This window comes from Nycticebus coucang, chromosome 14 (genome assembly GCF_027406575.1).
Source record: "Nycticebus coucang isolate mNycCou1 chromosome 14, mNycCou1.pri, whole genome shotgun sequence".
Classification (NCBI taxonomy): domain Eukaryota; kingdom Metazoa; phylum Chordata; class Mammalia; order Primates; family Lorisidae; genus Nycticebus; species Nycticebus coucang.
The window spans coordinates 67,577,752-67,721,930 of NC_069793.1; the positions used below are offsets into that span (position 1 = coordinate 67,577,752).

The window sequence follows — 144,179 nt, forward strand, 5'->3', positions numbered from 1 at the left end:
GGCAACCAACAAGAGTGCCACTCAGCTTGTACCATCAGAAGAAATCAAAGGTGGATAATTAGAAGTTGAGGGCAGTAATCTCAATTAAAATTTAAAGATCCTGGGTCACTTTTCAAACCAGGACCCAATAACTGAAGAATGGCTAGGTTCTCAGGAGGATAAACCCAATATTTTGGCAAGTATATGTGATAATTATCCCCCTCCCCCATCTTTCCCCTACTGTGGAAAGAGAATACTCAAGTATTCTATGTCTATTCTACTCAACTATTCTAGTCTATGTCTGTTGGGTACAGGGTCCAAGTTGGCATTTATGCCCAGAGACTCAAAGCATCATCATGGCTTTTCTCTTAGAATGGGGACCCATGGGAGTCAGATAACTAATGATCCAACTTGTAGTGGGTCCACTAGGTTTGCTGTAATCATTTTCCCAGTCTTCAAATGTTTGAGATCAATATACTCAGTAATTGATGCAACTCTACGTTGTGTCCTTGGCCTGTGAAGTAAGAGCAAGTATAATGGAAGAGGCCAAATGGAAATCTCTGACACTACCCCTCCTACCTAGACCAGATGGAAAATTAGAAACAATGTTATCTAGGGTGGTGATGGAAATTATGCCATCTTCAAGGATTTAAAGGCTGCATAAGAGATGGTCCCCATCATATTTCCATTTAATTCACCAAAAACAACATAGATCTTGGAGGAAGACAACAGTCTTCACAAATTCAACCAGATTAATAGCTTCAGTTGTAGCCAGCATGCTAGGTGGATCTGGAAGGATTATATCACACTATAGCAAATTCAACCAATAGTAGTAGCTCCAATTATAACCTCCCAGCCAGTATCATTTTCTTTGCTAGGATAAATTAACAGGGTCTCAGGCACATGATGTGTAGGCATTGATTTGGTGTGTGTATTCTTTTCTGATCAGGGAAGAATATCAGAAATAGTTCTTACATGTCCAGGCCAAAAATGTGTATTTACAGTTTCACTCCAGGGGTGTTTTAATCCTCCCCTCTTTCCACAAGTGTTCACCCTAATAAATATTCAGCACACCAAACTTTATTTTATTTTAAACTTTATTTTAGTATCTGCCTCTAAAGAATTCAAACAGCAACAGCAAGAAGTATTAGTTCTCTTCTTTCCAATGATGATGATTTATTTCATGTATAAGTTGAACCAGCTGTGAATGTCATAGTTCAACAGAGAGGGTTGAGTACCCTACTAGTTGATATGGTTAAATCTCAATGGGGATATATTAGTTTTCTATTACTGCTGTACCAAATTACCACACACTTTGTGGCTTAAAACAACGGAAATGTATTCTCTCACAGTTCGTAGGCTAGAAATCCAAAATTAGTTTCACATGGCCAAATTAAGGGTCAGACCTCCCTCCATAGGATTTAGAGACAAACCTATTCCTTGTCTCTTCCAGCTTCTGGTGACTGTCAGCAGTCCTTGGCTGTGGCCACACCACTCCAATCTCTGTCTCCATGGTCACATTGCTGACTCCTCTTCTGTGTGTCATCAAAACTCCCTGTTTCCCTCTTAAAAGGATACTCGTGATTACATTTAGAGCCCACCCAGGATAGTCCCCACATTAAGATCCTTTAACTTAATTACACCTGCAAAGACCCTGCTTCATTTAAGATAACATTTATAGGTTTCAAGTATTAGGATCTAATACCTACAGGGGCACCATTCAGCCTACTATGGAGGCAAATCTGGGTTTTCCTTCTCTTTTGTCCCAACAGGGAAAAGTGGTCTTTGGAAAACAGTAAGAAGACAAGAGATTTTGTCTGCATGGTAACACAATGAAGCTGTTTTGGGTGGTAGCTAATATTTAAAAAGAAGACTTAGTTTGTCTTGTGATGTCTCATTCTGCAGGATATGAAGGACATGAGATTCTCCTAATGCCATGTAGCTTCGCAAGATCTGTTGCTACCTCTTCCATGATGAGTGTAGCATACAAGGGGACAGAAGGTTAAAGAGACCAAGAAAATGGTCAGGGAGGAGAGACAGAGAGAGAGAGTGAGTGAATACCAATGGTAAAATGTTTCCTGGTACTGACCTGTATTCACATACCCTTCCAGATGCTCTAGGCATTACATTTATTCTTCTTAGGTGATGGTGATTTGTTCCTGTGGGAGATTGTAAATATAGACTATAGGAGGTGAGATACAGAGTCAGATATTGTTAATTTCAGCTCTGTCCAGTCAGTAAAGGGGATAGATCACTGCATGCTAATGTTTTCTATACACGTACCAGGGAGACCAAATAGGAGCTAGGGCTTGAGGCAGGCTGTGTAGGATGAATGTATTCAAATGAGTCATGAGAAGAATGTTCAGACAAGGGCAGTGGCATGAAAAGAAAGTCAGAGGCACTTTTTCCTGGGAGTCCTGGTGACTTATAAAATATATTCCTAGCACATAGGATATAGATAGTACTAGTAGTATGGGGGGTGGGGTGTTAATCTGCTCGTTCAGCTTTATTTCCCAACTCTAAAAACTACTGGATACATTACATAAGGAATTGATAAAACTCCATTCGGCATTCTAATTTCATAGGTCAGCCCCAAGTGTGAGTTTTGTTTTGCCTCCACTGTCACTACCATGTTTAATGTCTTTTTAGCCCAAGTTTCATTACCCTATTAATAACCAAGCATTTTTTCTTTTGTAAATTAATAAAGCATATATGAAATTCTAAAAAATTCAGCAAATTTATTTCCTTTGAGAAACCTCTTTACCTTGTACCAACAAATACCATTACATTGCACCCAGCCAATTTCATTTCAGAACTGCAAGTTGGTACATTACTCAAGTATTGATCACTTGCTTTGTCATCTTATTAGTTAATTATTCTTCTGGTTAGAGGCTTGGTAGTATTTTATCTTTTTTCTGGATCTTCAGTATAGAACATAGTCTAGAATGGGCCATTAATAAATATTAATTGACATCTGATACTTGGGTTGGGCCAAAGAATGCTCTTTAATGTCAAGGTATGGTTCTAAATGTAATAATAATATACCTTAACCTTAGCCTCAAAGTCATTAGAGATTACTTTCTTTTTGTTTGTTTGTTTTTTGAGACACAGTTTTGTTCTTTTGCCCAGGCTGGAGAGCAGTGACATGATGATAGCTCGCCGAGGCCTCAAACTCCTAGCTCAAGGAATCCTCCTGCATTGGCCTCCCAAAGTTCTGGTATTACAAGCTTGAGCCACCACCCCCAGCTCAAAAAAAATCTAACTTTTTAAAGCCCAGCATGGTAGAACATGATTACAATTAGGGCCTACCCAGGATAGTCTCCCCACATTAAGATCCTTTAACTTAATTACACCTACAAAGACCCTGCTTCGTTTAAGATAACATTTACAGATTTCAAGTATTAGGATCTAATATATACAGGGGCACCATTCAACCTACTTCAGGGGCAAATCTGCTACTCTGGAGGTTGAATGAGAGGACCCCTTTAACCCAGATGTTAAAGTCCAGTATGGGCAATATAGCAAGAGACTGTCTCAAAAAAACCTAACATTTTAGAACACCCTTCTTTCGTTTATTAATCTTTTTTTTTTTTAGCCATGATTCATTTTGTTCATAACATAGGCAAAAAAAAAAAAAAATAGAACGCTGGAATTGTGAGGAATTTTAGGGATAATGTAGCCTAAAGTTCTCATTTTATACCCAGGGAAACTGAGGACCAAAGACAAAGTGACCTGCCCACAGTGACCCAGAGGAGATCTGAGCTGGAGTAAGGGGCATGTCAGCTGAGCAGCTGCCCAAGACTTCCATTTGTAACAGGTGCCCACACATTTCTGGGTACCAAAATATTGCCAGAGATTTTACAAGATGAACAAAATTGTGTATATCAGAATTCCTCTGGGGCAAAGTCCTCCAGTAGTTGTGAGGGATACTTTGGTTAGTAATATAAGGTGAACAATAATGAATGTTTAGTCACCAGTTTCCTAAGGAGGCTGGGCTGAATAAATAAAGGGCTTTTGTTTTGTGGAAGGGACTTTACGAGTTTAAGTGAGGGCCAAATTGCTCTGAAAAATAACGGTGAGGATTGGTCTTTCTATTTCAGTCCTTCTTCCTGCCCTTCCCTTTCACATACTCAACAGGCCTCTGACACATAGTTGAACAATAGTTAAAGAAAGCTGATTTGATGAAATTAAATTTGATGCTGTGTCTCTTAACTACACATTTTATACCTCATAGCCCAAACCCTGAGAAGCTGGGGTTGGGGTTTGCAAACTACACTTCACCTTTACCAGCCTGGCCCCTTGGAAAGCTCCCCCATAAGGGACACTGGAGAAAGACTGGGACACTGGAGGAGAGAAGAGATGGGACCTGTTCCTTCCAGTTCCTGTCAGTGCCCACCTCTCCCCATCCCAGCAAAGGCCATTGACAGCAGCAGTTGATGCCGGTTTGCAGATTTGAGGGGGGCTCTCTGAGAACAAGCTCATGTGCTAGGCTTGTAGGTTTTAATAGCCTATCCTCTTCCCTTTATTCTCCTACCCATGGGGGATTTCGCTGTTTAATATAATTATTTTCTCTACTATCCTCTCATTCCCCCTTTTTAGTCCTCTAATACTTATTTAACTAAATCCTTGTATTAAATTTTCTCAGTTAACGTATCTAGTGTGAATTCTGTTTCCTGAAGGGACCCAACTGCTGCAAGGTGTCAAATCATTCATGTGCGTAGGGTTCCTTCAAGTCGATCCAACCCCAAGTGGGGCTCAGGTAAGTACCATTTGAGTAAGTACTATATGCTCAACGCTTAAATGCATTGTCCCATTTAATTAACAACTCTGGGAGCTGGGTATTACCCCATCTAAATAGATGAGAAACTAAGATTCAGAGTGGTTTAAATAACTCATTTGTGGTTACTTAGCTTGAAAGTGATAGAGCATGGATTCAAACTTAGGTTTTTCTGACTGCTAAACCTATGCTTTTCCTCAATCCTTTTAATTTTTTTTTTGTTAAGAAGGCCTTGGCCAGGTTTGAACCCACCAGCCCCCATGCATGGGGCAGGGCAGTGCTCTAACCACTGAGCAACGGTCATCCAGCCACTTTTAATTATTTTTTTGAGACAGAGTCTTAAGCTGTCACCCTGGGTAGAGTGCCGTGGCATCATAGCTCACAGCTACCTCAAACTCTTGGGCTTAAGCGATTCTCTTGCCTCAGTCTCCCAAGTAGCTGGGACTACAGGTGCCTGCCAGTATGCCTGGCTATTTTTTGTTGCAATTGTCAATATTGTTCAGCTGGCCCTGGCCGGGTTTGAACCTGCCAGCCTCAATGTATGGGGCTGGCGCCGTAACCACTGTGCAAAGGGTGCTGAGCCACACTTAATTTTTTAAACATAGTTTTCTTTTAAAATTACAAGAGTAAAAAAAAAAAAGTACAAGAATAATACATAGTCTATGGAGTAAGTCAAACAATGGAATCATTAATTTATAAAACTCATGTCAATAATTTCCCCCTTCTTCCCTCTAATACTTTCACCACTCCTTCACCATCATTCCCCACCTGACCTCCAATTATCAATATTAACAGTACATTGTGTAACTTGCCACAGTTTTCTTTTTGCTAATACAAAAATGTAAGCACACAAAGGATGCTTTTTGTTTTCAAAACAAGAACAGGGACATGCAATATGTATTATTATTTAACTTGCTTTTTCACTGAACAGTATTTCATAGTCATTCTTTATGGCTGGTACAAATCTACATATAGATTTAACTTGTTTTTTTAAATAGATAGATCATATTTTACAATATGTTATAAATGCACAAAAATATATTTAATCACTTCTCTGCTGCTGGATGCAGGTTATTTTCAACTTTTTAAAAACTAATCCCATGACAAATTATATTTCTAATTTGTTGCCAATATAAGCAATGTTTCTGTAACTCTCCTTGTACATATATTTTTAGATAGTGGTACTTTTTTTTATTCGAGACAAGGTCTTGCTTTGTTTCCTGAACTAGAGTGCAGTGGTGTTATATCATAGTTCACTGTAACCTCAATTCCTGGACTAAGTAATCCTCCTGCCTCAGTGTCCCAAGTAGTAGGGACTACGGGTGTGCCACCAGGACCATGCCTCTATGGGTGCGCCACTATGCCTGGCTAATTTTTCTATTTTTAGTAGAAACACTGTCTCTACTTTTTCTCCACAATAATCCACTTCTTTGTCAAAACTGGCATTAAAAATAGTTTATACAATTTTGGGGGGTCTTCATTTCCTGTGACAAATTAAACTTATATCAACTGTAGGCCAGATGCAGTGGCTCATGCCTGTAATCCCAGCATTTGGGAGGCTGAGGCCAGAGGATTGCTTGAGGCCAGGAGTTCAAGATCAGCCTGGACAATATAGCAAGATACTTACTGTCTTAAAAAAAAAAAGGAAAGAAAAATTATCCAGGCATGATGGCAAGTACCTGTAGTCCCCTATACTTGGGTAGCTGAGGCAGGAGGATCACTTGAGCCCAGGACTTTGAGGTTCCAGTGAGCTATAATAATTCCACTGCACTGTAGCCCAATAGAGCAAGACACTGTTTCAAAAAGAAATAAATAAGTTAAATAAATTTGAATGTTTTTCTCTTGTTAATCTAAGGGACCTCAGCCATGAACCTAAGATGGAAAGGAAAGCTACTTATTCTTTCATTTTTTTTTTTTTTAGTCTAGCTCTGTTGCCCAAGCTAGAGTACCATGGTATCAGTCTTCCTCACAGCAACCTCAAACTCCTGGGTGCAAGTAATCCTCCTGCCTCAGCCTTCAGAGTAGCTGGGACTACAGGTGGCCACCATGACACCTGGCTAATTTTTAATATTTTTAGTAAAGATGAGGTCTCACTCTTGCTCAGGCTGGTCTCCAACTCCGGAGCTCCAGGGATCCTCCTACCTTGGCTTTCCAGAGTGCTAGGATTATAGACGTGAGCCACCATACCCAACAGAAAGCTAATTTTTTTCCTTTATAGTAATAAAAGTTGAATGTTCTCAATGTTTTAATTTTTGTCAGCCATATTGTTGAAAAACTGTATCACTTTTTTTAAATTTTGCACTTCCCTGACAACTAGTGAGTTTGAGCAGCTTTTCATATGTTTATTGCCATTTGCATTTCCCCTTCTGTGAATTACCTGTTCCTGTCATTTTCCCATTTTCTCTGTAGATGGTTTGTTAAAATAATTCCACATTGCAATTTAAGAGTCAGTGAAAGAATCAGAACTGTCTCCCAATTCCCAGTCCAAGAATTTCTCTATTCTGACTACTTCCTGAACAATTACATGTTTTGGTTGTTTTACCATATGTTTATGCCTCACATGCTATAATATAAATATAACTAGTTTGTTAAACATGCTGACTCATACTGTCAGACAGAAAACCTTATTTTTTTCCTCCATTTTCTCTAAAATTCAATTTACTAAATAGGTCTTTTCTTGCCACTAGATGAAATCTTGGGCAGATTTCATAAGGATAATTTTTTTGGTGCTCAGGTAATTAAAGTTCTCCAATCCCTTTTAAGTATTAAAAAATTGGATTCCAGTCTATGTAATCACCTAGCTCTAATCTAGTCCAGTGTGATATCAACTCTCCAAGCTCATGAAAGTTAATTTGTTCTCTCCCCAAACTCAAAGGAAGCCTGCAATGATAGACCAGGTATATAAGGTTTCTTTCTTTCTTCCCCTCCTTCTCCCCTACTCCATAGCAGTTATTTCTGACACCCTCCAGGCAGGGAATCCAGGTTTTGTGGGATCTGAAGCTTATGTAGAATTCTAAAATGACCCTCTGCAATGACCTTTTTGCTTTTATGTATTTGCCCCTTTGAGTGTAGGTGGAAACTATGAATACAGTGAGACATCACTCTCATGATTCTGTTAAATGACAAAAGAGAGATTATCTTAGGTGTGCTTGGCCTAATCAGATGAGCCATTTGAAAGCAGAGTTTTCTCCAGTTGGTTGCAGAAGAGGAAGTCAGAGACATGCACTCTAGCTGGACTGGAAGAAAGCAAACGTCCATGTTGTGAACTGCAGGAAGGGGTGTGTTAGTCTGCTTGGGCTCCATAACAAGTAACTTAAACCACAGAAATTTATTTTCTCACAGATTTGTAGGCTGATATCCAAGATCAGGGTGCCTATGTGGCCAGCTTCTGGTAAGGGCTGCCTTCCTGCTGTGTCCTCACATGGACTTTCCTCAGTAGGTGTCTGTAGAGAAGAAAAGAGAGAAAGAAAGTGAGCTCTGGTGTCTTTTCTTATAAGGAAAGGGTCCTATGGTCTCTCCTTTGTGGCCTCATTTAACCTTACTTACTTCACAAATGCCCCATCTCCAAAAACAGCTTGAGGGTTAAGACTTCAACATGTGGGGAGGACACAAACATTCAGTCCATGACAAAGGGCAATGGCAAAGTCCTGAGAATGGCCCATAGAAACTGATAGTGGATCCTAGCTGATAACAGCAGGAAAACAAGGACCCCAGTTGTACAACTGTAAGGAGCTGGATCCTGCCAATAACCAGTGAGCTTAAAAGAGAATCTGAACCGGGCGGCGCCTGTGGCTCAAGGAGAAGGGCGCCGGTCCCATATGCCAGAGGTGGCGGGTTCAAACCCAGCCCCGGCCAAAAACCAAAAAAAAAAAAAAGAGAATCTGAACCTATACGTGATCAACAAATTGAATTCAGCCTGCTGAGACCCTGAGCAGAGAACTGAGTCACGTCCTGCCCACACTTCTGGTGTATGGAAACTGGAATAATAAAATTGTGGTAAGTCACTAAGTTTGTGATAATTAGTTCTACATCAAGAGAAAACTAACACTACCTTTTAAAAAAGAATACAAAATCATAAGTAAAAAAATTGTGGGCCTAAACAGGGGCCTCTGGAAATGAGGGGCCCTAAAAGGTAAGCTTCACTAGTTTCAAGATAAGTCTATCTCTGCCTCTAAAAAGGAGACCAGGAACAAAGAGTATTGATTGTAATATGGTATTCTGTTTTGGGGAGGTCAGATGTCCAAAACCAATTCTACTCATTGGAAAGCTTTAGGGGGTCCTTTGGGGATCCTTCAATTCCAATACAGCCTCCAATTCCACTTCCCTTGGCAAAGCTTCTCCTCCAGGTTAGCTCCTGGACTTCTTTTTTAGGGGCCTAGTGCCCTCCAGGTGACTTTTGAGGACAGTTCACCTTTAAGAAGATCCAAGCCAGCTCCCTTCTTCCAGGTTCATATCTGTCCCTAAGAAATGTCCATCTTTGCCCCATGGTCAGTGAGAGAACAGTTTTCTTTCAGCACAACCATCTCTCTTCTTATCCTACAAATTCCATTCAGTCTCTCACCTTTAAATTCTTCAAGCATATGTCAAATTCCGTATCTTATCCCCAGACTTCAGGTTCACATGTCATGCTCTCTGAGTGGTTCTGTAAAGTCCTCTGTTTCCCTTGGCTTAAGGAAGGAGAATGCTGCTCCCCTTCCCTAAGCACTGCTTGTCACCCAGTAGAAAGAACACTGTTGTGAGATTCAGGAACCCTGAGCTCTCGTTCGGTTTCTGATGTTAATTCACTGTGTGTCCTTGAGAAACTTTCTTTTCCATTCTGGGTCTTGCTTCCCTGACTCAGTTAAAGTAAAGATACTAGACTAAATTTACTCATTTAGTCAGTAAATATTTATTGAGCACTTGTTATGTGCCAGAAACTGTCACTGGGTACTGGGAATCTTCAGAGAACAAACTAGATGACTCTTGAGGCCATTCTAACCCTCACATTCTCCGCTGCTTCTCCGTCCACCAACCTCCCACTCACCCCTCAACAATGGGTGGTCCAGTTCTGGCCTTAACATGACCACTTTCTCACCTCAGCAGTGCCTAGCCTTCCTTCATATGAACCTAAGCTTCCTTTGAAGGCAGCATTACTGCCCATCAACCTGGTCTGTCTGGCCTGGAAGTACTGTTCAGCCAACGACAACGGAAAGGTTTATTTGTAGAAGCCAGGAAGTCCCCATGACCCCTCTCCATCCACCTCTGGGACAGGAAGCCCCAGGAGGAAAAAACAAAAGATGAAACACTGGCTGACTTCCCAGCTTCGAAGTGTTCAGCGGTACTCTGATCTGGAGGATCCCTTCTGCCCAGTGGACAGTGACCTCTTCAGCAGCTCCTTCCTTGTCTTTGGGCCCCCAGGCCCTCAGTTCCTTTCCTGGAGATCCAGAAGGACTTAGGTGACGTAAAAGAGGTAACAGAAAAGAATGTTGAGTCTCTGGGAAAGGATGCATGTTGTCTTATCCTAAGCTAAGCCCCCATGTCTGGGAGGGAGGGAGGCTGAATTCACAAAGTGAGAAAAATATTCTCAGTGGTTAAGGAAACAAGTGACTCATCTGCTCTGACTTTCATATATCCAATCCTGAGGCCAGACTGATTTCAGAGAGAGGATGGAGTGGAAGAGATTTCAAAGCCTCAGTTTTTGTTCTTGAGTTATTTGGAGAGCGCTTACTTATGATATCCCCTCCCATCCATCCGTCTTCTCCCAATTACTTGATTTGTTTAACCTGTGTGAAGGAAACAAACAGTCATCAAAACACATGTAGCATGCTGAGTAGAAAATAAAAGGACAAGGAGGTGCCTCAGCTATTCTAAAAGCTTCCCACTGGCTCTCTGCCTGAGGATTGACTCTCTCCAATCCATGGAGATTAACTCTCTCCAGTGCATACAATATAGCTGGAATGAATTTTCAACATTAAACCTTCTAAATTGAACTACAACATTCATAGAAAAATATACAAATCATAAGTGCATAGCTGAATGAATTTTGAGAAAGTGAACATCCATGAAACCAACAACCAGGTAAAGAAACAGAACATGACCAGCACCTCAGAAGCTCCCTTATATACCTCCTTCTAGCCACTTCACCCTCAGATTAACTGCTGTCTTGACTTGTAACATCATAAAATAGGTTTGCCAGGCAGTGCCTGTGGGGCTCACTCAAAGGAGTAGAGCATGGGCCCCATATGCCGGAGGTGGCAGGTTCAAACCCAGCCCTGGCCAAAAACTGCAAAAAAATAGGTTTGCTTGGTTTTAAACTTGATGTAAGTGGGATCCATACAACATGTGTTCTTTAGTGTGTGACTTCTTTCACTCACATTAAGTTTGTGAGATTCACCCTAGTTGTTGGAAGTAGCATTCTCATTGCTGTATAATATTGCAATGATTAGACATGTTGCAATGTTTTCATCCTATAAACTATTGAAGGACATTTTGGGTTGTTTCTAGTTTGAGGCTACTACAAATGGTGTTGCTCTAGACATTCTTGTACATGGTTTTTGGTGAAAATAGGAGAGAAATTGCTGAATTATCAGGCATGTGTGTGTGTTTAGCTTTAGTAAATGTTGCCAAACTAAAGTAATATTCATGTACACTCCCACCAGCAATGTATCATAGTTCCAGTTGCTCCAAATCCTTGTTAACACTTGAAATTGTTCGTGTTTTTCATTTTGAACAGTTCTAGTGGATAAGTAGTGATGTCTTAGTACCAGATCACTTCTCTGGATCCCCAAAATCCACAGAGTTAAGTTCAACGTCCTTATCCTGGTGTTCTAGCAATTATCGTTTGTGCTGCTCCTCCTTCTTGAGTCAGACTTACATCTCTTCTTTGCCTTGAACATGATTATTTTCCTTTTGTGTTACCCCCTTCCCTTGGCTACCCACAGATCTTGTGCTCTTCAATCATAGTCCAGCCCCCACGTATGGTGATACTTTGTCTCCATGTTTATCTTCCCCACCAGAGGTGAGCCCTTGAGGTCAGAGACCGGATCTGGTACATTTGGGGGCTTGTAATACCCAATGCAGGACCTGGCACACAGCTGACATCAGTGAATGTTTTCTGATTGACCATTTGAGTAACCCAGATCCTGCCCCAAAGGAAAGGCTGCAGAGCAAACAGAAACCACAAAAGGTGCCCTGAATCTCCATATCCTTGAATATTCAAGGATCCTGTTGTGAAAAGATCTTAGAAATCACCCTCTCACCCAGGAGAATTCAGTGACAGGTGGCCACAGGACAGTCCTTCTGAGACAGGGAGGCAGAAGTATGCCCTTCTCTAAGCCAAATGACCCCACCATTCCCACCTCCTCTGCTAGCCCAGGAAAAGTATCATATTTTCCATCTATAATGGGCTACTGTGTATAATGTGCACCTGTGTCTTTTAGCCAAACTTTCAGGTAAAAAAATCTTTTATTTTAACTTTTTAATTTAAATTTTTATTTGTTTATATTTAGGTATTTTTCTTTGTATTATAAAATAATTTTGTAAAAATACCAGCTAGATTGCTAGCTCCTGCCTAAAGTGAATGAAAAGAAATATGTCGCTCTTCATTGTCCAAAAATGCCTTCATTGCAAGTTCATCAGAAGTTCAACAGAACTCATTACCAAATTACAAGGTATTATTTTGCTACAGATATTGTTATTGCTTTCTAGAGTTACACTTTTAACACATAAACATGAATAAAGGAATTAAACACATTTATACAGATATGGAATTAGTACTACCCATGTATAATATGCATCCTTATATTTCCCTCAAAATTTTTTGTTAGGGTGCAGCTCAGGCGTGGCGGTTGTTGGCATTAGTCTGTGAACTCCGGCCAGCGAGCATTGGACATGGCGAGCACAGCCGTCCCCAGCCTGGCTCTGCCTGTGGGGCAGCTTCGGCACTTGGCAGTGGAGCTGCGGCTGCTCCTGCCTCGAGTGCGGGTCAGGGAAGACTGGGAGACCACCGAGGAGTTTAATCAGCAGGTGTTTTAGAGAAGACTCAAAGAGACAGCGTGAGAGTGTCAGGGAAGGCCACAGCTCTGACCTGCAGCCTTCTCTCAACTTCCACTGCCATCTCCGCAGGAAACCCAGAGGTTCTGTACAAGTCCATGCTGCTATCAAGGCAATAATTGCAGTATACTATTCACTTCCAAAGGATCAGGGGATCACCCTGAGAAAGCTGGTACCAGGCACCACTTTGGACATTGTGGATGGCATGGCTCAGCTTGTGGAAGCACTTTCCATCACTCCAGCTCAGAGCCCTGAGAACAAAGACTTAATTTCCTGCAACAGTGTCTGGGTTGCGTGCCAGGAGGTGCCCCGGATACCAAGAGATAACAAAGCTGCAGCCCTTTTAATGCTGAGAAAGAGTGCGGATTTTGTGAAAGCTGCACATGAAGAAATGGCGAAGGCTGTGGAAGAATGTGACCCTTACTGCAGCCTCTTGAATGACAATGAGGAGGACACCTCTGACCACCATAATGATGAAGATGATGTGTTGGGGTCTCCAACCAATCAGGACTTATCCTGGTCAGAGGAAGACCAAGAGCTCATCATCCCATGCCTTGCAATGGTGAGGGCATCCAAAGCCTGCCTGAAGAAAATCCGGATCTTAGTGGCAGAGAATGGGAAGAAAGATCAGGTGGCCCAGCTGGATGACATTGTGGATATTTCTGATGAAACCAGCTCCAGTGTGGATGATTTGGCTCTAAGCATATATCCACCTATGTGCCACCTGACTGTGCGAATTAACTCTGCCAAACTTGTATCTGTTGTTTTAAAGAAGGCACTTGAAATTACAAAGGCAAGCCATGTGACCCCCTCAGCCAGAAGATAGTTGGATCCCTTGTTGATCGTTGCATGAACAGAATCAAGGAACTCACTCAGGGAGAACTTGAATTATGAGTTCAAAGGCTCATTTGTACTCTGCTCTTTCCCTCTCTTACCATCACAGACAGGCTCTGATGTCTGCTTTTGAAATGGAGCTAGAATGCTTGCTGGATTGGAAGGGAGTTTCTGTCTATATTTAGCAGCAGACACTATTGCCGAAGATTGTTGGTTAGGCCAGACTGGAAATTATTTATAAATGGTACGAGTGTAATATATTCTTCTCTGCTAGACACAAGGAATAATCGCATGGGTTTATGTTCCTCAGTTGCTTCTCAGAGATTCCTAGGAACCTTCCTTATTCCTTATTTACAATAAAGTGTGTTGTTTTCATTGTTAAAAAAAGTTTTCTTTTGTCAGAAAAGTGTGCATTATACATAGAAAAATATGGTAGGTGGATTCTAGGCCTCCTGAGAACTTGATTTGGGAGCACCTCTGATAGGCTCCTCTCTGGTCCTCTCTAGCACAACGTCTCATCATTTCTTTGGACCTTGAAGCCTCTCTATTCTCTAAGAATTCCCTGTTAAAATGGAAACAAACCAATAAACCAGTCTTTGGAAGGGAAGAAAATTAACATTTGGAGTATGTGTAGATGCCCAGGGCTCTGTGCTTAGAAGAACCTCCTATTTAGTTTAATGTTTTACACTTGACATCTTAAAATACTTGGTAAGTTCTGAACAAGACACCCCACTTTTTATTCTGCCCCAGGCCCACAAATTATGTAATTGGCCCCATGTGTTAGGTTCTGTGACAGGTACTTTACATATTCATCTCATCCTAGCCTAACGGCTATGCTGAGTTAGGAGATACTAGCTCCAAGAGGAAATTTAGGCTTAAGTAAATAACTTGCTGAAGGTCAAGTACCAAGTAAGGGACAGAGCCAGGATTCAAACCCAAGTCTAACTTCAAAGTTAGTGCTCCTTCCTGTCCTCAGTATGTCTCACCCAGAAAAATGTCTTAATTCCTACTTTCTGGGGTAGCAATTCAGGGGAATCAGGCAAAGACGGGTGAATAAGCTTCCTCTAGAGCTAGATACTTCAAGGAATACCTGGGATATCTTTTTTTGAGGATGACCTATATACATACTCATACACAATCACACACACACACTACACTGTCTCACACTCAAATGCTCATGCACACATACTCACACAGACCACCTGGTCAGAGCCTGCCTTCGGAAGCACTTCAATTACATGAACCATTATAGCACCCCGCAAAGATGGATCTGATCATCTGATTCCTTCCTTTGACAGATAAGAAAACTGAAGCTCAGAGAGGGAGGAGATTTGTCTAGGTCACACATTTTATGAGTGGGCAGAGTAGGGGCCACAGGATGGCCTCCAGACTCCCAGTTCAGCAGTGTGGTATTAGGGTGAACTGATGGCAAGTAAGGTGGGGAAAATATGGGCATATCTGAGCAAAAAGGAAGCTCACTCCTGAGGTTTACCAGGCTTTCTTTCTCTCCTAGTCACCCTTCCTCTGCACCCCAAGCAAAATTTACTATCAGTATCTGAGAAATGCTTTGCTTCTGACATTGGCAGGCCACAGAATCCCCCCTCCTTCATCCAAGTAGTTACAGTAATGCTATTGCCCAAAACTCAAAAACACCTGCTTTAAGGGTCCAGTAGTTTGGATAGGAAGCCTGAATTGTTCTTTCATTCATAAAGAAAACAAAACACAAAGACAAAATATAAACAGGATGAGATATGAGAGGCTTAATTACCCCATAGAAACAGAAGAGCTTCCATAAATTGAAACAACAAAACAAAACACCCTGGTCTATCAGGGACTTCCCTGAAGGAATGGTTGTCCCAGGACTGGCCCCAGCTTTTAGTCTTCTCTTGGCACTCTCCCAACACTAACTCCTGAGACTGAGTTGGACTCAAGATGGAGTCACGTGGCTAGGGAGCAGGGTTGGATGCTCTCCGTCCTTCATTCTAGACAGCTTCTCCCCCAGTATTTCTTCCTTGACCCATCTGGGTTCACATTTAGACTCTGTCACTTACTAAATGCAATTTGTGGCATGTTGTATAATCTTTCTGTGCCTTGGTTTCCTTATTTGTAAAAGGGGCATGATACTCAAACGTATACCCATATCCAGAGGATCCCAAGATCTGAGACTTTTAGTGCTATGCCCAAGAGAGTCCCAGACAAACCAAGGGTATTGGTCACCTTAGGCTATAAAGATGATAATGTTGATAAAGCATTTATCACTGGATGGTGCCTGTGGCTCAAAGGAGTAGGGCACCGGCCCCATATACCAGAGGTGGCGGGTTCAAACCCAGCCCCAGACAAAAACTGAAAAAAAAACAAACAAAAAAAAAGCATTTATCACTGTACCTGGCACATAGTAATTGCTTCATAAATAATTGTTATTATCCTTCTTCTCCCAAATGTTTAAAGATCACCTTCTGGGCAGCGCCTATGGCTCAGTGGGTAGGGTGCTGGCCCCATATACAGGTAGCAGGTTCAAACCCGGCCCTGGCCAAACTGCAATAAAAAAATAGCCAGGCATTGTGGTGGGTGCGTGTAGTCCCAGCTACTCGGGAAGCTGAGGCAAGAGAATCGCCTAAGCCCAGGAGTTGGAGGTTGCTGTGAGCTGTGTGATGCCACAGCACTCTACCGAGGGCAATAAAGTGAGACTCTGTCTCTACAAAAAAAAAAAAAGATCACTTTCTGTTTGCCATATTTTGTGTTAGGAACAGTTATATAAATTATAAACATTTGTAGAGTTTGCTTTATAGTTCAGAGAGCATTTTCATGTACATTATCTCATTTGATCTTTACAATAGCCCTATGAGAGAGGTAGAACTTTTAATGTCCCCACTTTTTAGGGGAGATAACTAGAGCTCAGAAAGATGAATGACCTGTTCAAAGTTGCTCAGCTAACAGGTTGTTATGAACTGAAAATTTGTGTCTCCCTGCACCCACCCCATTCACAGGCTGAGGCCCTAAGCCCAATGTGATGGTGTTTGGAGAAGGGAGATAATGAGGTTTAAATGATATGGGAGTAGAGCCCCCAAGATGAAATCAGTGCCCATATAAGAAAAGAAATGGACCAGAGTTCTTACTGTTTCTCTTTGCCAGGTGAGGATACTATCAGAAAGTGCATACCTTCAAGCCAGGAAGAGGGCCCTTACCAGACACTGAATCTGTCAGCACCCTGATCTTGGACCGCTCCCCCTCCAGAATTGTAAAAAATAGGTATTTGTTGTTGTTTAAACCACTCAGTCTATGGTGTTTTGTTACAGCAGTCCAAGATAAGACATAGGTGAAGCGTAAAAATGTGAATGTAAGTCTATTCCATCCCAGTCCACCTGGGCTGCTGATAGCTCCTGGTCCTTCTCATCTTCAGGCAGGAGTCTTCACTACAAGTAGCTGAAACAGATTCTAGCTGATATAAGCAGAAAAGGAGTTGTTAAAAGGATAACAGATAGCTCACAGAATCTCCTGGAGGGCCAAAGGACCAGACTTGGTCCTCTTACCTTAAGATTACCTCCTAAGTTTACCATATGGAACTGGCTTAATGAACACATTACAGCCACTGCTCTGGGGAAGGGTTACCATCCTAGGTCCCATCCAGATGACAAATGCCAAGTCTGAGACTCTACTACACCCACAGCTCACAATAATTTTGCACACTCTGCTTCTTTGCCTCATTAGCTTCCAATTCAAAGTCTACCTTGGCTTGGTGTGGTGGCTCACATCTATAATCCTAGCACTTTGGGAGGCCAAGGCAGGAGTATTGCTTGAGACCAGGAGTTTGAGATTAAAGTCTATCTCGGGCAGGTATGTCTGATTTCTAGCATGTACAGCATAAACCATGTCTTAGTTTCAAGGGATGATGGAAAAGTGAGCTGACATTTTCAGTTCCGGGAAGCTGGCTCCATCTGCTTCATAAGGTAGGGGACTCTTGGAATGTAAAAAAGAGGCCCCAAAGTTCATCAGACCCAACAATATGCTATCTTATCCCCTTTCCACTTTTTCTGCACTTCCAGGCCATCTCCTGAAATTTACATTTTATTTTATCTCAATATACCTTATTAAAATTAATCCAAGTCCTATGAGTTAGCTCAAGGTGGAGTCTAAAGCCTTTCAACAGTTTACATGTTTACAGAGGCATCTTTGGCCAGGTATTCCAAGAAACAAAGCCAGGGTGGGATTAAATGTTCAAGGATTTGGGCTTGGCATGGTGGCTCATGCCTGTGATCCTAGCACTCTGGGAGATGGAGAAGGGAGGACCATTTGAGGCCTGAAGTTCCTGACAAGCCTGAGCAAGCAAGACTCCATCTCTACAAAAAAAGAGAAAAATTTAGCTGGGCATGATTGTGCATGCCTGTAGTCTCAGCCGCTTCAGAGAGTGAGGCAGGGGTGTCGCTTGAGCCCAGGAGTGTGAGTTTGCAGTGAGCAGTGATGATGCCTTTGCACTCTAGCTGGAGTTATAATGTGAGACCGTGTCTCCAAAAATTAAAAAAAAAAGTGCAAGAATTTTACTGGAATTACATGTGAAAAAAAGCATGAGGGGAGAGTTTAGTTGAACCATGCAAGTCTGCCATGAAAGTCTGACCCTAAGTAAAGGAGAAAGGGAAGGTAGGTTTATGGAAGTGTAGTCTAGGGAAGGCTGGACTGTCCTGAAGCCAAAGTTGGCTGTCCGAAGACTCCATGTCTCAGAAATGCACCTGCTTTCATATCCTTGCTGCTCTCAGTCCTCCACTGGGAACAACACATGGGAGGTGTGGTCTCAGCACAAAGTAGGCAATGGACTCTGCTGGGAAAAAATCTGGGGCCCTTGGTCTACCACACTCTTCCATTTGGAGATCCACAAGGCACATTTTCAGGGTCCCTACAATATGCTCTTGTCTCTGCCTGTAGTGCCCTCCTTCCCAGCATTTTCATTTGGTCAACTCCTCTTGGCCTCAGCCCTCAGGCCTCAGATCTCATCTCTGTGAGATCTTCCTGGAGCTTCCTAGTCACAGAGCCCTACGGTGTCTTCCCTCTCGTAGTCTCTTCACAGCCGTCACTCTCTATAACTGCCTGTTTGGATGCCTGACTCCTCCTCTTGTCAGAGCCATACAACAAAGGGAACCATTTCTGTAACCTCAGCACTTGGCATATCAGTAAATGGCAGGGATGTGCGTGAGCGATTAGATAGAATTTTAGACAGATGTTGTCATATTCCTGCTCTCACTTAAGCAATTCCAACTAGGTAACATACACTAACTTGTCCTTCTTACAATCTTTCCAGAGTCATCTGAGAACTGAACTGCTGTTACTGTGCTAGTTCAAACCCTCTTCTACCATCTAACATCTGGGCTGCTGCAGCAACATGTGAAATGACTTATACCCCATCTCTCCTCCAGTTCATCCCCTGTGCGGAATCAAAGTGATGTTTTGGAAACAAAATAGCCTTTAATAACTCTCTACTGAAATGAAGAAAATCAAGACTGTTTGGTCGGAGCTCTAAGGCCCCTCATGATATGGTGACCTCTCAAGTCCCCCCTACCTGTCTGAGCTGCAAACTTCCATGACAGTGTTGTCTATCATTTTCCCAATACACTTAACTGGTCCATGCCCCATCTCCTCCTAGCAAGGCACCAACCCCCTTTTAAGTGTCTGCCTAGCAAGGCACCAACCCTCTTTTAAGTCACTCCTCAAAGTCATTTCCTATGTAAAGACTTTCAAACTCCCTTCCACAAGGAGAATCAGTCAGTCACACCTTTGTGTCCTGTTGTACGCTGTGAGCTCCTTGAAGGCAGAGTAAGTGTTTTACTTGTTTCTGACCCCACAGGGCTTAGCAGAGGGTCTGGGAAAGCATTTTTTTGGTACAGTGATTGTAGGCATACATGAGTGGATGAGTGTTTGAAGGACAGGTTAATCTGAAATATGTGTATTTTAGTTGGGTTATATATATGTATGAATGCCAGGTTTAACATTTTTTTATTTTTTGCCTGGTTGATTGGTTGGCTTACCTAGCATTTGACCTCCTTTCTTATATTTGGAGAATTCTCTACCATATGAGTATTGGAGAAAGATGACAGATCTTGTCTCCATTATAGGAATGAAAAGGGCCAGATATTTGTTTTCCCAACACCCTCTTACAACTACATTATGCATATATGATCCTGGCTCAATCAATCAGGGACATGCTCCCAGAACTTTGATTAAGAAACTTGCGCTAGGCTGAACGAGGTGGCTCATGCTTATAAGCCTAGCACCCTGGGAGGCAGAGGCAGAAGGATCACTTGAACTGGGGAGTTCCTGACAAACCTGAGCAAAGCGAAATCTTGTCTCTACTAAGAAAAAAAAAAAAAATTAGCAGGGTGTTGTGGTGGGCACCTATAGTCCTAGCTACTCAGGAGGCTGAGGCAGGAGGATCACTTGAACTCAGGAGTTTGAGGTTGCTGTGAATTAAGGTGACATCATAGCACTCTAGCCTGGGCAACAGAGTGAGATTCTGTCTCAAATGAACAAACAAACAAACTCATGCTACAAAGTAGAAAGAGTGGGGAGTTCATTTTGGCAGTGGTAGAGGCAGTGGCCGGTACCATCTAGGTTTGGGAGCAGCAATGTCAGGAGAGTGATTGGTGGCCTCTGGGTCCTAGGTTCAGGGTAGTGATAGAGGTGGCAATGGTATGCTTACTGAATTAGTTTTATAGCATGGTTTTGGCTAAGATAGTACTTATCTTGGCTCCTTTTGTTTCTGCCACTTTTAAAGCAGCTTTGTTAAAATATAATTCACATACTATACATTTTTCCCATTTAAAATGTACATTTTGATTTAAGGCGATCCCTATTAAAGCACCTCTGTCATACTTTAAAAACCTGGAAAAAGTAGTACTTCATTTTATATGGAAACAGAAAAAACCTTGAATAGCTAAGACATTACCCAGAAATAATAACAAATCGGAGGAATCACACTTCCAGACTTTAGACTATACTATAAATCAATAGTGATCAAAACAGCATGGTACTGGCACAAAAATAGGTAGATGTATGGAAAAGAATTGAAGACCAAGAGGTGAACCCAGATACTTATCGTCATTTGATCTTTCATAAGCCTATCAAAAATATAAATTGGGGGAAAGATTCCCTATTTAACAAATGGTGCTGGGTGAATTGACCTGTAGAAGACTGAAACTGGACCCACACCTTTCTCCTCTAACAAAAATTGACTCTCACTGGTTAAAGGACTTAAACTTAAGACATGAAACTATAAAAATTCTTGGAGAGAGTGCAGGGAAACACTTGAAAAAATTGGCCTGGGAGAATACTTTATGAGGAGGATACCCCGGGAAATTGAAGCAACATCAAAAACACATGACTGGGATATGATCAAATTAAAAAGCTTCTTCACTGCCAAGAACACACTAAGTAAAGCAAACAGACAGCCCTCAGAATGAGAGAGGATTTTTGCAAGTTATACTTCTGACAAAGGTCTAATAACCAGAATCCACAGAACTCAAACTTATTAATAAGAAAAAAACAAGTGATCCCATTTCATTGTGGGCAAGAGACATGAACAGAAGCTTCGCTGATGAAGACAGGCGCATGGTCTACAGACACATGACAAAATGCTCATCATCTTTAATCAGAGAAATGCAAACCAAAACCACTCTGAGATACCATCTAACTCCAGTAAGAGTAGTGCACATCACAAAATCCCCAAACTACAGATGTTGGCGTGGATGTGTAGAAGAGGGAATACTTCTGCACTGCTAGTGGGAATGCAAGCTAGTACGTTTCTTTTGGAAGGAAATTTGGAGAACATTCAGGGATCTAAAGGTAGACCTGCCGTTTTATCCTGCAATTCCTCTTCTAGGTGTATATCCAAAAGACCAAAAATCATTTGGCAACAAAGATATTTGCACCAGATTGTTCATTGCAGCTCAATTCATAATTGCCAAGTCATGGAAGAAGCCCAAGTGCCCATCAACCCATGAATGGATTAATAAATTATGGTATATGTATACCATGGAATACTATACAGCATTAAAAAAATGGAGACTTGACCTCTTTTATGTTCACATGGATGGAGCTGGAAAATATTCTTCTTAGTAAAGTATCTCAAGAATGGAAAAAAAAATATCCAATGTACTCAGTACTGCTATGAAACCAATTTATAATCACTCACACTTTCATATGAAAGATGAATCACAACTATAGCCTAGGATGGAAGGAGGGAGGGGAGGGAGAGGGAAAGCGAGGGGGGTGGGTTGATAAGGGGAGGGTTAATAGGGGGACCACATCTATGGAGCATATTGCAAGTACAAGTTGGATCTGTCAGGTATAGAACACAAATGTCTTAACACTGTAATTGGGTAAATGAGGTGAAGGCTATGTTAATTAGTAGGATGTAAGCACTCCAATTTGTACAAATAATCAACACATGGAATCCCATAATGGCATAAATGTATTCATGATCTACGTACAAATGACTTAATAAAATAAATAAATAAATAATAAAAATAAAAATAAAATAAAATGTACAATTCAATGACTTTTAATATACTTATAGATATGTGAAACTATCACCATGATGAATTTTAGAACACTTTCATCACTTCAAAAATAAACCTCTACCCTTTAACTTTATCATCAGTACTTTACTCCTTTTTATGGCTGAATAATCTTCAATTGTGTACCATACTTTGCTTATCCTTCATTTGTTGGTCAATACTTGGATTGTGTCCATGTTTTACTTTTTGTAAATAATGCTGCTATGAACATTCATGTACAAGTTTCTGTGTAGATATGTTTTAATTTTCTGTCCATTTCTAATTCTCCAGCTTTCTGATGACTCCATGAGCTATAGAAAATCATTTAAACAAATTTATTTCTTATTCAAGTAAGATATTGATTTCTGTTCTTCATAACCGTGAGGTCTTTACCCCTCTCCCTTGGGGCCAAGTTCTTAGCCCTAAAACAAAAGGGCTATATTTAGCCAGTGTGACACACTTTCCAACTAATCTTCAGTGTTAAAGTAAGCTTTCCCCATACTTAGATGTAGACAATGAGATCCAGACAGAGAAAGGGACTTGCTTAAGGTCGCACAACCAGTCAGTGGTACAACTAGATTAGAATGCAAAAATCCCCATGCCAACTTAATGTTCTTTCCTCTGCACCATGCCTCCTTTCATCAAGTCAGCAAATATTTGTCACGTTCTATGGCCATAGGATATATAGAAGAAGCATAGGATATAGGGTCCAAAGACATGATTTCATCTTCTGGCTTTGCCACTTCCAAGATTTATGATCTTGGACAAGTTATTCCATGTCTCCAGGTCTCAGTTATCTCATTCCAAAAATTGGGAGTTGGAGGTTGGAGGTTGGTGGGGGAAAGGGGTTCAATCGGGTACAGTCTCAAATATCTACAGCCTCCACAGGGTGTTACAGTTTTACTTATTCAGTTATGTTTCATTAATTTATAAATAATTATAATTTGTAATTTATAGCAATTTGTAATTTATAGCAGAAACATTTTCATTCCAAAGAACAAATTCTGTTGAACTTGTAAGTCCTTTTTTCACTTCACATGTTTTCCATATTCTTCTTATAGTTTTTATTGTGCTTCATTTTAATAATGGCATCTTAGGTTGTGTTTTTGCAACACAAACACACTGAGCTTGCTTTATTTTCACAAAGAAATGTGTTCTTTGCTATCCTTTATTTTTTTGAAACTTACAGTTCTTTCAATCTAGGTTTTACTTTATTACTTTTATTAAAGACACCGTCAAGAACTATTTTACTTATAAAGTTTAGGAAAAATGATAGTACCTTGATCAATGGCAAAAGAATTTGGACTACATGTTGAGGAGAATACAGGGTGGTAAGGATCAAAGGTCATGATTGGACAAACAATGGCAGCCAGATAGCTGGGGAGGGGGGTTGTTGTAAAAGCCTGAAATATTATTTTACTATAAAATCTCTTATTCTTTAAATTCAGGCAATTAATACAATGCAAGTTTGTCCCACAGGGTATTTTCTAATTGATTGTTGAGGTCCTACCTTCACTGTTAATCTCCATGTGAGGAAGGAGCACTGTGCTCCTAATGGGAGATGACAAAAGGAGAGAAAACTCTGTCATCTGCTGCTCATTGTCAGAATGTGCCTGCCAGTCCTTTGGGGCTCAGTCCCATCCTCATGAAGGGTCAGCTCTAGAAGGCCTTGTTGGGGACATATATGCCAATATCCTCATTTTACGGTTGGGGTGTCTGAGGCACATGGAGGTTCTTACATCTCAACACGTGGAAACCATGCAGCCAGTTCCTAGGTAAATCCCACCAGCAGAATCTGCCTCAGGTAAGCATCAGGCATGTGCTGTTACAGAGCCCAAATTGTGGCGGGTAAAGGAGAAGAAGAGAGGAGAAAGGACTGCAGTGGGAGTCACCAAAGAAAGCTGGAGGCCACTGCAGAGCTCCAAGAAATGGAGCAAGGGCTAAGGTAAGAAAATGGAGAGAAAAGAAGGGATTTGAGAAACAGTATAGAAAGAAAATGTGATGTGGTAAGACACTGGAACCAGAGAAGGAAGGGGTGGGACTGCCTGTGCTTGCCAATGAGTTGTACTTTGTGCTACCAGTTAATCTTCATAAAGCCAGTTTAGTCATTAACTCCAGCCTCTTTTGGCTTCATTCTGAAATCAAGACACAGGCAATTTATTACCAGGTAGACATTAAATATCCCTCCCACCCCTGCCAGTCACCCCCAGTAGCCTGTCAAGAATTTCACATTGGATAGGAGTCAAGAAGTCTGAATGTGAGTTCCAAGTTCAGTTGTATTCTGGCTATGTGACCTTGGGGGAAAGTCACTAAACACCTGGGAATTTAGTTTTCTCATCTGAACAGTGGGGCAGTAACAATGGCTCCCTTTATGTTGAGTGATGCTGCTTATGAGTTACTGTCAGACATCCATCATTTTATTAAATCCTTGCAACCCCAGGTAATGGGCACCACTACTAGCCTCATTGTTTAGATGAGGACACTAAAGCTCAGAGAGACTTGCCCAAGGCCAGATAACTGGAAAGTGGCAGAGCTATGATTGAAACTCAGACTACTTAGCTCCAAAGATTTATTGCCCTGAATCTCTGGCTCAGTTAGCTTTTGCTATAAAATGACTTATCCTAAAACATAGTAGCTTAACACATCAATCATCTGTTTAGTTCACAGTTCTATAGTACAGTATATTTATATAGCTCACAATTCTGGTCTTGCCAGCTCATCTGATATATGCTGGGTTCCCACATGGGCCTGTGGTCAGCTGTAGAGTTGGGTGGTAGATGAATGATCTAGAATGGCTTCTGTCACATATTTGGTGTTTGGCAGTTGGCTAGAGCACCTTGGTTATCCTCCACATAGTCTGTCATCCTTCAGTAGGCTAGTTTAGGCTCATGGTGATCTCAGGATGTTAAATGTAACAAGGGAAGGCAAGCCTCCATGCTCAAGCATGTTTCTAGTCACAGTAAATCACAAATCCAAGCCAAAGTCAGTGTGGAAGGGCACATTTTTTTTTTTTTTTTGTAGAGACAGAATCTCACTTTATGGCCCTCTGTACAGTGCTGTGGCCTCACACAGCTCACAGCAACCTCCAACTCCTGGGCTTAAGCGATTCTCTTGCCTCAGCCTCCCGAGCAGCTGGGACTACAGGCGCCCGCCACAACGCCCGGCTATTTTTTGGTTGCAGTTTGGCCGGGGCCGGGTTTGAACCCGCCACCCTCGGTATATGGGGCCGGCGCCTTACTGACTGAGCCATAGGCGCCGCCCGGAAGGGCACATTTTAAAAGTTTAGGTAGAGGGAAAGAGATATTTTTTGGCCATTTTTATAGTTTGCCATAACTGCTATGCTATAATCTCTGGCTATCTCATAGAGTTGATGAAATGAAATAAAAGATGTGAATCATCTTTGTAAACTTCTATAAAACACCATCCAGGCCAGGCATGGTGGCTCACGTCTTTAATCCTAGCACTCTAGGAGGTTGAGGCAGGAGGATCTCTTGAGCTCAGGAGTTCCAGACCAGCCTGAGCAAGAGCAAGACTCCGTTTCTAAAAATAGCTGGATGGTGTGGCCGCTGTCTGTATCCCAACTATTTGGGAGGCTGAGGCAGGAGCATCTCTTGAGCCCAGAATTTAATGTTTCTATGCGCTAAGCTGATGCCATGGCACTCAGAGCAACAAAGTAGGACTCTGTCTCAAAAAACAAAACAAAAAAAACTCCCACCATCCAGATGACAGGTATTGTTTAATTGTTAGCACTATATGCCACTAGCACTTCATAATCAATATCTGATAATTGTCTCCATTTTCCAGATGAGGGAACTGAAATCCAGAGAGGTTAGGTGGCTTGCAGATGGTCAAATGGCCAGAATCTGAATAGAGGTTCTCTGTGTGTGCAGTGTTCTTCAGCAACTTGACTCCTTGTTTCTTGTTCTTCAATCAGTTTTCCTAAGTAGATGTTGTTTCTTCAACTTACATTCCTTAAGGACTTAGAGTAAATCTTTTATTCCTTTTGTGGCCCCTGCAGTGGCTAGCATTGTACAAAACTAAACATAGTGTAGATACATGGTAGAGAGTTTTTAAATGACTGAATCAGGGCGGCGCCTGTGGCTCAGTGGGTAGGGCACTGGCCCCATATACTGAGGGTGGCAGGTTTGAACCTGGCCCCAGTCAGCTAAAACAGTAGTGGCAACTGCAACAAAAATAGCCGGGCGCTGTGGTGGGCGCCTGTAGTCCCAGCAACTTGGGAGGCTGAGGCAAGAGAATCGCTCTAGCCCAAGAGCTGGAGGTTGCTGTGAGCTGTGACACTACAGCACTCTACACCAAGGGTGACAAAGTGAGACTCTGTCTCTAAAAAAAAAAAAAGACTGAATCACTTATTTATTTATTTATTCCCTTTTAAAACAAACACTTATTAAGCTTCAATTATTATATATATCCTAGACACTGGGAATACAGAAATAAATAACATACCATCCCTTTTCTTTCTTTCTTTTTTTTTTGTTGCAGTTTGGCGGAGGCTGGGTGTACTGCAACCCAACCAAAATTTACTCATAATGAGTGAATTTTATGTAAATTGTTCCTTAATAAAGCAGTAGGAGCCCCGGAAGGAGCTGGGTGTAAGGGATGGGTGTCTACGTCACTTTGGCATTTAGAGCCATCTTTCTGGGAAGAGTGTGGAGAACAGGCTGGAGGAGGGGGAGCTGGAGACAAGGAGACCAGTTGGGAGACTGAGTGATAACAAGACCTATGCTTGGGGAGGGGCAGTAAGGATGGAAGCAAACCTGGCACCTGCTCTTAAGAGATGTGATCTGTGGGAAGTGTGGCTCCTGGGGATGGTCACAAAGGGAGGCCAGCTTCCTGAAGGAGGAAATGTCTCCTGAAAGTGCCCAGCAGATGAATGGCCACTTTGTCCAGCTCAATGGGGTTCTGAAAGGCAGAGATGTATTGACAGAGGCAAATCATTTCTGGGTATGAATGAGCTCTGAGAACAATGGAGGGTGGGGGACAGGTGATCAGAAACCCCACCCTCCAGAATGGGCAATGAAAGCCTTTCTCACTGACCTGCTACCCCACACTTTCCCAGCCTCTTCTGGCTCAGTCTGGAGGCTTGTCTGGGGTCTGACCATGACCATGCTCAGCATGCATTACTGCTCCTTTCTCAGCAAAGCCCCAGCTGGAACCAGGGGCCAGACGTGAGTTAGACACGAGCGCCTTGAGAAGCTCCCAGCAAACTCAGGGAGAAAGATGCATAAGGTGTGGACACCTCTTTACATTCTTTTAGCAACTGGTAACAAAATATCCTGAGAAGAGATTAGGATAATCTACGATAAAGTACCTGTGGGTACATAACCATAACCAAAACCTATGGCTGCCTGGTACTTGCATAGGGAGAGAAGGTGGGACGGGGTTACATGAGACAAGGGAGGTTTTTAACACACGTATGCGTGCACACACACATATTTCTAATATATATTCTATATTCTAAAATACCCAGGGCTGGGATGCTGACTGAAGGAAGAGAATTTTGGGGAGAAAATCCTTGAATGGGAAAGTTTAGGTATGAAGTATGGCGACTGTGTAGTGTACCTCCCTGCCCACCCCACATACTCGCATCCTCTGCACACTACCCAAATTCCCAAAAGCCTGCTGTGACTAGATTTCTTGTGGAAATCAAAAGCTGAAACAGAATCTGGCCCAGCTAGACTAGGAGTGGCAGCACCATCTGGCCTGTGCGTATAATCAGCAGGAGGCTGTGACAGCTCACCGAGGAGGCTCGGGAGCTTTCAAACATAAAGGAACGGAGCAGAATAGATGGCAGCATCTCAGGCTGCAGGAAAAGCAGGAAGCAAAGGCTTATGACTGTGAGAGCTTGTGCCGTCTCATGATGCCAGCACCACTGAATTTGACAGTGCTGAAGGTGGAGGCAGGACAAGTCCCTGAAGGACCTGGAACTCTCCCTTCTCTGCTAAGAAGTTGAGACTTTGTCCTAAACCCACAAGGAATCGCCGTAAGGTTTTAAGCAGGAAGTAACATCAGACTTGTGCTTTAGAAAACATCATCCTGGAACTCGTCTTAAAGATGCACCTGGGCAGAGTAGGGCAGACTGGACGAGAAAAGAGGATATGCATGAATATCCTTTATAAGCAGAAAGACAATTTAAAAAATAAAAAAAAAAGGACTGATGACAAGAGGGTCTGAAATAGGGCAGGTGTAAGTAGATCAAAGATGTGGCAGAGGTATCACAAAGGGGAAATGGGACTGTGTTGGGGAAATCTACCTTCTGATTTTGTCTTTTACTCCAAAGTCTTAGAAGAAAACATTGAAAGGTACAACATTTCAAATTAGTCAACCCAAAAAAGTATGGAGAGTTGTCTAAAGGACTGTGGGTGAAGGTTGTGCGTAAGAATGTATAAAACTTCCTTCTCCCTCTGGGATCTCCAACAGCAATGCTCTTTGTAGCTCTCAAGCCTGTTGGGAACCTGGACTTGGTCTTAACTTTTGTTCCTAAAAGGTCACTCCTCTTCCTCCATTTCCAATCACTGGTCCTTTGAAGGAGGTTGGATTTACCTGTTAGCTTATCAACAATGCTTACTCTGATAACAGACTACATAGTAATTTCAATGGTGGAAAGAATGTAGACAACACCTTCTACAAACAGTGTTCTGTAGCTCAACAAAAGGGATTATAGAGCAGGAAAATATGTAATTCAATTTCATCCACCCGTCCATCTATTCACTCAGCCTTTCAGTTATCAGTTAACAAATGTTTGCTGAGGCTTGCCCCATGCCAGCTTTGGCCAGACAGGGTTCTGGGAACTGAGGGATGAAAAGACCTTTGAAGAATTCCCAGACCGTGGGAACACAGTCCATTGCATACCCCTCCTTTGGTTCCAGTCAGGCATCCCTGACCAAGGACACTCTAGAAAGCCTGTCATGACTTTTCTAAGACAAACACCCACCACCATCTCCAGTCCTGTTGCTGAGACAGTCATATTATGATGTTTATGGCCATCATCACCCCCACCAACTTCTTCATTTCCACATAGTGAACTGGCAAGAGTTGTCTCCACTCTTTATGTTCAGTTCTTCTTTATTCTTCCTTACTCTTCAACTTACTGAACCCCGGCTTTGGTGCCTCTCACTCCTCTGGCCCATTGAGGCCACATCCAGTGCATTCCTCTCAGACCATAAACCATGCCATTGTGGGGAGACATTTGATACGTTCATAGCCCCTCCTTCAAACTCACTTCATTTGTTTACTCACTGAGCCCCTTCAGTCCTCCTTCTCTCTCTCAGTTCCCTTTTTAGGCCTTTCTGTCCTTTAACTGCTAGTATTCCCTGGGTTCTGCCTTCAGCTCTGTCCCTCTGTGATCTAATCCACCTTGCCCAGCCCTGCCACAGCTGCAGTTACCATCTGTAAGTTTTGCATCCCCAATCTAAGCCTGCATCTAAGCACAGGCACTGCCCACAGTCCACTGGACATCTCCAGTTGGGTGCACCCTGCTCATTTCCTCTCCTATAACATGGTCTTTTAATTTTCTGTTAACTTATTTGTCTTCAACCAGGGCCATATGTCTCTTGTGTTCTATTGTATCTCCTATGTCTGGTGAACTCATAGAAAGAACTCAGCGAAGGATAGTGGAATGAATGAATGAGCATTTGTCCAAGAGGAAGCTGCCCACTGGCTGCTTAGTATCTTGAAAAAGATTCTGAGCCTGGCACAGTGGCTCATGCCTGTAATCCTAACACTTGGCAGGCAGAGGCAAGTGGATTGCCTGAGCTCATGGGTTCGAGACCCATCTGAGTCAAAGCGAGACCTTGTCTGGAAAAATAGCCGGGCATTGTGGTGGACACCTATAATCCCAGCTACTCAGGAGGCTGAGGCAAGAGAATTGCTTGAGCCCAGGCGTTTGAGGTTGTTGTGAGCTATGGCGCTACAGCATACTAGCGAGGGCGACAAAGAAAAACTCTGTCTCAAAAACAAACAAACAAAAAAAATAACACCAAGAAAAAGATTTTGATAATCTGATATTTAGAAAAGAAAAAAACCCTCTGGGGCGGTGCCTGTGAGTCAAGGGGTAGGGCACCAGCCAAAACTGCAAAAAAAAAAAAAGAAAAGAAAGAAAGAAAGGAAAAAGCCCTATGAAATCAGTTGAGCAAATCAGGTTCAGCCATTTAGGAATTACAAAGTGAGGGAACTGTTGAGAAAATCTGTAGTCAGTGATAAGGCAAAGGCTGGATGTAGTAGTAGAGATGAACCAGGGCAACTACAGCTGTGTGTACAGGAACTACAGCTATACGTTCCAAAAGACAGTCCACGAAATCATGAGGAAGTAGAAACTGTGGTCAAGCCAAAGAAGAAAACAGAACAATCATATAGAAAGAAGCAGTGGCGTCAAGAGGGTGCAGAGAGCAGCCCACTCCATCAGGACTGCATCTGAATGGCCCTTTGCCTTTCTTTCTTCAGTGCTAAAGCCAAGCCTGCATGACATTTTCACAGAAAGTCTTCTTGACCAGCAGTGTTTGGGGATCAGAAAGCAATGGTCTTTGAGAAAAAGATTGATCAAATGCTTCTTTCTATCCCTGACTACCAACCTCTCCCCTCCGCACACACATTTTAAGAATTTAGAAATTATGTGCTTAAGACAAAACTTCCCATAACCAGTTTCCAGCTATCTTCACTTTTACCATCACTATTCCAAGCACCCTCCTGGCCCCCAAGGCAAGGGAGAAAGGGAAAAAATATACAAGATGTGGGTAGGGGGTCCTCCTGCTCTTTTTCTGACCGTCTAAGGCAGCACAGGTAGAACTGTGAGCCTCTGGCAATTGAACTGAGTAACAAACTGGCTGGGGTGTGTGAGTGTGGGTGGGGACAGCCTGGGGTGGTGTAGGCCTGAGACGGGGGACCTGTGTCTGAGTGTCCTCTGGGTTCCCTCGGTTTTTGTAATTGAGGGATTTTACATCGATTTTTATAGAACTGATAAGTTGTTTTAGAATAAGCACCTAGAGCCTTCTCTCAGCGTCCTTGGGCTCCTGCCTCTCCAGCTGTCAGGAAGGTTAATGTGTCCTGGCCTTGGAAGCTGAACATTCCACAAGACAGTCCATGCAGGGTACACATGCTCTCACAAAAAAACTTTTTTCTTTTTTGAGATGGAGTCTCTGTTGCCTAGGCCAGAGTGCTGTGAGCTACATCACACTCCTGGGCTCACGCGATCCTCCTGGCCTTCAGAGTAGCTGAGACTACAGGCAAGTGCCGCAATGCCTGACTAATTTTTTTTATTTTTTATCAGAGACAGGATCTTGCTTTTCCTCATTCTGGTCTCAAACTTCTGACCTCAAGCAATCCTCCCACCTTGGCCTCTAGGATTAGAGGTGTGAACTGCTGCATCCAGTCAAAACAACTTTTTAAAAGAGAGAAGTATAGGCTGTTATGTATTGTTAAAAGATATAACAAAAATAGCACTCTGATTTCACTTTTTTTTAAGACAGACTCTTACTCTGTTGCACCGGGTAGAGTGCCATGGTGTCTTAGCTCCTAGCAACCTCAAACTCTTGGGCTCAAATCATCCGTTTGCCTCAGCCTTCCGAGTAGGTGGAACTACAGGTGCCTGCCACAATGCCCAGCTAGTTTTTTTTAGTTTTTAGTAGAGATGGGGTCTCACTTTTGCTTAGGCTGGTCTCGAACCTCTGAGCTCAGGCAATCAACTCACCTCAGCCTTCCAGAGTGCGAGGATTACAGGCATGAGCCACTGCGCCCAGCCTGATTTCACTTTTTACATATTTTGCCTAATGTGAAAGGAGGAATGCAGTCTCCCAAGTCCAAAGTTTTTCCCATATTTCCTCCTCATGGCACCTTATGAGTCTCTCGCACTGTACTACTATACTGATGAAGACTATGCTGTGTCCTCACGAGTCACACTGGGACTCTTGTATAGGAGTCCTTGACCAGTGTTTGTTGAGTAAATGGATGAATGGATGATCTAATTACTAAATACATTGTTGTCAGTAAGTCCTGGACCCCTGGGACTCTGGAACTCTGGACTTTTTAATTTTTTAATCCTTGGTTCTGACCTGTTACCCTGCCTAGAATGTCCCCTAGGAACCTGTGGTAGCCTGAAGCCCAGGCTGGTGGGGTCCCTGAGTTACCCCTACAGGTTTCCTTTCCTGGCCAAAGGCCTGACCTTCTTACCCCACCTTGGGTCTGGAGATCCTGCTTGCATAAAAGTTGATTTCTCCTCACCACACTTCAATATTGAGCCCTGTCTAGATTTACCGCTCCATGCCCTTTTGGAACTATGAGACTATCTGAGGCCAATCATTTCTGGGATGAAGTAGGATGGAGAAGGAGAGGGTCAGGCTTCTGACAACAATCTTAGCTACTTTTTCCAGATGAGGCAGCAGAAAAATCTTAATCCTATGGCTCCCACTGCTGGTATTACCTGACATCAACATTCCCAACATTTTTGTCTGGCCTCTTTTTTGGTTAGCAAAAACTTCGGCTGACTGTTCTGGTTTCTGGAGAACTGCTCTTGTTCTTAATATGACCTATGTTAAGTCTCATCCTTAAGGAATAGGGAGTGAAGTTTTATTTGTTTGTTTTTAAAGAAGTGATATTTAAGATGTAGGCAGGAATAAGGGGCCTGGGTCCCCACAACCTTTGCGAGCTCTGCACTGAGAGCAGTTGACAAGAGAAAAAACTCAGACTCAGTTATCTCAGGTGAAATAACTGATGTGAGCCTGTGAGATGCGTACGCTAAGCCAGCAGCACCTCAAGTGCAGCCAGCAAGTGCAGCCCCGGCCATTCTCCCATAGGTCTCTTTATTCAATCAAAAATCATAAATCATGTTGACAGCATAATACATAAGCTTAATTTGAGTTATTCAAAGCAAGGCACCTCAGGTAATCATTAACAATCAGAAGAAGGGAAATGAAGGGAAGATCATTCAAGCACACCACGTGATTACAACTTATACTTTACAAATTGGGGATAAACTTACCTAACTTGCTTCAGTGATTTCTATCTCTGCCTGGGCAGGACTCAGGCAATAGTAATCTTTGCTTGCTAGGCATTCTGTTCTCAGTCACCAGGTCACAATCAGGCCTCTTGCAGCACCTGAAAAGGGGTGCCAAAGATCCTGGACTGTGGTCAATAGGAACCCCAGAATCCTAGCACTGAGCCTGCTAGGTGTCAGACATCCTGTATAGACCACCAGGGTATTGCTAGCCTCCAGCGGGGTTTAAGGAACTTGGACTCTGTTCAACAAGCCCTCCAGAAATTCCTGCTCTAAACTACACTACAAACCTGACTCCCACACTATTCCTTTTTGCAGATTGCCTTTTACTTTTCAAAGAGGGAAAACATTACAGATGACTGGAATAAGAAGATGAATTAATTTTACATTGCTAGATGCCCCACGTTTTTCAAAATAAAAATATGTTCATCTTTTTAGGACTATGAAAATGAAACAAGACTACTGTAAGAATTCAAATATACATAAGGAAAAAAAGTATATAAAGAAGAAAACAAAAAGCAGCCAAATGCTATCACTTAAATACACTACAGCTTTGAGCACACTTGGGCTGGAGACACATCCCCACCACTTACTACCAATGTGGTTTGGGACAAATTATTTAACTTCTCTGGGCTCCGATTTCTTTATCTGTACTATAGGGATAATAATCTAAGCTATGTGACATCTATAAAACAGGGACCATAGAAAGTAATAATATTTACTTACTTTATAGATTATTTTGAAGATTAAATGAGAATATTCAAGTAAAAGGGCTAGCACTCACTGAATAAGTAATCACGAATACCATCTCAGCTCTCCTTGTTTCTTATTTTAGTGTTTTTCCTTTTAAATCTTACTGTCTTTAGTGTACTTGAACTTGAGCCAATAAATACTTATTGAGAACCTATTGGGTGTTCCAACTGCAAACAGTGGGCGGCATGCAGATTATCTGAGGACTGTTTTGCTTACTTACAGATATGGAGAAAAGTATGGATGGACTTTTTTTTTTTTTTTGCTCATCAGCTTTCATTAGTGTTTTCCTATTTAATGATTGGCCCAAGAAAACTCTTACTCTTCCAATGTGCAACAGAAAAGAAAAAAGGATGGATGCCCCTGCTAGATGCTAGTGTTGCTGCTATTGTTGTAATTATATTAGGAGGAGACTTGTTCTAAAATCCTACTTGGTTATTCACTTGAGGAAACCTTGTCTTAGAACCTAATGGAGTTGTTTCCTATTTACTCTTCACATTAACAACGTAACATTGATCTCAGACCTGGTCCCTTTTGGGGGGAAGTGTAACAGGATTATTTTAGTATTAAGTGAGGTATCCATGACATTGCAGGTGCTCAATAAATGATAATTATCATCTGAGAAATGTACATGAGCTAAAAGACTTTCTTCATCTGTAGTTTACGAGAGTGAAAGTACAGAGGAATCCTCTTTTGTGGTTTACTTTTGACCCTAAAACTAAGCTTTCAGGTATTACCTAGATAAAACACTAATATCCTGGACACAGTCCTAGGCTTATTTACTGGAATTTTCCTGCTGCAGTTTCCTCCTAAACTTAATCAAAGATCCACATGCACCCCCACCTTCCCTTAACCCTAATGCCTGACCTGAAAACTTCCAAGATTTACTTCCGTCTGCCTCGGTTCTGTGTTCCCACAGCATGTAATTACTCAGCATAGCCCATTTTTTACTTGGCTGCTACTAAAAGCAATTCTCATTTGACTGAAGTGCACAGGAATTTCAGTCTTCTGCAATACACTGTATTAGAATTCACTAAATTGTACTTACTGGTTTTCTATATGCAGTTGTAAACAATGAGACAGCAACACAGTGTGTTTAAAATCATGGATTTGGCTCGGCGTCTGTGGCTCAAGCAGTTAAGACACCAGCCACATACACCTGAGCTGGCAGGTTTGAATCCAGCCCGGGCCCACCAAACAACAATGATGGCTACAACCAAAAAATAGCCAGGTGTTGTGGCGGGCGCCTATAGTCCCAGCTACTTGGGAGGCTGAGGCAGGAGAATCACCTGAGCCCAGGAGTTGTAGGTTGCTGTGAGCTGTGATGCACTCTACCCAGGGCAACAGCTTGAGGCTCTGTCTCAAAATAATAATAATAATATAAATAAAATAAAATAAAATCATGGATTTTTAGATTGCCTAGTTTTTAATCTTGTTTCTGTAACTTTGTGACCTTAGGCAAATTACTTAACCTCTTTGTGTCAAAGTTTACTTATCTGAGAAAAGGGATAATAACATGCCCAGTCTTCTAAGATTGTTATGGAGCTTAGATGGGTTAACATTTGTAAAGCAGGTGGAACAGAATCTGACACATAGTGGTATATAATTGTTTGTTATATGATAATAGCTCAGATTCATCTCAGAGGACTGAAGAATATTTAAAATAAAATAAAACAAGATTCCTCAAATAATCAATTTTCTTAAACTTTCAGTTAATGTAAACATCCATATTTAAAAAACTATACATACATATCAGAAGTGTATAACTCTGATCATTTTCACAAACTCAACACATGTGACCAGCACCCAGATCAAGAAGCCTCCTCATACTCACTTTCCAGTTTCTACCCTCCCAAGGGTAACCACTAATGTGGGAGGCTGAGGCAGATCACATGAGGACAGGAGTTCCAGACCACCTGAGCAAAGCAAGACCCCGTCTCCACTAAAAATAGAAAAATTAGGGGCAGGTGGGGTGGTGGTATGGCCTGTAGTCCCAGCTACTTGGGAGGCTGAGGTAGGAGGATTGCTTAAGCCTAGGAGTTTGAGGTTGCTGTGAGCTAGGCCAAGGTCACAGCACTCTAGCCCACTGACAGAGCAAGACTCTGTCTAAAAAAACTCTTAATATTGTCATATCTAGGACTGGGTTGAACTGGGTACTCTATATAGTATTATCATCTTTTCCCTTTTGGCAGAGAGTATCGTGACTCTTCTCTGGTCAATTATCTTATTTCCTACTCCTGTGGAGCAATGACAAGAGACCTAAATTCTGATCCCAACACTTTTTTTTTTTTTTGAGACAGAGTGTCACTTTGTCACCATCAGTAGAGTGCCCTGGCATCATAGCTCACAGTAACCTCAAACTCTTGAGCTCAAGCAATTCTCTTGCCTCAGCATCCAGAGTAGCTGGGACTACAGGTACCTGCCACAACGCCTCGCTATTTTTAGAGACAGGATCTCACTCTAAAAGGCTGGTCTCGATCTGCCCACCTCAGCCTCCCAAAGTGCTGGGATTGCATGTGTGAGCCACCATGCCTGGCCACCAACACAAGTACTTAATAACCATCCTGTGACCCTGGTAAATCTACTTTTCTCTAAGCCTCAGCAATCTACTCTCTAAAACACTCATAACACAATCTGTTTGCAGTATTGCTATCAGGACTAAATGAAATACCACTCTCAAAGCAGCTGGTACAGTGTAATGTAGTAGCCAACTGTTTTCTGACTTTATAGTATGCAGGCACAGCATGGGGGCTTTATGTATCTTACCTCATTTATAACTCAGGCCACATAGAATTTTGGTTTTCTCATCTGCTCCAGGTATTTCACATCTCTAAATCTAGGTTTTTTTCCTTGATTCCTCCTTTTTCCACACTGTACTCATCTAATTCATCAGCAGGTTTTGCTGACTCTAAATGAAAACTCAAGTCATTCAGTTCTCTCAATTTCCACTATCACTACCCAATTGATGCCACTACTATCCTTCACTGTATCTCCATGAGAAGGTAAGTTATATGTGAACAGGCTCCATATATTATTTTGTTGTTGTTGTTGTTTTTGTTTTCTGTGGTTTTTTTTGGCTGGGGCTGAGTTTGAACCCGCCACCTCCGGCATATGGGACCGGCGCCCTACTCCTTGAGCCACAGGCGCCGCCCGAGGCTCCATATATTATAAATCACAGCTGTAGCCACAGATGTCACATGTGGGAACCAGAAGCTAGGTCCCCATGTTCACTGGTTCTTGGTTCCCAATTCCAAAGAATGGTTACTGGTATTGAGTTGATGGAGTAAATGAGCAGAGAAAGCTGGCGCAAAGTACCAAAGTTTATTAAAGCATGGTACATTCCAGAGAAGAAATGAGTCAATGCCTGTGAGTGGAGAAGACTCTGAGTTTAATAAGATTCCTCTCCTTTCTTTTTTCTTTATTATTAAATCATAGCTGTGTACATTAATGCGATCATGGAACACCGTACACTGGTTTTATAGATCGTTTGACACATTTTCATCACACTGGTTAACATAGCCTTCCTGGCATTTTCTTAGTTATTGTGTTAAGACATTTATATTCTACATTTACTAAGTTTCACATGTATCCTTGTAAGATGCACCAGATTCCTCTCCATTGAGTCCTTAATTCTTTTCTTTCCTTTTTTTTTTTTCTTTTTTGAGACAGCCTCATTATGTCACCCTCCAAAGAGTGCGTTGGTGTCACGACTCACAGCAACCTCAAACTCTTGGGCTTAAGTGATCCTCTTGCCTCAGCCTCTCAAGTAGCTGGGACTATAGGTGTCCACCACAACACCCAGCTATTTTTGGTTCTAGTTGTCATTGTTGTTTGGCAGGCCCAAGCTGGATTCAAACCTGCCAGCTCCAGTGTATGTGGCTGGCACCCTAGCCACTGACCTACAGGCTCTGAGCCTGATTCCTTAATTCTATACTAAGTGTGGAACAGAATATTCATCATCTTCCTTGGAAAATATGGAGAATTCCCAGAATGGTGAATCCTCCTTTTTTTAATCCTTATATGGTAATTTCTGGGAGTTTCCATGGTATTTGATTTTTACTATGTTAATAAGGGTAGGTCATTTAGGCCCCTACTACTTCAACTGTGTGCATGATCTAAAGACCCAGGATCAAGGCCTTGACCCTATCTCCACTTTGTGGTTTCTCTGACTCTTTTTGCTAGTCAGACCTTGGGGACTCCTTGACTCATCTGTTCCTTCCTGGAAAACTTCTGGTCAGTTTGTTCCTCCTACTAGACAAACCATCTCCTAATGTCATTAGTTTCTTGATGGATGCCCCCTGGTCCCCATCCTCCTCATCCCAACCTAATCCAGCACCTCAGCATTGAGAACAGTGCCTGCCCCTATGACTTGAATGAATGCATGTTGCAACAAACCTTTGAAGTCAGTACTATTATTATCTCCATTTTAGAGATGAGGAAACAGGCTCCTGGTCACACCATAATTAGCAAAACCAGGACTCAAATCCACTAACTCTAGCCTGCTCGCTTATCCTCTATGCTGTGGTACTGAACTACACCAGCTTATGCTGAAGTCAATGATGAAGGGTTTGGGGGGTGATATTAGGAGAAATTTTTGTTGAAATTTCCCAACCTGAAAACTTTTCCCCAAGTTTTCCTGAAAATAAAGTTCATACACCTCTTCACACAGCGTCTTAGGCACAGCCTGATTTCTCTCAAGTCCCATATCTCTTCACTGGCCTCCTCTCCCAACATTCTAGCTATAATGAATTCTTTTCTATCCCTAGCAAATTCTCCTGTCTCTATTGGAAACACTCCTCTCTTTCATCCCCCCTGGAGAACCTTCCCTAATTTCTCAATTCTGAGGGGTTTTAACAGGTAGTACTTTACCCCAGAAGGCACCAATACCAAAATTACTTGTTACAGCAGTCCTCCCTTAACCGCGCTTTCCCATTTCAGTCACCAGAAGACAACAGCAATACGAAAATATTACATACAATAAGAAATTTTAGGACAGACACCACGTTCATCAATTTTTATTAGAGTATATTGTTATGATTGTTCTATTTTATTATTAGTTGTTATTGTTAATCTTTTACTGTACCTAATTTATAAATACATACTATTGTATGTATGGTATGTATAGATACATGGGGGGAAAAAACATAACTCCAGCCCTCCTCGCATACTCAAGTTCCGGCAGTAAGCCCTCCCTATGCTGGGGTTTCCATTCTACAGTGTTTTCAATTGCATTTGGTTGAAAAAATATTTGCGCGCAAGGGGACCCACGAAGTTGAAACTCGTGGTGTCCAACGGTCAACCGTGTATAAGAGTCCGGTGTAATCCGCGGTTTTAGGTATCTTACGGGGGTGGGAGGCTCTTATCCCCTCAGAGGCCGGGCGCCTTGGCTCACGCCTGTAATCCCAGCACTCTGGGAGGCCCAAGTGGGCAGATCGCCTGAGCTCAAGAGTTCGAGACCAGCCTGAGCTAGAGCGAAACCCCATCTCTAAAAGTAGCCGGGTGTTGTGGCGGGCGCCTGTAGTCCCACCTACTTGGGAATCAAGCCGAGGGAATCGCTTGAGTTCAAGAGTTTCAGGTTGCTAAAAAAAAAAGTTTCAGGTTGCTGTGAACTATGCGCCAGGGCACTCTACCGGGGGTGACAGTGAGACTGTCTCAAAAAAAAAAAAAAGTATCCCCTCCCACCCAGAAAAAGAGGGATTTTATAGTCTTTCTTTTGGTCCAGTGCTGTGCGCCCAGTGCCTAAGAAAGGCCTGGAATGCAATAGCTACGTAAAGACTATTTGCTGGATAAAGATATCAAAGGGCAGGGATTAATTTTAATTTATCGACTTACATGGGGAAAGACTGTGGCTCCTGCAGGTGAGGCATTTTGTTCTGAGTCAGTCGTTAAGCGACAGAGGTGCAATTTGAACCCTTGCGGTATTCCGGGACGGTGTCCCTCCTCCCAGCCCCTCCCTTCCGCTGCTCCTGCGAGCTCCACCTACTTCAGTCTGCGCAGGCTCCGTGACCAGTTTGGCCCTCTGACGGCCGCCGTAAGGCGTCGCCTCTGTTGCCGTGGGAAACGACCCCGGACGTGGGAGGGGGCAAAGACGTTTCCCGCCGGCGGGCGTTGCGGTTGTGACTGAAAGAGGGCCTCAGAGGCGGTGGGTCTCCGCTCTGCAGCACGATGGCGGACCAGATTTATTTGGAAAATATAGACGAGTTCGTCACGGACCAAAACAAGATCGTGAGGAGATAGAACTGGGAAACGGGGGCGAGCGACTGGGGTCCTGGGCCTGGCTAGGGCGGGGAGAGCCTCGACCTTTCTGTATGTGGCCTCGTGGGAACTGGCCATAGGGAGACAGGTCCCCAAGGCTTGGGGCTGTTGAGAACCCTCCATGGGGTTCTCTGACGGGCGCGCAAGTCCGCGTCCCTTATCGGGGAGGCGTGCTGGGAGCATTCCCTGGCGCTTGGACCACGAGATTGGGCGGGGAGAGTATTTCTGAGGCTTCCCTACACCTATATTATAGGGTGGTTGGTGTTTAAAGCTTCACGTTTACAGTTGTGGAAATTATGTAGTATCGAGGTTAAATCACAAGTTGTTTAACCTCCAGACCCTGAGTTTCCTCTCCCTGGAAATGTAAAGATTAAGAGGATGGATGTGAATGCATTTTGCAAACCGTGATGATTGAATGCCTGCTGTGAGCAAAGGCATTTTGCATACATATTACATTTAATCTTTACAGTGACCCTCTTATACACCCGTCGCCCTCCATAGGTGCTAGTATTCCTAGAAGAGAAAATTGAAGTCGAGGGGCCAAATAATTTATTTGCTTGTCAGTAAGCGTTAGGTAGATTTCGAATACAGGTCTGCCCTTCCTCTAATGCTTTCTTCTACATTACACTGCCTTAGCCTAGTCTATGTAAGTCTTCTCATTTTCAGAAGCTCAGCATTTAGATCGAAGAGACTGACAGGAGAGTCACAGGCTTACTTGGTCAAGAAAGGCTGAAGACTTCTTATCTGTAGTTCCCAGTCAAATGTAATAGAATATTCATCTACTTTATTCATTCATACTTTTTTTTGAGACAGTCTCACTATGTCCCTGGATAGAGTGCTGTGGCGTCACAGCTCACAGTAACTTCAAACTCTTGGGCTCCAGTGACTCTCTTGCCTCAGCCTCCCAAGCAGCTGGGACTACAGGCGCCCGCCACAACGCCCGGCTATCTTTTTCTTGTAGTTGTCTTTGTTTTTGGCAGGCTTGGTCCAGGTTCCAACCTGCCAGCTGAGCTACAGGCGCCGAGCCTATTAATGTTTGTGTGGTTGCAGCTTTCCTAATAAGTTTCTGAATCATACATTTCAAAATTATCTACCTTTCTTTTTTTTCTTTTCCCTTTTTTTTTTTTTTTTGGAGACAGTGTCTGTTGCCCAGGCTAGAGTGCTGTGAAGTCAGCTTAGCTCACAACCTCAAAGTCGTGGGCTCATGTTATTCTCCTGCCTCAGCCTCCTGAGTAACTAGAACCACAGGTGTTGGCCACAATGCCTAATTTTTCTGTTTTTAGTGGATACTGGGTCTCACTCATGTCCAGGATAGTCTCTAACCCCTGAGCTCAGTCAATCCTTCCTGCCTCCGCCTCCCAGTGTGCTAGGATTACAGGCATGTGCCACCGTACCCAACCTAAAGTTATCTACCTTTTGGATGAGTTTTAGGCTAGTTTTGGGTGGTAGCCCCCCAAAACGAAATGCGAAGTAAAACAAGAAATTGAGGAAAATGAGAGTTTTCTCTGTTATGTATATTCAACCTGCCTTTTTAGATTCTTTTTCATTAATAAGTCTGTGAAACTTCTTAGCATTTGTAAGATAAATAACTTGGTCCTGCCTATACAGATAGTCTGGGCAAAACTGCAATGTCATCTATTATAGTTTATAACGCATAATCATCTAAGGATAGGAATCTTTAAGAGCAAGCCTTTGGGACTGATTGCACTCAGGAGGCATCTAATAAAACATTAAAAAAATTCCTTCTTTTTACAGGTGACATACAAATGGCTGAGCTATACGTTAGGGGTTCATGTTAACCAGGCCAAACAGTAAGTTCAATTTACTACCAATTTTAATCATATTGGAGTTGTTTTGTTTTTAACTCAACAGATAGCTTCTAGATTATAACTAATTTTCTATTTTGTGGATAAATGGGAAAGAATACTATTTATACTATTTTTTAGTACTTTTTACCTCTTTTAGATTGGTCAACTTGTACACTGTATGTGGTAATAGTTACCGGATTTATTTGCAGCCTCTGGTTAATATCACTTTGTTATTTCAAACTGATTAAATGGGCTAGCCAATTCTGTTTACATCTCAGATTTATGTTTTTTGTACGTATTCAGTACATTTTCACATGGTGCTCCTTAGGCCCATCTCTGGGTGTTATTGAAATACTTCCATAATGAGGTCAACAGGTGTTTGACACAAGCTGTATGACAGTATAAGACAGGGGAGAGCTACTCAAGTGAAACTAAAAAGAGTGTTTAGGATGCTGCAGATCATTGCCCTTCTTGAATTTTGCCATATCACCTTTCTTACTGAAACTTGTGGTCCAACTTGAGGCCAAAAGAGAAAAGGCAAGCTTTTGAATTAACTTTAGAATTTTTTGACCTGCAAAGGTTTAATGTCTGTTTCTCAAGGGCAGGAATTAGTGAACAGGCTGAGGACACATGGTAGGTTAAATGCTCATTTACTTTTATTCCTAAGGGTGGTCTGATTTTTCTCTATTCCTTAAGTCACAGGCACTTTCTTTGAGTCATAAGAATATTCCGCAAGTCTGAGAAAGTCCCTGATCTCTGAAATGGGTGATCTGGCTTTATCTGGGTTTTGTTACACAGATCTAGAAGTCTGATTTTTTTTTTTTTGGCTGTGGTATTTAAACTTTCAGGACTAATAGCCGGGCGTTGTGGCGGGCACCTGTAGTCCCAGCTACTCGGGAGGCTGAGGCAAGAGAATCGCTTAAGCCCAGGAGTTGGAGGTTGCTGTGAGCTGTGTGAGGCTACGGCACTCTACGGAGGGCCATAAAGTGAGACTCTGTCTCTACAAAAAAAAAAAAAACTTTCAGGACTAAAACTCTTAGCCTAAGGATGGATTTGGATTAGTTTTGAGGGTCTGAAATTGTCTTAGACAAACCCTGGCCCAAACCCAGGTAATTTTTAGAATGGACATCTATATAAGAATTATTTGTTGTGATTGTAGATATTTAAATATGAAATGAAGCAACTGTTAATATACAAGCCTGTTTTAAAAATACATATTGAGGATTGAAATTTCCTAAAGGTGAAATAAAGATGCTCACAGTTCTGCCATGGCTACCCTGATTACCTACAATTTTGTTTTCTTTGGTTTTTGGTGGGGTTTTTTGGTTGGTAGGCTTTTTGGATTTTTTGTTTTGTTTTGTTTTGTTTTGTTTGAGACAGGCTTTTATTACCCTGGTTGCCCTGGCTGGAGTGAGTGGCACAGTCATAGCTCATTGTAACCTGTAGCTCCTGGGCTCAAGTAATCTTCCTTCCTCAACCCTCTGAGTAGCCAGGACTACTGGCATATGCTTCCACAGCCAAGCAAAAAAAATTTTTTTGTTGTAAAAATGGGGGTCTTGTTGTGTTGCCCAGGCTGGTCTTAAACTCCAGGGCTCAAGTGATGCTCCCACCTTGGCCTCCCAAAGTGCTGGGATTATAGGTGTCAGGCACTGTGCCCAATCTACCTGTAACTTCTATAGATTTACACACTGTCTAGCTTCTTCCTATCTAGTCAACTTCATTCCATACCACTTTCTACCTCATGTATTGTATTCTAGCCATATTTGCCTTTCTCTTCAAATATCCTAAACTCATTCTCACTCTAGGACCTTTGTACTCTCTGCCTGGAATGCCCTTCTCCTAGTTGTCCTCATCCTTCAGGTTTTAGCTCTGATTTTACATGTTACTTCTTGTAAGGAGTCTTGCCTAATCCTCTATTTCAGCTAATCCCACCCTTTCCTAACTCTTCGTCATACCATTCTTGACACATTCTAAGAATTTTTTTCATAATTATTTTTAAAAATATATTTTAAGATATAATTTATATACCATGTCATTCACCGATTTAAAGTCTACAATTCAGTGGTTTTTAATATATTCATAGAGTTGTGCAGTCATTACCACAGTCAATTTTAGAACATTGTCATCACCTCAAAAAGAAATCACATTCCTATTATCAGTCATAATTCCTCCTCAACATCCACCTCCTCAGCCCTGACAACTACTAAGCTTTCTATCAATAGATTTGCTTATTCTGAACATTTCACGTAGATGGAATCACATATAGTTCTGCATATCTGGTTTCTTTCACTTACTGTGTTTTCAAGGTTTGTCCATGTTATAGCATACATTAGTACTTAATTTCTTTTTTTTTTTTAATTTTTAACTTTTTTTTTTTTTTTTTTTTGTATAGACAGAGTTTCACTTTATCGCCCTTGGTAGAGTGCCATGGCGTCACACAGCTCACAGCAACCTCCAACTCCTGGGCCTAGGCGATTCTCCTGCCTCAGCCTCCTGAGTAGCTGGGACTACAGGCGCCCGCCACAACGCCTGGCTATTTTTTTGTTGCAGTTTGGCCGGGTATATGGGGCTTGAACCCGTCACCCTCGGTATATGGGGCTGGTGCCCTGCTCACTGAGCCACAGGCACTGCTCAGTACTTAATTTCTTTTTATGGCTAAATGATATTCCAGTATATGGTATGTTAGTTTCCTAGGGCTGCCATATCATAGTGCTACAAATTAGGTGGCTGAAAACAACACAGATTTATTGTCTCATAGTTCTGGAGACTAAAAGTCCAAAACGGGTTTTTTTGCCAGGGTCATACTCCCTGTTAAACCTGTGGGAAAGAATCCTCCTTACCTCTTCCAGCTGTCTAGTGATTTGCTGGTGATCTTTGGCATTTCTTGCCTTAGAGCTGTGTAACTGCAGTCTCTGCCTTCATCATCACATGGCATTCTCCCTGTGTGTATCTTGTAAGGATGCCAGTCATTTTGGATTAGGAGCCCACCCTACTCCTATATGATCTTATCTTGAATAATCACATCTGTAATAACCCTCTTTCTAAATAAGGCCACATTTAAGGTGTTGAGGGGTGGGGCTGTGATGGATCTTTTCTGAGACAGTTTAGCCCTTATGTGGATATGCCAAGTTTTGTTTATTCATCAATTAATTGATCAACAATTGGGTTGTTACCACATTTTCTAAATCACCGCCTTTATTTTGTAGGCAGAAAAACTAAGGCATTTCTTTTTTTTTTTTTTTTTGGTGGTTTTTTGGCCAGGGCTGGGTTCGAACCCGCCACCTCCGGCATATGGGACCGGCGCCCTACTCCTTGAGCCACAGGCGCCGCCCAAAACTAAGGCATTTCATGAAAAATGAAATCCATTGTACAATGCAAAATATACTCAAAGATCTTGAAATAGAATTAGTATCCTAAGTCTTCATTTCCCACCTTTAGTCAATAAACATGATTCATCTTAAAGGAGATAAAAAAATTACTCATATCAAGCATACTGTAAATAAACGTTAATTAAACATTACCTCTCTCTAGCCTGTTTTCATTCATTAACACTCTGCAGTAAAAATAATTACAGTTTTTGTTATGGCTTCATTTCTTTAAAATATTAACTAAAATCAGTTTCATTTGGGAAACTTAATAATAACTAATGCCATTTGATTTGAAAAAGAATGTGTTTTAAGCATCAAGCCAGAGACGTAGCAAGAAAATTAGACATTATCACTTGAAGATTGTCTCACTGTATTGTTCACTATCTAATCAGACACCCTTAAATCAATTACAGCAGAAAGTCTAAGAAATTCAGGGACCAACCTACAAAGCACTTCTGGGAATGTGCTAATACACTGGACAGTTAGAACAACAATAGCAGTAGAACATATTATTTAAACTTTTGAGATAATAAAACAGTATAGAAATGGGGACCCTTGTGAAATTTTTTTCTTATTTTGGCAACAAGATCATTTATACTTTATAGGTTTTATACTTTTGTCATACCGTAAGGTTTAATGAAATAACCAAGAGATCTCCATAATACACCTGAAATAAAAAAACACCACATTTCAGCTTTTATAGGCATAAAGTTCTTAAGTTTCAAGAAAGTTCAGTCAACCCTCATTATTCTTGGGACTACTTCAATTAGGCCACCTTACAAAAGCAGCACCCTAAAAATGGCTCTTATTATGTAGTTCTTAGGATAAATGTATTTATGCTTTGAATAGCCACATGGATATTATAAAGATGGGAATTGTACATCACTATTCGGTGAAATTTCTTGCCTTCATCTTTTCTTCAGTCTTTTTTTTTTCAGTAGACAAAAATTTTCTAAAAAGTCTGATTCTTCTAAGTACAGTTTATCACCCGTTAAAAGGAGCATCCCATCAGCAGTCAATACTATGATTGACAAACATCTTTCCAGCCCTTCTCATGCACGATTCAAACAAAATTTGTGCAAGTCAGACAGAGAGACAAAGTGTTCAAGTCTTCTTAATTCATAATACTGAGGGGGTGCCAATTAAATTTCTTTTGATATGAAATATTCAGTTGCTTATGATGACGATAACCATTAGCAGCCCACCACCTTGTCCAAGTTAGGGTAAACAAGCAGTGGCTCACACAGGCAGCATAGGAAGAAGGCCGGGTTGAAGCAGTGAGTGGCTCCTGGGGAGAAGGGAGTCAGATAGGCATTCCATTTGTGCAGTACCCAGGTGTCAGTGTGCGGTCGAGGTGCACACAGGTGCAGGAAGTGGCACAGATCTTGACGGATGTGGCTTCTGGTGTGGTGCTCCTCCAGAACTGGGGCAGGCAGGGTGCCCAGGGATCACGGCAGCAACACCTGCCGTGTTACTACATTTTGACTGTTATGAATGGTCCTGTTGTGAACATTTGTATACAAGTGTTTGTATGAACACACATTTTCAGCTCTCCTGGGTATATACACTATTGGACTTGCTAGGTCATATGGTAATTCTATATTTAATATTTTGAAGAACTGATAAACTTTTTCAAAATGGCTATACTATAACAATCCCAGCAATGTATGAGATTCCAATTTCTGTATATTATTATCAGCACTTTTCATTATGTTTTTTATTTTAGCCATCCTAGTGGATGTGACATATCTCATATAGTTTAGATTTGCATTTCTGTAATGACTAAAGGTGTTGAACGTCTTCGTTTTTGTTTTTGTTTTGTGAGACAAGAGTCACTCTTTCACCCTGGGTAGAGTGCCATGGCATCATAGCTCACAATAAGCTCAAACTCTTGGGCTTGAGCAATCCTCTTGCCTTAGCCTCCTAAGTAGCTGAGACTAAGGTGCCCTCCAGATATTTTTTTTTTTTTTTAGTAGAGATGGGTTCTCACTCTTGTTCAGGCTGGTCTCAACTCCTGAGCTCAGGCAATTTACCTTCCTTGGCCTCCCAGGGCGCCAGGATTACAGGCATGAGCCACTGCAATGGGCCCTGAACATCTTTTTATATGCTTATTGACTATTATACAGGTGTGTCTTCTTTGGAGAAATACCTGCTTAAAACTTTTTCCCATTTTTTTTTTCCATTGGGACTTTTTACTGTTGTTCTTTATGTATTCTGCATAGAAATATTTTCTCCCATTCTGTGGGTTGGTTGTCTTTGTACTTTCTTGATGTCATCCTTTGAAGCTTGATGAAATCCAGTGTATTTTTTCTTTTTTAATTTAAATTTTTATTTTAGAAAGTATTTTTTAGTTGACAGATAAATTGTATGTATTGTATAACAATATCGTATTTTGAAGTACATACTTTGTAAAGTAGTTAAAATCTAACTAATTAATTACCTCTAGCTATTTTTGTGGTGAGAACCCCCCTTTTTTTTTTTTGAGACAGAGTCTCACTATGTTACCCTCAGTAGAGTGCTGTGACAAAATAGCTCACAGCAACCTCAAACTCTTGGGTTTAAGAGATTCTCTTGCTTCAACCTCCCAAGAAGCTGGGACTACAGGCGCCCACCACAACACCCAGCTATTTTTTGTTGCAGTTGTTCATTGTTGTTTAGCTGGCCTAGGCCGGGTTCGAACCCACCTGCCTCAGTGTAAGTGGCCAGCACCCTAACCACTGAGCTGTGGAAGCTGAGCCCATGGTGAGAACGCTTAACATCCACTATCTTAGGATTTTTCATATATATATTGTATCATTAACTATAGTCACCATGCTGTATAATAGATCTGTTGAATTTATTCCTCCTGTCTAACTATAATTATATATTCTTTGACCAACATCTCTTCACTCCAGTCCCACCTCCCTTCTATATCCTTCCTACCTGCTTATAGCCTCCACTTTGTTCTCTACTTCTATGAAATTAACTTTTTTAGACTCCACATATAATTGAGATCATGTGATATTTCTCTTTCTGTGCCTGGCTTACTTCACTTAACATAAGCTCCCCCTAGTTTATCCATGTTTTTCCAAATGTCAGGATTTCATTTTATTTTGGCTGACTAGTAGTCCATTGTACATACATACTACATTTTCATTACTTATTCATCTGTGGCGGACACTTAGGTTGATTCTACATCTTTGCTATTGTAAATAGTGCTACAGTAAATGTGGGAGTGCATATGTCTCTTTGAAATCCTGAATTTATCTCCTTCAGATATATACCCAATAGTGGGATCGCTGGGTTTTATGGTAGTTCTATTTTTAATATTTTGAGGAAGCTTCCTACTATTTACATATGGATTTATTAATTTACATTCCCATCAACAATATATAAGTAGTTCCTTTTGTCCATATCCTCTCCTTGTTTTCTTTTTGGTGTATCACTTATGCTTTTGATGTAGTATCTATAAAGGCTTTGCCTAATCCAAGCTTATGAAGGATTTATTCCTGTGTTTTTTCTTAAGAGTTTTGTAGTTTTGGCTCTTACATTTTAATTCTGTGATCCATTTGGAGGTTTTTTTTTTTTAATCATTCCTAATTATCACTATTTTTAAGTTTTCTACAAATCATGTGGTTGTTAATATTAAAAATACTTTAGTCCTCTCAATAAGAATACCCTGAAGCTTTCAGATTAAGTGTTCAAGCTGATTTTTAAATGAAGCACTTAAAATGTATAAATGTTGACTATGTCTTTTAGGAATCATTTGGAGTTAATTTTTGACTATGGTATAAGGAAAATGTCCAACTTCATTCTTTTGCATGTTGGTATACAGTTATCCCAGCATTTTATAATTCTTACTACTGTCATGACATTTTCTCTCAGTAGAATATAATCTCCATGAAAGCAGGAAACTTGTCAAGTTCATCACTGTTCTAATTACTATTGCTGTGTAACAATCATTCCATGTAATGCTAGAAACAATCGTTTTATTACACCTACAGATTCTTTTGGTCTGGAATCTGAATAGGGCCCAATGGGAATGGCTTGTGTTTGTTGCAGGATGTCTGCCATCTCACCAGGGACATCTCAGTGACTGGAACATCATTATTAGTAGGCATCTTTATACACATTTCTGGCAGTGGATGCTGGCCATCAGCTGGAACTTTAGCTGGGGCACTTGGCCAGAGTACTTAAATGTGATCTAGCTATATGGCCTCGGCTTCCTCATTCTATAGTATCTCCAGATAGTCAGCTTCTTATGCAGCAGCTCAGGCCTCTAAAAGCTTGTGCTCCAGCACAGCATAGAAGCCAATTGCCTTTTCTTACTAGCATCAAAAATCAAGAGGTGAGTCAGTAGCCCTCCCAGGTTTAAGGGATGGGGATGGACTCTCAATGGGAGGATCCATAAATAGGAAAATGTAGAACATTATAGAATAGAAGATTGTGTCCCAGCCATCTTTGAAAAATATAATATGCTACTGTATCTTCAGTACCTAGAGCATAATGAGTATTAGTAAATACTGAATGAACACTAAGCATGGTGTGGGGGGTTTCGTTGATTTTGGTTGTGTGTGTATTTTGTTTTTTGATACAGGGTCTGGCTGTATTCCTGGGCTAGAGTGCAGTAGCTTCATCATAGCTCTCTGCAACCTTAAATTCATAGGCATAAGTGATCCTCCTGCCTCAGCCTCCCAAGAGGCTGGGACTGTAGGCAGACGCCACCATGGTCAGCTAATGTTTTTGTTTTTGTTTTTATTAAATCATAGCTGTGTACATTAATGCAATCATGGGGTACAATGTGCTGTTTTTATATACAATTTGAAATATTTTCATCAAACTGGTTAATATAGCCTTCATGACATTTTCTTTTATTTTTATTTATTTATTTATTTTTTTGAGACAGCCTCAAGCTGTAGCCCTGGGTAGAGTGCCGTGGCATCACAGCTCACAGCAACCTCCAACTCCTGGGCTCAGGTGATTCTCCTGCCTCCGCCTCCCAAGTAGCTGGGACTGTAGGCACCCAGCTATTTTTTGGTTACAGCTATCATTGTTGTTTAGCAGGCCCAGGCTGGATTCGAACACGCCAGCTCAGGTGTATGTGGCTGGCGCCTTAGCAGCTTGAGCCACAGGCATCGAGCCATGACATTTTCTTAGTTATTGTGTTAAGACATTTATATTCTACACTTAGAAAATTTCACATGTACCCTTGTATGATGCACCGTAGATGTCGTCCCACCAATTACCCTCCCTCCACCCATCCTTCCCCCTCCCCTCTCCTGCCTTTCCTCTTTCCCCTTCTTCTTGGGCTATAATTGGGTTATAGCTTGAAAGCTATAAATTGGTTTCATATAGGGCTGAGTACATTGGATACTTTTTCTTCCATTCTTGAGATACTTTGCTAAGAAGAATATTTTCCAGCTCTATCCATGTAAACATGAAAGAGGTAAAGTCTCCATCTTTCTTTAAGGCTGCATAATATTCCATGGTGTACATATACCACAATTTATTAATCCATTCGTGGGTTTATGGGCACTTGGGCTTCTTCCGTGACTTAGCAATTATGAATTGGGCTGCAGTAAACATTCTGGTACAAATATCTTTGTTATAATGTGATTTTTGGTCTTTTGGATATATACCTAGTAGAGGAATTGTAAGATCGAATGGCAGGTCTATTTTTAGATCCCTAAGTGTTCTCCAGACATCTTTCCAAAAGGAACGTATTAGTTTGCACTCCCACCAGTAGTGTAGATGTGGACTCACAATCCACGCCAGCATCTCTGGTTTTGGGATTTTGTGATGTGGCCTAATCTTACTGGAGTTAGATGACATCTCAAAGTAGTTTTGATTTGCGTTTCTCTGATGAGCATTTTTTTCATATGTCTGTAGGCTGTGCACCTGTCTTCAGAGAAGTTTCTCTTCAAGTCCCTTGCCCAGCCTGAGATGGGATCACTTGTTCTTTTCTTGCTAATACGTTTGAGTTCTCTGTGGATTCTGGTTATTAAACCTTTTTTTTTTTTTTTTTGCAGTTTTTGGCCGGGGCTGGGTTTGAACCTGCCATCTCCAGCATATGTGGCCCGCGCCCTACCCCTTTGAGCCACAGGTGCCGCCCCTGGTTATTAAACCTTTATTGGAGACATAACCTGCAAAAACCTCCCATTCTGAGGGCTGTCTGCTTGCTTTACTTACTGTGTTCTTGGCTGTGCGGAAGCTTTTTAGTTTGATCAGGTCCCAGTAATGGATTTCCGGTGTTGTTTCAATTGCCGGGGGACGGGGGGGGGGGTCCTCTTCATAAAATATTTGCCCAGGCTGATTTCTTCAAGTGTTTTCCCTATACTTTCTTCTAATATTTTTATAGTTTCATATCTTAAGTTTAAATCTTTAATCCAGTGAGAGTCTGTCTTAGTCAATGGTGAAAGATGCGGGTCCAGTTTCAGTCTTCTACAGGTCGCCAGCCAGTTCAGCCAACACCATTTGTTAAATAGGAAATCTTTTCCCCACTGAATGTTTTTATTTGGCTTGTCAAAGATCAAATAACGGTTGGTTATTTGATCTTGGTTATCTATTCTGTTCCATATATCTACCTCTCTGTTTTTGTGCCAGTACCATGCTGTTTTGATCACTATCGATTTATAGTATAGTCTGAGGTCTGGTAGTGTGATTCCTCCTGCTTTGTTTTTATTTCTGAGTAATGTCTTGGCTATTCGAGGTTTTTTCTGATTCCAGATAAAATGAAGTATTATTTTTTTGAGATCTTTAAAGTACGACAGTGGAGCTTTAATAGGGATTGCATTAAAATTGTATATTGCTTTGGGGAGTATGGATATTTTAACGTGTTGATTCTTCCCAGCCATGAGCATGGTATGTTTTTCCATTTGTTAACATCTTCAGTTATTTCTTTTCTTAGAGTTTCATAATTCTCTTTATAGAGATCTTTCACGTCCCTTGTTAGGTAAACTCCCAAATATTTCATCTTCTTTGGCACTACTGTGAATGGAATAGAATCCTTGACTGTTTTTTCAGCTTGACTATTGTTGGTATATATAAAGGCTATAGATTTATGAGTGTTGATTTTGTAACCTGAGATGCTGATCCTTGATCAAGAAGTGATTCCTTGATCACTTCTAAGAGTTTTGTAGTAGAATCCTTGGTGTTTTCCAGATGTACAATCATATCATCTGCGAAGAGTGAAAGTTTGATCTCTTCTGACCCTATATGGATACCCTTAATCGTCTTTTCTTCCCTAATTGCCATGGCTAAGACTTCCATCACAATGTTAAAGAGCAGTGGAGACAAGCAACCTTGCCTGGTTCCTGATCTAAGTAGAAATGATTTCAATTTAACTCCATTCAATACGATATTGGCTGTGAGTTTGCTGTAGATGGCCTCTATCAATTTAAGAAATGTCCCTTCTAGGGCAGTGCCTGTGGCTCAGTGGGTAGGGTGCCAGCCCCATATACCGAGGGCAGCGGGTTCAAACCCGGCCCCGGCCAAACTGCAACAACAAAATAATAGCCAGGCGTTGTGGCCAGCACCTGTAGTCTCAGTTACTCAGAAGGCTGAGGGAAGAGAATCACCTAGGCCCAGGAATTGGAGGTTGCTGTGAGCTGTATGATATGATGCCATGGCACTCTACCGAGGGTGATAAAGTGAGACTCTGTCTCGACAAAAAAAAAAAAAACAAAAAAAAAAAGAAGAAAGAAATGTCCCTTCTATACCAATTTTCTTAAGTGTTCTGATCATGAAAGAATGCTGGATATTATCAAAAGCTTTTTCTGCATCAATTGAGAAAATCATATGGTCTTTGTTTTTTAATTTGTTTATGCGATGAATTATATTTATAGATTTCTGTATATTGAACCAGCCTTGAGATCCTGGGATAAAACCCACTTGGTCATGGTGTGTAATTTGTTTGATGTGTTGCTGGATTCTGTTTGCTATAGGATCTCGTTCAATATTTTTGCATCAATATTCATTAGTGATATTGGTTTATAATTTTCTTTTCTTGTTGGGTCTTTTCCTGGTTTGGGAATCAAGGTGATGTTTGCTTCATAGAATGTGTTGGGTAGTAGTCTTTTTTTTTTTTTTTTAATTTCTTTTCTTTTTTATTTATTTTCCTTTATTTTATTTATTCTTTTTTTTTGGCCGGGTAGTAGTCCTTTTTCTTATGTATTTTGGAAAAGGTTGAGTAATATAGGTGCTAGTTCCTCTTTAGAAGTTTGGTAGAATTCTGATGTGAAGCCATCTGGTCCCGGGCTTTTCTTTTTAGGGAGATTTTTTTATAGTTGATGCTATTTCAGAACTTGATATAGGCCTGTTCAACATTTCCACTTCATTCTGGCTAAGTCTAGGAATGTGGCATGCTTCCAGGTATTGGTCTATTTCCTTCAGATTTTCGTATTTCTGATAATTGTTTTTGCTTTTGAGATGGAGTCTCACTGTGTCGCCCTCGGTAGAGTGCCATGGCATTACAGCTCACAGCAACCTCAAACTCTTGGGCTTAAGCCATTCTCTTGCCTCAGCCTCCCAAGTAGCTGGGACTACCGTCACCCACCACAAGCCCAGCTATTTTTTGATTGCAGTTGTTTTGCTGGCCCAGGTTGGGTTCGAACCCGCCACCCTTGGTTTGGTGTATGTGGCTGGCGCCATAACCACTGTGCTATGGGCACTGAGCCATTTGGATAATGTTTTTAAAAATGTATTTTTTAGAGATGGGGTGTTACTATTTCCCAGACTGGTCTTGAACTCCTGGGCTCATGTGAGGAGTGAGCCTGTCAGCATGTTAGAATTACAAACATGAGCAACCACATCTGGCTAAACACTATGGTATCTCACAAATCTTTCTCTCACATAATGTATAATAAATCCATAATATTGTGATGGGTATTATGAACTGTTTTTTAACAAATGAGAAAACAGACTTAGAGATTCTCTTGCACTTTTTTTTTTTTTTTTTTTACCTATTAGTAGAATAGAAGCATTTACACCTTTGGCCCTGAGGCCATGCTTGTTACTGATTTGCTTGAGTTCATTCAAAAAGAATTTTTTCAGTTTTTTTTATATTTTTAGCTTTTTTTTTTTCCATTTCTCTCTATCCTAGTTTGTCCTATATTTTTAGCATTATTTTAGGCTTTGTCATAGAACAGTAAACCTAACAGACAAGGTCCTTCCCCTCATTGATTAAAACAAGGTAATTTCAGGCCAGGTACATTGGCTTACACCTGTAATCCCAGCACTTAGGGAGGTTAAGGTGGGAAGATCACTTGAGGCAAGGAGTTTGAGACCAGCCTCAGCAACATGGCAAGACCACGTCTCAGAAAAAAAATAGTTTGCTTTGAATTTTTTGTTAATATAAGAGAGAACGGGTTGATATAGGGAGACAAATGTATAGAGGGTAATGACTGTGATGATACAGGCAAGACCACGAGTTGTAGATAAAAGTCACTGCATTTAGCCAGCAATGTCAAGAGCATGTTGGGCATGGTACCTGCCTATTGTGTCTTCTGTGGTCCAAACTAGCATAAATAATCCAAAGTGTTAATGGATCTGTGTTACCTTATCTATCCTAACATATTGTTGCAGTGGAGGAAACACTAGAGAGTAAGTCAGAGGAAACAACAGAAATGCTGAATGGGGCACATTTTTGTCCTCAAGGAGCTTATTGTCTAATGGGGATGGAAGATAAACTAAGTAGTTAGAATACAGTGCGATAGGTGCTATAATAATAGATATGGGATAGGTTTTGTTAGAGTTTAGAAGGTAGTAGTACCCTGCTGGTCTGGTAGTGTTAGGAAGGCTTCACATAGGAGGTGATAACCGAGCAGCTGTTTTAATGAGGAATTAGGTGGGTGAAGCCTAAGGAGAGAGCATTCCAGGCAGAAGGAGGGACATATAAAAAGGAACAAGGGGGCGGTGCCTGTGGCTCAAGGAGTGGGTTGTCGGTCCCATATGCCTGAGGTGGCGGGTTCAAACCTAGCCCCGGCCAAAAACCAAAAAAAAAAAAAAAAAAAGTAACAAGGGGAATTGTAGAATGTTTCATAAAGTGAAAATGGTGAGCGTGAGAGGAATCTCAGAGGTACAGAACCCAGAACAAGAAGGGTCTTGCATGTTGTTGCTAAGGATTTGAGGTTGATCCTTAGGGGATCAAGTGCTCCTGAAAACTTTGGAACAAGGAATAATACTCCAGAAAAGAATAGCGAACTATATGTGCAATATCAACAGTGACTATAGGCACCACAAATTTAACATGCCCCAAAACCTAACTCCTGATTCCTCCCCCAAACACCTGCTTCTGCTTTCCCCTCCGGTGAACAACAGCTTCATTCTTTGTGTTGCTAAGTCCAATCATCCATAACTCTTCTTTCCCTCACACCTCAGATGGTGTATCAAGTCCTATTGATTCTCCCTTTAAAACACACTCACTTTAGCCTGAACCAGCACCATCTCTAGGCTAGATTATTGTGGTAACCTAACTGGTTTCCTTGCTTCTCTCTGTGCCCCCTACAGTATCCTTTCCACACAGCACTTACAGATCCTTCTAAAAGGTGAGATCATGTTACTTCTGCCCTTTCTGATTGCTTCCTTAAGGAAGCTACAAAGCCACTGTCTGTCTCTGTGTTCTGTCTCCTTTCTACTATTCTCCTTATTTTATTACAGCATACTGGCCTCCTTTTGATTCCTTGGACTTTCCTAACATTCTTGCCTCAGAATCACATTTGCTGTTCTCTTTGCTTAGAATTTTCTTCCCCAAGATATCCACATTTGTGGTTCCCTCACTTTATGCAGGGCCCTGCTAATGAGGCCTTCCCTAATCCCTTATATAAAATAACAAGACTTTTCGTGCTCTTTACCTTCCTTTATTTTTTCCATAGACCTTCTGCCATCTGAAATTATATATTATTTATTTGTCTCTTTTTTCTAGAATGTAAGCTCTAAAAAGATAGGAACTTCTACTGCTTTTTTCACTGCTCTATCCCCAAGGTATAGAACATAAAGTAGCCACTTTAATAAAGTTTTGTTGGCTGAATAACTTTATTTGCATTTTTTAAATTTCACTGTGGCAGCATCATGGATAAAGAAGGTAGATGAGGAATTGACACTTGGAATTGAAATAATCTAGTCAAGAGATTTGGAGGGCATGGAGTCAAGAATTCCTTGGAAGATATCAGGTGTAGTGGCTCACACCTGTAATCCTAGCACTTTGGGAAGCCAGAGTGGAAGGATTGCTGAGACCGTGAGTTGGACACCAGCCTGAGCAAGAGTGAGCAAAAGCAAGACCTCATCTCTACAAAAAATTAGAAAATTAGCCAGACACACTGGTTTGTGCCTATAGTCCTAGCTACTTGGGAGGCTGAGGCAGGAGGATCACTTGAGCCCAGGAATTCAAGGTTGCGATGAACTATGATCAAGCCACTTCACTCCAGCCTGGGCATCAGAGCAAGACCCTGAGTTAAAAGAGGGAAAAAAAAGGAAAAAAAGAATTCCTTGGAAGAGAAAGCTGACAAGACTTGGCAACTCATTGGATAGGGAGAAGTGAAGGATAAACACGCCTAGATTTCTGCCTTGGATAGTTTGAGCAGAAGATGATGATGTCAGGGATAGATGAAGCCATGAGAGTGAATGAAATAGACTGAGGAGAATAGTAGTAAGGTGACCAACCATCCTGGTTTGCCCAGGATGGTCAGTTTGGGCACTGTAAGCCTCACATCCCAGGAAACCCCTCAGACCTCGGCAGACAAGATAGTTGGACATTCTAATACACAGAGTGAAAAGATAGCTGAAGACTGAAAACCAGCAGTTGTGGAAAGGGAGGAGGCAGAGAGGTCTGTGCGAGAAATGAAGCAGAGGCTACTCTTCTGTGGAAGAGTAGCAGAACACCGAGTGGGGCATGGATTCATGGAAGCCATGAGAGGAACACTTCAAGAAAAGAATGATCAGCAGTATAGGTTGAGTTTCTCCAAGGATTTTTGAGTTCCTGGCTGTCCTTGGCAGAACTATGATATAAACTCAGTAAATGTTTCTTAAAATAAGAGACAGAAATCACACCTCTTTTTGTTGCTAAACCAAATATTTTTTATTTATTTATTTATTGAGACAAAGTTTTTTTTTTTTTTTTTTTTTTTTTTTTTATTGTTGGGGATTCATTGAGGGTACAATAAGCCAGGTTACACTCATTGCAATTGTTAGGTAAAGTCCCTCTTGCAATCATGTCTTGCCCCCATAAAGTGTGACACACACCAAGGCCCCACCCACCTCCCTCCTTCCCTCTTTCTGTTCCCCCCCCATAACCATAATTGTCATTAATTGTCCTCATATCAAAATTGAGTACATAGGATTCATGCTTCTCCATTCTTGTGATGCTTTACTAAGAATAATATTCTGCTTGCTAACCAGGCTACAGTGCCACGGTGTAAGCCTAGCTCACAGAACTTCGAACTCCTGGATTCTAGTAGTCCTCCTGCTTCATCCTCCCAAGTAGCTGGGACTACAGGCACCCACGAGGCCTGGCTTGTTTTCTTTTCTCCTTTCAATTTTTTTTAGAGATTGGGTCTTGCTATATTGCCCTGTCTGATCTTAAACTCCAGGGCTAAAGTGATTTTCCCACCTCAGCCTCCTGAGTTGCTGGAATTGTAGGTATAAGCCACCACACCCAGCTAAACTTCTTGATTCACCTTCTATCCATCATATATCATTGTTTTAATGCAGATTCAGTCTCTCTTGTCCATTTATTAGATTTATTTTTATTTCAATTACTGACTGTGCCAGCACAATACAACTTGACTCTAATGCCCATGTTCCACCCGTAGTCCACCCTTTTTTAACTCTGCGTAGACTAAGCAAATATGCTGCTGTTTAGAAAATTTGATGGACTATCAGATTTCATATGTCTTAACTTTTAAGTCATGAATTAAGAGTTGATGAGGTAAAAACTCTACTGATGATTTACTTGTTATGCCTTCTTTTCTTTGGACCAGGATGTTGTATGATTATGTTGAAAGGAAGCGAAAGGAAAATTCAGGAGCCCAACTGCACGTCACCTATTTGGTATCTGGCAGTCTCATTCAGAATGGACATTCCGTAAGTTCTCAGAATCCTATAATGTGCTTAAATGGGTTTGTGCTATCAACAGCATTATAATATAATAAAGAAGAGAGACAAAAACAAAATTCAGTATTACAGAAGTTTTAAAAGGTATTTGAAATTGATGATTATTTTGGATTTTTAGACTAAAACTGAGAAGTTTGGATAATATGTTGGCTATGATGCATAGACTGTCATTATAGCAGTTTTCCTAGGCAACAAGGTGTTAGGAGACTGCTTCCTTTATTCCCTTTACCTCTTGTTTCCTCTTGAAGGTTCCTTGGGGACAGTAGTGGTTAATCTTCAGCCTGTTCAAAAACATAATTGTTCACAAAATACAATTTTATTATTTTGAATTGAACTTTATTTTAATTTTGAGCATTCATTTTGGCAAGCTGATGCCTAAGTGGCTGAAGGGTAGGAATTGTTGGCAGGGACTAAGCTAATGTGGTACATGGGCTGGGAACATCTTTATTCTGCATCTTCGTTTTATAATCCTATCTAGTATCTGACCATCTATCAACACAGGTCACTGCTATGTTTTCATTATCTTGACCATAAGCTTTCTCTTAGCTACTTCCATGTCCCTCTGAGGAGTCCAGGGATGACTGACTGCTCCTATGTCATGGTAGGCACTGAACGTTCTGCTGAGATATCTCCCTTCTTTTTCCTGAGCTAGACTGAGCCCTGGGAACTTTAATAATTCTCCTTCTCTGGCTACCTTCCAAAAGTAAGCCATCCCTCCTCTGTTCTTACTTCCTTCAAACCTCCTTTCTGAAGGTTCTTTTGCTTTTACCACCACAAGCCCCATGGGACTTGGTCCAAAGATCAGGGCCCCTTCTCAGATCCACTAACATATGTTTTCCTTTCTTTTGACTTTCCCTCGTAATCTTAGGTTCAAAGCCCTGATTTGTCAAAATATTGACTGGATTTTTTTTTTTAAGTGATAGATCCCAAGCATGTAAAATTTTAAACTAGAATATGACCAGGTGTGGTACCTCAGGCCTGTAATCCTAGCATTCTGGGATGCTGAGGTGGGAGGATTGCTTGAACTCAGGAGTTCCAGACCAGCCTAAGCAAGAGGGAGACCCCATCTCTACTGAAAGTAGAAAAGTTTGTGAGGCATGGGTGAATGTGCCTATAGTTTCAGGTACTCAGGAGCCTAAGGCAGGAGGATTATGTTGAGCCCAGGAGTTGGAGGCTGCAGTGAGCTACGATGATGCCACTGTACTCTACCTGGAATGTCAATTTAGTAGTTTACAAGTAGACACGTAACTGCTAAGGAGATCAGATCCTTATATTCTCCAGCCCTCATACTCTTTCCTTGTTGTCAAGCTATTTGATGAGCCAAATGATAATCAAGATGTTTGAGGTGTGGAGTCAGATGTCACTATATCTCTGAAATACAGAAGTGCAGTAGACTTGATTCACTTTCTCTCAGATAAACCCACCTTCAGAATTCTCCTCCTGTATGGCTCTTGAATAGATATTACTGTTAAAGCTTATAGCTGGATGTCATTTTTTCTATTGCCAAGGTTAACGAACATCTTCCATCTCTTTCTTTAGTTATGCCAACACCTTCAATCTTGTTGTAGTAAAGTCTTTATCTGGGAATCGCTGTGTTCCTTAAAACAGATTTTTGTTTGTTTGTTTGGTCACTGATCCCTTTGAGAGTGAAAGAAAAATGCATATGTTAACTTTCATAAAATTTTGAGATCTCATAGATCTTCCAGGGTAGGATCCAAAGTGAAGAATTTATGTTTTAAAATAATATAGATTTTTCACTCCTTAACTGCTGCATTATAACAAGAGCTCATAATTTGGAGTCCTTAGATTGTTTTCATAGTCTTCAAAGTCCAGGAGATTCTTGAATGAAACTGAAAATGCATTCAGATTGTGTTCCTCGGTGCCTTTTTCTGAGACCATTTTCAAAGCAATGTGTAACTTATAATAAGTTAAAAATGTCTAAGTCATAGGTTGCATTTTTAAATTTAAGAGGACTTTTTTTTTTGAGACAGAGTCTCATTATGTCGCCCTCTATAGAGTGCTGTGGCGTCATAGCTCACAGCAACCTCAAACTCTTGGGCTTAAGGGATTCTCTTGCCTTAGCCTCCCAAGTAATTGGGACTACAGGTGCCTGCCACAATGCCTGGCTATAAGAGGGCATTTAAATTCTGCCCAGCTTTTTTAAAGCAGTAGAATGCTTTTTGGAACAATCATAATCAGAATTCCTTATATAAAATAAATTAAGAGTCAATTTGCTATGGTTGAAGTGGCTGGGAGGATTTTGGAACCCTGTACTTCCTCTCCTAATACCCTCAACTGGGAAGCTCTTTGGAACACTTTAGAATTAACTGACCAAATGTGGTTGTTTACCTCCTTAAAGGCAGTCCTCTTAGGGAAAGGCAAATTTTTAAGCATAATAGCAGGTTGGTTATTCAGTTCTTCTAATTTCTTTTTAAAGTTGTGTTTGTAGAAAGAAAAAAAATGTTATAGGCTTTGTGTGGGTTTTAATAAAAAATGTTAATTTTGGCCTGTGAGGTAGCTCATAGCTGTAACACTAGCACTCTTGGAGGCTTGAGGCCCAATGTTGAGAGCCTGAGCAAGAGTGAGACCCTGTCTCTACAAAAAAATTGAAAAATCAGCTGGATGTGGTGGCTGGCACCTGTAGTCCCAGCTACTTGGGAAGCTGAGGCATGAGAATCACTTGAGCCCAGGAATTTGAGGTTTCTGTGAGTGCTGTATGATGATGCCTGGACAACAGACTTTATTTCAAGGGAAAAAATACGTATATGTATATGTATGTATATGTATATAAATTTTATTTTTCCAATGATTGTGATTATGAAAAATGTTTAACAATAAACAGAAAGTTAAAGCATCCTTCAAATCTCATCCCAGAGATTCTTTCAGAGAATTATTTGAAATTTCAAGGTAATGTTTGGTTGATTCTCTTTGTGTGATGATTTATCTTTTGTGAGTTCCCCATTATTTCATCTAATGATTTTAGCTATATCACTGCCTAAATCATTAATTCACTAGAGATTACAAAATGATGATTAATAATCCTTCTGTATTTTTAGCTGGAAACTTCCCTATAAAGAATTTTCTCTGATCAACTAGCCATATTTTCCCTAACTACTAAAGTGGTCAGGGAACTTGGCCCCTGCTAGACTCTGGGTTTTTGGGTGCTAAACTTAGTCTTGTGTCCTTAGTCTATGTTAACAGAAATGCATTGAATCAGGGCTCCACTCTGGTCTCCATTCTTATAGCACCAGCTGGCATTGCTACTCCATTGTTTTTATGCATTTTCATAAATGCTAAGGCAGCAGTTAGCCACACTGAACTGTCGGGGCTGTCCAAATTTTCTCCTGAGGTACAAGTTGGTGTTTGGGGGCTCTTAAAAACAAACTGCATGGGTTTTGAGTGGTTACTTCCTAATGCTCTATAATTTTTATAATGAGCTCTGTAATTTTTAGTGTGCAATTTTGCAGAGCATGACATTTTTTTCTTTCCTAGAATAAACCAATGAAAATGACATTTTTAGGTATGCTTATTTTTTTAAGAGAAAACACATTATGAAAACATACTAATATTCCTGTTCAAATTTATGATTACACTTCAACTTCTTTGATTTTTTTATATTGCTCCTTTCACTTATGTTGTAAATTTTAGTGGTTCCTAACATTAATAGAAATATGTTTTGCTTTAGCCAAATATATGAGGTCTAGAAAAGCAAAACCAATATTATTACTAACAATTTGATTACTGAAAATATTTTAAGATTTCTTTGTCTGTAGGATACATCTTACTAAGGTTGCACAGTCATCCTGTGTTTCAGAATCACTTGATTCCACACTGTGGTAAAGTCACGGATTCAATATCTAGTTAAATTCCATTTTGTTTTTGCTTTCAATAAAGGTTCCATCCTTTATCTTACAGGTCTTGGTTTTGCCTTTTTCTTTCATTGTTTTTGTTACTATATATTTATATATTGTATAATATATTTATTATATAAATATTGTATATATAAAGCAAATATATATTCGTATTACCTACTTTTTTATATAAAAGTTTACATACCATACTTACTTTCATATAACTTAGTATGAAAGTTTTCACTTGTGCTTTTTTGTTTCACAGTGGGTCCTGAACATCACTCCATAGCAATTATAGAAATTGCTTATTATAAGAATAATAATAATACATTGCAGTAGTAGTAATAATACTACTTTATTATTGTAATAATAATAGTAATGATAATACTACATTGACAGATATGCCTTAGCTTATTCAGCAGTTTCTTTTTGAAAGTTATTTGGATTATTTATAATCTTTGGCTATTAAAGTAGTGCTGTCATGAATAGCTTAGTATATATGTGTTTTGAATATTTTTGCTAGTGTGTTTTAGGGTTATATTCCTGAAGCTGGATTGCTTGGTTAAAGAGTAAATGTACATGTACTTTTGTTGTGTATTGCCAAATAATTCTCCATTTCTCATTCCCACCAATAACGTATGAGGGTGCCTATTCCACACAAAACACGTTGTCTGTGTTTCAGGGCTATATGCATTTCTTTATCTGTAAACTGTCTCTTTATACAACTGCCCATTTTTCTAAAGGGTTATTAGTCTGTTTTCTTTATTTTTAGAAGCTATGTATTAACCTTTTGTGATACATGTTGTAGATATTTTTCCCACTTTATCATTTGTCTTTGTACTTTGCTTAAAGTTTTTTTGCCATTCAAACATTGATTTGTTTTGTGAGTTATGTGGATTATTTCTGGATTTTAAGTTATATTTAAGGAACTCTCCCTCATTCTTAGGTTATAAAAGGATTTACCCATGTTTTCTTCCAGTACACTTATGTTTTCAATTTTTACACTTAAATCTCTGATCCATTTAGAACTTATTCTGGCATGTGGTGTGAAGGACAAATCTAATTTTTACCTGGTTCCATATGATTATGCAATAATTCTCATTAAATCACTCACTAAAAAGTCTTTTCCTCACACTGATAGGAGATGCTATATTTTAATTATAGTATTGAAATCCATTACTTTCCTTAACCTTATTGAGAAGTTTTAGAGTAAACAAATTAAAAATTAGTCTGACTTTATTAAATTGGACTATATAGCTATTAAGAAATAGCTAGTTGTTAACCAGTGTGATGAAAATGTGTCAAACTGTTTATAAAACCAGTGTATGGTGCCCATGATTGCATTAATGTACACAGCTATGATTTAATAATAAAAAAAAAGAAAAAGAAATAAAAATAAAATAGAAAAACTAGCTGGTTGTGGTGTTACATGCCTGTAGTCACAGCCACTCAGGAGGCTGAGGCAGGAGGATTGCTTGAGCCTAAGAGTTGAGGTTGGAGTGAGCTATGATGACACCACAGCACTCTATCAAGGGCAGCTATGAATAGCTATTTTTTTCTGTTTTTAGTAGAGATGGGGTCTCGCTTTGCTCAGGCAGGTCTCCAATTCCTGAGCTCAAGGGATCCTCCCCTCTTGGCCTCCTAGAGAGCTAGGATTATAGGCAAAAGCCACTTCACCCAGCCTGAAGTTTTTCTTTTAAACAGATCTAATTCACATACTATACTGTTCATCCATTTAAACAGACAATGTAATGGCTTTTAGTTTATTCATAAAATTGTGCAACCATCACCATAATCTGTTTGAGAACATTTTCATCATCTCAAAAAGGAGCTCCATACCCATTAACAGTCACTCTCCATTTCCTTTAAATTCTTCCCTGGAGCCCAAGGCAACCACTAATCTAATTTTTGTCTCTGGGATTTTACCTTTTGTGCATTTTAGATAAATAAAATCATATAATATGTGGTAAAAAAAAAAAAGAAAGAAAGAAATAGCTATTGTTTTCCTAATTTCACATCCATACACAATGGAATGTGACTTTAGAATTCCGAGTACTATAAACACTAATGAAATGTTATTTCCTTATAGTGCCACAAGGTTGCAGTAGTGAGAGAAGATAAATTGGAAGGTAAGTGTTTTAATGATAGAGCAAGTTTTTCCTCTTATGGCATTAATGTAGGTTCAATAAAAAATCTGCCCCTAACTTCTACATATAATTTATTTAGTTATTTAACTGAAGAGCTCTATATTCCTTTTATTAGTAGTTTTTGAAACATGTTAAAATATGATACTGTATCTGCCTAACTTCCCATTTTTTAAGGCCAATAGATGCTGACATTTATAAAGCACTTTTATCACTGGCTTACAAAATTTGTGACAGACACACAAAAAACTGTTATGAAGTGTATGGAACACTTTCTTCAACTGTAAAAAGACAATAGTCTCTAAATATTATGTTGTATTCCATAATTTTTTTTTTTTTAGAAAGTAAATTAAAGAATGCTTTTCTAGAAGTCCAAAAGACTTCTAAATTAAATTTGTCCACAGTTTCAAGACTATTAATGCTACTGTTCTATTGTTTAAAAACTGAATTCAAAGGAATTTAATAAAAATCAGTCCTTGTGATATTGGACCTATATCTCAAGACAAAACCTATTCTGTTGAACTTTGTATATAAAGACTCCTCTCAGTGTTATGGGGGCATTTTCTTACCAAATTAACTCTAAAGTATTCAAGGTGGTGGAAATGTCCATCTTTTTTTTTGTCTGAATTCCTATAGTGGGAGGCAGCAAGATTTCTTCATTCTGTATATGGGTACATTATGATTATTTACTATGTGTTAGGCACTGGGGATGAAGAACAAGTTAGGAACAATTTGTTCCCTTGTGGAACCTAAAATTTGTTTTTGTGATGTTCTTTTGTGTTTTTCTTCTGCATACGTAATCTAATTAGTAATATTTTTGTTCCATATATAGAGTTGCTTTCTCTAGACTAAAATTGAAATACATAAGTGAGTCTTCTCAGATAGAGATTACTTTTTCTTTTTTAACTATGTGCTAGAGTGTAAGGTTTGTCTCTGACTTAAAAAAAAGATCATCATAGTCATCATCAATCATTAATTAATATTTACTAAGTGTCCACTGGATGAGTGATACCCTCACAGGTGCTGTACTTAGAAATGACTCACCACCACCTACCTTGTCATAATGTTCCCATTACAGACAGAAGAGTTGATGTTATACTGTAAATGTGGCTGTTTGGCCTGTTAGAGTGTTTTAGACCACCACAAATTGCAAATGGTTTTAATGCAGAAGTGTTTCTTGTTGAAGTCCCCACATGCTATGAAGTTTGTGTATTAACAGACTACTTTTCCTGTTGACTTGTAGCAGTGAAGTCCAAGCTAGCTGTGACTGCCAGCATCCATGTGTACAGCGTCCAAAAAGCCATGCTAAAGGACAGTGGGCCTCTGTTCAATACTGACTATGACATCCTTAAAAGCAACTTGCAGAACTGCAGCAAGTAAGCTCCTTCGTGTTCCTTGTGGGCTTCTTTACAGATTGATTTTGTAAGATGTTTACACAGTGGCTGCCTCTTAAGAGTGCATGCCAAGTTTAGTAAAACCCCATTTATCTTGCAGTGAGACACATGCCTGGTTTTATTAGTACATCATAAGGTGAAAAATAGCAGCCACAACCCATATTGAAAACCCCAGCAGACTACCCATAAATCTATTTCTCATATATTTATCCTGTCACTGCCACCAGAGATGTTCGTTGTGCCCCCTCTAATTCCCCTACACCAGTCTCTACTTGTCTAATTCCTACCCATCCTTCAAGAACCAGTTCAAAATATTGTCCTTTAAAAAACTATTCCTAATCTGATACCTCTCTACTTTCTATCTAAAAGCAACTTTTTCCTAGGTTTCCATAACCAGGATAAGATCTTATAAATCTTTTGTATCCTTCCCTTCACAGCATAGGGAGGTAGTAGGCTATAATATATATACATTTTGGAAATTGATGGTCATAGGCTTGAGTCAGGACTTTGCTGCTTAATAGTCCAGTGGCTTTGGACAAATTACTTAAATTCTTGGAGCTTTCGATTCTTCGTCCTTGCATTAGATGTAATATTACCTACTTTGTGGGATTTTATTGAGAGTTCATGTCAGTTTCCCAAACATATATTTAACACCTACTACTTTGACAGGTGCTAAGCAAGATGATTTGAATTCAATATCTGATGAGTACCTATAATAACATATCACATACCACATAGTGAATATGGCTCAGTACCTGCTCATGGAACTGATGATCTTATGGGAGACAGTATGAGAGTGCTATAATAGGAATAATAGTGTAATTAGACAAGTGTAGGAAGATGTTTGAAGAGGCTTTTATCTTCCATGTTTAAATGGGTGGAGTTAGGTGGCAAGATAGATAAACCTTCCTAAAGCTTATGACATTGAAGTTGAGTCCTGAAAGTACAGTAGAAATAGCCAGGCAAAGGAGAGATGGGAGATTAAAGACAGAGCTAAGAGAGAAAATATAATGCTGTGTAAAACCCTACTAGTTTTCTATGGCTGGAACTTAGGGTGAGAGGTACAAAATAATTAGATAGAAGACTGAAGAGGCCAACTAAGATAAGAAGAAGTTTAGACTTTATTCTGAGAACACTGGAGAGCCACTAAACATTTTAAAGCAGATCAAGTAAAGTGATCAAAAATGAATTTTAGAAAGATCACTAACTGTGATATCGAAGATACAACAGAGGGGGATAATCTGGAGGTGAGGCTATCAGGGAGGAGAAATATTACAATGATCCAGGGTGGAGACAGCAGTTACCTGGTAAAAAGTTAAAGAATCACAACCATCAAAAACCTTAATGTGTGGTAGTAGTTGGAAAAAAAGTGTCAGGGGGTGGCTGTTCATAGTGTTAAGGATGATACCCATGTTTCTGGCTTGCACATGCTTTAGGCGAGGGCAAAATGATGAGTTAGGTTTTGGCCCTGCTGAGTTTGAGAAGCCTGTGGGAAATTCACTTGGGGATGTTCATTGCAATAGTTATGTGAGTCCAGAGCTAAGGAGAAATCTAGAGTGAAGACAGATTTTGAAATCAGGGAGGGATAGGTAAGTCACTAGGCCATAGCAGTAGTCATGCAGATAGAACATATAGAATGAAAGAGTGGCAGAAAATAAAACTGTAGGCCACAATTACTAGCTGTGTGACCTTGGGCAAGTTATTTGATTTCTATGCTTCCATTTCCTTATCAGTAAAGCTAACAAAAATGCCAACCTCACAAGACTATAGAAGATTAAATGGCACTTAGCAAAAAGGTGGGAAAACAGGAGCTCATAGGGAGAAGGCAGAGACAAGAAGAAAATCAACAAGAATACATGGGGCTCCAGAAGTTAATGGAAGAATTTCAGAAGGAGGGACTGGTCAACAATGTCAAGCATTGTTGAGAAGCCAAGGAAGATTAGAACTGAAAAGTGTCCATTGGATTTTGTGTCCAGTGATGGCCTTGATTTTTCAGTTTTCAGTGGACTACCCATAAATCTATTCTGGTCAGCTGAGTAAATGGGGACATAAGAAAGTGAGACAGTGAATATGTGTAACTCTTTGATAGTAAAATGGAACAACAAACAGGTTTGTGTAAGTCCCATGAGAATGGGGATCATGTCTAATTTGTTAGCTGTGTACCCAAAATACTGCCTGGCTTATAATAAGTATTCAGTAAATAACTGTTGAATGAATTAATGATAAGAGTTCTTTTTTTTTCTTTAGTTCAAAACCTTGAGTAAAATAGGCATATAAATATTTATTAAATAAATAAATGTAATTATATAGCCAAAAAATAATTTACAAGTCCAGTGTCTTTTAGGGAAGGTTCTAAGAAAACGTTAACACCCTGTCTCAGTGAGTAGGGCGCCAGCCCCATATACTGAGGGTGGCAGGTTCAAACCCGGCCCCGGCCAAACTGCAACAACAACAAAAAAATAGCCAGGTGCTGTGGCGGGCACCTGTAATCCCAGCTATTCGGGAGGCTGAGGCAAGAGAATCGCCTAAGCCCAAGAGCTGGAGGTTGCTATGAGCTGTGATGCCATAGCACTCTACCAAGGGCAACAAAGTGAGACTCTGTCTCAAAAAAAAAAAAAAAAAAGCAGAAATCGTTAACACCCTGGTAAGTTTATATAAAATATATTGTTAGATTTCAAAAATAATGTGTATTAAAGTCTAGGTTTGGTATGTCAAGCTCTAAAAATCAGATCTTCCATTGTATCTAGAAAGTGAACAAATAAAAAAAGCAACTCAAAAGTTCAAAATGAAATTTGCACAGGGCCCTCTAAAATAAACATGGCAAGTAGAAATATGGTAATAGAAAACACTTCAGTGGAACTTTACCTAAATACTTAAAGTATCCTCAGTAGAAATGTGAAAAATTTATCTCCAGTAAAGAAGTATTTGGTCCCAAGAATTATGGGCCAACTGAGATCTGACTCATGATTTTGTGTGTTTTAAGAAGTGCTGTGACAGGAAGAAAGTTGAAATTTTGGTATTGCAGAGATTCTTCTCTCTTCGGACATACTCTCGGTCTTAACTTGGTCTCTTCCTTGTTGCCAATTCCTGGTCTTGACCTTAAGGTGTGAAATGCAGACCAAACAGAGAAAGAGTTGTCTCAAGCCAACTTTAGATCTCGAAAATGAAATAAAACATTGCCCTTTTCCTTGTACGTGGAAGCACTGCAAGGCCAGAAGGGAAGAGCGGTGGGTGAAAGTAAATGATTTCCGTCTGTTATTAACTCTGAGTCACAAAAGATGTGTATCACTGTAGGGTTTTCTGACTATAATAAATCAGTAGATGATTTTTGGAGCAGTTGACTCCGGCTTTGGGGCTGCTTAGTCTAAAGTTATCAATACTATTGAAATAATTTATTAGGGATTTTTTTTTCTTAGGCCAGGTATTCTAGCAGGTGTTCGTAAAGATGTGCCTGGTTGATCTTGAGGATAATTGATACCACAATGTAGTTTCTAAATCTCCCCCATCTCCCACTCCAAATTGAGGTGATACACTAAAGGGAGAGAGCCAGAAGCTTCACCTTGTCATTCTTTCACCTTTGTCTTTCCTGTTACTTGCTATTGTTAGGTTTTATGCTGGGTGCCTGAAATTTAAAAAATAAATAAGACCTTTAAGGAGCTTATACCTACCCCGAGTAAGCAAAATAAATAAAATGTTTTTCCTTGTTAGGAAAAGTTGTGCTTTAAGTATAACCTTTGAAAAGTCTGAATCAGTTATCTGTTTATAATGTAGAATGTTACTTTTTTTTTTTTTTTGAGGCAGTCTCACTATGTTGTCCCTTAGTTAGAGTGCTGTGGCGTCACAGCTCACAGCAACCTCACACTCTTGGGCTTAAGCGAGATTCTCTTGCCTCAGCCTCCCATGTAGCTGGGACTACAGGCCCCTGCTACAATGCCCGGCTATTTTTTTGTTGCAGTTGTTTAGCTGGCCCAGGCAGGGTTCGAACCCACCACCCTCAGTGTATGTGGCTGGCACCATAACCACTGTGCTATGGGTGCTGAGCCAGAAGGTTACATTATTTATTGTGTGAAAAAGGTACATCTACAAGGTCAGACAGTTAAGTTCATGAACTCATTAAAGAAAAAGTACTACATACCTCTTTGCTGAATATTACTATGGTCACCTTCAAAGTACTCCCCTTTGGAGGTTATGCACCAAAGCTGGAGCCTAGTTCACCCTTCAAAGCAATTTTGGAACTCTTTTTCTGGAATGGCCATGAGATCTGTTGTACTATTAGGTCTGATAAGTTCACAAACACATCCTAGAAAAAGTGTTTTGAAAGGTGGACTGGGCACTGGTGTCTTTGCATAGCTTCCCAAGGGGAGGACTTCAGAGGTGACCATAGTGATATTCGGCAATGAGATAAGTAGTAGCATTTTTTCTAGGATTAGTTTGTGAACTTAATTGTCCTATTCACATAATGAGAACATGGGATAACCATTTGGTTTCCCAAGGATGGTAAGATTACTAAATCTTTTATTGTTTGGTGCATTCTTATTCTTTTGAATTGGGATGCTTTTTTCAAAGACTATTCAATATGGTATGGGAGAAGACACTGATTTTTAACCCTATCTCTTACTAACTAAATGTATAACTTAAAACAAGTGGCTATCTTTCTTGGTAGAGGAGGGGGAAAAAAGAAGTGACTTATTTCTCTCTAATATTTGTTTATAAAAATAAGCATTTTGTACAAAAAAATTCTAAAAGCCATTGTAGTCCCTAATCTTATAATATTAGAGTTAGAAAGTGTTGCAGAAGCATGAATTTGAAAGTAAGATTTGATACTGACATTAGTTTAATGTAACATTTCTGTCCTCAGGTTTAGTGCCATACAATGTGCAGCTGCAGTCCCTAGAGCTCCTGCTGAATCCTCATCTTCCAAGAAGTTTGAGGAGTCACATCTTCAGGTATCAAGTGAGATACAGGCAAACAATGAACTGACTATTAACGGACACGGCCCGCCTGCCTCCAAACAAGTTTCCCAGCAGCCCAAGGGGATTATGGGAATGTTTGCCTCTAAAGCTGCTACTAAAACCCAAGAAATCAACAAGGAAACCAAAACAGAGTCTAAAGAAGTAACAAATGTAAGTCTTCCTTAAAGATATGCCTTTATTAAAGCTCAGTGTAGGTAATCAGAAAAGTATTAACAGTTCAAGTGGTAGTATAATGGTTTAATTATATAAGGTTCTGATATATAGTTCTGGTTTTTCAACCTTAGTTTGAACCCTTTAATACTTGATATTCTCATCTGAAGTAGTTCCTTTTTCTTTTGATAATGCTTTAAGCCTTGGATTCTCCTTCTGTAAAATGGTAATTCCTGCCTGTGCACATCACAAGATTGTTGTGAGACTCAGATGAAATAATGCTTGTGAAAGCACTTCAAAAATTATAAAGTACAAGGAATTGTTTATTAGCAATATGTCATTTTTGGTAACATCTTATATGCTGCCTTGCTAGCATATTTCCCACTTTTGTTCTATTTTTACGCATTTTTTTCTTATTGTGCATTCATTTCCCTTAGTTTTTTAATTGTTCATGGGAACTAACTCAAGGGCATTGACTTAAGATGAGTATCATTAAGATATTATTAAGAAAAACCATAGAAGGGCAGCACCTGTGGCTTAGTCGGTGGGGCGCCGGCCCCATATACCCAGGGTGGCGGGTTCAAACCCGGCCCCGGCCAGACTGCGGCCAAAAAATGGCTGGGCGTTGTGGCAGGCGCCTGTAGTCCCAGCTACTCGGGAGGCTGAGGCAAGAGAATCACTTAAGCCCAGGAGTTGGAGGTTGCTGTGAGCTGTGTGAGGCCATGGCACTCTACCGAGGGCCATAGAGTGAGACTCTGTCTCTACAAAAAAAAAAAAAAAAAAGAAAAGAAAAACCATAGAAGTATAATTATTATTATTACTATTACCATGACCATCATTTTCAAGCTTGTGTTCTTTGGGAAAGAAGTGTCAAGGGAAACACTTAACATTTATCAATTTATTACTGTGTGTGAAGAGTGATCATTTCCAATTTGCTTGTGGTAAAATAGCCTAGGCTTATGCAACTTTTTTGTAAGTGGTAAAGTCAGGATTCAGATTTACCTCTGCTGGTTCAAAATGTAGTGTTTTGGGTTCTCTCCCATCCCCATTGTGTACCATACTGCCTACGAAATAGTTTTTAAATGTGCTCAAGAAATGTTTAGATACATCCATGGATAATAATTTTATAAGAAACTAAGCTTTGGAGATTACAGCAAGTACTGCTGTGTGGTCTGGATTATTGTTGTAGATTTGTTCTAATATCTAATGCTCACACATTTGGCATGATTATTATAGAGACTATCATCACAACATTGTGGTGTGCTATGCTATTGAAGAGATTGTTTGAGACTGTGCTGTTTCAAGAGCTACCTAAGTGCTAGAAAAAAAATCTCACGTATTTTCATGTGTTTTTGTAGGCATCTTCGGCAGGCAGCAAGGCACCAGGGAAAGGGACTGTGATGAGCAACTTTTTTGGAAAAGCTGCTATGAGTAAGCATGTTCTTACTTTACTTGGACTAATAAGCAAAGGTTAATGTAATAGTATATCATACCTGAGATGAAAGCCACTTTGTTTAGTGTATGGCCAACCAGGAGACTACCATGTAGCTCTGCTGCATCCTAACATAAATTTTCAGTGTACCAACTAACTAATAACATTGATGAAGGCAACCCAACTGGAACAGTGGACGTTATGGGTGAGTTGGGCTCAGTTGAGATCTCTTAGAGGGTACTTTACTATTCCAACTTTCACTTCCTGCCTTGAAAAAAAGAGATATTTGCTTTGGGGGGCTTTTTTTTTTATATTTGTTTTTATTTTTTAAGAGACTAGGTCTCACCTGTCAACCTAGGCTGGAGTGCAGTGGCACAATTATAGCTCATTGTCACCTCCAGCTTTTGAGGCTCAAGTGATCCTCCTGCATCAGCCTCCTGAGTTGCTGGGACTACAAGCTTGTACCACTATGCCCAGCTGTTTTTTCTATTCTTTGTAGAAATGAGATTTCACTCTGTTGCCCAGCCTGATTTTGAACTCCTAGCCTCCAGTAATCCTTCCACCTCAGCTTCCTAAAGTTCTGGGATTAGGGGCATGAGCCAACACACCTTGCTTCATAGGGTTCTTGAAAATGAGTGATTAAAAGAGAAGCTTCCTGGTTAAGCAATACAATGTTAAAGTTAATAACATGGATACCAGAGTTGTTTACCTGGTATGACCGTTATCACTCCTATGGCTGCAAAAGCAAATCTTTTGCCTTTTTTTAGTTGTTATTTTTCAAATTACTCACAATTATGACTTAGACCTCAGTGTGAATTAGTAGTTCAGGTAGTAACAGGCATTTAAAAATATTTATTTTTTGAGAAAGCAAAAATTTCCTTTATTTAAAAAAAATATTGAAATAAGAATTCTTTCATATGGAAAGAACTAGTAGTCACATATTTTCATTCTTCTTATATCAAGTACACATTCCTTGAGGGGATGTGGCAGAACACCAAGAATTCAGGAGCCACAGGATAATTATGGCACACTTTCTTGGAGCATCAGTTTTACAAAGATTTTGCAGGGAAGCATTTTGTTACATGCCTATGCCAGCAAAATGGCTCAGAATTCTGCTTTTCCATGAGGGCTAAATTGGAGGTCAAGGGAGGGTTTGGGACGACAGCTTTTTTTATTTGCCATAAAAGCTATCAGAGAACATTTTTGTGTTCTGCAAGTGTATGGAAGATGTACTATTTTCAGGTTATTGAGAAGCACAATGATATTATTGCAGGCACAGTGCACAGGCTGTGAAAACACCATGCTGATGTCACTGACCCACACTGAACCCAATCAGATATGGTTCCTTGGGAACTCTGATAAAGAGTGCATGTTTGTTGTTAGTTTTCTTTTTTTTATTTATAACCTTAAAAAACATAGAATTTTTAAATTATTACTTTGAAAATATATAAGATATGTGACTTTGCTAAAAAAATCAAACTATACAGAAATATATATTTATTCATGCGCTTAATTTAGCAAATATTGATTGAACACCTGTATGCTTGGATTAATATGCACTGGTGATGCAATGAAGAAAAAGACAAATAAGGTCCTTGGACTTCATAGCCCTTATTCTACAGGTAGAGACAAACAAATAACTGTGGAAAAATTAAGTAGTTAACAATTGTAATTGCTAGGCAGAGAGTAATGGGGTGCTAGGATAGCATGTAATAGAGTGAGCGGGGGAACCTAGATTAAAAGAAAGAATTAAATATTCACCCAATAAAAATAATTGCTTATAAAGTTCATTTATTTAACAGACATTTTTTCAAGGCTGAATGTTTGGAGTAAAATCATGATTTTTTAAATTATATTTGATGCATAATAAGATAAATGCAATGAAAATGAATGATGAAGAAGAGTTCATTGTAGGGGTTTGACCCATTTAAAACTTAATGCTGGGCAATAACTTTGGCAAGGATGTGGAAAAATTGAACCCTCATGCCTTGCTTTGGGGAATGTAAAATGGTGTACTCTCTTTGGAAAATGGTATAGCAGTACTTCAAAAAGTTAAGCATGGCAGTTTCACTCTAGGTGTCTACTCAAGGGAATTAAAATTATGTATCCACACAAAAACTTGTATACAAGTGTTCATAGTAGTGTTTTTATTAGCCCCAGAACAACTCAAAAGTCTGTCATCTGATGAATGGATAAACAAATATGATATATACAAACAATGGAGTAGTATTCAACCACAAAAAGGAATGAAGTATGGATACATACTGCGTAGTACAGTATTAATGAACCTGGAAACATGCTAAGTGAAAGAAGCCAGACACAAAAGACCACATATTACAAAATTCCATTTATATGAAGTGTTCAGAATAGGCAAGTCTATAGAGAAAGAAAGATTAGTGATTGTCAAGTAACTGCTGATGGGTATGGGATTTCTTTGGGGAATGATGAAAATGCTCTAAAATTGGATAATGGTGTTGGCTGCACAACTAAAACCTACTGAATTGGGTGCTTTAATAGGATGAATTTTATGATACATGAATTAATCTCAGTTTTAAAGTCATGCTTTGAGGCTGGGCGTGGTAGTTCACACCTATAATCTTAACACTCTGGGAGGCTGAGGAGGGTGGATTGCTTGAGCTCAAGAGTTCGAAACCAGCCTGAGCCAAGAGCAAGATCCTGTCCCTAAAACTAGCTGGGTGTTGTGGTAGGTTCTTGTAGTCTCAGCTACTCGGAAGGCTATTGTCGGAGAATCACTTGAGCCTAAGGATTTGGGCTTGCTGTGAGCCACATCATTATACTGAGGGTGACAAAGTAAGACTGTTTCAAGAATAATGAAAAAAAAAAAAGAGGTCATGCTTTATATGTGATAAAAATTCAACATTGGTAGCAAAATTAAGAAGTCATTGTCAGGGCGGCACCTGTGGCTCAGTGAGTAGGGCTCCAGCCCCATATACCAAGGGTGGTGGGTTCTAACCCGTCCCCTGCCAAACTGCAACAACAAAAAATAGCCAGGCATTGCCTCAAGTAGGCTGAGGCAAGAGAATCGCCTAAGCCCAACAGCTGGAGGTTGTTGTGAGCTGTGATACCATGGCACTCTACTGAGGTCGACAAAGTGAGACTCTGTCTCTTAAAAAAAGAAAAGTCATCATCAGTTACCTTTCTTTCCTTGAAAAGGATTTATATTTTCTTAAAAGGAAATACTTGTTTTTTTTGAGATAGAGTTTCACTGTGTCACCCTCGTTAGAGTGCTTTGGCATCACAGCTCACTGCAACGTCAAACTCTTGGGTTTAAGTGATTCCCTAGCCTCAGCCTCCCAAGTAGCTGGGACTACAGGCGTCCACCATGATGCCTGGCTGTTTTTTCCGTTTGCAATTGTTATTGTTGTTTGGCAGGCCCAGATCAGGTTCAAACCCACCTGCCCTGGTGTATGTGGCTGGCGCCCTAGCCGCTGAGCTACAGGCACCGAACTGACTTAACGGGTCAGGTGATAAAAGTGACTTGATCGTTCAGGTAACAAAAAAAAATTATAAATTTTCCTTAATAATTGCCTTAAAATGCTGCATTGAGTTACTAATTGGCAGCTAATTGGCCAATTATGGCTGTGTATATGTACAAGTTGGAATTCCTAAAATCCTGTGAAAAACTCTGGATGCTGAATCTAATGTTTAATCAGTAGTATTTTAATTCAGATTTCTGAAACTGATAGACTCAATGCAATAGTTTCTCTTTCCTTAACCCATGAGACACACTGGAAATATATGGAGGTACTTCCTCCTAATGTAATTTTAAAGCAATTGCTGTTAAAACAATTTAGTTCATGTAATATAATGCAAAATTTGCATAAATTATAAAGATACACATGTGACTTCAGAAAATTGGCGGGGGAGCTAGTTTCTGATCTCAACCCCCCCCCCCCGAATATATGTGTTTTCTCTTCTATCCAATTTGGAATATTTTGGTTGAAAAGTTTGGGAAGCACTTTACATGAGAACAATAGTATTAAAAATGTAAGCAAGTATACCACCATTGGGCTGGTAGATTCCACCATTTACATTTCTCATTCAAGTCTTCAGGGCAAAAAAGTATAAATTGTATTTTACACTTTTATCCATCATCTACACTTTCAAATAATATATATTACTTATAAGTTATTATATTAAGCTGTGTGTAATAGCCAAAACTAAGATGCCCTTTTTTTCTTACACTCTAAGTAGCTTAAGGGATGGAACCTGCAGTCTTTTTATTTTTGAGACAGAGTCTAACTATGTCATCCTCTATAGAGTACTGTCGCATCACAGCTCACAGCAACCTCAAACTCTTGGGCTTAAGCAATTCTCTTGGCTCAGCCTCCTAAATAGCTGGGACTACAAGCACCCGCCACAATGCCCGGCTATTTTTGTTGTTGTTGTTGTAGTTGTCGTTTAGCAGACCCAGGCTGGATTCAAACCCACCAGCCTCCGTATATGTGGCTGGCACCCTAACCACTGAGCCACGGGCGCTGAGCCAGGGGAGCCTGCAGTCTTGAGGCCACATGTGGCCTTCTGGATCCTTAGATGTAGCCTTTTAACTGAATCCAAATTTTATAGAACAAATCATTCTAATAAAGGGATTTGTTCTGTGAAGTTTGGATTCAGTAGAGGGGCTGCTTTAGGGTATTTGGAGGGCCACCTGTGGCCTTGAGGCTGCAGATTCCCTACCCTGGAAGGTTTATAGCTTTCTAATGGTTTTTTTTGGGGGGGGGAGTAGATATTCAAAACCTTATTTTTTTAAATTACCTTCACTGCAAACTTAAAGGAAGTCTGGGGAATCTTCTTTTTCCCCTACCCAAAGAATTTATAAGCATGTACAGCAATGCAAACTAATCTTATAAAGAACATTGTTAAAAAGGCAAAAGATAGTATCCAAAAGCAGTAGTTCAACTAAGATGTAGTGTAATTCTCAGGTAATCAGAATATCAAGATTAATAAGATTGCTTTAACCACCAGAATTTATAGCTTAATTTCTTCACAATCTATTAAACTACAAAAATTATATAGTCCAACAAGGGGAAAACTATTTCTAAATGACACTCCTGAATAGCTCCCCAGATTTGCTTGTTGAGATGATGCTGAGTTATCCTTCCTTCTGGCCTTGGAATATTCCCCAAATGGACCACTATTCTCTATTGCTTTTTGTATAAAGGCAAATGAAAATTTTTTGTGAGGACAATAATATTACTGAGGTTATAACCTATGACATTTATCTGTGACCAGACTTGCAATTAGAGTGCCTCTCATAGACGTTCAGATATTCTGATGCCAAAAGTAGTAAAAGGATAAGTGAACTCATAACAATCAGAACTCTTGTTTATAGGACATCCGATTCTAAATAAGTTCATAAGCCCAGGGTTGCAGGTTATTCAAAATTGCCATCTGTCTCATTCTGACCTACAGCCAAAATTAAATACTGTTCACAACCCCTCCTAACATGCCAGAGATCTTCATCACTTCAGTTATGTAGGGCATCACAGGATGTCAGAAATTCTAATAGTATTTTGTGACTTTGCTTATAAGAAGCTATCACTGAGTATATGGCACAAAGTCTACTTTATGTGTTTCTCAGGTGGCTAGGCCCATCTTACTTACATTTCTTAGTCCTCCACACTGCACAGTAGTTGTTTTTCAGGTTGGTATCCAGGGAAAGGGATAAGGACTTTTGAGTAGTTAAGCTGACTTAGATTTAAATCCTGACTCTTCCCTTTTCTCTCTCTCTCTTTTTTTTTTCCTTAAGAGAGTCTCACTTTTTTGCCCTGGGTAGAGTGCTGTGACGTTACAGCTCACCTCAAATTCTTGGGCTTAAGAGCTCCTCTTGCCTCAGTCTCCTGAGTAGTTGGGACTACAGGTGCTCGCCACAGTGTCCAGCTAGTTTTAGAGACAGGGTCTCACTCTTGCTCAGACCAGTCTCCAACTCCTGCACTAAGGTGATCCACCCGCCTCAGCCTCCCAGAGTGCTAGGATTATAGGCGTGACCCACCGTGCCCAGCCTGAACCAAACTTTTCTGATTCCAAAATAGTCTTTAAATTTTATCATTACGGTAGTAGTGAGATAGTAAGAGGATCCAAACATTAAGATAGAATATAATAGGGGGAGAGGTGGAGCAAGATGGCAGTCGAGTAACAGCTTCCTTGCATCTGGGCACCGTGAGTCTGGGGAGATAGGACTCCAGGCATCTCTGGCTGGTGGGATCTGCCTACCATCACCCCTGAGAGGATACAGGGAGTCAGCGAGAGACTTCTGGACCCCAAGAGGAGGACTAAAACATTGGAAAACCGGCAAGTGGTCGCGTGTGTTCAATCCGTCTAAACCCGCCCGCAACTGTAAGTTCAGTAGCAGCGAGACTGCAAACCAGAAAGGCCTTACCTGTGAACTGTTTTGGTGTCTTTGGACTTGGCACTCAGCTGAACTGCCTTGGGGAGAGCCTGAGCGGGAGTGCGGAGAACTTTGGCCTTTGTCTAGGGCCCCAGTCTGAGCTGCTGAGCCAGACGGAGCTAATAGTGTTTGGCTCTGGGTCACAGGCAGCCATTGTGAGCGATCTGCCCCGGCAAGCTCCGCCCTCAGGGTCGCAGAGCTGGAATTGGGTGGGAGCTGGTAACCCAGCGACCAAGTAGCCTAAGGGGGGGGGTCTGAGCCGCCTTGCAGCCCTAACCCTCGGGGGCAGAGGAAGACACAGGGTAAGTGGATAGCCACTTCAGCAGTGATTCCAGCGACAAGCACTTCCCTGAGAAAGCTTCTGCTCAGTAAGTGAACAAGTTCAAAGTGCCTTTTAAGTGGGCTGAAGAGAGATTTAGGGTGTCTACCTGCTGGAGTTTGAGAAACTAGCAGCCTCCAGTCATATCAGAACTGTGATTAACATCTCATACCCCAGAAGACCACGTGTTGCCCAGACAATATTCAATAACATATACATACTGCTTTGTTTTTGGTTGTGTTTTTTTTTTTTTTTTTTTTGGTTTGGTTGTTTTTTTTGTTTATTTTGATGTTGTGGATTGTTGTTTTGTTTTTTAAGTTCAACCTTTTCCATACAGATCCTTTTTCTTTCTCAATTTTTCTAGTTTAATTATAAATTCCCTTGCTGCCTATTTCAATAATTAGAACTTCATTTTTGTTAGTGTTTCTACCGCTATTATTTGGTTTTTCCAGAAATTTTATCCCGTAAAGTTATCTGTTTGCTTGTTTTGGTTTGATTTGTAGCATTTTTGTCTTTCTTCTCTACTTGGTGGAGGTGGGGTACTATGTCTGATCAGGTTAGCAAAGAGCTGCTGACCTCAAGGGCACCACCCAACTGGGCACCCCCAGAAGGTGGTTTTTTTTTTAAGGTTGTATCACAGTACTCTACTGTACACCTATATTTCTCTGTCTCCCTCTTTCTGTGCCTCTCTTCTTTTTGTCAATATTCCCTTTACCCACCCCCTCCCCTTTCTCTATTTTTCTTTTTTTTTTCCTTATCACTCGGTCCTCCTTTCTTTCATCCCTTTTTTGCTCTTCAACCTTCTAACCCTTCTGGTCCTGTAACCCTTAGTCCACAGGCACGAGAACTTAAAGAGGAAGAGGAAGTGAAAGGAAAATTAGGGCAAGGAAACAGATAAAAGAAATCACCCATGAGGAAGAATCAGCAGAAAACTCCAGGCAACATGAAGAACCAGTCCAGAACAACCCCGCCAAGGAACCATGAGATAGCTACTGCAGAGGATTCCACCTATACAGAAATGTTAGGAATGACAGAAAGGGAATTTAGAATACACATGTTGAAAACAATGAAAGAAATGATGGAAACAATGAAGGAAACGGCTAATAAAGTGAAAAATAACCAAAAGGAAATCCAAAAACAGAATCAAATCAGAGATGAACGATATGAAGAATATAAAAAGGATATAGCGGAGCTGAAGGAAATGAAACAGTCAATCAGGGAACTTAAAGACGCAATGGAAAGTATCAGCAACAGGTTAGACCACGCAGAAGAAAGAATTTCAGAGGTAGAAGACAAAGTTTTTGAGATAACTCAGATAGTAAAAGAGGCAGAAAAGAAGAGAGAGAAAGCAGAACGTTCACTGTCAGAATTATGGGACTTTATGAAGCGTTCCAACATACGAGTTATAGGAATTCCAGAAGGGGAAGAAGAATGCCCCAGAGGAATGGAAGCCATACTAGAGAATATTATAAAAGAAAATTTCCCAAATATCACCAAAGACTCTGACACACTGCTTTCAGAGGGCTATCGGACCCCAGGTCGCCTCAACTCTAACCGAGCTTCTCCAAGACACATTGTGATGAACCTGTCCAAAGTCAAGACAAAAGAAAAGATTCTGCAAACTGCCAGGAGTAAGCGCCAGTTGACCTACAGGGGCAAATCCATCAGAGTGACCGCAGACTTCTCTAATGACACTTTCCAAGCAAGAAGACAATGGTCATCTACCTTTAATCTACTTAAACAGAACAATTTCCAGCCCAGAATTCTGTACCCTGCTAAGCTAAGCTTCAAAATTGACGGAGAAATCAAATCATTTATGGATATACAAACATTGAGGAAATTCGCCACAACAAGACCAGCTCTACAGGAAATACTTCAACCTGTTCTGCACACTGACCACCACAATGGATCAGCAGCAAAGTAAGAACTCAGAAATTAAAGGACAGAACCAAACCTCCACACTGATGCAAAAGATAAAACTAAGCAATGGACTCTCACCAAATAAGACGAATAGAATACTACCACACTTATCAATTATCTCAATAAATGTTAATGGTTTGAATTCCCCACTGAAGAGACATAGATTGGTTGACTAGATTAAAAAACACAAGCCATCCATTTGCTGTCTGCAAGAAACACACCTGGCTTCAAAAGACAAATTAAAGCTCCGAGTCAAGGGTTGGAAGACAATTTTTCAGGCAAATGGAATTCAGAAGAAAAGAGGAGTTGCAATCTTATTTTCAGATACATGCGGATTTAAAGCAACTAAAGTCGACAAAGACAAAGATGGTCACTTTATATTGGTCAAGGTAAAAATACTACAAGAAAACATTTCAATTCTAAGTATCTATGCACCCAATTTAAATGCTCCCAGATTCTTGAAACAGACCTTACTCAGTCTGAGCAATATGATATCTGATAATACCATAATAACAGGGGACCTTAACACTCCTCTTACAGAGCTGGACAGATCCTCTAAACAGAAATTAAACAAGGATATAAGAGACTTAAATGAGACCCTAGAACAACTGTGCTTGATAGACGCATATAGAACACTCCATCCCAAAGATAAAGAATATGCATTCTTCTCATCACCCCGTGGAACATTCTCCAAAATTGATCATATCCTGGGACACAAAACAATTATCAACAGAATCAAAAGAATTGAAATTTTACCTTGTATCTTCTCAGACCATAAGTCACTAAAGGTGGAACTCAACTCTACCAAAAATGCTCGAATCTACCCAAAGGCATGGAAACTAAACAATCTTCTGTTGAATAACAGATGGGTGAAGGAAGAAATAAAACAGGAAACCATTAACTTCCTTGAGCATAACAACAATGAAGACACAAGCTACCATAACCTGTGGGATACTGCAAAAGCAGTTTTGAGAGGAAAATTCATTGCTTTAGATGCCTACATTCGAAAAACAGAAAGAGAGCACATCAACAATCTCACAAGAGATCTTATGGAATTGGAAAAAGAAGAACAATCTAAGCCTAAACTCAGTAGAAGAAAAGAAATATCCAAAATCAAATCAGAGATCAATGAAATTGAAAACAAAAGAATCATTCACAAAATTAATGAAACAAGGAGTTGGTTTTTTGAAAAAATAAATAAAATAGATAAACCATTGGCCAGACTAACGAGGAATAGAAAAGTGAAATCTCTAGTAACCTCAATCAGAAATGATAAAGGGGAAATAACAACTGATCCCACAGAGATACAAGAGATCATCTCTGAATACTACCAGAAACTCTATGCCCAGAAATTTGACAATGTGAAAGAAATGGATCAATATTTGGAATCACACCCTCTCCCTAGCCTCAGCCAGGAAGAAATAGAGCTCCTGAACAGACCAATTTCAAGCACTGAGATCAAAGAAACAATAAAAAAGCTTCCAACCAGAAAATGCCCTGGTGCAGATGGCTTCACTCCAGAATTCTATCAAACCTTCAAGGAAGAGCTTATTCCTGTACTGCAGAAATTATTCCAAAAAATTGAGGAAGAAGGAATCTTCCCCAACACATTCTATGAAGCAAACATCACCCTGATACCAAAACCAGGAAAAGACCCAAACAAAAAGGAGAATTTCAGACCAATCTCACTCATGAACATAGACGCAAAAATTCTCAACAAAATCCTAGCCAATAGATTACAGCTTATCATCAAAAAAGTCATTCATCATGATCAAGTAGGCTTCATCCCAGGGATGCAAGGCTGGTTTAACATACGCAAGTCTATAAACGTTATCCACCATATTAACAGAGGCAAAAATAAAGATCACATGATCCTCTCAATAGATGCAGAAAAAGCATTTGATAAAATCCAGCATCCTTTTCTAATTAGAACACTGAAGAGTATAGGCATAGGTGGCACATTTCTGAAACTGATTGAAGCTATCTATGACAAACCCACAGCCAATATTTTACTGAATGGAGTAAAACTCAAAGCTTTTCCTCTTAGAACTGGAACCAGACAAGGTTGTCCTCTGTCACCTTTACTATTCAACATAGTGCTGGAAGTTCTAGCCAATACAATTAGGCAAGACAAGGAAATAAAGGGAATCCAAATGGGAGCAGAGGAGGTCAAACTCTCCCTCTTTGCTGACGACATGATCTTATACTTAGAGAACCCCAAAGACTCAACCACAAGACTCCTAGAAGTCATCAAAAAATACAGTAATGTTTCAGGATATAAAATCAATGTCCACAAGTCAGTAGCCTTTGTGTACACCAATAACAGTCAAGATGAGAAGCTAATTAAGGACACAACTCCCTTCACCATAGTCTCAAAGAAAATGAAATACCTAGGAATATACCTAACGAAGGAGGTGAAGGACCTCTATAAAGAAAACTATGAAATCCTCAGAAAGGAAATAGCAGAGGATATTAACAAGAAGAACATACCATGCTCATGGATGGGAAGAATCAACATTGTTAAAATGTCTGTACTTCCCAAAGCAATCTACCTATTCAATGCCATTCCTATCAAAATACCAACATCATACTTTCAAGATTTGGAAAAAATGATTCTGCATTTTGTATGGAACCGGAAAAAACCCCGTATAGCTAAGGCAGTTCTCTGTAACAAAAATAAAGCTGGGGTTATCAGCGTACCAGATTTTAGTCTGTACTACAAAGCCATAGTGCTCAAGACAGCATGGTACTGGCACAAAAACAGAGACATAGACACTTTGAATCGAATTGAAAACCAAGAAATGAAACTAACATTTTACAACCACCTAATCTTTGATAAACCAAACAAGAACATACCTTGGGGGAAAGACTCCCTATTCAATAAATGGTGTTGGGAGAACTGGATGTCTACATGTAAAAGACTGAAACTGGACCCACACCTTTCCCCACTCACAAAAATTGATTCAAGATGGATAAAGGACTTAAACTTAAGGCATGAAACAATAAAAATCCTCCAAGAAAGCATAGGAAAAACACTGGAAGATATTGGCCTGGGGAAAGACTTCATGAAGAAGGCTGCCATGGCAATTGCAACAACAACAAAAATGAACAAATGGGACTTCATTAAACTGAAAAGCTTCTGTACAGCTAAGGAGACAATAACCAAAGCAAAGAGACAACCTACACAATGGGAAAGGATATTTGCATATTTTCAATCAGACAAAAGCTTGATAACTAGGATCTATAGAGAACTCAAATTAATCCACATGAAAAAAGCCAACAATCCCTTATATCAATGGGCAAGAGACATGAATAGAACTTTCTCTAAAAATGACAGACGAATGGCTAACAAACACATGAAAAAATGTTCGTCATCTCTATATATTAGAGAAATGCAAATCAAAACAACCCTGAGATATCATCTAACCCCAGTGAGAATGTTCCACATCACAAAATCTCAAAACTGCAGATGCTGGCGTGGATGTGGAGAGAAGGGAACACTTTTACACTGCTGGTGGGACTGCAAACTAGTGCAACCTTTCTGGAAGGAAGTATGGAGAAAGCTCAAAGCACTCAAGCTAGACCTCTCATTTGATCCTGCAATCCCATTACTGGGCATCTACCCAGAAGGAAAGAAATCCTTTTATCATAAGGACACTTGTACTAGACTGTTTATTGCAGCTCAATTTACAATCGCCAAAATGTGGAAACAGCCTAAATGCCCACCAACCCAGGAATGGATTAACAAGCTATGGTATATGTATACCATGGAATACTATTCAGCCATTAAAAAAAATGGAGACTTTACATCCTTCGTATTAACCTGGATGGACGTGGAAGACATTATTCTTAGTAAAGCATCACAAGAATGGAGAAGCATGAATCCTATGTACTCAATTTTGATATGAGGACAATTAATGACAATTATGGTTATGGGGGGGGCAGAAAGAGGGAAGGAGGGAGGTGGGTGGGGCCTTGGTGTGTGTCACACTTTATGGGGGCAAGACATGATTGCAAGAGGGACTTTACCTAACAATTGCAATCAGTGTAACCTGGCTTATAAAAAAAGAAAAAGAAAAAGGGAACCGTGAGCGTAGGAATGAAAAAAAAAAGAAATTATGAATTGGGCTGCAATAAACAATCTGGTACAAAAAAAAAAAAAGATAGAATATAGTAGAAAGTAAAGGTTTTATTTCAAACTGTATTGTCACCATTTGTAAGCTGTGTATTCTTGGTAAGTATTTTTTATCTCTTTGACTCTTTGTTCTCATCTGAAAAATGAGAAGGATGATACTTCATGAAGTTGTATGTATTTTTTATAAGCCTTGCTTTTACTATCATTTGGCCTATGGGCTGTGATATAATGAGGAATTAGCAGGAGGCAGAAATGAAAACAGTTATACTTAAAGTGGTAGTTAGAAAGGAGACATGTTTTCAGAGTAGACCATGAGCTCTGTTAGGACAAGGATTGTTTTTTTATCCCTTTTGCCCCTGCTCCTAACATATTACCTGGCACATAGTAGAATGTCAAAAAATGATGGATTAGTATTACATGATGGGGGTTATGTATCGTCTGCTATACTTTATTTGTAGATAAACTTAAAGTCAATTTGGATTCAGAACAAGCAGTGAAAGAAGAAAAAACAGTGGAGCAACCTCCAATGCCTGTCATTGAACCAAAGCTGGCAGCTCCTGCAGGCCTGAAGAAATCCAGCAAAAAAGCAGAGCCTGTTAAGATGCAGCTGAAGGAAAAAAAAAGGTAGGAAAATGTTGCCTGTGGGGGAAGAGCGTCTCTACTGGGGGTGAGAAGAGCTGTTTAGGCTTATTGACAGCCGGCATTTTTTAGTTGAGCACTAAAGCCTGCTGAATGCCTTCGTGATACAACTGTACAACCAAAGTGAAGAGAAAAGCTCAATAGTTTATCTAATGAAGTGAAGGCATCAGCCAGTTTAGATGATTTAGGGCCCAAAGTAATTTTTGGCCTCATTGATCTAAATTGATTATCTTTTCTCTCTTAATTTGTTTTAAATTTATGGACATGGTGTAAGTGTGCCTAATTATATGTATGTGTCTGTTTCTCTCTTTAGATTGCCAAATGAGTGGTTACTGTTTCTAGTCAAATTTAACAGAAAAAGTTCTTTGTTTTCTTTTTATTTCAATGAGTTTATTTTTCAAGTGGTAAAATGTAATTAGAAAAGAAAATAAAAAGCACACAAGCTATTAAAACTAGATCCAGGAATTTGAGACACTACCTCATAGTTGGTAGGAATTAGTCTGTTGAAAGAAATTCTAAAGGACACTGTCAGCACTGATAGGCCCACAAAGACTTGACTTTTGTGGTAAGGTTGGAGCTACTTGAGTTGAAAACATCAACACAAAGTGGTGAAATTTTAGAGGGTTAGGCTCTGTCTCGGGGCCCTTGCCTACTAGGAACATACAATATGGATGGATTAAAATGTCCCAAACCATGGGTATAACACTCGTTGTTGATGGTTATTGACAGGAATGTATTCTGTGTTTCACTAAGTGTGATGTTAAATGTAGATTTTTAGCAATGCCCTTTACCAGACTGAGAAAGTTTTTTTCTATTCCAAGTTTGATGAAGAGTTTTATCATGAATAGTTGTTGAATTTTGACAAATTCTGTTTCTGCATTTATTGAGGTACTCATATGGTGTTTTCTTTCCTTCTTTTTTTTTTTTTTGGCCAGGGCTAGGTTTGAACCCGCCACCTCTGGCATATGGGGCCTGTGCCCTACTCCTTTGAGCCACAGGCGCCACCACCCTATGGTGTTTTCTTAATGTGATGAATTACATTGATTTTAGAATATTAAACCTTTAAGTCTTGGGTTAAGCCCCAGTTAGTCATGATATATTATCCTTTTTATATATTGCTAGGTGAAAATTGGTAACAGAACACTAAGCTTTTTTTTTTGCCTCCTGTATTGATGAGGGCTACAGGTTACTTATTTTCTGGTAATGTCTTTGGCAAGTTGCAGTGTCTAAGTTCTGCTAACTCATAAAATTGCAGTCATGTATTATACAACAATGTTTCAGTTGACAATGGACCACATATGACATAAGACTATAATGGAGCTGAAAAATTCTTTTTTTTTTTTTTTTTTTTGTAGAGACAGTTTCCCTTTATTGCCCTCGGTAGAGTGCCGTGGCGTCACACAGCTCACAGCAACCTCCAGTTCCTGGGCTCAGGTGATTCTCTTGCCTCAGCCTCCCGAGTAGCTGGGACTACAGGCACCCACCACAACGCCCGGCTATTTTTTTTTTTGTTACAATTTGGCCAGGGCCAGGTTTGAACTCACCACCCTCATTATATGGGGCCGGCTTCCTACCCACTGAGCCACAGGCGCTGCCCAGGGAGCTGAAAAATTCTTATTGGCTAGTGACACTCAGCCGTTGTAACGTGGTAGTGCCTTGCTCAAATTTGTGGTCATGATGTAAACATACTATAGTGCCAGTTATGTAAAAGTATGGCACATACAATTATGTATAGTACATAATATTTAATAATAATAATATATGTCTATGGTACACATAATAATTTATGTGTTTATTGTACTATCCTTTTTATCATCATTTAAGTAGTCCTACTTTTTTTTTCTTGAGACAAGCTCTTGCTTTGTTGTCCATGCTGATCTTTGAACTCCTGGTCTGAAGCAGGCTTCCCATTTTGGCCTCCCAATGCTGGGATTACAAGCATGAGCCACTGCACCCAGCCTAGTACTCATGTATGTGCATATATATATATATATATTTTTTTTTTTTTTAAGTTAACTGTAAAACAGCCTCAGGCAGATCCTTTTGGAGATATTTCAGAAGAAGGCATGTTATTGCCCTGAAGACCTTCCAATGGGACAAGACATGGAAGTGAAAGATAGTGATAATTTATGATCCTTACCCTGTGTGGGCCTAGGCTAATGCTTATGTTTGTGTCTTTATTTTTAACAAAAATATTTTTTTTTGAAGTTTTTTTTTTTTGCAGGGGTCAGGTTTGAACCCACCACCTCCAGTATATGGGGTCAGTGCCCTACTCCTTTGAGCCACAGGCGCCACCCTAACAAAAATATTTTATCAGTAAAAGTAATTAAATTTTTAAAAATAGAGAAAAGCTTACAGAGTAAGGACATAAAGAAAATATTTTTGTATAGCTGTACAGTGTGTTTGGAGTTCCTTAATACAAAAGAGTCAAAAAGTTTAAAAAATTTTAAGTTTATAAAGTAAAAAAGTTATAGTAAGCCTAGTTTATTATTGAAGAAAGAAAAATGTTTAATGAATTTAGTGAAGCCTAAGTGTATAGTGTTTATAAAGTCTACAATAGTGTACAGTAATGTCCTAGTCCTTCACATTCACTCGCCACTCACTCAATGCCTCATCTAGCGCACCCTCCAGTCCTGCCAGCTCCATTCATGCATGGTAAGTGCCCTGTGGAGGTGTGCCATTTTTTATATTTTACTGTACCTTTTCTGTTTAGATATGTTTAAATATACAAACACCATTGTGTTCTAGTTGTCTGCAGTATTCAGTATAGTGATGCTGTACAGACTTATACCCTAGGAGCAGTAGGCTATACCATAAAGCCTAGATATACAGGGGGCTATACCATTTAGGTTTGTGTAAATACACTCTATGAAGTTCACACAGTGAAATTGTCTCATAATGAATTTCTCAGAATGTATCCCTGTCATTAAATAGCACATGACTGCGATTAGGAAGAGTTTCCTGTTTTCTGAAGGAGTTTGTGTGACATATATATTATTTCTTTCATAAAAGTTTGATAAAATACACCGGTGAATCGAGGTCCAGATTTTATTTGTAGGAGAATTTTTTTTTTTTTTTTTTTAATAATAGGGTTATTTTATTTTTGCAGTTTTTGACCGGGGCTGGATTTAAACCAGCCATCTCCAGCATATGGGGCCAGCACCCTACTCCTTTGAGCCACAGGCACCACCCCTTGTAGGAGAATTTTTATTGTGAATTTGATTTCTTTGAACAGAGCTATTCATATTCTCTGGTTCTTCTTGGATCACTTTTGCTGAGTTGTATTCTTTTTTTTTTTGATTGTTGGGGATTCATTGAGGGTACAATAAGCCAGGTTACACTGATTGCAATGGTTAGGTAAAGTCCCTCTTGCAATCATGTCTTGCCCCCATAAAGTGTGACACACACCAAGGCCCCACCCCCCTCCCTCCTTCCCTCTTTCTGTTTCCCCCCATAACCATAATTGTCATTAATTGTCCTCATATCAAAATTGAGTACATAGGATTCATGCTTCTCCATTCTTGTGATGCTTTACTAAGAATAATGTCTTCCACGTCCATCCAGGTTAATACGAAGGATGTAAAGTCTCCATTTTTTTTAATGGCTGAATAGTATTCCATGGTATACATATACCACAGCTTGTTAATCCATTCCTGGGTTGGTGGGCATTTAGGCTGTTTCCACATTTTGGCGATTGTAAATTGAGCTGCAATAAACAGTCTAGTACAAGTGTCCTTATGATAAAAGGATTTCTTTCCTTCTGGGTAGATGCCCAGTAATGGGATTGCAGGATCAAATGGGAGGTCTAGCTTGAGTGCTTTGAGCTTTCTCCATACTTCCTTCCAGAAAGGTTGTACTAGTTTGCAGTCCCACCAGCAGTGTAAAAGTGTTCCCTTCTCTCCACATCCACGCCAGTATCTGCAGTTTTGAGATTTTGTGATGTGGGCCATTCTCACTGGGGTTAGATGATATCTCAGGGTTGTTTTGATTTGCATTTCTCTAATATATAGAGATGATGAACATTTTTTCATGTGTTTGTTAGCCATTCGTCTGTCGTCTTTAGAGAAAGTTCTATGCATGTCTCTTGCCCATTGATATATGGGATTGTTGGCTTTTTTCATGTGGATGAATTTGAGTTCTCTATAGATCCTAGTTATCAAGCTTTTGTCTGATTGAAAATATGCAAATATCCTTTCCCATTGTGTAGGTTGTCTCTTTGCTTTGGTTATTGTCTCCTTAGCTGTACAGAAGCTTTTCAGTTTAATGAAGTCCCATTTGTTTATTTTTGTTGTTGTTGCAATTGCCATGGCAGTCTTCTTCATGAAGTCTTTCCCCAGCCCAATATCTTCCAGTGTTTTTCCTATGCTTTCTTGGAGGATTTTTATTGTTTCATGCCTTAAGTTTAAGTCCTTTATCCATCTTGAATCAATTTTTGTGAGTGGGGAAAGGTGTGGGTCCAGTTTCAGTCTTTTACATGTAGACATCCAGTTCTCCCAACACCATTTATTGAATAGGGAGTCCTTCCCCCAAGGTATGTTCTTGTTTGGTTTATCAAAGATTAGGTGGTTGTAAAATGTTAGTTTCATTTCTTGGTTTTCAATTCGATTCCAAGTGTCTATGTCTCTGTTTTTGTGCCAGTACCATGCTGTCTTGAGCACAATGGCTTTGTAGTACAGACTAAAATCTGGTATGCTGATTCCCCTAGCTTTATTTTTGTTACAGAGAACTGCCTTAGCTATACGGGGTTTTTTCCGGTTCCATACAAAATGCAGTATCATTTTTTCCAAATCTTGAAAGTACGATGTTGGTATTTTGATAGGAATGGCATTGAAAAGGTAGATTGCTTTGGGAAGTATAGACATTTTAACAATGTTGATTCTTCCCATCCATGAGCATGGTATGTTCTTCCATTTGTTAATATCCTCTACTATTTCCTATCTGAGGATTTCATAGTTTTCTTTATAGAGGTCCTTCACCTCCTTCGTTAGGTATATTCCTAGGTATTTCATTTTCTTTGAAACTATGGTAAGGGAGTTGTGTCCTTAATTAGCTTCTCATCTTGACTGTTAATTGGTGTACACAAAGGCTACTGACTTGTGGACATTGATTTTATATCTTGAAACATTACTGTATTTTTTGATGACTTCTAGGAGTCTTGTGGTTGAGTCTTTGGGGTTCTCTAAGTATAAGATCATGTTGTCAGCAAAGAGGGAGAGTTTGACCTCCTCTGCTCCCATTTGGATTCCCTTTATTTCCTTGTCTTGCCTAATTGTATTGGCTAGAACTTCCAGCACTACGTTGAATAGTAAAGGTGACAGAGGACAACCTTGTCTGGTTCCAGTTCTAAGAGGAAAAGCTTTGAGTTTTACTCCATTCAGTAAAATATTGGCTGTGGGTTTGTCATAGATAGCTTCAATCAGTTTCAGAAATGTGCCACCTATGCCTATACTCTTCAGTGTTCTAATTAGAAAAGGATGCTGGATTTTATCAAATGCTTTTTCTGCATCTATTGAGAGGATCATGTGATCTTTATTTTTGCCTCTGTTAATATGGTGGATAACGTTTATAGACTTGCGTATGTTAAACCAGCCTTGCATCCCTGGGATGAAGCCTACTTGATCATGATGAATGACTTTTTTGATGATAAGCTGTAATCTATTGGCTAGGATTTTGTTGAGAATTTTTGCATCTATGTTCATGAGTGAGATTGGTCTGAAATTCTCCTTTTTGTTTGGGTCTTTTCCTGGTTGTGGTATCAGGGTGATATTAGCTTCGTAGAATGTGTTGGGGAAGATTCCTTCTTCCTCAATTTTTTGGAATAATTTCTGCAGTACAGGAATAAGCTCTTCCTTGAAGGTTTGATAGAATTCTGGAGTGAAGCCATCTGGACCAGGGCATTTTTTTGTTGGAAGCTTTTTTATTGTTTCTTTGATCTCAGTCCTTGAAATTGGTCTGTTCAGGAGCTCTATTTCTTCCTGGCTGAGGCTAGGGAGAGGGTGTGACTCCAAATATTGATCCATTTCTTTCACATTGTCAAATTTCTGGGCATAGAGTTTCTGGTAGTATTCAGAGATGATCTCTTGTATCTCTGTGGGATCAGTTGTTATTTCCCCTTTATCATTTCTGATTGAGGTTACTAGAGATTTTACTTTTCTATTCCTCGTTAGTCTGGCCAATGGTTTATCTATTTTATTTATTTTTTCAAAAAACCAACTCCTTATTTCATTAATTTTGTGAATGATTCTTTTGTTTTCAATTTCATTGATCTCTGATTTGATTTTGGATATTTCTTTTCTTCTACTGAGTTTAGGCTTAGATTGTTCTTCTTTTTCCAATTCCATAAGATCTCTTGTGAGATTGTTGATGTGCTCTCTTTCTGTTTTTCGAATGTAGGCATCTAAAGCAATGAATTTTCCTCTCAAAACTGCTTTTGCAGTATCCCACAGGTTTTGGTAGCTTGTGTCTTCATTGTTGTTATGCTCAAGGAAGTTAATGATTTCCTGTTTTATTTCTTCCTTCACCCATCTGTTATTCAACAGAAGATTGTTTAATTTCCATGCCTTTGGGTGGGGTCGAGCGTTTTTGTTAGAGTTGAGTTCCACCTTTAGTGACTTATGGTCTGAGAAGATACAAGGTAAAATTTCAGTTCTTTTGATTCTGTTGATATTTGTTTTGTGTCCCAGGATATGATCAATTTTGGAGAATGTTCCATGGGGTGATGAGAAGAATGTATATTCTTTATCTTTGGGATGGAGTGTTCTATATGCGTCTATCGAGCACAGTTGTTCTAGGGTCTCATTTAAATCTCTTATATCCTTGTTTAATTTCTGTTTAGAGGATCTGTCCAGCTCTGTAAGAGGAGTGTTAAGGTCCCCTGTTATTATGGTATTATCAGATATCATATTGCTCAGACTGAGTAAGGTCTGTTTCAAGAATCTGGGAGCATTTAAATTGGGTGCATAGATATTTAGAATTGAAATGTCTTCTTGTTGTATTTTTCCCTTGACCAATATAAAGTGACCATCTTTGTCTTTGTTGACTTTAGTTGCTTTAAATCCACATGTATCTGAAAATAAGATTGCAACTCCTCTTTTCTTCTGAATTCCATTTGCCTGAAAAATTGTCTTCCAACCCTTGACTCAGAGCTTTAATTTGTCTTTTGAAGCCAGGTGTGTTTCTTGCAGACAGCAAATGGATGGCTTGTGTTTTTTAATCCAGTCAACCAATCTATGTCTCTTCAGTGGGGAATTCAAGCCATTAACATTTATTGAGATAATTGATAAGTGTGGTAGTATTCTATTCATCTTATTTTGTGAGAGTCCATTGCTTAGTTTTATCTTTTGCAACAGTGTGGAGGTTAGGTTCTGTCCTTTAATTTCTGAGTTCTTACTTTGCTGCTGATCCATTGTGGTGGTCAGTGTGCAGAACAGGTTGAAGTATTTCCTGTAGAGCTGGTCTTGTTGTGGCGAATTTCCTCAATGTTTGTATATCCGTAAATGATTTGATTTCTCCGTCAATTTTGAAGCTTAGCTTAGCAGGGTACAGAATTCTGGGCTGGAAATTGTTCTGTTTAGTAGATTAAAGGTAGATGACCATTGTCTTCTTGCTTGGAAAGTTTCATTAGAGAAGTCTGCGGTCACTCTGATGGATTTGCCCCTGTAGGTCAACTGGCGCTTACTCCTGGCAGCTTGCAGAATCTTTTCTTTTGTCTTGACTTTGGACAGGTTCATCACAATGTGTCTTGGAGAAGCTCGGTTAGAGTTGAGGTGACCTGGGGTCCGATATCCCTCTGAAGGCAGTGTGTCAGAATCTTTGGTGATATTTGGGAAATTTTCTTTTATAATATTCTCTAGTATGGCTTCCATTCCTGTGGGACATTCTTCTTCCCCTTCTGGGATTCCTATAACTCGTATGTTGGAACGCTTCATAAAGTCCCATAATTCTGGCAGTGAACGTTCTGCTTGCTCTCTCTCTTCTTTTCTGCCTCTTTTACTATCTGAGTTATCTCAAAAACTTTGTCTTCTACCTCTGAAATTCTTTCTTCTGCATGGTCTAACCTGTTGCTGATACTTTCCATTGCGTCTTTAAGTTCCCTGATTGACTGTTTCATTTCCTTCAGCTCTGCTATATTCTTTTTATATTCTTCATATCATTCATCTCTTATTTGATTCTGTTTTTGAATTTCCTTTTGGTTAATTTCCACTTTATTAGCAGTTTCCTTCATTGTTTCCATCATTTCTTTCATTGTTTTCAACATGTGTATTCTAAATTCTCTTTCTGTCATTCCTAACATTTCTGAATAGGTGGAATCCTCTGCAGTAGCTACCTCATGGTCCCTTGGCGGGGTTGTTCTGGACTGGTTCTTCATGTTGCCTGTAGTTTTCTGCTGATTCTTCCTCATGGGTGATTTCTTTTATCTGTTTCCTTGCCCTAATTTTCCTTTCACTTCCTCTTGCTCTTTAAGTTCTCGTGCCTGTGGACGGTTTTCCACTGTTTTAGTCCTCCTCTTGGGGTCCAGAAGTCTCTCGCTGACTCCCTGTATCCTCTCAGGGGTGATGATAGGCAGATCCCACCAGCCAGAGATGCCTGGAGTCCTATCTCCCCAGACTCAACGGTGCCCAGATGCAAGGAAGCTGTTACTCGGCTGCCATCTTGCTCCGCCTCCTGCTGAGTTGTATTCTTAAAGGAGTATGTCTGTTTCATCCAAGTCGTTGAGTTTATTGGCATGAAGTTGTTCATAAATACAGCCTCATTTTTTTAGTTTCTATAGAATCTGTAATTATCACCACAGATTCCTTCATTGTTTCATTCCCAATTTCTTTCTCTTTTATCAGGTTTATAAAAGACATTAATTTTATAAATATTTTCTAGCTCATTGATTTCTGTATTTTATTGTTTCCTTTTACTTTGGGTTTAATTTGTTCTTTTTCTATCTCGAGATAGAATCGTTGATAGAAAATTATTTTTTGGTGGATGAGTAGTGTATTGGAACATCAAGACGAGCCAAATAATGTCAAGATGGAGTCTTAAGTTTTTTATTATGTTGTGGGAATCACTTTAAGGGATATCTGTGTCTTTGCTTATATTATTCTTTCTCTATAAAGTATTTGCCTCTCATTTGTACCTGACGAACTTCTGCTTAGGTTTTTAAAGAAGAGTCATATCCCATAATGTCTTATTTGTGCAGTAAAATTTAACATACTGCATTTTAGCTAGTAGTGTTTGTCAGAGCTTCTTGAAAACAGTATTTTCTTCTGTATGTTTGCATCCTTAGTGTTTATTAAAGAGCCTTGTATGTAGATGGTAGCTCCCCTATTTAATGCTGTTGAATGATGGAGAGGCATTTAAGAAGGAATTTAGAAAAATTCTTGATTAACCTCGTTGTACTTTCCAGTGCTCTGTAGAGAGCTGGAGAAATTTTTTATTCTGGTCAACTCATGAAGTGACCTAGTTGTGGTCAGTTAGCAGAGTATGCTACTCTGAGTATTCTTTTGTACCCTCTGGAATTAAGATTGTGGGTTATAGAGCAGAACCTGTAGGAACCTATGAATACTTAATATTTGATCTCTGCAACATGTTTAATTTATTCCTGGATGGCAACAGGGGGAAGCGAGTAGAGTTATCTGATGATGAGACAAAGGAAACTGAAAATATGAAGAAAAAGAGGAGAAGAATCAAACTTCCGGAGTCTGACAGCAGTGAAGATGAAGGTGGGCATTACTCTTAATTTTTGGTTAAGGGGATCAATTTTTATTTTGATGCTCAAGGAGGTAAAAAAGTAATTTATTATGGGTCACGATGAGAATAATAATCCTGGCATTGAGAGACTTAGGGTACTTAACTTCTGTTTGAAATTTGCTTTATCCTTCTGACCAGAACCATGGTCTTCTGGTAATTGCCAAAACAACTAACATGAAGGGAAAGAGTATGAGACTATTATATATGCTATCTAAATATATATACAGTTCATTTTTTTTTTTAAGGGAAGAGATATTTCTTTGGTTACTTTCACGTGAGTCTTTTAAGAATTGCAATATTCTAGGTATGAAGGGTAATTGGTGTTGTGTTCACACCATACAAGTAAAACCACGGTAAACTGGAACAATCTACAGTACCGTTGTTGAAAGGAAATGACGCTGTGTACTCTTCTAGTTTTAGATTGTGGGCAATGCTGTAAGATAGCAAACAGAATAAGGGCAAGAATCTCACCAGGAAAACTAATAAGCTTTTTAAAAGAATACCAGGTATTCAATGAGCCAAGGTCTCTTCCCACTTTGTGTAAAGGAAAGTATATAGAAAGAGAAGGAGGACAAACAGAAAGACAGTCAGCTGACCTGGTCTGCTAAACAAGTCTGCCGTGGAAAACCTGCTTTCAGAACCAATGATGAAAACGCTTGAATTTCTGTAATTAGTTCTCAATGAATTGATGTTGTAGAAAATACATTAGGAAAGCAGGGAAAATTTAGTTCAAAGAAATTCAGCATCACATAAAGATACATAGACAAACACACTGATACCAAAAAGTATTAAAAAATAATAATGGGGCGGCACCTGTGGCTCAGTGAGTAGGGCGCCGGCCCCATATGCCGAGGGTGGCGGGTTCAAACCCAGCCCCCGCCAAGCTAACAAAAAATTAGCTGAGCGTTGTGGCGGGCGCCTGTAGTCCCAGCTACTCGGGAGGCTGAGGCAAGAGAATCGCGTAAGCCCAAGAGTTAGAGGTTGCTGTGAGCTGTGTGACGCCACGGCACTCTACCCGAGGGCGGTACAGTGAGACTCTTGTCTCTACAAAAAAAAAAATTAATAAAAATAAAAAATAAAAGAATAAAAAATAATAATGAATGCGAAAAAGGAACCTGCTATGCTGTCAAAGGACAAAACTAAACTGTAAGACTGTATATTCTTACCAGAAACAGCTCTAAGAAGAATTGAAAATGGTAACAGAGGCTTCCCAAAAAAAGTAGTAGCTCAGCTGTATAAGTGAATGAAAAAATAAGGTATATATACAGGTGACAGTAATGCAAAAGAAATAAATAGGTCTAAGAAATAGTACCAGGAAGTTGAACCTCTCTGTGATAGAGGTGCCATCTTTGATTCTTCTGTGGATTTAGATGCTACCAATCATGCTTACATGTTAGGATTAAAGCATGTGATAGCCTGTGAGAGGTAAAATACCCTCAAAGGTATAGCTCTTTGGAATGAATAGGGATAGAGCATGGTGAGCATCCCAGAGGAGCAGTTGCTGTATTTTTATTACTTGTCATTTATTAAAGTGCTTTGACCAAGGCTACTGAAAGAAAGATGGGCAACTCCATGTAGACACTTGGGGAAATAATTAGGAAGTAAATTTTGGAATTTGTGCAAATTGGAATAGTCTTCCTATTTCCAATAAGGAAAAGACCTTGGGGAAGATTCTGGAAAAGTCTTTGAAGCCATCATCCTAATGTACATTAAAAAGGTAAACTAGATACTCTGGTATTAGTGAAGGAGACAGCTTTAAGTCGAGGAATTACCATGGTTAATTGAGCACTAATTACATACTCTGAAATACTCTGTAGTTCTAATCCGTAGCCCACAAAAATAATGCCTGTGAGTAATTAGAAATATAAGTGGGCTGGCCAAGTTGTAATCCCAGCACTCTGGGAGGCCAAGGTGGTGGATCGCTGGAGTTCGAGACCAGCTTGACCCCGTCTCTAAAAATAGGTGGGTGTTGTGGCGAGCACCTGTAATCCCAGCTAGTATGGAGGCTGAGTCAAGAGGATTGCTTGAGCCCAAGTGTTTGAGGTTGCTGTGAGGTATGAAGATGCCACCGCATTCTACACAGGGCAACACAGTGAGACTGTCTCAAAAAAAAAAAAGAAAGAAAGAAAAATATGAGGGGACTTATTTAGTTTTGAAAGGATTGTGAAGAAATGTTATAGAGGCAAATAACCTATAATAACAGATAATTAGAGCAGAGGCTCTAGAGTTTTTTTTCTCTGACAAACAGAGTTTTTGACATCTGAATAAATTTATAAACCTACCATTGGATTCTTAAATTTCTTACTTTTCTCAAAGCCACTGAAATTTTATTTTAAATCTTTACACAGTCTGTAACTTACTGCTTTGTTTTGTGTTACTCTGAATATGTAATACACTGTTTTAAGCTAGAAATTAACAGAGGCGTGGAGAAAATCGAGGACTTTGGAGTCAGACAGACTTGGGTTTAAATCTTACCTCTGCCACTTACTGTGAGACTTTAGGTAGATTACTTAATTTTTTTAATTCCTTGTTTCCCCATCTCTAAAGTGGGGATGTTACCACAAACTGTGTAGGCTTTTTATGAGGATCAAATAAGATGGTATGTCACAAGTGTTAGGACAGTGCTTGATACATAGTTGATTTTCTTATTACTTACTTCACTCGTCCTGTTGAGATGTCCAGTAAATGTTTAGCAGTAGTAAATGCACTGGCAAGTAACTTATCTCAGAAAATTCCCTTCAGTTTCATCTGACTCTCTACCCAAGGGACTATTCTTTCTCCTTCACCCTGGCAGGGTCATAAGCACCTTTAGTAATTCTACATGTTCTCTTTGTAAGGAAAAAAAGAAAAGGTCAGACCCAGAAAGAAATAACTTAATTCCTGCATTACTAGGAAGAAATATAGTCTTAATATGTTTTCAGTTCTTTCATTCCAGAATGAATAGATGCTCCTCCTCATTCTAAATTTAGTTGAGAAAGTGATTATTTAAAAAAAAATATTTATGGCTCGGCACCTGTGGCTCAAGCGGCTAAGGCACCAGCCACATACCCCTGAGCTGGCAGGTTTGAATCCAGCCTGGACCCGCCAAACAACAATGATGGCTGCAACCAAAAAAAGCCAGGCATTGTGGTGAGCGTCTGTAGTCCCAGCTACTTGGGAGGTGGAGGCAGGAGAATCGCTTGAGCCCAGGAGTTGGAAGTTGCTGTGAGCTGTGATGCCACAGCACTCTACCCAGGGCTACAGCTTGAGGCTGTCTCAAAAAAAAAAAAAAATGTGTGTGTGTATAGTTACTCTGTATTCAATGCCATGAAAATTGTAATGTTGCTGCCTCTTTGGAATTTTATTTATTTATTTATTTGTTTGTTTGTTGAAGACAGAGTCTCACTCTGTTGCCCCTGGCATCCTAGGTAGAGTGCTATAGCATCCTAGCTCACAGCAACTTCAAACTCTCTTGCACTTGAGCAATCCTCTTGCCTCAGCCTCCTGAATAGCTGGGACTACAGACATCCACCACTATGCCCAACTAGTTTTTCTATTTTTAGTAGAGATAGGGTCTTGCTCTTGCTCAGGCTGATCTTGAACTCCTGAAGTCAACCAGTCCACCTGCCCCGGCCTCCCAAAGTGCTAGGATTACAGGCATGAGCCACCGTGCCCAGCCTCTCTTTGGAATTTTAGTGTTCAGAGTGGGGATATAGATAAATAGTTGCATACAGTGCAGTGAGAAGGGTCTTAGAGGGTACCACTAGGATAAAGTGTTTCCTTGGTTAAGTCAAGTGGTTACAGAACTGGAAACAGAATAACACATAAATTTATTACTGTGAGTGCTCAAAATTCCTTTTCTTTGGTTTCTTCACTAGCTAATCTTTCCTCCTACCACTGTAACTCTTCTACCATTGTGGCCCAACTATGTTAATAACTATTCCTTCAGAGCAATGCATGCTTACTTCTTGTTTTTAACTTGTCTTGCTTGAACTCCCATCTTGGTCTGGCCTCCCAGAGTTGGGTTAATAGCTGGACCATTTTCCTTTTATGTTTCTGTCTCTTGTTTCCCAGAACTTATAAAGTTTGGGGGCCCATTTCATACTTGAAGTATGTGTAGTTTATTGTTTTGTTTTGGCTCTTTTTCCGTTTTACCTCTTTAGGTCATTTGGCCTTAAACTCGCCCCTGTCATAATTTTTAACACTGACTTAATCAGTTGGGAGAATTTTAGATCCAGGACTTGTGCTAAGAATTGAAATATAGCCAGGAGATTCAGGGAGCAGGTGAGGCTAAGCAGCTACCCAGGCTTCAGACCAGTAATTTCTTTGTGGTCATTAAGCGAGAGGTCAGCTGAGGATTTTCACTTCCTCTCTTATGGGCCTTATACTAAGACCACTGTTTCTGGAACTGCTGAGGAATGTTGGGATTCTTCTGATGGTGCTCTTTTCTTGGGTGATACCACTTTTATAGCAATATTTGTTTGCTTCCTAAAAGTGTTCTTTCCTATTAGTCTCAGTGTAGCAGAACAAGCCTCATCAGTGGATGATCTCTGGGAATAATCCCCATACAAAAATATTTATATTTTTATTTATGTATGTAGATAGTTTCACTCTGTTGCCCAGGCTAGAGTACCACAGCATCACCTCCCAAGTAGCTGGGACCATAGGCGCCCACCATGATGCCCAGCTAATTTTTTCTGTATTTTAGTACAGACAGGATGTCAGGCTTTCTCAGGCTAGTCTGGAACTCCTGAGCTCAAGTGATCCTCCTGCCCTGACCTCCCAGAGTACTAAAATTAAAGGTGTGAGCAACCGTGCCTGGCCCCTATACAAAATATTAAGCAAGTCTTAGTTGTTAGAGCTTTAACTGTGTCATCATTTCAAAGATGATCTTTCCTCCTCAAATTTATGCTCTTAACATCAACCGGAAATTTTCAGTCTAATAGATATCTTAGGTGATGCAAGTAATCCTTAGATGACAATCACAAAGACTCTGGCATGGAACAAAAGAAAATGTCTGGTCCTGAATGATAAGGTAAGGTAGTATGGAATATTTGACGTAACAAGGCTGTGGAATCAAGACTAACGTAGGATTGAAACCTCCTATCTCAGTTACTAGCTATGAGATCTTGGCAAGTTAAGGAACCTCTCTGAACCTGTTTACTCAATTGTCATGTGCAGATAATAATATCTGTCTCTTAGGATTGTTATGAGGATAAAGTGAAATACATGGCACCTGGTAGGTAATCAGTGAATATTTAAAAATCAGCTTCATGCCCTGACTTAGCTACAAAAGAAAATTTAGCTAAGGTACTTTTAGCTCTAATAATGCTTGATTCTCTGATTTTATTCATATATAATTAATAAAATGTGTACTTTAAACATAACTGTATAACCATAAAGTTCTTGGTTGTCATGAATTATTGCTTCCAAAATGCCCTTGCTGGACATGGAAACTTGGAGAATTGGTGGAGAAGCCTTGCGCTCATAGTTCTTTCCTTTATCTAAGCTTATTTCGTTATTTCAGTCTTCCCAGACTCTCCTGGGGCTTCTGAAGCTGAGTCTCCATCCCTACCTCCTCCTGTGTCTCCACCTCTTGAACCTGTGCCAAAGACTGATTCTGAACCTCCTTCCATCAAGGTAAAACTTTATACTGCGAAGTTTGCATTTCTGTGTGTCTTTAGCCCAAGGATCCATGACTACTACGCGTAATCAGTTCACTTGCTATATACTTCACAAATGCCAGTAGGTGGCTCTTGTCCCATTTTGCTGTCCTACAGGTTGTACAGGATGGGCATTCACTCCCTTCTTACCTGGAAGGGAAATTGCATTGTAGGGCATAGTCTCAGGAAGGTTGTGTGTAGACGTGGACCCTGGAAGCTGTTGTTTTTCATGACCTTCAGCATCACTGCTGTGTCACACAACTCCTGTCAGAATACTGCAAAAAGACATCCTGCCTACATCAGGGCAAAGCGTGAAAGACAGTGGGGAATGAACAACTCACAAACATTTGTTGCTGTTTTAGTAGCTCTTCTGGAAAAGGGCTGGATGAGAAAAACTATCAACCTATGGAGAAATATAGGTTTTTGGAGGGTTTTGTCTGTTTTTTTTTTGAGACAAGGTCTCACTCTGCCACCTAGGCTAGAATGCAGTGGTGTGAGCCTGTCTTACTGCTGCCTCAAGTGATTCTCACCTCAGCCTCCCGAGTAGATGGGACTACAGGCACACACCTGGCTAATTTTTCCATATTTTTGCAGAGATGGGGTCTTACTCTTGCTCAAGTTAGGGGAAGTACACTTTTGAATGATCTTCAGCTGCATCTTGTCCACACTTGTTAGTGTAGATAATGAAAAGATAATGGGTGCTGACAAGTTTTTTCCTTTCTGATCATTAGTTTTCCTTTAATTTATTGTGTTCAGACTGTCATTGATACCTTACACTGATCTCCTCATTAGCTGAGGAGGGAATGGGATGAAGGAGTCCAGTGGAGATAAAAGGGCAATTGGTATGTTAATAAGTCCTGTTTGATACTAAATCAGATGAGTATAAAGCTGAAATGTCAGTTCTGATATATACCAAGTATCTACTGCAAGGGCATATGCCATAGAAACTGTTGGTCAGGTTTAGGGGCCGTGTCTATGCTTTCCCCTATCTGTGTAGTGCTCCATTAAAGCCCTTACCATGGTATATTACAGTGTTCTGCTTTTTAACCATGGTGCCTGTACTACTCAGTAAAAGTTGTTGACTGAATGAACACAGTTCTTTCTTTAGCATGCTATTTTTCTTTTTTTTTTTTGTAGAGACAGAGTCTCACCCTATGGCCCTCGATAGAGTGCCGTGGCCTCACACAGCTCACAGCAACCTCCAACTCCTGGGCCCAAGCGATTCTCCTGCCTCAGCCTCCCGAGTAGCTGGGACTACAGGCACCCGCCACAACGCCCGGCTATTTTTTGGTTGCAGTTTGGCCGGGGCCGGGTTTGAACCCGCCACCCTCGGTATATGGGGCCGGCGCCCTACCGACTGAGCCACAGGCGCCGCCCAGCGTGCTATTTTTCTTATAAACAATGAAATATCAAGCTTGTGCATACAGTGAGCATAGCTTATCTGGGTAGGTGGGTTGGTACCAAAAAATTAATGTGTAGAGATGCTCTGTGAACTTTTTAATCATAATAGAATATTGGAGGGTGTTTATTATAGATTTTATTGGTTTTTTTTTTTTTCTGTAGTTTCATTGGTCAACTTAGCATTATATTCTTTGATCTTTCAGAGCTCAAGTGGAGAAAACAAAAGAAAACGAAAACGTGTACTGAAATCTAAAACTTTTGTGGATGAAGATGGCTGTATGGGTAAGACAAATTTTTGGCTCCAAATCCAGAGATGAGATTTCTTACTACTGTAGAGAGGCACCATAATCCTTTTTAGAGCAGGTAGAAGCTTTTTATGGAGGCCAAGAGAGGAATTAGAATTCAATCTTTGAGTTACTGGCTGATTCTTCAGCCATGTTCTGGCTTCTTTCCTTTCCACAATAAAGCAAGACTTCTGTGAGCCTTTTAGGATCTCCAACTTTAATTTGTATATGAATCACCCCACCAAGTGATACTGATGTTGCTTTTCTGTGGCCCACATTTTAGCAGAATATAGAGAATGCTATGACTAAATTCAGAACACCTGGGTTCTTATTTGATAAGGCTAAGTGCTGTAAAAAGTAAACACTGAGATCTTTGCTAATATGGTCTCTGATGGGCAGTGTCTTGATCTGTGGAATGGAGGTAAACTGTCTATTTTACTTAATTCGGGTGACATAATATATCTGAAAACATTCTCAAGATGGAAACCACGGTACAAACTTAAGATGTTATCATAGATGTCAAGAAACATTTGTTTTTTTAGAATGGTGGCTTTATAAATTTGAACCGTGGAAAAGAAACTCTTACACATGATTAGACTCTGAAGAGAGTATCAAGAGTGTTCTGTGGTATTCGGTTCCATTTGTCCTTCAGAGGAGTATGACTCATCCAGATTGCCTCCTTTATATTTTCTATTTGTAAGCCATGTTAGGTAAAAGCATGTGCTTGTTATGAAGGCCAGGAGAGGAGTCTTTGAGTAACTGGCTGATTCTTCAGCCATGTTCTAGCTTCTTCCCTTTCCACAATAAAACAAGACTTCTGTGAGCCTTTTTAGGATATAGGAGTTGAGTGAGGCCTGATATTTTTGTGTTTGAGAAGAGCTGTGTGTTTAGGCTCTTAAACTTTAAACATTGTGTCGATTATATAGCCCATGATCATCATTTCTCCTTTACTGTGACACCTGTGACAGTTTGGGAGATTCGTTTTACCCTTTCTTAATTTTCCTTTTCTACTTCAAATTTCTTCTTTAAAAGAGATTGTTTCATTGGAAAAGAAACCACTTTTCCTAGGCAGTATGTTTCTCAAAACTAGTGAAGACACTCTGTTGGTTGTGTGCCCTGTCTTCATTACCACCTCTTAGTCCTCTGAAAAGGCCTCTGCCGTTTTAATTGTAGCATGTGATTGGGGAATAAAAATCTTTACATGTGGAAATTCTGTCTTTTCATGCCAAATTTTTTGTGAACTTATGAATTCTGGACTTTGAGTGGACTTTTTGTTCCTTTTTTGGCTTTCAGTCTTCTAATAGTTCATTTTCAAGCCTCTAGGTTTAGCCATTGGTCATAATATATGTATTTACTATTGAATTTCTTATTCTGTTGTTTTTCTTTTAAATTTAAGAAAACAAAAGCATCAGTGCCGGTTTTTCTTCCTCCTTTACCCCCAAAGAAATAAGTCTAATTAATATATCTTTGTGAGAGTTCATTGGGAATTTATGGCTAATTACCTATTGCTTTGTTTAAAACATAGTACTCAAGTTTTGGCCAGGTGTGGGATGTGGACTTCTTTGCACTCCTGTCTCCAGACAGAGACTATTAAGATCCTTGGATGCAACAATGAAAACTGCGTTCACAGAGCACTTTTAAAAAGGTTTTTAGTCCAAGCTTAACCTAATGAATCTTGGCTTTGGTTACCAACAAAGGAGTTCTGCTTTGCCCTTTCTGCTCAGACTGTTCCAGATGTACCACACAGGAGGCTTACCCTGTCCTGTGTTGGATCAGGTTTGTTCTATGGGTTTAGAAAGCTGATCTTTCCCTTTCTGTGAGTTTAAATCAGAGATTGAGGAGTTTAGCCCCTGAAATAGGTTTGGGATGAACTCTTAGACAAGTGGTGGATTTTTAAGAGCAGAGCAGTTGAATGAAAAGGAAATTTGTTGCTACTCATGCAAACCAGGATTTTTTTCCTTTTCTTGCAATGGCAGCCCAGAGAAGTGTTGGGCTCAACTAAAATAAAAGTCCTACATTTTCATGTTGACAACTCCTTTGTCCTAGAGTTTGCAGTAGCTATACCTTTGAATATAGAAAATACTCCTTTTAACTCTTTAGGTATACCAAGTATGCTTCTTAAGAAATACTGTTGGCAGCGGCGCCTGTGGCTCAAGGAGTAGGGCGCCGGTCCCATATGCCAGAGGTGGCGGGTTCAAACCCAGCCCTGGCCAAAAAAAAAAAAAAGAAATACTGTTGGTGCTGCTCTGTTTTTTAACTCTTCTAAGCAAGTTATTGCACAAAACAGCAAAGAGACAGCCACTGGTTCCATTACTAAATAATGAAATTGAGTCAGGTGTTGTGGCTTACGCTTATAATCCCAGCTGCTAGGGAAGCTGAGGCAGAGGATTGCTTGAGGCCAGGAATTTGAGACCAGCCTGACCAACATAGTGAGCTCCAATCTCTAAAAAATCGGTGTGGTGACTTGGACCTGTAACAACAGCTACTTGGGAAGCTAAAGCAGGAGGAACAATTGAGGCCATGAGTTGACCAGCCTGGTCAAAATAGTGAGACTTCATCTCTTTGGGGAAAAAAAGGGGTGGGGGGTGTAATGAAATAATGAGCTAATTGGTGGTGCTAAAGTGTAATGTTATAGACATGTTGCCATTTGAATACAAAATATAGCTTATGAAGGAGCAAAGTCATCCACCAACTAGTAGTGAGTCATTTCCTTTCTGTATATGTAGATGGCTCTTCAGACTTTCCTAATTTAAGGTATTTAATAAATAACAGCTCATAATTTTGTCTCATTCGTTCAGTTACATAATGCTTTAAAGATTCATGTGAGATGGGGGTGGTGGTCTGGAATCATAATTTCTGAACTAATAGGTGTGCCGTGGAAATTCCCTCTGTATGTTAGACCAACATTTCTCAAATTTGGCTATTTGCATTTCTTAAGGATCTTGCTAAAATTGAAATTCTGGTTCAGCAGGCCAGGGGTGAGACTCAAGATTCTGTATCTGTAATAAGCTCATGAGAGCTTCTGATGCCTCTGATCTGTGGAGCAAAGTTTGAGTTGTAAGGCCTTTGAAAATACTTAATATAATTTAAAGTTTACCAGATTGTTCAGCCTCCAAGTAAGCAGGAGTTATCAAAGTGAATCTTAGGCTCTTAAAAGTAAAGACAAATCCTAGAAACCCTTGTGGGGAGGATTGTTAATTATTCAGTCCATGTAGGATTAGATGGATAAGGGCGAAGAAATGCTCCAGTGATAATGGCATTTTAACATTTTAAACAGGAGAAAAGAACATTGATTCTCAAAATATGTTCCCAGACCAGCAACATGAGCATTACCTAGGAACATGTTAGAAAAGCAAATTCTTGGGCCCTACCTGAAATCTACTGTATCTGAAACTTTGGAAATAAATCTAGCAATTTGTGTTTTAACAAGCCCTCCAGATGGCTCCAAGACACATTAAATTTTATATAAAGTGTCATACTGTTTATTTATTTATTTTGAGACAGAGCCTCAAGCTGTCACCCTGGGTAGAGTGCTGTGGCATCACAGCTCACAGCAACCTCCAACTCCTGGGTTCAAGCGATTCTCTTGCCTCTGCCTCCCAAGTAGCTGGGACTACAGGCACCCACCACAACGCCCAGCTATTTCTTTTTTTTTTTTTTTTTTGGTTGCAGCCGTCATTATTGTTTGGCAGGCCCCAGGCTGGATTTGAACCCACCAGCTCAGGTGTATGTGGCTGGCGCCTTAGCTGCTTGAGCCACACGCGCCGAGCCTCATACTAGGTTTTAGAACACAAAGATATTTGATTCCAAAGCTTTAGGACAGTTAATGTATTTTATTAGAAACAATGATCAATAATTAACAGCTGGAGACTGTTGTTGTTCTGTAATGAGAAAAAGTACCTTTCATTTTAATCTTTTGAGCCTTTATTGTGCCTATTAGGTTATTCTTTTCAGCTAAAAAAAACAAAATAGTGTTTTCTTTCACTGTTTCTCTATCACTTGTTGCAACCAGAAAGGCTGAGAAATAGTTTAGATGATATTGGTTATGTAGCTGCTGCAGCTCTCTAAAGTCACAGGAAGGTGGCATCATGCTGTTTTTTGTGGTTGGTATATGTATTGCAGTAGTATGAAAGAAACCGCCTCAGGTCTGTGACGTCATGTTTGGAAGGCACGGTCTGTCCCTGTGCCCTTTGGGACTTGCTCATAATGAGTACTCACTGGTGTAGTTCCTATCCAAGTTTCCCTTGGGGAGGGCTAGATGGGTTTTAATAGCAGGGAGTGAATTAATTTATGCTTTTGGCTGATAAGGGAGGAAGAAATGGTAACTTTGTTTCTCATTTTATCATTGTCCTTCCTTAAAACTATCAAGAGTGTTATCTGATAGAGTTTGTTAATGTTAATGTTTGTTAAATGTTAAAATGCCATTATCACTGGAGCATTTCTTCGCCCTTTGTTTCTCATTTTATCATTGTCCTTCCTTAAAACTATCAAGAATGTTATCTGATAGAGTCACCTTCATGACATAGACTGCTACTAATAAATCTTGTGTTAATCAGCAGCTTCAGAACTAAGAACCAGACAGTTGAATAACTAATCTCCAATTTTCTGTATCTAGGATGTGCAAAGAGTAGGTTGACATCAGGATAGCCAAAAGGGTCTGTGGTGGTGAGCTTGGCTTGGCTAAAGAGAATGGGACAGGCAAATAGACTACAGATTTAAGACCAGAAATGGGGACTAGGCAGGCACTGTGGGTCAGGGAGATGAGGCTTAAGAAGCCAACCAAAGTGTAGAGTTATAAGTAAGTGTTTGAGATACAGATAATTCAAATATAGAGCTCAGGAAATTGGCTAGCATAGACTAGGACCCATATAAAGGATTTGGGCAATTAAATGATAAAGTCCCATTTAAAGGCATGGGACAGAGAAACAAGGGAGGAAGAGTGAATGTTAATTCTGAGTCCCAAATAGAGGCTGTGAGCTCAGGATTTCACTTAATTCCTACCTGAGGCTACATCTGCTCTTCCAATAGGAGAAAGGTTTGGTGTTGGGTAAGCATACCTGTCTTGATCAGAGGGTCTGTGGTGATTGGGGTGAGCAAGACGTCTCGTCTCTTAATAGAGTAAATGACTCACCTGCCTATATTCTATTTTTTTCTACCAGTGACTGAAAAAGCCTACGAGAGTGAATCCTGCACAGATAGTGAAGAGGAGCTTAAGATGAAGACATCCTCTGTACATAGACCCTCTGCCATGCCTGTAAAGAAAGAACCCAGAGAGGAACGAAAGGGTCCCAAGAAAGGGACTGCTGCTCTGGGCAAAGCCAACAGACAAGTGTCTATTACTGGCTTCTTCCAGAAGAAATAAACTGTCATCTCTGGTAGGTCAGAGACTTGGGAGTGGTCAAGGGAGAGACCAAGAAGTATAGACTTTTTCACTTACTGTGTAAGTTCATCTAGGTACTTACCTCACCTGTTTCAAAAGACTGTTCTTTCATCCTGTGAGGTTTATACTATTTCTGGTTTATAACCAAAAGGAAATCACCTGGAAGCAGGAAGCAAAAGAATATTTTAAAAGCTGTTATCTTCTAATGACATTTTTTAAGCACAATCTTTGGTCTGTTGAGAATTTATTCCAAATTAAACTGGAGCAGGTTTCAGAATTATCGCTGAAGCCATTTAATGGCTAATCCACTGTGCCCCACTCACCCTATGCCCTGATCTATATATGGTGCAGGAAATATTCCTTCTTCTTCCTCTGTGTTCTATGAACTTGTGTGGGTGTTTTTTACCCCTGAATTCTAGTAGATGAGTCTAGTACTCCCCATCCTCCTATCTTCTGTTCTCCACACTTCTGTCCCCTAACCCCATGAAGCTGTTTTCTGTATGTCTTTTAAAATCTTGGTTGAACTAAGGCTGAAACAAAAATCTTCCTGTAATCCTCTCCCTCCATCATTCAGTACACTGACACCTGGCTACAGACCAGGACATTGCTTGTGTTCTGCCCCTTTCACAAAAGCTCTCTAGACCTTCACTTGTAATTAGTGGTTAGGGAAAAGCCTCAGGCAGAACACAAATAGAAATTTAATGATGTATTCAACTCCACCAGAAATTACTTAGTCAGCATGGATGATATTAGAGGAGTTGTCATGTTGCTGACAGAGAGTGTGCTTTATGCTGCTCTGTGTGGTTTGCTGGTCTCCCCCTTCTCATTCTCAATACTTAGAGTGAAACCCATACAATGAGATAAAGACTAAAAAGAGAAATTTCATTCTTTATACAGTGTACAACAATTGCATAAAATTTCTCCTTCCCAAAAAGGTGGAATGTTCAGAAACAGCAATTTTCTAGGAAGGTAGTAAGGTAGACAAAATAAACATTTGTGCATAGATGTTGTTTCTTTATATTTTTAGCTACCCAATTTACCTAAAAGTCCAGGCCCCCCAAGAAGAGATGGAGAGATTTGAATTGTTGGTAGGTCTAAGAAGTAAAACATTTTTGTTACTTAAGGAAAATAATCCCTTCCAGTGGTGACTTTCAAGTGACTTTCATTATGGCTAGACAGGCAGTGAGCTCAGTGGATTGAAGTGGCATTGCTGTGTTCTTGCACAGTGAGCCTGGGGGAAGGGAACAGGCTCGAGTGCTGGTGTGACGCACACATAACAGACGAGGGGTGTCTGACCTGCTCCTTCCACCTCAGCCTGGTGTATGTCGTAAGTGATGCAATCAGCCGTCTCCTGTTTAAGTTTAGGATTGTGACTGACCTTGGGATTAACGCAAGCTTCCTTAGCATAAATTTGATTAAGACCAGAGGTTTGGGAGATGAATCCTGGCATTAAGTCCAGGACTTGAGAAGGCTGCAGCTTTGTATAGCAAGCTGAGTAAAGGTTGACACATTCCAAAGCCCTTTCTTTTTAAAATGAAATGGATAGAAGGATGGAAAGCCTGGACTAAAAACTTCTGGAGAGGAATCTCTTTTAAAATGGTTATTTTTGTCATTGCCTCTAGTCATTTTTCTAAATAGTAATGGAAAACTAAAAAATAAATTATTTATGCTGGGATCTGTAATAAAACTGAATTTGAATTGGAACGATCTGGGGCTGGTCGGAGTTCCACTTTTCAATGGGTATTGTAGCTTCTGTGATCTCTGTGCCTAATATGATGCCTAAACTCTGCAAGGTTCAAGTGGTACCTTTTTTTTTTTAATACAATATTCTACCACGTTATCCACATGAGTTAAATAAATTTGAGAAGTTGTTTTAAAAAAGCGCTTCAAGCTAAATGTCTGATGGGTCTGTTGTTTGACAGAATGACAGCAGTGTGTACAATTACTTAAATTCTGAATGGGAACAAGTCTGGTTTTCCGTTTTATATTGTTAAAACCACATACCCGTAGTCTGAGGTGGACAAGTTTATTTGCTGCCTTCATCATTTTTTCATCCCTATGGTAAATCTTACTTTCAGCCAAATACATTTTCTTTTTTTTTTTTTTGTAGAGACAGAGTCTCACTGTACCGCCCTCGGGTAGAGTCCCGTGGCGTCACACGGCTCACAGCAACCTCCAACTCCTGGGCTTAAGCGATTCTCTTGCCTCAGCCTCCCGAGTAGCTGGGACTACAGGCGCCCGCCACAACGCCCGGCTATTTTTTGGTTGCAGTATTGGCCGGGGCTGAGGTTTGAACCCGCCACCCTCGGCATATGGGGCCGGCGCCCTACTCACTGAGCCACAGGCACCGCCCTCAGCCAAATACATTTTCAACTAAAATCTAGTTCTGATCTTGCACATTCCATTAGTTTGGCTTTTTATCACTTAATTGTATGATCTTCAGCAAGTTTCTGAGCCTCAGGTTCTTCATGAAAATAGAGCTAAAATGAATCACCATAGGTTGTCAAGAATAAAGTAATATGAATGTAGCAAAAATTCAGTACATAGTGGTAGGCACATAGGTTCTCTACAAATGTCGGCCTCCTTTCTGATGTCATCAGAAGTATAATCCAAATTCCTAAAATGTAATCAAGGATGTGACCTAGATGGTATACTCTTTCACAATCATTCTGCTGGTACGTGTGGTCAAAGGGGAAGATAGCTGTTCTATTTTATAAAAGGTTTTAAAGACAGTGGATATTTTCCCATTGCAAGAAAATGAGATTTATAGATAGCTATATTTACTATGCATTTATTGTGTATTTACTATGTGTCAGGCCTCTGACTTAGGCACTAGAAAATATAATAGAAATCACAGAATTTGGTATTTGCTCTCAGGATTTAGTGGAGAGACAAGCGAGTAAAATGAAATGGCAATGGTCATATGTGAGTGCAGTGACAGGGTCCTCCAAGAGTTTATTTACGGGAGGGTGAATATCAAAGCAGTCTTCTTGTAGGAGAGAAAACCAAGCAGTTTTTTAAAAATGGGTAGGATTTTACCAAGCAAAGAGGAATGAAAACGATTTTCCAGGCAGAGAAGCATGGTTTGAGCAAGAAATGGACGGTAGAATTTGGGAATGAGGAGGAGAGTATTAAGAAATGAAGTTTGAGTCCTGCTAAGGAGTTTGGATTTTATTTGTAGATATTTGGGACCAATTGAAGAATTTAACAAGAGGAGTAACATTAGAAGTTGATTCTCAGAGTGGGAGCTGGCTCGGCGCCTGTGGCTCAAGTGGCTAAGGGGCCAGCCCACATATACCCTGAGCTGGTGGGTTCGAATCCAGCCCGGGCCTGCCAAACAACAATGACAACTACAACCAAAAAATAGCCGGGCATTGTGGCAGGTGCCTATAGTCCCAGCTACTTGGGTGGGGCGGAGGCAGGAGAATGGCTTGAGCCCAGGAGTTGGAGGTTGCTGTGAGTTGTGATGTCACAGCACTCTACCCAGGGCGACAGCTTGAGGCTCTGTCTCAAAAAAAAAAAAAAGAGTGACAGCTGACATTAACTTTGATTTTGTAATTTCCACCCATGCTTGCACATCGTATCTTGGCTCTAGTAGTATTCAAGTTGAAATTCTAATGGGATTAAAGAAAAGTATTATGGTTAATGCAAAGCTGCTTCATTCTGGCAGCAAGCACAGATAATTGCAGTGTTTCCCGTGTCTTCCCCCATCAATGCAGATTTCTTTGGCAGAATCAGTTTTTAATAAAGTGATTTCAAAAATTGATAGATCTTCTCTGACATTCTCAATAATGTCTCTCTACTCACCTCCCCGAAAAAAATTGGTGGGAGGGAGGGAGGATGAGTGGAATAGTTCTATTCCTTTTCTATCTTTGTTTCTTTAAGAAGACATTAGTTATTATACAGGGAGAGCTGAAGAGAAGGGCCATATAAGGAAACTAAATAGTTTCTTCAGGACATGAGTAGAATGTGTGCCTAATAATGTATTTGCCAGAAACGTACTCAGTGTCAAGACTCGTTTTGGTAAACTTGTCTCTTTTCATTGGTTCCGGGATCTCAGTATGCTGTAATGCAGCTTTTACCACCATGAAACATTCTGGGGCTGCCTTGTTTTGTTGTGAGAAGGCAGTATTGCTTTCTGAGTTATTGCCCTGGCAGCTCTGTAAATTAGTCCATGCTGTCACCATGCCCTCTCTGAAGGGCACATTATACCCAAATGACTGCATTTGGGATTGACTCTTGCCACTCCCTACTGCATGACACTTCTCTCCACTTGTATCTGTGTCCAGTTTTTTATGTTCTTAAGTGCAGGCCACCCACACATGGCCACCCAGGCTCCTTAGCCAGAGAAACTTGGTAAGGTTTCTGATCCAATACTTTTCCATTGGATCAGAACCCACCTTAACTCTAGAATTCCTCTTCCATTTCAGACCCTAAATGTTTTCTCACTCTCTCCCACTTCCCCTGCTTTATTTTTCTCATTTGCTCCTGCCAGACTCCTTGTTTCTTGAGGCTTACCTTGTCTCCCCCTACCTTCTTTTTTTTTTTTTAATTGAATCATAGCTGTGTACATTAATGCAATCATGGGGTACAATGTGCTGGTCTTATATACAATTTGAAATGTTTTCATCAAACTAGTTAACATAGCCATCACGACATTTTCTTAGTTATTGTGTTAAGACATTTATTTTCGGCGGCGCCTGTGGCTCAGTGAGTAGGGCGCCGGACCCATATACCGAGGGTGGCGGGTTCAAACCCGGCCCCGGCCAAACTGCAACAAAAAAATAGCCGGGCGTTGTGGCGGGCGCCTGTGGTCCCAGCTACTCGGGAGGCTGAGGCAGGAGAATCGCCTGGGCCCTGGAGTTGGAGGTTGCTGTGAGCTGTGTGACGCCATGGCACTCTACCAAGGGCGATAAGGTGAGACTCTGTCTCTACAAAAAAAAAAAAAAAAAAAAAAGACATTTCTTTTCTACCCCACCTTCTTTTTTAATACTCAAAGTTCTTCGTGGCTAGTTAGCTTCTTTCTTTTGGCCTTTTAGGCTTTTTTTCTCAAGACTCATCTTCTATATGGCATGGCTTTTACTAAACTGTTCTTGAAAAATGGAAAAACCTCTTTGTTTAGTATCTGTTTTAGATCATTCAAATCCAAAGCATCAAGCAGTTGTTGAATGCTAGTTATGTTTAGTCCTAGACAAGATACTTTGGGGATTGCAAGAGCCCAGAAGTTGCCATTTTTGCAGTAAAGACATCCACACTGAATAGTATATAACAGTCAAGACACTGGTTAGACAAAGGATTAGTTCAGAAAAGATTTAAGGTAATCATGATGGGCAAACCTTTATAGTCCTGTGCAAAGAACAGATTTAAGACAAGAAATAGGCTGAGGAAGTTTCACTATTTTAGTGGGGTTTATTAAGCTTTTTGATGTGCACTCACCATTTATACATTCATGGTATAATTAAACCATGGTTCAATGAATTGTCAGTTAATGGAGTTATTTCTGTTCTACTTTAAGAAAGAGAATATTGACAAGAAAGCAAGCAGATACCATGGATTATTTTAAAAGACAGTTTGTAATATATATATTGAGTCAGTGTAAGTTCAACTCAGTTTTATACACACTCAATGATTTCGGCATGGTGGGGGAGCAGAGTACTGTGATGGAAACAACACAGGCTTGGAAGGCAGGGAACCCTGGATTCAAACCCTGTCTGAGGCACTGACCTTAAGCAAGGCACTCGTCTTCTATGAACTTCAGTTTCTTCATCTTTAAAATGAGAGCTGTTACCTACCATAAAGAGTTGTTTTAAGGCTCTAATGGAATAATGTATGGCCAGTCCCTAGTATCTTAGCCTATATTAAAATAATACACAGCAGAATAACTCACCTTTTTTGAGCACCTACTATGTGCTAGGCACTGTGCCAAGCACATTAGATGTATTAACTCTTTCAATCCTTCTTGCAACCCAATGAAATAGGTACTTTTTTTTTTTTTTTTTAATGAGACAATGTCTTGTTCTGTTGCCCTGGCTAGGATGCTAGAGTAAATGGCACCATCGTAGGTCATAGGAACCTCAAATGCCTGGGCTTGAGTAATCCTCCTGCCTCAGCTTTGCAAGTAGCTGGGACACAAATGCATACCTGGCTACTTTTTCTATTTTTTGTAGCGATGGAGTCTCATTCTTACTCAGGCTGATCTTGAATTCTTGGCCTCAGACAGTCCTCTTGCCTAAGCCTGCTAGGATTACAGGCAGGAGCTACCATGCCCAGCTACAATAGGAACTTTATTCCCATTTTGCACCTGGGGAAACTGAGGTAAGGAGGTTACATAACTTGCTCAGGTCACAGAGTTAGCAAGAGGCAGAGCCAGGCTATAAATCTTGATAACCTGGCTTTGTTGTCTTCAATTTTAGTATGCTATATTACCTCTTGGCTATTTATTAATTCATACTTCCATATTGCCCATGGATGATTGATACTCATATTTTTATTGACAACTTGAAAGTGAAGATGCTCATTTTTTATGAGTGAAAGTACAACTAGTTATTCAGATCCCAGATTGTCAGATTCAAAGACAGTCTTAGTTTATCTAAGTCAACTACTCATTTGATGCTTACATCCTCTCTACAGCATTCCTGCCAAGTGGTCTTGAATCTATAAACAAAGATTCAATTATGTTTAGTATACCATACTTACTAAATTACAAAGTTAGATAAGTAGGCTAATAAATGTTGAAAAGAATTTAAAAAGGCTAGAATAAAATTAAGTTTTCTGATTAATTTTAGATCACCAGAAAACTCTTCTAAATAGAGCATAGTTCCCTAAGCAATCCATTTAATTTGTTTCAGTTTAAGTCAAGAACATTGTTTTCCTTTAAAAAGTTTGTCCAGTTTTTGGCCTTGCCTTTGACTTAACCTTTGTAAGAAAATGAAGAGAAAATTTGGCATTTTTTTCCCTATTTAAGCCAACCTGCAGGTTCACAGATTGAAAAGTGGTCCCACAGCTCTTGTTGCCCAATAATTACAGCTGTTAGGCCAGGGCAATGTTCTCCATTTTGAATGTCAAAACCTTATTTTCCTAGGAAACTTCTATCAGGTTTATAAGATGTATAAAGATTACGTAAACATAGCATAATGATGGTATGATGCATTTTATTTATCCTGGAGTGAGATGTACAAAAGGCAAAACCATTTCCCTATGATAAAACCTGATTGGGGGGTTTTCTTAGTTATATTCTACATTTATTTATATTGTGCTTTACTTTATCTTATCCTATTTTTATGATAACCTGCAAGATCTTTCTTCCTCATATTTTGCAGAAAACAAGCCTTGGGAGTTAAGCTAGTATGACCAACATCTCACACTGAGGGAGTAAACCAAAGCTAGATAGATCTAGCTCTTTAGACTTTGCCTCATGTGACTTTTCCCCTAAGAAGAATATGTTGGTCTACTCTTAAGTATGCTTGGAATCCTTGAATGCTTACTAATTTGCCCAACAATTTGGTGGCTATTGTGGAGGATTTAAGAGAAGCACGTGACAAGTTCTTTGCCTTTCTGGGGCTGTCTATAGGGAAGGCAAACATGTGCATGGTAGTGTATTTCACAGATTTTTTACTGTGTGCTCAGCATTGATGTGTTAGTGCTTTCATACAAAGGTGAATTTCTTGCCCTTGAGGAATTTAGTGTCTACTAAGGGGAGAGACATAAATGAATGATTATAATGTGCTATAATGATATTCATAAGAGTGCTTACCATGAACCACTATTTGTGCTAGATATTTAAATATATTTTTTCTAATCCTTACAACATTTTATTTACAAATGAAGTCAGGAAGGCCCAGAGTGTAAATAATTTGCACAATAAGTGGCAAAGGTAAGACATTTATTTTCAATAATAAGTTTATAAGGAAAAGGTAGAGGAACTAGGATACATGAATGATTGTGACTAGCAAACCTGCATGGGTGCTGACTTCCATCAGATGGAATAAAAGGAGCAAAATTAATTACACCGCTATTGTTATTCCCAGATAGGGATGACCTTGCCAGGAAGTCTTAAGTTTTTTGACTATATTCTCTTGCATCTGTCTCACATAAGGAACCATACGTTAGGCTAGAGATGAAAGCTTCCTTTCCTCCTGGTTGGTGTTCAGACTGGCCTGGAGGGAGGGTCAAAATTTGAACTCCAGGCTTTCTGCCTTGAAGCCAGTATTGTCTTTCCTTCTTTGTAAAAGAGATGTTTGCCCATAGGGCTGTATGGACCCGGGGAAGGGTTGCCTGTGACTGCCTGAGGAATTAAGATTCTCAGAGGAGGAAGTACTTAAACTAAGCTCTTGAGAAGAATAGTTTTCCAGATGGAAAGTGAGAAAGGCATTCCAGATAGAAGGGATAGGACATACAAAGCCATGGACACAGGAAACAGCAGTGTGTTTACAGAGTTACAAGTGGTTTGTTGAGAGACAGAGTAGTGAGGCCAAGTAAGTAAGCAAGGGCCAGATCACAAAGGTCTCTGCTAAGTAGTTTAGACTTTGCACTTTTGGCAATAGGAAGCCTTTGAAGTATTTAAACATTTTAACAATGTCAGATTTGTGCATTAGAAAAATCACTCTCAGTAGCAAGAAGAGAGAATTACTGGTGTAAAGTATATATAAGTAAGAGCCAAATTGCACCTGCATTTTGAGATAGAACAAGCAGAGGAAAATAATTTGAAGTTGGATTTTATTCCATTTTAGGCAGATGACTACTTTGATACCCTTGGAAACTCAGGACAGGAGCATATTAGGGGTGATTTCAAATGTGGAATAATTAGCATTTTGGTAGGTTGTCGCATGCTTGGAAATTCTCTGGCTCTTCCCTGAGCCACAGTCCTAGTTAAACCATGGAGATGGAATTGGTTCCACAGTTCCACTAAGGCCTCATGTAGACCATTCTCTGACGCACATACACACTCTGATTTAGACCTGGAACTAACCGCATCTCTCCGAAATTCTTTGGCCAAAATGGCCCATAGTCCCAGACTAATCAACTGAATTCATCCCACGTCATATTTATCATATACCTATTCTGTGCCAGGTACTTCCATGTACTTTGTTATTTAATCCTTAACAATTTTGAGAGGTATAGGTGTCAGCCCAATTTCATGGATTAGGAAATTCAGTGGTAGAAAGGCTGCCCAGCTAGTACACTAGGCAGACTGGCTGTCCTGTTGTCATCTATTCTTGGTGTAAGGTTTTCCAGTGGTGTGGAGTGCAGTAAGCAATCTTGCATATCATAATCAGTGTTCATATTAGGCATTCACTGAATGACCATTATACTTGGGACTTTTCCATGATAATTCTTCTCTAGCAGTAAATTTTGCTGCAAACTTCCAAGTTTACCCCTTAAAATATGGGAATAGTGGTTTGGTGCCTGTAGTTCAAGCTGCTAAGGCGCCAGCCACATACACCAGAGCTGGTGGGTTTGAATCCAGCCCGGGCCTGCCAAACAACAATGACCACTACAACCAAAAAATATGCAGGTGTTGTGACGGGTGCCTGTAATTCCAGCTACTTGGGAGGCTGAGGCAAGAGAATTGCTTAAGCCCAGGAGTTGGAGGTTGCTGTGAGCTGTGATGCCACCACACTCTACCCAGGGCAACAGCTTAAGACTCTGTCTTAAAAAAAAAAAAAAAAATGGGAACAGCTATTCTGATGCTTCTGCATAAAGCCCCCCTACCCTAACTTTGAATATGTGTAGTTCACAATGTGAGTTGTGTGACTACCTAGGTTTCGTACTTTAGGATCAACAGAGCAGCTACAGAATAGTCACTTTTTGCTACTTAGGCAAGTGGTTGTCACTTTTGGTTTTGTAAAAAATAGTTGAACTTTACAATAGTACAGACTGGAGCTTATGCCCATTTTATACTTTCAGCGTGACTTCCAGAAAGTCACCTAATTTCTCTGAGCGTCAGTTTGCTCATTTGTAAGATAAAGCTAACATCTGCCTCAAGGTTATTGTGCAGATTAGAAATAATAAACACAAAGTGCCCAGTTCATTGTGGTTGGTTAGCTAATACTATTATTATTATTTTCAAAGCAATGCTTTGGACTTCCACCTGTGTGAGAAAAATTAGTTGTCATACGTCATTAATTGTTTTTAAGCTAACCTTTGTTAGAGTACCCACTTTGTATTATAGTACACATCACGCTGCCAAAACTAATAAAACAAAGTGAGGAGGAAATACTAATGGGCCCAGTGTTTCAGTGGGTATCCTTGTAATTCTGCTCACCTGTCAGATCTATGGCTCTCCTTTGCCCCAGCAACAACCCTACCTTTTAGTTAGGCTATGTATCATACTTTGTGCAGACATAACACACTCTTGTTTTAACCATATTTCTAGTTGAAATAGTTTATAGAGGAAAGCCAAAGGTCTGAGTATGCATTCTATTTCCCTAAATACAGACATCAGCCAATGCTTTTATTAATTAAAAAAAAAAAAAAAAAAACAATCTCTAGCAGCAAGGAGGCCTTCTCCTGCCTTCCCCAATGATGTATGGGGTGCTCAAGCCATAGTCATGCCTGCAGTTTAAGCCCATCTGTTTTCTCTGTTCACCTCGAGTACTGCAACATTCTCCAAGACTAGCCAGTTCCAACCTTCCTCGGTCCACTCATTCAATAGCTGTTTTATTTAAACACACTCCCTCTCTCTTTGGGCACCAGATGTGAAGTTTCAAAGCAGCAGAGTCCAGTCTGGCTAGTGCCATGGCACCTGCTTTAGCAGGCAAGCCAGTCAGCTGCTGCTTCTGATGATGTTGGCCCTTGTTCATGGACAGCATGAGGGTTTCACCCCTCCAAGTACACACACAGGCAGCTGAGGGAACCTCATAAATTATGGTTTTGTTTATTTACTTCGGGCAGACAGCATGGTGTAGTGGAAAGAGCCCTACACTTGGAAGCAGAAAACATTGGTTTGAGGGCTAGCTGGTTATATGCTTGTTGCCTACAGAGTACCTCTTTCATTAGGACATTTGCCACTGTCTCAGCTGTTGTATATCTGTTTGTTTATCTGCTTCTTGGCCACCTCCTCCTCCATGATACAAGTTCTAAGAAGTCAGAGACCATCTTGTCCATCATTCTATCTCCAGCACCTAGAACAATGCCTAGAACATAGTAGGCTCTTAGAAAATATTTATTGAATAAATGAACTCTAAAACTACCTCTTCTACTCACTGGCCATATGATCCTAGGAAAGTCATTTTTCTTCTTTGGGCTTTAATTTTGTCAACTCTAAAATGAAGGCATTAGGTCTCTACATGTACCCCTAATGTTCTAAGATTTTGAGAATCCGTTCATTTAATAAATTACTTTGTGTCTCTGTGCTGAGCACTCTGCCAAGCTCTACAAATACATAGTCCTGAACAAGTCAGAAACAGAACCTGCCCTCATGGGGGAGGGGAAGGGAAGGGAAAGGGAGAGGCAACCAAATGAATAATTATATAAGTAAGTATTTAATGTTCATTGTGATAAACCTTTTAAAGGACTGATCTATTCAAGGCACTAGGAGAGGATCTAACTGGTGACGGAACCATGTTGGAGGTTATCAGGGAAGATTTCCTGGTGTAAATGGTATTTAAGCTCAGATTTTACAGATAAGTAGGAGTTGGCCAGGCAAAAGAGATACAGTATTTCAGGCAAAGGGAAGAGATATGTGAAGGGCCAGGGTGAGCATGTGGCTGCAGCACATGCAGTGACCAACAGGGAGGTTGTGGCTAGGATGAGGTGGGAGGTAGGCTAAGCCAGATTGTTCAATACCTTGTGGGCTGTAGTAAGGATTTTATTGTTATAAAGGCAAAGAGAAATCATAGAAAATGATTTCTATCATTATAGAGGCCTCATTAGTACAAACAAAAGGGAGAACTGGACCCCTCCTCAGCCTACCAAAGATAGAACATTTTAGAGATAAGGAGACAGGCCCAGGGAGGATAGGAAATTTACCAGTACCACTGGTAACTTAGTCCACTCCTCTCAATACTATATCATATTACAGAATTGAGAGGGTTTTTTTCTTCACATCCTTTAGAAGGCTAAATTTTGGACATAAATACTTTGTAATAATAACTCTTATCTGAAAATTGAGTCTCTCAACCAGGCGCAGTGGATCATGCCTTTCATCCCAGCACTCTGGGAGGCTGAGGTGGGTAGATTGCCTGAGCTCAGGAGTTTGAGAGTAGCCTGAGCAAGAGTGAGACCCCATCTCTACTAAAAATAGAAAAACTAGCCAGGTGTGGTGGTGGGCACCTGTAGTCCCAGCTACTTGAGAAGCTGAAGAAGGATTGCTTGAGCCCAAGAGTTTCAGGTTGCTGTAAATTATAATGCCATGGCACTCTACACAGGGCATGGAGTGGAGACTCTGTCTCAAAAAAAAAAAAAGAGAGAGAAGAAAATTGAGTGTCTCTTAAGCAATTCAAGTAAGTCTACCAGAGACAAATTCCCATGAGCATTATGTTTGCATTTTGGGTAACTACAACCAAATATTTGGTGTCCATTTTAGATTATTATTAGGATAGATTGTTAGGAATAGAATTTCTGTGTCAAAAGATATAAATTTTAAAGAAACCTTGGTACATACTACCAAATTGCCCTCCCAAAAGTTATCCCCATTTTTGTGCTCATCATCAGTATATGAGAATAACTTTCTCACTACTTCAAGTAATAGAGACCAATTCTAATTTAAGCAAAACTGCATAGAGCCTACTTTATGGTAATTTTGTCCATTTAGAGGGAGGAAATACAACCAGATTTTGACAACTTTAATTCGGGAAAAGATGAAGCTATAGAAATAGTACCAAAGGGAGGCAGAAACTCATTGAAGCCTTGGAGTCTGGTGGTTCACTGCCTGGGAAGCATTTTGCTGCCACTCGAAATTCACTTGTTTCTAGAGGCTTAATAAGCAAGATCTATAAGGGTGATAGGACTCTGGATTGTGCCGGATCCTCCGGCAGTCGCAGTTGAGGGAAGATCGGGGCCAGCCCAATCTCGTCCCAGGGGCTGAGCGGGATGGCAAGTGTTGGCGGCCAGGAACACACGGAGCCAGGAGTCTGTCGAAGCAGGATCTCAACTTTATTGCGTCAAGGAGCCGCTTATATAGGGCACGGGCAAGGGGCCGGGAAAGGAGGCAGGGGATGAGGTACATGAAATGGTGTGATGGGTGGTAAAACAGGGTTGGACCAATGGCATGGTGCCACGTTGGCTGTATCTAGGTAGAGGCAGTTTCCGGCCGGCCTTGCTGAGTCATTGCTACGTGGAAGTAGCTCAATGGATCTACTTCTAGTCAAGCTTGGGAAGTTACACTAGGCCTCAGGCACATGGCAGGGCCCAACAATTCCCCCTTTTGTTTTTTGTATGGCGGAAAAACATAGTCCCTGTCTTAGGTTGCCTGCTCTTGCAGTTTCAGTCTTACCGGTCCTGGGGATACAAACATCAACGGTTTGATCCCTGTCTTAGGTTGACTGAACGCAGAGTGATCTTACCCGTCTTTGGGTACTATGAATGTAATCAACCATGCAGCCTCTCCATATCCTGTCTTAGGTTGTTCCAGTTTTGGGATCTTACCCGTCATCGGTGCTATGGAGGGCGGTTAAGAATAATAGTTAGATTCGTGGTTAATGAGCTGGTGATATCAGAACTCGACCTGATTTAAGATTATTGCCTCTATGGGCAGTGCCTGTGGCTCAAGGAGTAGGGCGCCGATCCCATATGCCAGAGGTGGCGGCCAAAAACCAAAAAAAAAAAAAAAAAAAATTATTGCCTCTAACCTTTTTAATAGGGTCCAAAGCTGATAACTAACATAAGGGTAAGTAAGGGTCAGGGGAAGAAGGTAGGGTAAAAAAAAAAAACACCATGTAGGCCCATTCTAAAATTTCTTTTCTTCTCTTTTCTAAATCTTCTTGGAGTGTTTTGATCTTGTTTTGCACGATCCCAGATCTGTTGTCATAAAAGCAGCACTTCTTCTGCAAAAATAAACAGATGCCTCCCTAGATGCTATGAGACTCCGGATAGCGTTGGGGTCGTCCATTCCCTCGTCACTGGGGGGGATGAACATCATTAGCATCATCAGCAGTGGAAGCAGTTGCTTCCTCATTAGGGGTTCCTTCTGTGGGGGAAGTAGAAAGACACTTCTCAGGGGGGTTAGACCCCCTGGATAAATTAAGGTTATCCCCTTCTTGTTGGGGCAAGTATTTAAGGTCTCTTGCCGGAACCCAAATGGGTTTTTTCTCGTTTTGAGACACATCTGAAACTTCTCCCTGCTGTAAGGGGTGGGTCTGGTCCTCTCCACCCTCCTGTAAGCGGATCTCGCCATCGGACCCAGATGGAACTATGGGTCACAGATGAAGACCAATGCTTTTGAAAAGGAGATAAGTATGGGTCTTCTTTGGAAAAATTTAAGATATTTAGTGTGATTAGAGCCTTTTTCAATTGATCATGAGGGAGTATAGACTCCCCCTTTTGTTTTTGTAATTGACCCTTAAGGGTTTGATTGAATCTTTCAATGATAGCTTGACCTTGGGGGTTGTGTGGTATGCCAGTGGAGTGTGAAATTTTCCATGTTTGTAGGAAATTTGTAAAGGATTTGCTTGTAAAGCAAAGGCCATTGTCAGTTTTAATTTGATCAGGTAGACCAGGGGTAATGAAACATTGGAGCATATAGCTAATGGCATGTTTAGTTTTTTCTCCAGCATGTGCTGATGCCCAACAGGCGCGGGAGAAGGTGTCAATGGACACGAAAATGTATTTAAGTTTCCCAAAAGGGGCATAGTGAGTAACATCTATTTGCCATAGATGATTGAGTCTAAGGCCTCTGAGGTTGGTGCCCGAGGTCTGTAGAGGGGGAACTTGAAGGAAAGGCTGGCATAACTGACAAGTACAAATGATTTTTTTCAAATCCTTAACAGGTATGTGGGGATACTTGTGTTTAAGCCCTCTCCAATTGATATGAGTTAGTTGGTGAAATTGTGTTGCTTCTGTTACTGTATTGCATTGTGGCATGTAGGCTAGCTGATCTGCTCATTTATTGCCTGTAGCTAAAAATCCTGGTAGGTTTTGCTGTCCTCTAAGGTGTTGTAAGTAAATTGGATTGGTTCTTTGTTTGAGTAGAGTTCTAACCTGGATCATTAATGGGGATATGGGATTGGAATCTAATTTAATATGAGCCTCTATTAAATTGGGTAGTAGGTTGACTACTACCTACTGAAAATAGGTTAAAGGGTTCAGGTATGGAATTAAGAGCCATGACAACAGCAAAAAGTTCTTTGAATTGAGCCGATTCTTCAAGCTCATGTAGGATGGATTTTAAGGGGGTGGGTTTTTGATCTTGCACTAGGGGAGGATAAATGATAATGGAAGCTCCTAGGCACCCTCCATCTGTAAAGATGGTGAGGAAGGTAGGATTAGGATGCAGGAGAAAAAGTTGTGGTGGTTTCCAAGTTAGTTTGGCAAAGGAGTTCATCCATTTGTAAGGACCATAGTGACAATCAATTTGGCCTGAGAATCCTTCAAGCGCCAGTGCAATTCTATCGTTATTTCTCTGAAGCCAGGAAAAATCTGAGAGTTTATATGGGGTGATGATGGAATGGGGTTCAATGCCAAACAATCTGACTGCTATGTCCCTTCCTTTAATTATGCAGTCAGCAATCTGATTGTTTATGGAACAGACTCTAGGGACTCCTCTCACTGAGAGATGAATCCACTGGATAGGCTCCCCCTTTTGGGCTAAGAGGGCGGTACATAAAGTTTCTCCGGGAAAGAGGTAGAGGATAAGGGGTATGTGGGGATTGAATCTTTTTTTTTTTTTCTTGAGCTGCCAACGGGATTTAATCTTGTTAAAGAAGCTTGGTTTTTGGATTGTTGAATTTTAGTCAGTATGTGTTGACAATGAGGTGGTAATGTTATCTGAGAGGTTAAATCTAGGCCTTTTAGAAGATTAAACAGGGGAATTATCTTCTCAGTGGAGATAGGAATCCAAGGTCTTAGCCAATTAATTTCTGTGAGTAATTTCTGCAGCTGGGGCAAACTATAAGTTTCTTGAAGGACCAGTTGGGGCTTAGTAGGGGAAACTGTATCTAGGGAGAGGACGGACCCCAAGATTTTAAATGGGGGGATGGTTTGTATCTTTTCAGGAGCTATTTGAAAATTATTCTGGCAGAGGATTGCGAGGCATTCAGTGGTGAGTTCTTGGAGGTTATCTGAATTGTGGCTTCCTAAGATTATATCATCCATATAAATGTAGAATAGTATGTTAGGTCGCGTTAGTAATGAAGTGAAGATGTGTGTCAAATAATATTGACAGATAGGGGGGCTATTAGCCATTCCTTGGGGTAGGACCGTCCCCTCAAATCTTAAATCTGGCCCTCGGAAATTGGTTGAAGGTATGGAAAAGGCAAACCTTTCCATATCGTTTGGATGGAGGGGAATAGAAAAAAACCAATCTTTAATGTCTATGACTGTGAGGTGATAAGCTGTGGGAATTGCGGGAATCCAGGGGAGACCTCTCTGGGGGGTTCCGAGAGGGATCATCCTGTCATTTATTTTTCTGAGGTCTTGTAGGAGTCTCCAGGAGCCATTGGGCTTCTTGATTATGAATACTGGAGAGTTGCAAGGGCTAGTAGATGGTCTTAAATGCCCTTGGTCTAACTGTTGGTTGACTAACAAATGTAGATGTTGGAGTTTATTTGAAGGGAGAGGCCACTGCTCTACCCATACAAGGTCCCCGGGTGTCCATAGAATTTGGAATATGGGGGGATGAGCAGTGGCCTTTAGAATTGGGGGTGAACCCCGGAGTGTTCTTGATTGATTGGTTCGAGGTATGGGTCATCTGGATAATAGTACTGCCTTCTCTGTTTTTGTTGAAATTGCTTTTCAAGTTTATCTTGGGGGTGATCATCCTGAGAGTTGTTATGGTCGGTGGTGATAAATGCCTCCGCCTCACCTAAAATGTCTTGACCCAGGAGATTGGCGGTTAAGCCCAGGACCACAAGCGGGCACAACGCCCCATGGTTTCCACTAGGGTCCACCCAGGGGAGCCAAGCGTCGGTCTCCCAGGAGGTAGATCAGCCACCCACGCCTAACAGGGGTGGTCCAGGTATTAGCCACCAAGATTGGGGTACTTCCTCTTTCCTGATAACTGTGCAGTCTGCCCCAGTATCGATGAGGAATTTGAAGGATTAATCTCCAATTGTAAGGGTTATTTTTGGTCTCATGCCCACAATTAGGGGAATGGTCCAATGAGTTTGTACTGGTCTGCTCCCCTTTTTTAAGGGGGCTGGGGATAGTCCCACAGGGAGTTTAAAGGCTCACCTTTGAGATTGAATTTTGATTTGCAGTCGCGGGCCCAGTGAAAGCCTTTTTTACAGCGAGGGCAGGGGTTGCAGGGGCCATTCCCCCTTGGTGGGTCAGGGGGGCATTTGGTTTGGCTAAGACAATCCCGCTTGAAGTGGCCCTCTTTACCACACCCGAGCTTGCCTGCAGTAGGGGCTAATTGAAGGGCATTAATAAGTGTTTGGAGTTCTTCCTGGCGGTCTGCCTGAAGTGCCGAAACCATTGCCCTTGCTTGCTGAGAGACATGGAACCAGCATCTTGGGTAGCTATGGTCCACCTCTCCATCGCCTGGTTTCTTAACCTGGCGCAGGCGAGCTTACAATCAGTGGTCATGCCATCCCAGACTAAAGAACGGACAAATCGGTCCCGTAACTCTCCAGCAGGGAACTTTCTTTTTAGGCTTTTTTGGACTCTGTCTATAAAGGTGGAGAGGTCCTCTGTGTGTTTCTGATTGATTCTCGCTATGGGGGATTCAGTGGGGCCCTCATCTAATTTCTTCCATGCAGCTAGCCCACTGGCTCTGACCTGATCTTGGTAAGGAGCAGGAATAGCTGCCTGCTGAAGACCAGTGGAAAATTGATCAGCCATACCATAAAGCATGCCATAAGTTATGGGTATGGGAGGTTGGGCGCTCTGATTACGTTCTCCCCGAACACGGCACTCCTCCTGGAAGTAGGCCATCCACTTAAGGAATGTGGGGCCCGGGAGTACTGCTTTGGCTAGTTCTTTCCAGTCTTGGGCTATGCACGTTTGGTGCGCTAGCCTTTCAAGTATGGTTTCTGCCCAGGGTGAGTTAGGGCTGTCCTCAGAAACTGCCTTTTTCAGATCTTTGAGATCTTGAGCCTCCCAGGGGTGCCAGGCCGCGGGGCCATTACCTCCGGGATTAATATTAACCGGAAAAAGGTTTGTAGCTCTGCCCTCAGTACCGCTTTCTCCACCATATGGAGGAGGTGCAGAGGGCACCCGGAAAGGATTAGTTGGAGGATTCCCAAAAGGGTTGAGGAAGGATAGAGAGGTTTGGGTTGACTCGACAGGCCAACGAAGTCCACCGATTCAGGGCTCTGATCTGGGCTCAGTTCTGCTTTGGGACTTTTATTCTCCACTTCTCTCAGGGTCAATGCTCCCTCCGCTTTCTTGGGGGGACGGGGTGGGGGGGAAACAGCCCTTTAAGGCAGATACAGTAGGGAGTGTCCCAAGCGGGGGAATCTCCCCCCTTTTTATATGTGCTCTTCTGATTAATCTTTCAACCCTATCCCAGGTGCCCCAGTCAAAGAGGTTGCTCTCCGGAAGCCAGGGTGCAACCTTAAGTAAACATTCCCAGGCTTGAAGGGTCTGACTATCTGAGAGGTGTAGTCCTCTGCTTTTGAGTAAGATTTTAAGGGATTCCAAAGCAGGGTCAAATTTGGAATTGGACTTCCCCATAATTTACAGGGGTACACTCACCCTCAGACCGATTGGCCTGTCAGCGATCTTCGTGTGGGGAGCCGAGTTCCTCACACGGGGCACCAATCTGCCGGGTCCTCCGGTAGTCGCAGTTGAGGGAAGATCGGGGCCAGCCCGATCTCGTTCCAGGGGCTGAGCGGGATGGCGAGTGTCGGCGGCTGGAACAGGAACACAAGGAGCAGGGAGTCTGTCAAAGCAGGATCTCAACTTTATTGCGTCAAGGAGCCGCTTATATAGGGCATGGGCAAGGGGTGGGGAAAGGAGGCGGGGGATGAGGTATGTGAAATGGTGTGATGGGTGGTAAAACAGGGTTGGGCCAATGGCATGGTACCACTGTTGGCTGTATCTAGGTAGAGGCAGTCTCCCCCCCCACCCCACCCCCGCGCCCCCGGGCCTTGCTGAGTCATTGCTACGTGGAAGTAGCTCGATGGATCTACTTCTAGTCAAGCTCAGGAAGTTGCCCTAGGCCTCAGGCACATGGCAGGGCCCAACAGGATTGAAGGCCTAAAAAGTAATCAGGAAGGAAGAAAACTTTTCCAGCAGAAGCTGAGTTGGCCTTCACCTGGTTCTTCACTACACAGGCATGTCAGTAACTGGTTAAGACAGCCAGTTAGACTGCCCATTACAGCTGACTTTTTGAATGTGCTGGATGGTGAGAGCTTATCCTTCAGGAATGGTTCCTCACCTGTCTGTTGATCTCTTATTAGCCATTTCAGTTACCACTGCCCAATACAGAGTTTAACATATGGTATCATAATCACAGTAACAAAGAACGGTCACTTGCTGAGCTTCTGCAGTGCTCCAGGTACTAAGTTTAGGAATTCATAAACATCATTTCTTAACATTTTGAAATAGCAATTAGCCTGGTTTTGACATGAAAAAATTGAGGCTTAGAGAGGTGAAGTGACTTGTCCAAGTTTGTACAGTTAAAAAATGATAGAGAAAAAAAAAAATGATAGCAGAGTTGCTGCTTCTATTCATGCAGAGTAACTAGTTCTGAATTATGCCTCCTGCCACAAACAACTGTAAAACTGGATACAACATACGAAATTGCTGTTTTCAGACATTGGATAACAGGCATAATAGGAATATGGTCCTTAACAGAATGAAGTGAGGTACATCTCATTATCACCCAATTTGCAGGCATCTTCTAAGAAAAGGAGTTCCAGGAGTAGGTGCACAGGTATCCCCTCCACATGGATAGAAGGACACTCTACAAGGCCCGGGAACAACTACTGGAGAACTGGGAACTAAACAACTAACATTGTATGTAGAGAACTGTGATATGTTTCAGTTTTAACTAGCCAGAATTTAGAGATATCATTGAATATCCTAGGCATTCAGTAGAGGTCTCACAAAAGTCAAGCCTTCAGAGTAGGGGTAGTCTAGCCCTAGAGTGAGGGCTACTCTAAATCCACCTTAATAAAGCTTAAAAACCAAGCTCAAAAGGAATAAGTTCGTCTACAAGTAAATTATCTGCCAGAGCAAAATCCAACACTACATTAAAGAAAACGACAAAATCCAGACACCCTAAATGTAGCATCCATAATGTCCAGGATGAAATAAAATATAGACATGCAAAGAAACGGAAAAATCATTCAACAGAAACAAATCCATAAATGACATTAATGCTGTAATTAACAGATAAGGAGTTTTAAATAGTTGTAAGTAAGTTGAAATCTTTCTGAAAAAGTTAAAACCTAAAGAGGGAAAATAAGAAATGTCAATGGAAAAATAAAAATTATTTTAAAAGTCAAACATAGGCTTGCCGCCCAAAGCACAGTGGTTACGGTGCCAGCCACATGCACCAAGGCTGGTGGGTTCGAACCCAGCCCAGGCCAGCTGAACAACGACAACTGCAACCAAAAAATAACTGGGCATTGTGGTGGGTGCCTGTAGTCCCAGCTACTTGGGAGGCTGAGGCAAGAGAATCTTAAGCCCAAGAGTTGGAGGTTGCTGTGAGCTGACACCACAGCACACTACTGAGAGCGACATAGTGACACTTTGTCTTAAAAAAATAAATAAAAGTCAAACAAATTAAATTGAAAAATATATATTTTTTAAAAAATTCATTGCTCGATCTATAGATCAATACAATCCCAATGAAAATTCCAGCAAATTATTTTGTAGATTTTGACCAACTAAAGTTTATGTGAAGAGGCCAAGACTCTGAATAGCTAACACACTATGGAAGGAATTCTAATACAGACGGACAACTGACGTCAAGATTTTCTATAAAACTTAAGTAATCAAGACAGTAAATAGATCAGTGGAACACAATAGAAAACCCATAAATAGACCCCCCATTAATATAGTTAAGTGATGATTGACAAAGGAACAGAGGCAACACAATACAAATGGTGCTGGAACAACTGGGCATCCACGTGCAAAAAAAAAAAAAATGCATCAGACGTAGACCTTATACTCTTCACAAAAAATTAACTCAGAATGTATCATAAATTAAATGTAAAAACACAAAACTATAATACAAAACTCCTAGAAGACAACATAGACGACATTGGATATAGTGATACCTTTTTAGATAACAACACCAAAGTCAAGATTCATGAAAAAAAGAATTGATAAGCTGAACTTTATACAAATTAAAGACTTCTGCTCTGGAAAAGACACTGTTTAAAAATGAGACGACAAGCCACAGATTAGAAGAAAATATTTGCAGAAGACGTATCTGATAAAGGACTATTATCTAAAATATACAATGACCTCTTAAAACTCAACAATAAGGAAACTAAGTTCAACGGCACATGCCTATAAATCCCAACTACTCAGGAGGCTGAAGCAGAAGGATTGCATGAGCCCAGGAGTTTGAAGCTGCAGTGAGCTATGATCATGCTACTGCACTCCAGCATGGATGACAGAGCAAGACTATGTCTCAAAAAAAAAAACACTTTAAGGAAAAAATTTAAAACTGAACAACCCAATATAAAAAAGTAAAACACATGAACTGACACCTCACCAAAGAAGTTACACAGATGGCAAATGAAAAGTTGCTCAACATATTACAAATTAAAACAGTGATGGGATACCACTACACATGTATTAGAATGGCCAAAGTCAAAAACACTGACAACACCAAATGCTGGCTGAACTGTGGCACTCTGATTTGTTGCCTTTGGGAATACAAAATAGTACAGACACTTTGGAAACCAGTTTGGCAGTTTCTTACAAAACCAAACATACTCTTACCATATGATCTAGTTATTGTGCTTGATATTTACCCAAATTAATTGAAAACTTATGTCTACATAAAACCCGTATATGAATATTTATAGCAGTTTTATCTATTCATAATTGCCACAACTTGGAAGCAACCAAGATGTCCTCCGTAGATGAATGGAGAAATAAACTGTGATATGTCTACTTCAGCTCTAAAAAGAAAGAAGCTATAGGCCTGGCGCCTGTAACTCAGTGGCTAGGGCACCAGCCACATACACCGGAACTGGTGGTTCGAGCCTAGCCTGCACCTGCCAAACAACAACTACAACCAGAAAATAGCCAGGTGTTGTGGTGGGTGCCTGTAGTCCCTGCTACTTGGGAGGCTGAGGCAAGAGAATCACTTAAGCCCAAGAGTTTGACGTTACTGTGAGCTGTGACACTACAGCACTCTACCAAGGCAACACAGTAAGACTCTGTCTCAAAAAAAAGAAAGAAACTATAAAGCCATGAGAAAAACATAGAGGGTAATCAGATGCATATTACTAAGCAAAAAGGCTACATACTGGGCAGCACCTGTGGCTCAGTGGGTTGGGCGACGGCCCCATATACCAAGGGTGGTGAGTTCAAACCAGGCCCCTGCCAAACTGCAACAAAAAAAATAGCTGGGTGTTGTGGCAAGAGCCTATAGTCTCAGCTGCTCGGGAGGCTGAGGCAAGAGAATCGCCTAAGCCCAGGAGCTGGAAGTTGCTGTGAGCTGTGTGACGCCACAGTACTCTACCAAGGATGATATTGGGTTGTTCCATTAGATAAAGTAAGACTATCTCTACAAAAAAAAAAAAAAAGGCTACATACTGTATAATTCCAACTATATGACATTCTAGGAAAGGGCAAAACTATGGAGACAGTAAAAGAATTAATGGTTGGGAGGGATTGGGGTAGGAGGAATGAATGGGGGAACACAGGATTTTTTTTGTTTGTTTTTTGCAGTTTCTGGCTGGGCCTGGGTTTGAACCTACCACCTCTTTCATATGAGGCCAGTGCCCTACTCCTTTGAGACACAGACACCACCCGGAACACAGGATTTTTAGGGCAGTGAAGCTATTCTTTATGATACTATAATGGTAATATATGTCATGCATTGGTCCAAACCCGTGGAATGTCAAACACTAAGAGCAAACCATAATGTAAACTATAGGCTTTAAGTGATAATGGTGTGCCAATGTAGGTTCATCAGTTTTAACAACTGGTTAATGATTTTGATAGTGGGAAAGGCTTTGTTTACTTGAGCACAGGAGGTATATGGGAAATCTATACTTTGCTGTGAACATAAAACTGCTCGATGAAAGGTCTATTTTTAAAGATTCACAAGATAGGATTAATAGATTAGACACTGCAGAAGAAAAGATTAGTGAATTTGAAGACATAGAAACTATTAAAATTAAATCACAGAAGCCTAAAAAATATCAAAGCCAGCTCCTTTCCTTCCTTCTCTCACTGCTTGCTATGAGGCTCCGCACCCTTCTCCACATGCCTCCTCTCCATGCCTTGGAAAATTAAGGAAATCAAGGACTTTCTGCTCACAGTCAGGAGAAAGGATGCCAAGTCTGTCAAGATCAAAAAAAATAAGGCTGGGCTCAGTGGCTCACACCTGTAATCTTAGCACTCTGGGAGGCTGAGATGGGTGGATAGCTTGAGCTCACAGGTTCAAGACCAGCCTGAGTAAAGAACCAGATCCCGTCTCTACTAAAAATAGAAAAACTGAGGCAAGAGGATTGCTAGAGCCCAAGTTGGAGGTTGCTGTGGGCTATGACGCCACAGCACTCTACCCAAGGTGACAGCTTGAGACTGTCTCAAAAAAAAAAAAAAGGAAAGGATAATGTGAAGTATTAAGTTTGATGCAGCTTTATACCTTAGTCATCACAGACGAGAGAAGGCTGAGAAACGGAAGCAGTGTGTGCCCCTGGTTTGGCAGTGAAAGCTGAAATGAAGCAGACATGCTAATTTGAATTGTATTGAATTTTTAAAATAAAAAAAAAATAGCAAAGCCTCAATGTCTTCTGACAAGATAGAGTGGGAGTTTCAGAAGAAGAGAGACAGATTGGGGCAAATATATATATATTTGAAGAAATAGGGCAGGGTGTGGTGACTATTGTCTATAATCCTGGAACTTAGGGAGGCTGGAGTAGAAGGATCACTTGAGGTCATGAGTTTGAGACCAACTTGGGCAACATAACAAGACCCCATCTCTATAAATTAAGTAATTTAAAAATTACTAATAGCTGGGTGTGGTGGTGCACATCTATGGTCTCAGCTACTCAGGAAGCTAAGACAGGAGGATCACTTGAGCCTGAGAGTTTGTGGTTACAGTGAGCTGTAATAACACCACTAACAACAGAGCTAGACCCTGTTGTTTAAAAAAAAAATTGGAAAATTTATAAATTTGATGAAAATTCTAAGCCCATAGATCCAAGAAACTCCTTAGGCAGAATTGAATAAAACCATGCTAAGGCATAGCAAAATAAAATTTCTGCAAACAATAGAGAAAATCTTGAGTAGCCACATACAAAAACATTACATGAAGGGGAACAATAGGAATTCTCAATGACTACTTAAAAACAATGCAAACTAGAAAACAACAGGGAAGTCATAGTTAACTTTGGTAAAAGTTAAAGAATTTAACTTTTTCTTTTTCTTTGGTAAAAGAAAAAGAAATCTGTTAATTCTGTATCCAGCTAAAACAGTCTTCAAAGATGAAGGTAAAATAAAACATTTAGACAAACAAAAGCTGAGTGGATTTGTCACCAGTAGAGTTGCACTACAAGAAATGCTAAAGGAGGTTTTGCAGACTAAAGAGAAATGATAGCACATGAAAACTCAGATTTACATGAGTGAATAAAGAGTATTGGAAGTGGTCCATATGGGAGACTTTTCCTGTTTGTTACTTAAAAAGATACTTGAGCTCAGTTGGATAAGGTACTTCTGGAAGAAACATTGTGATGGCTGCCCAAAGAGAGCCCCAAATTCAGTTCGAACTTGTACCAGATGGTAATGGTGATCCTGAAAAAACTAGATTTCTGAAACATTATTTGGTGAATTTAAGAAGAGATATGTTGTTCCATATCAACAGAGGGAATATTAAGTCCAATGTATGGGATACAGCTGGTCAGGAGAAATTTGGTGCACTGACAGGTGGCTATGGTATCCAAGCCTGGTATGCCATTAACTATAATGTAATTACAGTGTAACATCAAGAGTTACTTATAAGAATGTATCTAACTGGCACAGAGATCTGGTACTGGTACAAGTAAACTTCTCCATCATGGTGTGTGACAACAATGTGGATATTAAAGACAGGAAAATGAAGGCAAAATCTATTGTCTTCCATCAAAAGAAGAATCATAGGCACTATGACATTTCTACTAAAAGTAACTACAACTTTGAAAAGCCCTTCTTCTGGCTTGCTAGAAAACTAATTGAAGATCCTAACTTGGAGTGAGTTTGTTGCCTGCTCTTTCCCCACCAGAGATTGTCATGGACCTAGCTTTGGCAGGGCAATATGAGCATAATTTAGAGGTTGCTTGGATAACTGCTGTCTAGGATGAGAATGGTGACCTGTGAGAAAACAAAGCTGGAGCCCAGCATCAGAAGTGTAGTTTTTTAGGCATCTGTGCTGTGCCATCAGTGGTACAGCATGTTGGCCACTTAAAAACAATGCAAACCAGAAGACAACAGGGAAGTCATAGTTAACTTTGGTAAAAGTTAAAGAATGTAACTTTTTTACATGACTAAGCTGGATATGTGCTTCATCTTTGGTATGCTGAATAAGATGAAAGGGCTTCAGAGGGAATGTGGCAATTTAAAAAATACCTGCATCTGACCTGTCCCACATAAGGCGAAGATTAGGTTTGTTCTCTACAGATCCCAGAAAATACTCACAAGAATTTAGATGGCTAACCCAATCATATGATCTAACCTGGCACGATTTATATTTCATCCTCACCTCCACGCTAACTTTGGAGGAAAGAGAGCAAGTCTGGGCTCAGGCCCAGATTCATGCAGAAGATCTCCGTAGGATAGACCACATACTACCAGAAGACGCTAGAGCCGTTCCCCGGGAGGATCCCAATTGGAATAATGAAAGTGAGGCTGCTCGAGTCTGCCTCCGAAACTACATGGTCCAATGTCTCTTAGAAGGACTAAAAAAAAGCAGCCCATAAGGCCATCAATTATGGTAAACTAAAAGAAATAACCCAGAAGCGAGATGAAAATCCTGCCCAGTTTTTAGGCCGTCTTAACGAAGCTGTCCACCAATATACTACACTATCACCAGAGATCCCCGAAGGCAAACTCATTGTTAACATGCATTTTATCTCTCAGTCTGCCCTGGATATCCGGGAAAAACTCCAAAAATTCCCCCAGGGCCCTTAGACCCCCCCAAGGAGATCTCATCGACCTGGCTTTTAAGGTTTTTAATAACCGAGAAGACACTTCTAAGCAGCAGTGTCTCTCTGAACACCAGTTACTGTCTTCCACTATTAAACAAAACCTGGCCACTCCTCGAAACTCATCTGGGCACTCCAAAAGAATGAGATCTCCCCCAGGACCGTGTTTCAAGTGCAGCAAACCAGGCCATTGGGCAAAGCAGTGCCCAAATACAAACCCTCCACCAAACCATGTCCAACCTTCGAAGGTCCTCAGTGGAAGTCTGTCTCCCCAGGTCTTTCTGAAGATCTTGTTTCGCAGTCAATCACAAGACCTAGATAAATTACCAAACTCCTGAGCCTAGCTGCAAAAGACTCACATTCCCCGGAAAATCAGGACACCCCCTGGATGCCGTCCTGGAAAACTAAACTCTGGGTATTTTCTGCTAGTGGTTGGTAAGCCAATCTCAATTTTTCTCTTTTCTAATAAGCACCGTAGCAACTTTTTTCCACGCTGCACTTTCTAAAGGCCCTCTAAAACAAACGGAGACCCGTGGTGGTGGGAATTAATGATAATTTACTGCACCCTCAGGCTACTCTATCCTTATGATGCTAGAATCCATGTCCTCCTTGGTTATTTCCTATGTTAAGGCCACTAATTATGATTTTTCTCATTCTTAGTTTTGGACCAGTAGTCCTCCATCTCATCTCTCAATTTATTGACCAGGCAGTCACCCTGAAAACAACCATTCATATCCTTGCCCAGTGTGGATAGCGACCAGTTCAAATTGGAGGCCAAGGAACGTTCCCATGGACACCGCTCCCTTCCTTGTCCCATTTCCCATTTTTCTTACAGGTAGCCCACGCCACCCCTGATCCGCAGGAAGCAGTCAAAGAGACACCTCACCCATCACTCTACCTCCTTATGCTAGATCAAAAATACCAAGATGATAGATCAAATGTAGGAACCCTGCCCAAATATAGCAGACCTGCCCAAGTGGATCAACCCCCATCCACTATTACCCACGTGCTCACTTACTTCTCTAACTCAGCTCACTCTCACAGGGTGGAATAAAGGCAGCTGCTGCCCACAAACAAAAAAAAAATACCTGCATCTTTTTTGACCTACCTATTTAGCCGTTCTGGAATACAGTTTCCTTCTTGAGTTTCAAATATGTCTCACGTAATATTCAGGGATGAGATCTTATTTGTTACTCTCATTCCTTTTTGTTTAGAATCAGAATCAAGTGTTGTATTTCAAATATCTTAAAAATGATAATAAAACATCGTGTAGTCCATAACATAAACAGAGATAAAATATTTGACAAGACTAGTACATACAAAAGGTGGAAGGAGAGAGTATGGAGGTATAGTATACTCTTGTATGATCCCTATTATTCTTGAGGTAGTATAATATTTAAAAATAACACTGTTGTAAGTTAAATATCCATATTATTAACCTACAAACAACCACTACAAACAACAGTATAACCCAAAAGTATAACTAATAACTCAATAATGGAGACTAAATGGAATACTGGAAAAAAAAACTCTAATATTAGAAAAGAAGGAGAAAAAGAATAGATGCAACAAATAGAAAGCAGCAGAAAGATAGGCTTAAACTTAACCATATCAACACTAAATGTAAATGGACTGAGCACTCCAATTAAAAGGCAGAAGTTGTCAGACTGGATTTTTTTTAAAAGCTAGACCCAAACATATGCTGTTTACAAAACAGTGTAATAAACATAAAGATGCAGATAGATTAAAAATACTAGGATAGGGTGGTGCCTGTGGCTCAAGGAGTAGGGCACCGGTCCCATATGCCAGAAGTGGCAGGTTCAAACCCAGCCCTGGCCAAAAAGCACAAAAAAAAAAAAAAAAAAAAAATACTAGGATAGACCAGGGTCAGTGGCTCACAGTAATCCTGGCACTCTGGGAGACCGAGGCAGGTGGATTGCTTGAGTTCATGAGTTTAAGACCAGTTTGAGTAAGAGTGAGACCCCATCTCTACTACAAATAGAAAAAATTAAACAGGCATTGTGGTAGGCGTCTGTAATTCCAGCTACTTAGGAGGCAAGAAAAATATCTTGAGCTCAACAGACTGAGGTTGCTGTGAGCTATGATTACTCCATGGCACTCTACCCAGGTGACTGTCTCAAAAATAAAAATAAAAGTACGAGGATAAGAAAGACCACGCAAACACAAATCATAAGAAACCTGGAATGGCTATATTAATACCAGATGAAGTAAATTTTAGAACAAGGGATATTAACAGATGTAAAGAGATATTTCTTCCCTTATTTTTTTTTTTTGTAGAGACAGGGTTTCCCTCTATCGCCCTCTGTAGAGTGCTGTGGCGTCACACAGCTCACAGCAACCTCTTAACTCCTGGGCCCAGGTGATCTCCTGCCTCAGCCTCCCAAGTAGCTGGGAGCACAGGCACCTGCCACAATATCTGGCCATTTTTTTGGTGCAGTTCGCCAGGGCTGGGTTCAAACTCGCCATGGGTACACTGAGCCACAGGCGCTGCCCAAGAGATATTTCTTAATAAGTCAATAATTCATCAAGAAGGCATGACACTCCTAAACATGTACACACTTAATAACATGAAGTAAAACTAACAGAACTAAAATGAGGTAGATAAATCCACAATTTAGAAGGATATAGGATGATGAGGGCAGAACTTCTGGAGTTGCTGAGTAAGGAGCTCAGAAAATCCTCTTTAAAAAAACAAAAATCAAAAACCAGAACATTAGGGTGGTGCCTGTGGCCCAAGCAGTAGGGCACTGGCCCCATATACCAGGGGTGGCGGGTTCGAACCTGGTTCTGGCCAAAAAAACAAACAAAAATAAATAAGCAAAAAAAAATAGAACATTAAAACTGAACAAAATTGTCAAAAACAAAATTGATTAAAGACTTAGAATAAACTGAGAAGTGGCTCACATCTGTAATTTTAACACTCTGGGAGGCCAAGATGGGATCACTCGAGGCCAGGATGTAAGATCAGCCTAGGCAATAGTAATACCCCATCGCTACAAAAAATACAAAAAAATTGGTCCAGGCGTGGTGGCTTATGCCTGTAATCCTAGCACTCAGGGAAGGCAAAGCAGGTGGATTGCTTGACCTCAGGAGTTTGAGACCAGACTGAACAAGAGCAAGACCCTGTCTCTAAAAATAGCTGGGTAGTGTAGCAGATGCCTGTAGACCCAGCTACTTGGGAGGCTAAGGCAAGAGGATTGTTCAAGCCCAGGAGTCTGAGGTTGCTATGAGCTATGATGCCACAGCCCTCTACCCAGGGTGACACAATGAGACTCTGTCTCAAAACAAAATTAGCTGAGTGTGGTAGCATTCACCTGTGTGCTACTTGGGAGTAACTACTTGGGAGTCTGAGGCAGGAGGATTGCCTAAACCCAGTGGTTTGAGGTTGCTGTGAGCCTGGAGCAACAGAGTAGAGACTGTCTCACAAAATGGGGTGGAGGAGAGAGAAAAGCAATACTATCTCTATATTCAGAAGGCATGATCTTCTATATAGAAGTCCTAAGTAACCCGCTAAAGAACTATTAGACCAAATAAGTTCAAAAAGGTTTCAGAATACAAACTCTATGTACAAAAGTCAATTATATTTTAGAAACTAGCAATGAACAATCTGAAAATGAAATTAGAAAACAATTCCATTTACAATGATACCAAAAAGATAAAAATAACTCAGGAATCAATTTAACTGCAAAAGTTACTGTAATGTAAACTGCAAAAGTTCTATAATCTCCAAGACATTGTTGAAAGATTAGAGAAAACCATCCATGTTCATAAAAGACTGAATATTAACATAACAATACTTTAAATTGATTTATAGCTTCAATGCAATCTTTATCAAAATCCCAGCAGATTCTTTTCCAGAAATTGACAAATTGGTAAAAATGTATATGCAAATGCAAGGAACCAAGAATAATCAAGACAATCTTGAAAAAAGGACAGAGTTGGGAAGATTCATACTTATTGATTTCAGAACTTACTACAAGGCTACAGTAATCAAGATAGTCTGGTCCTGGGATACAGATCAGTGGAACAGAATCGAAAGTCCAAAATTAAACCTTACGTTTATGGTCAATTGATGTTTGACAAGGTAGCAAGAAGATTCATTGGGGGTTAAGAATAGTCTTTTCAACAAATGGTACTGGACAACTGGATATCCACATACAAAGGAATAAAGTCTGGCCAATTTCTTACACTATACCATAAAATTAACTAAGCAAGGGCTGGAGATGGGGAGGAATGGAGAATATTTAATGAGTATAGAGTTTTAATTTTGCAAGATGAAAAAGTTCTAGAGATTGAACAACAGTGTGAATGTTCTTGATGCTACTTAACTATATGCTTAAAAATTATTAGGATGGCAAATTTTATGTCATATATTTTTACCACAACTAAAAATTTTGTTAATAAAATTAAGAAGTTTAATTAAAAATGGACCATAGACCTAAATGTTAAGAGCTAAAAGCAAGGGTAAATATTCATGACCTTGGGTTAGGCAAAGCCTTCCTAGATGTAACATCAAAGCATAAGAAACAAAAAAAAAAGATAGATAAATTAGACTTCAAAGGATACCCTCAAAACCCCACGATCATACTAATGTACACAGCTATGGTTTAATAAAAATAAATAAAAAAAAAAGGATACCCTCAAAAAAAGAAAAGATAACCCACAGAAAAAGAGAAAATATTTGGAAAGTAATTGTCTGATAAAGGATTTGTATCCAGAATACATAAAGAACCCTTACAACTCATCAACAACCAACTGAAAAACTGGCAAAGGATCTGAATAGACATTTCCCCCCCAAATTTATACAGATGGTCAATAAACACTTGAAAACATCATTAGGGAAATGTAAACTAAAATCACAGTGAGAAACCACCCTCCACACCTAGTAGCACGGCTAAAAAGAGACAGTAACAAGGGATGGTGAGGATATGGAAAGATTGGAACTCTGTACTTTATTGGTAGGAAAGTGAAATGCTGCAGCCACTTTGGAACACTCGCGGTTCCTACAAATGTTAAACACATAGTTACCATAGGACCCAGAAACTTCACTCCTAGGTCTATACCCCTAAATAAATAAAACATTCATATAAAACTTGTACACTAAGGTCATAGTAGCATTGTTCATGAGAGTCAAAAACAGAAACAACACATATGCCTATAGAGTGATGGGTGGATAAATGAAATGTGCTATATCATCATGGTGAGATACTGTGCAACCCTAAAAAGTAATGACGTGTTCATACAGCTACTATGGGGATGAACCTTTTATCATTATGCTAAGTAAAAGGAGCTAGACCCAAAAGACCACATGTCACATGACCACACCTACCACGTGTCATATTACAGAGCAGTGGGATCCAGAGTAGACTAGAAGGGTATAGCTTAAAATCAGTATTTGCTGGATGAATAAATGAATTAATTGTTACGTAAAATGCCCAGGACATTTTAAAGCCAACTGGATTTAGAAGATGAAGGAAAAGTAAGACTAAGATAGTGCTGAGTTTTGTAAGCTGGGTGAGTGAGAGAATATGAGGTAAGGGGGGTTTCTTGGGGATAATGGGAGAGATATTGGGTCTTCCTTTTTGTTCTTATGTTGTTTTGTTTGTTTTTTAGAGACAGAGTCTCATTCTGTTGCCCAGCCTGGAGTGCTGCAGTGGCACAATCATAACTCACTGTAACCTCAAACTCCTGCGTTTAAGCCATTTTCCAACCTTGGCCTCCCAAAGTGCTAGGATTATAGGCATGAGCCACCATGCCTTGCCACTATGTTGTTTTTTAAACTGATTCCGGACACTTGGTCCCATTCACTAGACATTTTGGAGCACCAAGTGGAAAAACCTAGCTAGCAGTTGGGGAGGCAAGGTAGGATCTGAAGTTCTCAGGTCTCAGAGGGAAACACAGATTTGGGGGTCATTGTCTTAGAGGTGATAGTTTCAGGTGAGACAATGCTTAAGTTCACTAAGAGAAACGGTTTAGAAATAAAAAGAGCAGAGGGTGGGCAACTGAGCCTTCTGCCCTTTCTTGTTTTTAGAAGATGGTGTCTAATGGAGCAGGCATGGTGGCTTACATCTATAATCCTAGCACTTTGGGAGGTGAGGTGAGAGAATCACTTGAGGCCAAGAGTTTGAGATCAGCCTGAGAAACATAGTGAGACCATGTCTCTGCAAAAAATATGTTAAAATTAGCTGGGTATGGTGGTGCATGCCTGTAGTCCCCACTACTCAGCTACTAGGAGGCTGAGGTGGGAGGATTGCTTGAGCCCAAGAGATTAAGGCCAGCCTGAGCAACATAGGGAGACTCCATCTCTTAAAAAATTAAAAAAGAAACAAGAGGGCGGCACCTGTGGCTCAGTCAGTAGGGCACCAGCCCCATATACTGAGGGTGGCGGGTTCAAACCCGGCCCTGGCCGAACTGCAACAAAAAAATAGCCGGGTGTTGTGGTGGGCGCCTGTAGTCCCAGCTACTGGGGAGGCTGAGGCAAGAGAATCGCTTAAGCCCAGGAGTTGGAGGTTGCTGTGAGCTGTGTGATGCCATGGCCCTCTACCGAGGGCCATAAAGTGAAACTCTGTCTCTACAAAAACAAAAAAACAAGAGGGTGTATGAGACCATGGGCATTCAAGTGATAAGAGCAGCGTGTGGTGCATGGAAAAGATTTGAGTCAGAGGACCCAGGTTCTTTGCTTTAGATCCACCTTGATGTGTGACCTAGGTCAGTTGCCCTTACTGTCTGTGGCTCAGTTTCCTCACCTGTAAGCAGAGACAGTAATGCCAGCCACCTTTCCCTCCCAAAATTGTTGCACGGACCAAAAAGGAAAATGCATGAGAAAGTGCTTTGTAAACTGGTCAAAGACTCATCAAGTTTAAGGGATTATTATTATTGCAGTGGGAGATGCAGGAGGCCTATAAAATGGATTTGGTTGCAGTAAGCACAGTGGTTACTTTCTGTTTCTTTAAAAAAAAAAAAGAAAAGAAAACCCAGAAGCAGCAAGTACTGCCAGGTGCACAGCATAGTTTTTCCAACTTTGAGAAGCAAATAACAGAGAGGGGCCAACTGGCTCATCCCAGGAGGCCTGTCTTTACCAATTGAATCTGAAATCACAACCCAGGGACTAGCGGCAGGCACAAGCCCAGGACAGCAGGCCCTGTCCTGGCAAAGTGGGACCCAGGAAGTATAGGACTGACAGGGCTATCCACATGGCCAGAGACCTGGGCTCTGGGCCTCTGCAGCTTGGAACTTGCATCAGGCCCTGCCCAGCCAGATGTACTCAGAGTCCCAGGTGGCCCATGAAGGGTGTGCCCAGCCCCCAAGCCACACTCAGGAGCATCACCTCGGGGTTAAGCAGAGAAGAGTCTGTGGCTTCATCGAAAAATGTGCCAGGCCAGGTTTCTAGGGCTCCCCAGGTGGCTGGCCTCATTAGTGATGAGGGCCATATTGGGCCTGCCAGAAGTGTGGGACAAGGTCCAGTGCAAGAGGCTTGAGAAAACTGCTTCCAATTCATTCCAGGCCCAGAGACACACACACACACACCCCACCCCCAAATGCACCTAGATAGGATCCCCTGTAATCTGTGTGCCAGCCTGGGGCCAGTCCTCTCAAACACACCTTTAAGATGGCCACAGTCTTCCCAAACCTTTCTGGCCAGGGCAAGAAAGGACCTTAGGGGACCCTCTAGTTCAGCCCCTCATTTTCAGATGAAGAACCTGAAGCCCAGAGAGGGCAGAAAGGGTCAGCACCAGGGAGCTTCTCTGAGCCAGTACAATGAGCTGGGAGCAAAAACGAGGTCTCTGGACTTCCAGCTGTCCAGCCTTTTCCTCCCCTCCTTCTCTCCTCATTACTGGTATTTTCCAGTCTCTTCCCCTTGAGGCTGCTGCCCTCTCACCTCCCTGAGAGCTTCCTGGCCAGCTCTACTGGCTCTGAAGTCCACACCTGAGGCTTTAACTCTGCTCTCCAACTCTGCTCACTCCACGTCAGGCAGCTCCACAGGCTCATCAGCTGTCCTGAGGTCTCACAGATGTCCCTGGACAGTGCGGGGGGGCAGGGGAGGTGAAAGCTACGCCGGTAGCTGTAACACCAGGCCCAGCTCTGCCACTAAGGGGTATGCAAGGGCAAAGAAAGAACACTATCTTTTAAAAAAATGACTCTTCTAGGGCGACCCTGTGGCTCAAAGGAGTAAGGTGCCAGCCCTATGTGATGGAGGTGGTGGGTTCAAACCCAGCCCTAGCCAAAAACTGGGGAAAAAAAAAAAGACTCTTTTATCAGAGCTTTGTACTGGAGCTTCTCCTGTCCCTTCTTATGCTACTTCCTGGACCATTCATTTGTTTTTCCCTTGGACATTCCTGCTTTACTCAGTACAACCTTGCTGAGGACCTAGATTCTGTGCTATGCCTCTTAGGGCACTAGGATACTCCTTGTCAACTCAGGCTTGCCCTCAGATACTGCCAATCTAGTAAAGGAGACAATCGAATGGGCATTTGCCCATCAGTGTGATCGGTACAAGGTAAAGCAGCGGTTCTCAGCCTGTATGTCGCGACCCACAGGAATTGTATTAGCTGCGGCATTAGGAAGGTTGAGAATCACTGCAGTAGAGGGAAGCACAGGGGACTCAGGGATCCAGAAGATGCCCCTCTCCCTGTAGCCTGGACTGGTCAAGAGAAGGTCTCATCAAACTCAAACAGCTGTTTTAAAAGATGAGGAGACATTTCCCAGGCAAACATGGTGGGCAAAGGCATCCCAGGAAGCTCATGCTAAGACGAGAAGTAAAAGGGAGCTGGGCTCAGGGAAGAGTGCTGAATTTGGTGTGGTTTCAACCACAGGCTGTGCAGGAAGCAGGGATGAGGCCAGGGCTCAGAAGAAAGACCACACGGGAAGGGTGCTGAAGGCAAGTTAATATTTGAACTTGATCCTGTTAATGACAAGCCATTGAAGAGTTTTGAGCAGGGGAGATACCAAATGCGCATTCTAGAAACACCCTCCTGGCTTGCAAAGGGCAGAGAATAGGAGGAGGGAGTTGAGGCGTTTGGAGGGACCAAATCCAATTTCCCTTTTCCCTTATGCCCTGCACCTCTGAAGAGCACTTAGTGGAGTGCTAGGCTTGGTCCTTCTTTTCCTTACTGGGCATGAGTGTCACTATCCAGGAGCAGGAAGGATGAGATCCAATCATATCTCAGGGTTTTTCACCCAAGGATCAATCAGAATCAACCGTGGAGCTTTCAAAGTGACAAATAGTTGGGGCCTGCCTCAAGCTTACTAAATTATCCATTCATTCATCAAATAGTAAAGGAACATGTCCCACATGCTGGATGCTGTTCTAGGTAGTCAGAATACATCAATGGGCAAAGTCCCTGTCCTCATGGAACTTACACTCAGAATCTCTGTGCAGGGGCATCTGTATGTATTCAGAAAAGTTCCACTGGTGATTCCAAAGCTCAGTTCTATGGGCTGAGTTGTGTCTCTCCAAAATTCATACACTGAATTCCTAATCCCCTACTACCTTAGAATGTGAC

The 144,179-nt window shown here is 40.5% G+C and overlaps 2 protein-coding genes, 1 long non-coding RNA gene and 1 pseudogene across 5 annotated transcripts; 3 read left to right on the forward strand and 1 right to left on the reverse strand.

The window, feature by feature from the left end:
- Positions 1–10,389: 10,389 nt before the first annotated feature.
- Positions 10,390–39,854, reverse strand: LOC128564948 (uncharacterized). The gene is made up of 3 exons (XR_008374179.1): positions 39,749–39,854; positions 33,152–33,267; positions 10,390–10,518 (listed from the first exon to the last, which is right to left on the reverse strand). It is a non-coding gene; the product is annotated as an uncharacterized LOC128564948 (long non-coding RNA).
- On the forward strand, positions 12,644–13,896 carry LOC128564947 (cyclin-D1-binding protein 1-like). The gene has a single exon (XM_053561054.1). It carries the CDS (start codon positions 12,993–12,995, stop codon positions 13,611–13,613), a length of 621 nt encoding a protein of 206 aa, XP_053417029.1. The 5' UTR covers positions 12,644–12,992; the 3' UTR covers positions 13,614–13,896.
- A 94-nt stretch (positions 39,855–39,948) lies between the features above and the next one.
- Positions 39,949–110,277, forward strand: POLD3 (DNA polymerase delta 3, accessory subunit). 3 transcript variants are annotated; one of them, XM_053561055.1, is made up of 12 exons: positions 39,949–40,141; positions 41,927–41,982; positions 58,301–58,403; positions 64,374–64,413; positions 65,672–65,804; positions 70,681–70,945; positions 72,304–72,376; positions 85,619–85,783; positions 95,396–95,509; positions 101,044–101,156; positions 102,784–102,862; positions 108,024–110,277. In XM_053561055.1, exons 1-12 carry the CDS (start codon positions 40,082–40,084, stop codon positions 108,224–108,226), a joined length of 1,404 nt encoding a protein of 467 aa, XP_053417030.1. In that variant the 5' UTR covers positions 39,949–40,081; the 3' UTR covers positions 108,227–110,277. The 3 variants fall into 3 exon arrangements, with proteins under 3 accessions (XP_053417030.1, XP_053417031.1, XP_053417032.1); XM_053561056.1 differs by having other exon boundaries at positions 39,955–40,141; positions 85,619–85,784; positions 95,403–95,509; XM_053561057.1 differs by having other exon boundaries at positions 39,987–40,058.
- A 23,043-nt stretch (positions 110,278–133,320) lies between these two features.
- Positions 133,321–133,831, forward strand: LOC128564950 (GTP-binding nuclear protein Ran-like; annotated as a pseudogene).
- Positions 133,832–144,179: the final 10,348 nt, after the last annotated feature.

Bases quoted from the DNA above. Each gene is read 5' to 3' on its own strand.
- POLD3 (XM_053561055.1), top strand. From the start codon at position 40,082: ATGGCGGACCAGATTTATTTGGAAAATATAGACGAGTTCGTCACGGAC. The intron at 40,142-41,926 runs GTGAGGAGATAG...TTCTTTTTACAG, and splicing joins TCACGGACCAAAACAAGATC to GTGACATACAAATGGCTGAG. The intron at 41,983-58,300 runs GTAAGTTCAATT...TCTTTGGACCAG, and splicing joins CATGTTAACCAGGCCAAACA to GATGTTGTATGATTATGTTG.
- LOC128564947 (XM_053561054.1), top strand. From the start codon at position 12,993: ATGGCTCAGCTTGTGGAAGCACTTTCCATCACTCCAGCTCAGAGCCCT.